The sequence below is a fragment of the Malania oleifera genome, chromosome 9 (genome assembly GCF_029873635.1).
Source record: "Malania oleifera isolate guangnan ecotype guangnan chromosome 9, ASM2987363v1, whole genome shotgun sequence".
Classification (NCBI taxonomy): domain Eukaryota; kingdom Viridiplantae; phylum Streptophyta; class Magnoliopsida; order Santalales; family Ximeniaceae; genus Malania; species Malania oleifera.
In genome coordinates, this window is record NC_080425.1 from 80,809,623 (window position 1) to 80,953,801 (window position 144,179).

A 144,179-nucleotide genomic window follows, 5' to 3' on the forward strand; every position below is an offset into this window, starting at 1 on the left:
AACACATCAATGATTTCCAATAAATAACACCAATTGTTGATTTTGATTTAGCTTTTACCTTGGTTCTTTGATAATCAACAATTCAGTAACTATCTTAATTACTTTACCAGAATTGATAGGAATTTTTAGATGGCTAAGATGGCTCCTAAGAGATTTCTATAACGTGTAAAATATCATAATTGATAATACACATGTAATTATAGAGTGCATGATCTTGGCTCCTAAAAGGAAAAAATATATACTTTGGGTTTATTCTTTAAATTTTATTAAGTTATAGCATTTTAAGCGATTATTTCATTATTTGCCTTTACTAATTATTCTTCAATCTATCTTAAGGCCTATTAAGTTGTTTCTAAACTACCCTTCATCACTAATATTCTTATCTTTGTTTTAGTCAACTAGACCTAAAAGTTTAAGCCTATTGGGTTTTAGGTCCAACCATGTATATAAGCACCCATCATCCACTCAAATTTTCTAATATGGGACAACCTCACAAGTGGAATTCTCAACAATCTTTCCCTCACTTGTGAGTTTCAACTGCTCCCAGTTGAACGAAAAATTGTCTCCTTTATGGGAGTAACCCCAATTTCCCAATAGTTGCTCAAGTGGGTCTTACCACTAAAACCTTACGTGTCTCGGATTACATTCCACATGACTTTGAACCAATCCTACCTCCCACATCTTGACCCTGTTCGGATCAATCTCATGCCTAAATGATCATTATTGGCCTCAGTCATATACTTGGTCCTCCAACTATTAGCACGTTAGGAGAATTAACTTCACGTCTCAACTTTTATGACGTCGCTCACCCAAAGTTACTAACTGTCAGCTCTAATACCACTTGTTAGCACCAGAGGAGTCCATGGGTATACTTGATATACATGGGTGAATACCAACTTGACCCAAAAGCTTTAACCTATTGGGTCTTGGGTCCAACCATGTATATAAGCTGTAATGCTTCAGAAAATGATATGTTTGGAAATCTAAATAAAATAAAATAAATAAATAAATAAATATAAATAAATAAATTATTTAAGGTTTAAAATTAAATTGAATAATAAATAAATTAATTAAATAATAAGAATTATGAATTAAGTAATAATATATATATATATAGTTATTATTATTATTATTATATTATTAAGTATATATGTTACCTGAAGCTTCCAGGGTTTCAAATTTTGAAGGTTGGCAAAGAGCAGGTAGCGCCCCCCCTGAGTGTTCATCTCGTCTCCTTCGTCTCCTTCGTCTCTCTCTCTCTCCTACTCTCTTCAATTTTTTGACTGATTTTCGCCCGATCGGAAATTAGAAAATACCGTTGGACTTCATTTTCCACCACCGTCATTTTTACTAGAGCGGATTTGTCATAGGAGCGGCATAGACATATCTCTTGGTGTAAGCTCTATTCTCACTTTTACCTTAATTTCTCATAAATCTTAAGCCCAATTGATGATCAGACACCACTATGAGAATTTAGGGATGATTCTCTACAAGTCTAGTAGAGCGGATTTCTCGTAGGGTCGTCGTAGGCATAACCCCAAAATTAGGCTAAGGGGGGTTATTAAGGGGCTCTTTGTTATTTAATTATTATAGATTTGGAAATGTTAAATATTGGGCATTCTGAGGTTGAATTAGGGTCATTGAATTTAGGACTCGGGTAAGTGCCGCGGGTGTAATTTCGGAACCTTGCGGCCATAGTTCTAGAAAACCAAGGTAATTTGATTATTTTGGAGTTTAATAATTTATTTAGGTTATTGGGAGCCTAAGATATGTTTTATGGAAATTATGTTGGAATTCTGTTGAATGTTTTGAGGAAATGTAAATTGTAGGTTTTGAACTGGAAATGTCACGGGCTCAAGGTCGAATTGTGTGGACATCTTAATAAGTCAGGTAAGAGGATAAACTAAGTCAGAATTTTTCGTGAGATTATTCATTATTTTGCAGCCTTTAATTTTGGGAAAATATGTATATTGTATAATAATGTTTGGGTATTACTGCTACGGACAGGGATATAATTTAAATATGTTTATCTGGAAATATAATTTTTAGAACAGATTTTACGTACAGAGCATTACCCATTTCTGTGTGGTATGAGTTTTATTTATCATGAAAATTATGTTAATGGAATATTACGTTTTCCCAAAATTATCATGTATTTCCAGTTTTTAGGAAAATTATTAAACAGTACAGGAACCATGAATTTACGAATATTACGTAAAATAGTGCAAGAAAATCATATTTAGTATATTATGATATGCTGGCGCAGATGTCGATATTATATGTTATATTGTGTCGGCGCAGATGTCGTGATTCATGTTGGCATAGATGTCATATTCATGTATGATATTAAAAAATTCATGAAATATTGTCATGTCAAATATTATTATGAAACACGAAATAGTTATGTTCAGTATATGAAACATATTATATGTTATCAGAACTCGGATGGTATGGTATAGTTTAGTTTTCAAGAGCACGGTATCGTAACTATATGTTCAACATTATGATAGTGCAACCACACGACCAAAGTGTGGGAAGTGGCAGTCAATGTGGCTTCAGTGTAGAGTTGTAATGTCCTCCTGACATCGTACTTATAGACTCATATTTTGATCTGGCGTGGTTGGCCAACCATTGCTAGGTCCCGCTTTCGGGCCATAAAACCCAGTCATGTAGGGGTAAGACATGACATCAACTACCTATCCATCCTAGGTGTTATTTCAGTATAGAATAGTTCTATAAGATGTTTTTCATGTACAGTATGCAGTATGTTATATTATAAATTGACAAATCATGTTTTACTCAGTTTAGTACAGTCAGATTATTCCAGTTATGTTTATTGTATCATTTATATGTACAACATGAAAATACTCATGTTGACACACACTGATACTAGTTTATTTCCCTTACTGAAAGGTGTCTCACTCTAACATTAAAACATTTCAAGAAATTCAGGTAGAGGAGCAAATAAAGCTCCACGATAGTAGAGTTGGTGTGATGCCCTGATTTTCGTACAATTTTTTTTTTTATATAAACAATAATAAATATTCACTCGTCATCAACAATATTCATTAATCAGCCACGTCAACAACCCTATTAACACACATATGACTCGACTCGCATTGGGTACTGGGTAAAAAGTCATTTCATTTATACAACCTAACAACGGAAGATAGTATATATTTACTAACCAAAATACAATACCTAGAGTATTAGCATACATATATGTATACATCACCATCACATACCCAAAAACAACTCAACTCTAGGGGAATTACACCCCTCCCTAGTCCAAGAACTCACCCTGCGTGTCAGGGTTTCAGCTCCCTATGGTCTTGGAGCTTTACCACCTGGTCTATCTCTATTTCCTGAAAAATTTAGATAATTTGGATAAGACACATTTTAGTAAGAAGGAATAAATTATTTACAGTGTGTGGCCATATCAGTTCAATTATAACACACTTTACTTTTCAAATCAATATTTCATCTGAGAAAAATACACTGATAAACATATTCTCATAATCATATAGATATACAGCACAAGCTTTTATATGCTTTAAAACCATTTCTCAAGTTCATTCATTTCCAACAGATATTTATCCACGAAATTCCTAAGAATAGGGAAGATCACCCACCCATACGAGTAACTTCCCTCTACCCTAACACGTTATGCAGCCAGATATGACCACATCTACTACCTATCAGGGCACTCACCTTACTCAGTAAGCCCTTAGGTGGAGAGTTTCACCTCACTTCAATTATTTATATTATTAACTCACTCAGATCTCTTTCTTAATTTTATCATTCTCTATTTCTCATTTTCCATTTTTCATTTCTTATTTTAGCCCATTTCTATCATTCTTTCACTTTCTGTTTCCATTTCACTATCCAGCTCATGAGTATCCTTGGTATCTAGTTCCAACATCACGTCTGTAACCTATAGCTACCCTAAGGATCTTTCTTTCCATACCATGCTTCCCCCCATGGTCAAGATTATGCAGCCCGAAGGCTGGATCTAACTGAGGTTAGCCGACCCAATTAGATCAAAATATCATATCACATATCTCGCGTCTGTAGTATGACTGGCCGGCCTATAGCCCTGATCTGGACTCAGGGGGCACGACAACTCTACTAAACAGTTCAGTCGACTGTCACGCCACACGCTTTAAGAGTTTGTGTGGTTGTACTACACCATTAGCAACGGTACCGTGCTCAATATCACAACCCATCATCAGGGTTTCCATAACCATCTATTAGGGTTATCACTACCACATACCCGCAATCATTATGCGATATTGGAATTTCATCAATCGTATTTCAATAATCCCTTTGCAGCAGTTGCACTTTGCAATGTTCACATTTTCCTAATATTCATAGTCAGTACACCCAATTCAATTATCACATTTCCATTCCATATTACAATATTCATATTTTCCATTTTCACATTTCAGTATATACATTTCAGAATTCATGTTCTTATTTTTACATTTCAATATTTTCATATCAAAATACACCATTAATCTCATATCAGTTTATCTCAGTTCGTCTTATAATCGTATGTATCGTGTTTCACATATTTCAATATTTTCTCAAACTTATATCAGTAATTTACACAATCTCATTTTCATAAAAATCCTTTTTATTCACATATAAATACCATATTTTATTATTTCCCACTAACATATCAATAGTTCTCATTTCATTATTTTCTCAGAAATTACTCATCATTATATTTCACATTTTTCATTATGCGTCATATGCCACATAGTTTTCATCTAATATTCATAATGTATTAATTTCACAAGGGAAAATATCATAACTTTATTTTCCAAATATTCACTCAATCAATAATATAAAAGTACTGCTATAATTTATTCCTCTTACTTGACTTATTGAGACTCTCGTTAAAACCTAGATCTTATGCCCTTGGTGCCCGAAACTCAAATATTGCAATTCGTGTTTTTCTCGGATTAATTAACTCATTTCCCAAAAAAATACCCATATAACCTTCCCTAGGCTCCATATACCTCAAATTAATATTTAAACTAATATTTAACACCCTCACTTAGTTTTCTGAACTATGCCTGCGGGGTCCCGAAATTACACCCACGGTGCTCACTCGGACCCCGAATTCCAAAAACCCTACTTCAACCTTAGAATGCCCACTATTCTAGCATTTCTAAATTAACACTAATTAAATAACAATTAGCCCCTTAATAATCCCCTTATCCCAATTTTAAGGTTATACCTACTTCGATCCCACGAGAAATCTGCTCCACTAGACTTGTAGAGAATTATCCCTAAATTCTCGTGGTGGCGTCCGATCGTCAATTGGGCTTAAAATTTAAAAGAAATTGAGATAAAATTGAAAATTTAACTTATCCCAAAAGATACGCCTACGCCGCTCTCATAACCAATCCGTTCCGATAGAAATGACGGCGACAGAAAATGGAGTCCAGTGATATTTCCTGATTTTCAATCGGGCAAGTATCCGTCAAGGAAATGAGAAGAGAGGGAGAGAGAATGAGGAGAGACACGAGAGACTGGGGGAGGGGCTCTGCGCTGCTCCTCTCTGCAAATTGATCCTGAAGCTTCAGGTAAGATATATATAATAATAATAATAATAATAATAATAATAATAATAATAATAATAATAATAATAATAATAATAATATATTTTATTAATAAAAATAAAAATAAATTATTATTATTATTTATAAGTTTAATTTAATTATTTATTTATTTATTTATTTATTTTTTGAAATCACCCCACTAATCTTGTATAACCATTTTCGGGGTTATTACATTCTCTCCTCCTTATAAAAATTTCATTCTTGAAATTTGCTATTCATCACATTTTCATCCTTAAAGGAAAACACCCCAATTTTATTAATTACCCTCACTTATGGCAAAGGAACACCGTGGTTACAACGAGGGTTCTGGGAGATTACAACTATTCAAAATTCTCCCAAAGTCATTCACGTTCCAAAACTAAAAACTATATTTATCCTATGTTACACTATACAAATCAAAATACATAGAATTATTCACTTTATTCTGACTGGCTCAACACTAAACTCCATTGAATAAGTGTGGGTATCTCTGGTGCATCTGATCCTCCAATTCCCAGGAAGCCTCCTCAATGGCATGGTTGCGCCATAAAACTTTCACTAGCGGAATCTTCTTCATGCGTAGCTCCTGTTCTTTCCAATCAAGAATCTACATTGGCATTTTCTTAAAAGTCAAGGTATCACCCAACTCTAGTGTTTCATAACTAATCACATGAGAAGGGTCTGAAACGTATTTTCTCAGCATAGAAACATGAAATACGTAATCGATCCTAGACAAGACCGGTGGTAACACCAACCGATAGGCAACTAGACCCACTCTTTTAAGAATTTTGAATGACCCAATATACTTAGGGTTCAGCTTACCCTTTCTCCTGAGCCTCATAACCCCTTTTAGCGATGCCACCTTCAGGAACACGTGATTTCCTGCGTTACACTCCAATTCTCGCTGGCGAGTATCTGCATAACTCTTCCGCCGGTTATGTGTTGTTATGATCCTGTCTCTGATGAGTATGACTTTATCCTAAGTCTGTTGTATTAGCTCTAGCCCCAATATCTATCTCTCCCAAATCTCATCCTAATATAATGGGGATCGGCACCTCCTGCCATACAATGCCTCATATGGTGCCATCCCAATGCTGGCCTGGTAGCTGTTGTTATACGTAAACTTGACCAGTGGCAAATACTGTGTGCATCGACCTCCAAAGTCCAGAACACATGCTCATAGCATATCCTCCAAATCTATATTGTCCTCTCTGTTTGCCCATTTATCTGAGGATGAAAAGTTGTGCTGAATGACAACTGAGAACCCATGGTCCCTTGCAGACTCTTCCAAAAATAAGATATGAACCGTGGGTCTCTGTCTAAAACTATGGACACTGGGACGCCATGGAACCTAACTATCTCCTAGATATATAACTCAGTCAATCTGTCCATGGAGTAGTTAACTCTGATCGAAAAAAAGTGGTTAGTCTTTGTCAGTCGATCCACAACCACCCAAATAGCGTCCTGTCCACGCAACGTCGGCGGCAATGCTGTGACGAAATCCATTGCTATATGCTCCCACTCCCACTCAAGAATGTGAAGTGGCTACAATGATCCCGCCGATCTCTGATGCTCAACTTTCACTTGCTGGCACATCAAACATTGATCCACATACTGGGCTATCTCTCTTTTCATGTTGCTCCACCAGAAGGATTTTTGAAGATTCCTGTACATTTTAGTGTTATCTAGATGTACAATATACAAGGACCAATGTGCCTCCTCTAGAATAACCTTCTTGATCTCAGGGTCGGCAGGAACGTATAACCTAGTACGGAACCTCAAGGCTCCATCATCTGAGATGCTGAACTTTGTTTCCTGACCATCCTATACCTTCCCCATAAGCTCTACTAGTTATGCATCATTCCTCCGAGCTACTTTAATTCTCTCATATAGAGTTGGCTGCAAAACTAGGTCAACAATAAACGCCTGGTGATCGCCCTCTACCAGCTCCACACCAAGCCTCTCTAGATCCATATGGATCGGATGCTAAATCTCCACTGCAGATACAGATGAATCCATAGATTTTCGGCTCAAAGCATCAGCAACCACATTAGCCTTTCCTGGGTGGTAGCTGATAGTGTAGTCATAATCCTTTATTAGCACCAACCATCTCCTCTGTCTCATATTTAATTCCTTCTACGTGAAAAAAATATTTTAAGCTCTTATGGTCAGTAAATATCTCACACCTACGCTCATATAGATAGTGCCTCCAAATCCTCAGCGCGTAAACCACTACTGCCAATTCTAGATCATGGGTAGAGTAGTTCTTTTCATATTCTTTCAACTGTCATGAGGTATAGGCTATCACTCTCCCTCATTGCATCAACACACATCTGAGCCCTTTATGAGATGCATTATTGTAAATTACGAACCCCTCTTCTCCTGAAGGAATCGTTAACACAGGCACAGTGATGAGTTCCTGCTTCAATTCCTAGAAGCTCTGTTCACATTCATCAGACCACTTAAACTTCACTCCTTTCCTGGTCAATGGGCCTGATAGTCTAGAGAAGCCCTCAACAAACCTATGGTAGTACCCATCTAATCCCAAGAAACTTCTGATCTCGTGCATATTCTTTGGTCATACCTAGTTTACTACCGCCTCAATCTTACTCGGATCAACAGAAATACCACCCCTAGATATAACGTGTCCAAGGAAGGTAACCTATTCCAACCACAACTCACACTTCTTAAGCTTCGTATATAGCTTCTTCTCTCGCAACACGTGAAGTACTATACTCAAATGCTCTTCATGCTCCTCTGGGCTCTTCGAATACACCAGTATATCATCAATAAATACTACCACAAAGTGATCCAAATACTGGTGAAAGACCTTGTTCATCAAATCCATAAACACTGCAAGAGCATTCGTCAACCTAAACGACATAACTAGAAATTCATAGTGTCCATACCATGTTCTAAATGGCATCTTCGGAACATCTTCCGCCTTGACTTTTACCTGATGGTACCTGGAGCGTAAGTCTATTTTCGAAAAGATCTATGTCCCCTATAACTAGTTAAACAAATCATTGATATGAGGGAGCGGGTATTTATTTTTGATAGTTACTTTATTTATTTTCCTGTAGTTAATGCACAACCTCATCGACCCATCTTTCTTCCTTACAAACAAAACTGATGCTCCTCAGGGTGACACACTAGGCCGAATAAACCTCGTATCTAACAGTTCCTACAATTGTTCTTTCAATTCTTTCAGCTCTGCTGGTGTCATTCTATACGGTGCCTTCAAAATCGGCATTGTCCAGATCAATAACAAAATCTACCTCACAATCAGGAGGTAGTCCCGAAAAATCCTCAGGAAATACATCAGGAAAATCCCTCACCACTGCGATATCTTCCACCCTCACCTCCTCTTCTAATATTGCCTTCACACAGGCTAAATATCCCTGACAACCTTCTAATAGCAATCTACATGCCTGAATAGTAGATAGTAACTAAGGTGGGGTGTGCACACATGATCCCACAAATCTGTACTCCTGTCCCTCTGGAAGTCTGAATACTATTTCTCTCTTATGGCAATCAATGCTGGCATAGTGGGCAGTTAGTCAGTCCATTCCCAAGATTACCTCAAACCCATGCATATCTAAAACCACAAGATTAGCTGACAAGGACCTCCCTTGAATACCCACTGGACAGTCCCTGAGTACCTTTCTACATATCCCTACAACCCCAGTTGACGTAACAACAAACATACTAATATCTAACTACTGAGGTTCAAACCCACACAACTTCACATATTCCCAGACGATAAAAGAATGAGTCGCCCCTGAATCAAACAAGACAGTAGCTTTAAATGACAATATTAAAATAGTACCTGTCACCATGTCTCCTGCCGCCTCAGCATCTCTCGGCATCAGTGCATAAACTCGCGCCAGAGTAGTATTCCTCTGTTGTCCACCTTGAGGTGCCTGATAGCCCCCTCTATATGGTCGAGGACCAGTCGCTACCACTGGCAGGGCCTGATAGTTTCTCGCGATATGTCTAGGCTAGTGGCATTGATAATAGACAACCTCCCTCACTCGGCACTCTCCTGGGTGCCTCATAAAACATCAGGGAGAAGGAGGGGGCATATGTCTTCCCTATACTAATCGATCTCCTCCTCCCTGTTGTCATCCCCCTCTACTATCATATCTCCTCCACGGCCCTCGATTGGACCCTTCCTGAAAATCAGAAGGCATAGGCCTCTTCCTCTGGCTCTGTACTGCTACGCCTCTATGTAGGCCGCTCTCAATCACTACAGCCCTGTCTACTATCTCTGAAAAAGTCTGAGCTCGGAAACCTACCACCTGCTTATACAAGTTTTGCCTCAGAACCTCCTTAAACTTCCTTGCCTTCCTCTCCTCATCTGGCACCAGATACAGGGCGAACCGAGACAACTCAATGAATCTAACTGCCTACTGCTGCACCGTCAAAGACCCTTGTGTTAGATACAGAAACTCTTATGCCTTTGCACTCCTAACCGTAGTGGGAAAGTATCACTCGAAGAAAATCTTCCTGAAGCGACTCCATGTCATCGCTATAGGGTTAGGCCTCTGCTCCTCCAATAACCTCACCGACCTCCACGAGCGCTTTGCTTCCCCAGTCAACTTAAATATGACAAATAACACCCTTTGCTTGTCTGTACATGAGAGAACTGCCAATATGTCCTCTATGTCCTGAACCCAGTTCTCTGCTACTAGTGAGTCCGCTCCTCCAGCAAAAAACGGGGGTCACACACGCATGAACTGCTCAATTGTGCAACTCCACTCCCCCGAGCTCCTGGCCATCTTAGCCATCACCTGTTGGGTGACGCTACTCAACACTGCGTCAGGGTCTCCACCACCCACACTGGAAGGTCCTACTCCATCACCTCCCACACTCGTGTTACTGTTCCCTGGATCCATCCTGCAAAGGAAGCAACCAATTTTAGCATACAATTACTATTACACAACCAATACACTGCTATGATTCATAAATTACTCTTCTACAACCATTTATCTCCACATCCTTAATCCCCATTTAGGATTCAGTCCTACCACTCAGAAAACAAGACCCAACGATAGTATCCATGGTTTTCCTGAAATCATCACCCCAGGAAAAACACAGAAACAACTCTGGTACTCCTATCTCGCCGCAAGATAGAACCTTAAATTTTCACCACATCCTTTAACAATCACTAACTCACATTCCAATATACCCGTTTCCTATTTCCTTAGAGATCCACCCCTTATACTCCGGTATTGTATTCCGTTGTCTTTTAAAGTCTACAAAACCTAGCAACCTAGGCTCTGATACCAAACTGTGATGCCTCGATTTTTGTACAAATTTTTTTATAAACAATAATAAATATTCACTCGTCATCAACAATATTCGCCAATCAGCCACGTCAACAACCTTGGTACCACTCATATGACCTGACCCGCATTGGGTACCGGGTAAAAAGTCATTTCATTTATACAACTTAACAGCGGAAGATAGTATATTCTTAATAACTAGAATACAATAACCAGAGTATCAACATACATATATATATACACACACACACACACACACATTACCATCACATACCCAAAAACAACTCAACTCTAGGGGAATTACATCCCTCCTTAGTCCAAGAACTCACCCTACGTGTCAGGGTCTCAGCTCCTTATGGTCTCGAAGCTCTATCACCTGACCTATCTCTGTTTTTTGAAAAATTTATATAATTTGGATGAGACACATTTCAGTAAGAAGGAATAAATTATTTATAGTGTGTGGCCATATGAGTTCAATTATGACACACTTTACTTTTCAAATCAACATTTCATTTGAGAAAAATACATTGATAAACATATTCTCATAATCATATAGATATACAACACAAGCTTTTATAAATTTTAAAACCATTTCTCAAGTTCATTCATTTCCAACACATATTTATCCACGAAGTTCCTGAGAATAGGGAAGATCACCCGCCTATACGAGTAGCTTCCCTCTGCCTTAACACGTTATGCAGCCAGATATGGCCACATTTACTACCTATCAGGGCACTCACCTTACCTAGTAAGCCCTCAGGTGGAGAGTGTCACCTCACTTCAATTATTTATATTATTAACTCACTCAGATCCATTTCTCAATTTTATCATTCTCTATTTCTCATTTTCCATTATTTCTTTCATTTCTTATTTTAGCTTATTTCTATCATTCTTTCACTTTCCGTTTCCATTTCACTATCCGGCTCATGAGTATCCTTGGTATCTAATACCAATATCACGTCTGTAACCCATAGCTACCCTGAGAATCTTTCTTTCCACGCCATGCTTCCCCCCATGGTCAAGGTTGTGCAATCCAAAGGTCGGATCTAATCGAGGTTGGCCGACCTAGTTAGATCAAAATATCATATTACATATCTCGCATCTGTAGTATGACTGGCCGACCTATAGCCCTGATCCGGATTCAGGGGGCACAACTACTCTACTAAACAACTTAGTCGACTGTCACGCCACACGCTCCAAGAGCCCATGTGGTTGCACTACACCACTAGCAACGGTACCATGCTCAATATCACAACCCATCATCACGGTTTGCATAACCATCCATCAGAGTTATCACTATCACATACCCGCAATCATTATGCGGTATTGGCTTTTCATCAATCATATTTCAATGATCCCTTTGCAGCAGTTGCACTTTACAACGTTCACATTTTCCTAATATTCATAGTCAGTACACCCAATTCAATAATCACATTTGAATTCCATATTGTAGTATTCATATTTCCCATTTTCACGTTTCAGTATATACATTTCAAAATTCACGTTCTCATTTTCATGTTTCAATATTTTCATATCAATATACATCATTAATCTCATATCAGTATATCTCAATTCATCTTATAATACTATGTATCGTGTTTCACATATTTTAACATTTTCTCAAACCCATATCAGTTAGTTGCACAATCTCATTTTCATAAAAATATTTTCTATTCACATATCAATACCATATTTCATTATTTCCCACTAACATATCAATAATTCTCAATTCATTATTTTCTCAGAAATTACTCATCACTATATTTCATATTTTTCATTATGCGTCATATGCCACACAGTTTTCATCTAATGTTGATAATGTATTAATTTCACAATGGAAAATACCATAACTTTATTTTCAAAATATTCACTCAATCAAAAATATAAAAATACTGTTATAATTTATTTCCCTTACCTGACTTACTGAGAGTCTTGTTAAAACCTAGATCCTACGCCCTTGGCGCCCGAAACTCAAATCCTACAATTCACTTTTTTCTTAAATTGATTAACTAATTTCCCAAAATAATACTCATATAACCTTCCCTAGGCTCCATATACCTCAAATTAACATTTAAACTAATATTTAATACCCTCACTTGGTTTTCTAAACTATGCCTGCGGGGCCCCAAAATTACACTCGCGGCGCTCACCCAGGCCTCGAATTCTAAAAACCCTACTTCAACCTCAGAATGCCCACTATTCTAGCATTTCTAAATCAACACTAATTAAATAATAATTAGCCCCTTAAAAACCCCCTTATCCCAATTTTGGGGTTATGCCTACGATGTCCCGCATGAGAAATCCACTCCGCTAGACTTGTAGAGAATTATCCGTAGAATCCCGTGGTAGTGTCCAATCGTCAGTTGGGCTTAATATTTAAAAGAAATTGAGGTAAAAGTGAAAATTTAGCTTACCCCATGAGAAACACCTACGCAGCTCCCACAACCAAACCGTTCCGATAGAAATGACGGCGGTAGAAAATGAAGTCTAGCGGTATTTCCTAATTTTCGATCGGCAAGTATCCGTCAAGGAAATGAGGAGAGAGGGAGAGAGAACGAGGAGAGAAACGAGAGACTGGGCGAGGGGCTCTGCGCAGCTCCTCTCTGCAAATTGATCCTGAAGCTTCAAGTAAGATATATATATATATATATATATATATATATATATATAATATAAAATAATAATAATAATAATATATTTTCTTAATAAAAATAGATTTTAATTATTATTATGTTTATAAATTTAATTTAATTAATTAATTAAATTTTTTTTTTGAAATCACCCCACTAATCTTGTATAACGATTTTCAGGGTTATTACAATTGGTTTGTGCTACGCTGTCAAAGGGTGAGTTGATGTGCTAGGGTCAAATTTATTTTTGGAAGTGGCCCTAGGATACTTTTCAGTCTTTTGGTGGATGATTGTGTATATATAATTAGCGGATTTAAAAGAACTCTGGTATTGTGATTGATTGGATGGTTGTAAGTAAATTACGTTTCTTGCTGCTTAAGTGTCAAAGATGATTGATAGGTGTGTCCCCAGTACCCACGGGTCTGGGTGGACCATGTTTATATCAATATAACAGGGAAATAAAGTAATTATGAATGATGATATATTTTTATGTGAAATAAAAAAAATGGTAAAATAGGCAGGTCGTTACATAAGCACCCATCATCAACTCAAATTTTCTAATGTGGGACAAACTTACAAGTGAAAATTTTAACATATTCTTCTAATTTTAACAAATTATACGGTAATATATTTCTTGTTAATTTGTCTATTCCATTCCTAATCAAATTAATCATTAATTAGCAATAAATACCAATGGTGATGTATTTCTTTTAAAAAAAAATATTTATCGTTACAAAATAAATTAAAAACCAAGAAAATGTTAGAAGAATGAAGGGAAAGTACATTAATACCTATGTACAAAAATAAAGGTAATATTCAAAATTGTAATAACTGAGTCATACGATGAAATTATAGGAAAGTGCAATTGAACATAAAATAAGATTAGAAATGAAGATTTCATAAATCAATTTAGTTTTATGTTGGGAGATCAACAACAAAAGCTATTTATTTTTTGAAAATTTTAATGAAAAAGTTTAGGAAAAAGAAGAAGGACTTGCATATTAACCTAGATTAAGCTTATGATATATTATTTAGGAAAGTTTTTTTGTTGGTCTTAGAAAAGAAGGGAGTTTTTTTGTTACTAATGTTTGGACTATAGGAGGTGAATCTAGAGATTTTCCAATCACAATAGGTATACATCAAGGTTCTACTTTGAATCATTATCTTTTTACTTTAATAATTGATGAACTAACTAAGAATATTCAAAATGAGATCCCTTGGCATACATTGTTTATAGATGATATCATGTTTTTTTTTTGGAAAGAGCCGGAAGCCACCCACATAGCAGCCTCATCCCAAGTTTTTTAATAACTCTCACTTATGGCGGAGGAATACCGTAGAAACAAAAGGACACTTGGAGCTTGCATAATAACCAATAAAACATCCCATGAATCAAACCAAACAAAAGAAGAAAACAAACATATACCAAAACCAAAAGGAAACCAACTAAACATACCTCATATAAGTCGTACCTATCTTATCCAATCTATACAAACCTTTGATAACTCTAGGAAGTTGACTACTATTTGTAAACAAACTATTCCTCCCATGTTGATATCATGTTGATTGTTGACAGTACGAGTGAAATGGAATCTAAATTATAACTTTGAAAAGCTACATTAAAGTCTTAAGGGTTTAGGATAAGTAAAAATAAAATAGAATATATAAAATGTAATTTCAGTAATGTAAGGAGTAGTAATAGAAAGAAGATTAAACTTGGTAATCAAGATATTAATAATATTAATAAATTTAGATATCTTGGATTTATTATGCAGTTGAAGGGAAAATTGAAGATGTAGTACATAGAATTAAAATAGGTTGAGTAAATTAGAGGAGCGCGTCAGGTATGTTGTGTGATCATATAATATTACCTTTAAAATTAAAAGAAAAGTTTTACAAGATGTTTATAAGACCAACTATGTAATGCCCCGGACCAGCCACGTGAGGCCCGTAGTGTTATGAGATCGTCCACGCGTCTCTGATACCATACACGCAGCAGAGCTAAATAAACAACCTCAAATAAAATACTAGAGTGCTATATATACATATTCAAACCCATAAAAAGTGCAACAAGAATCTCCATATTACATGTCTAGAATAATTAAACATAAAACTATACATATATCCGTTCTTTTATCTACTCACAAAACTACCCCGCCTTGGAACTTTCTAAAAGCTCAATCACCTTGAGGACCTGAAAGGATTAAATATTCACTGGGGTGAGACACCTCTTAGTAAGGAAGAAATAAGTTACAACAGTGTGTGGCTGAAGTGTTTAATATAAAATTACAAAATATACATACAATTGTATTTTACTATCAATAACAGTTAAGAAAATGTATCCTTAATCACATCATTGTCGTCTTCTCCGTCACCCAATCACATACACACATACTTAATAATTTTTACTGATAATTCCCGAGAATAGGGAAGTCTACCTGCCCATACAAGTAAATTCCATCTGCTCTAGTGTTAATACCAAGGCACTCACCTTTCTCAGTAATTCCTTGGGTTATATATCCAAGTAAAGTCTCCAAGAATAGGGAAGGTCACCCACCCATACAAGTGGCTTCCCTCTGCTCTAGTATCTACAGATAATTACTAGAGCACTTGCCTACCTTAGAAAGCCTTCGAGCAGAGTATTCTACTTTACCATATAAATACTTAAGTAATTAAAGTTACACACAACCAATGCCAATCATTTTACAAAGTTCCACATCTACACGCAAATCACAATCAATCCACACATGTTTTACACATTCCACATTCTCACAACGTCCACACAGGACTGGTCCACATAGGGCTGTCAACACAGGTTACACACATTCTTCAATCGCACCCACACAGGGTCCATATCCACTCAGAATACAACGTCCACAGAGGATTGGGCCACACATGACTATCAACCACACAGGTTACACACATACTTCAATCACATCCACACATACCACCTTGTTCATGGTAAATAGGTAAAACAAACTCCTCATACCACTACCAATGTTTTACCCCTCCAATATAAATGTCCATATAATACCACTACCAACGTTATATGACAGTTATATCAGGTACGATATAACAACCTCCTCATACCACTGCCAACACTATATCGCAATTTACATGAATCACATCACATATCAATAACAAAACCAACCACTCAAGCACATCATGCATCTACCACAGTATACACAATCAAACAGTATCCACAACCAACCTGTATTTCAATCAAGCAGAATTCGCAGCCCAAACAGTATTCACAATCACACAATAAATCATAATTCCGCAGTACTCGCAACCATTTAATTATCAAAGTTGTTTTCATGCCACAAAAATTTTTCCAATATATTATATAATCAAAACAAAATTTTTATTGCTAACACTATTAAGAAAAATATACATAAACATATAGAATTTTATACCCAAAATTTAGCCGGTTTAAAATTAATAAAAAGATGTTATAAAGTATTTCCCCTTACTTGCTCCTTAGCATTCTGCCTAAATTCGAAAAAAAATGAGACCCTGTATACCAAAAATCCCAACTTACTCAAATATCAGAAAAACACTCATTTTGTAATGACCCCGACCCGCCACGTGGGTCCTGAGTGCTACTTTAGTGACGTAAGTGTACCCGATACCTTATTCATCAAATATAAAACACACATACGCAACAAAAATAAAATATAAAATCCTCAAATTACATTACCAGAGTTCTAACTATCTTTATATACAAATATATCCATTTTCACATAATTACATCAAATAAAACTAAACAAAAATAAAATCTCTATCTACACACTACCTACATAAAATTTACACCACTAGCCCGGCTCCTCTAGCCCGCTAGACTTGATCTCTAAGATTCTTTGAAAAGACAGTTTGTAAAGTAGGGGTGAGACACGACTATGTAAGGGAAAGACAAAGTTAATGTCAGTGTATGGCCTGCATGCATTTAGTATACTGAAAATAACTGGTTCACTAAATAGATAAACACATTTATGAAAACATTCTTAATTTACACTCACACACACAATTAGCTGAGGATAGTGAAGATTACCCACCTATACAAGTAGCTTCCCTCTGCTCTAATACCATTACTGCTACTAGGGCACTCGCTTTTCTCAGTAAGCCCTCGAATTTATCTTATTAATTATTCGTATTCGCATAAATTAAAAAATATGCATATAAGAAACTCCCTGTGACAAACACACCATTTACTTTCCCCATGACATAGGTCAGACGCCCTTACTTCAACTTCATGCAGGCGGTTGGCTGGACCCCCCTACACTTCTATCCAGAACAGTATGGGTGCACATGGTCTAACTAGCAATGGTACTGTGCTCGCATTACACTGGTCCCCAGGGTTCTTAAAGCACATCATGCAATTTAGATAATAGAAATCACTATTAAAAACATTAATTCACATATATTTCCTTTTATTCCAAAAACCTAGCCCTCGGCCACAAAATACAATCCAACATATAGCCATCAATTAAAACTCGGCCCTTGGCCGTCAAATAATAATCCTGACCCTCGACTAATAAAATAATACTCGGCCACTGGCCGTTGGTTCAAACACCTGCATTTCATAAACAGTTTCAGTATTTTCACAAGCATTTATAGTATTTTTCAAACGATTCAGTATTTCAAAATCCCAAATCCAAATATACAATAATCCATACTAATTAAATCATATGCCACACGATTTTCCACATTTTAACATATCCATATAAACAAACAAGCTTTCCATCGTTCATTTTATTCAAAAATACCATACCATCTATCCTAGGTTTGTAGAATCCATTTCGAAAGATTGGTTTTCAAAATAGCTTTTAAATTCCTAAATAAATAATTAAATAAATAAATTTATATAAACATAACAATTAAATTGATTCAAGTTTCATAAGATTATTGACTTAACTTAATCCCCTTACCTGATTCCTAAAAAAGCCGGCTAACACCTCGACCTACGTCCCACGGCGTTCAGAATCCCTGAAATCCTGAAATTCAAACTTTACCAAATTACTCATCACAATCACTAGAGTAACTTTCCCTAGAATTACCCTAGGCTCTAAATACCTTAAATAGCCTAATAAAGTCTAAATTATTAAAATTACCCCCGATTTAGGATTGGTACCTCGGAGCTCCAATTCGAAAACCCGCTTTGGCTAGATTGTGGTAATTTCCGTTCGTTAATTGAGCTTATGGTTTAAGAGAAATTGAGGTAATTTTAAGAATTGGCCTTACCCTAGGAGATATGCCTATGCCGCTCCCATGACAAATCCACTCCAATAGAAATGTCAGTGGCGATGAGCAGAGCCAAATGATATTTCTAAATTTTCGATCGGTCAAATATCGGAGACGAGATGGAGGAGAGTGGGGGAGAGGAGACGGAGGAACTAGGGGGCTCTGTCTGCTGTGGATGAATCTTGAAGGATCTTTTGATCCTTTAGGAATTTACTATATATATATTATAATATTATATTATTTAATTAATAATTAAATAAATTAATTTTATTTTTTTTAAAAAAAATTAATTTTAATTTTAATTTTTTAATAATAATAATAATTTTTTTTAGGATCACTACATTCTCCCTCCCTTACAAAAATTTCGTCCTCAAAATTTGTTAACTATTACCAACTACCTCCTTAATTCACGATCCTTGTCTACAGAAGAGTCGGTAGTCACCCACATAGCGGCCCCGTCTCACGTTTATTAATTACCCTCATTTATGGTGGAGGAATACCGTGGTTACAATACCGCATTTGGGAAATTACAATAATCATAACAAAGTTTCCCAAATACTATACATAATTAAAACTATACACAACTAACCACACAACCTACTCTAATCCTTCGATATACAATCATACTCTTACCCGTTTGGCACTAGTCCTCGTTGAACAATTGCGGGTACTTTTGGCTTAGTTCCATTTCTAACTCCTAAGAAGCCTCCTCAACTGCATGATTTTGCCATGACACCTTCACTAACGGTATATTCTTAGTATGCAGTTCCCGTTTTCGATCCAAAATTTGAACTGGTACCTCCCCGTATACTAGAGTATCCCTGATCTCCAACAATTTATAATTGATCACATGTGAGGGGTCTGGAATATACCTACTCAACATGGACACGTGAAACACGTCGTGTATCCTAGACAGCGCTGGGGGTAGTGCTATCATGTACATCGCCGAACCAATCCTTTCCAAAATCTTGAATGGCCCAATGTATCTAGGGCTCAGCTTGCCCATCTTTCCATACTTCACCACCCCCTTCATCGGAGCAATCCTTAAGAATATCATATCACCTACTTCGAATTTTAGCTCCCGTTGGCGAGTATCCGCATAACCCTTTTGCCGACTTTGGGCTGCTTTGATCCTTTCCCTGATAAGCTCGACCTTTGTAGAGGCCTACTGAATAAGTTATGGCCCCAAAATTTGCTGCTCGCCTACTTCATCCCAGTACAATGGAGACCGGCACCAACGACCATACAAAGCCTCATATGGTGTCATTCCAATGCTGGCCTGGTGACTGTTATTGTATGCAAACTCAACCAACGGCAGATATCAGATCCAACCACCCCCAAAATCTAACGCACATGCCCATAGCATACCCTCAGGTACTTCTGGATTATTTCCATTTCTAACTCCCAAGAAGCCTCCTCAACTGCATGATTTTGCCACAGCACCTTCATTAATGGTATATTCTTAGTATGCAGTTCCTATTTCCGATCCAGAATCTGAATTGGTACCTCCTTGTAGACTAGAGTATCCCCGATCTCCAAAAATTCATAACTGGTCACATGTGAGGGGTTTGGAACATACTTCCTCAACATGGACACGTGAAACACGTCGCGTATCCTAGACAGTGCTGGGGGTAGTGCTATCCTGTACACCGCCGAACCAATCCTTTCCAAAATATCGAATGGCCTAATGTATTTAGGGCTCAGCTTTCCCTTATTTCCATACCTCACCACCCCCTTCATCAGAGCAATCCTTAAGAATATCATATCACCTACATCGAATTCTAGCTCCCATCGGTGAGTATCCATATAACCCTTCTGCCGACTTTGGGCTGCTTTGATCCTTTCCCTGATAAGCTCGATCTTTGTAGAGGCCTACTGAATAAGTTCTGGCCCCAAAATCTGCTGCTCACCTACTTTATCCTAGTACAACGGAGATCGGCACCGATGACCATACAAAGCCTTATATGGTGCCATTCCAATGTTGGCCTGGTGACTGTTATTGTATGCAAACTCAACTAACTGCAGATATCGGATCCAACCACCCCCAAAATAACACACATGCCCATAGCATACCCTCGAGAATCTGAATGGTTCGTTTGGACTGTCTATCCGTCTAAGGGTGAAATGTAGTACTGAAAATGAGTTGAGAACCTAACGCTCCCTGCAAACTCTTCCAAAAATGGGAAGTAAACCGCGGATCTCAATCTGAAATGATGGACATGGCCATGCCATGTATTATGACTATCTCCTGAACATAGAGTTCTGCCAGCTTATCCATGGAGTCATTGGTTTTAACCGGAGTGAAATGGGTAGTCTTCGTCAATATGTCAACCACTACCCATATGGCATTCTGCCCATGCAACGCTAAAGGCAACCCTAATACAAAGTCCATCAAGATATGCTCCCACTTCCACGTAGGGATGTCCAGTGGTTGAAGTGGTCTCACTGGCCTCTGGTGTTCTGCCTTCACCTACAGACATGTCAAGCATTGACCCACAAATTTAGAAATTTCCCTCTTCATGTTACTCTACCAGAATGTTTCACGCAAGTCTTTATACATCTTTGTGCTACCTGGGTGAATAGTATAGAGAGAGCGGTAAGCTTCCCCCAGAATCGTCCCCTTTATCTCTGCGTCATCTAGCACACACAATCGAGTGTGAAATCTAAGAACTCCATCCGTAGCAACATTAAAGCCTATGTGTTGCTCATCCTATATCTTCTCTACTATCTCCATCAACTCTGTATCTTTCAATTGAGTTGTTCTGATTCTCTCCCGTAATGTCGGTTGAACCATCAGACTAGAAATCAATGCCTGATGATTCCCTTCTACCAATTCTACACCCAACCTCTCTAGGTCCATCACGATCTGGTGCGAAGCCATAACTATTGAGGCTGACGTACGCCTAAATTTCTATCTCAATGCATCAGCTACCACGTTCATCTTTCTTGGGTGATAGATAATGGTGTAGTCATAATCTTTTATCAACTTGAGCCATTTGCGCTGCCTTATATTCAACTCCTTTTGGATGATGAAGTACTTGAGACTCTTATGGTTAGTAAAGATCTCGCACCTTACACCATAAAGGTAGTGTCGCCAGATCTTCAACGTAATTACAACTGCTGCCAGCTCCAAGTCGTGCGTAGGATAGTGCTTTTTGTGCTCTTTCAACTGGCGAGACACATATGCAATAACTTTCCCCTACTGCATTAGAACACAACCAAGTCCCTTCTGTGATGCATCACTGTAAATTAGAAATCTACCCTCACCTGATGGAAGGGTCAACACTGTGGCAGTGACTAGACACTGCTTCAATTCTTGGAAGCTCTACTCACATTCGTTAGTCTAGTCAAAGTTCACATTCTTCCTCGTGAGTTGTGTGAAAGACCCTAATAATCTGGAGAACCCCTCGACAAATAGGCGGTAGTTTCCGGCAAGACCTAGGAAATTTCTGACTCCTTGCACGTTCTTCGGCCTTGCCCAAACAACTATAGCCTCTATTTTGCTCGGGTCCACTGAAATCCCCTCCTTGGATACCACATGACCCAGAAATGCAACTTGCTCTAGCTAGAATTCACATTTCTTAAGTTTAGCAAATAACTTCCTTTCTTTGAGCACCTGAAGTGTAGTGACCCAAAGAATAATAGTATTTAAATAATAAGAGGGAGAGAGATGGAAATAGAAATAGAATGAGGAAAATTTCAAGAATTTCCAGGCTTCGTCGATGAATGCAGGATTTTGTCGACGAAGGTCTTCAGGATCTCGCCGACGAGGTTCCATTTCGTTGACGAGAAAATACCGAGTGAAGGATTGGGCTACTCTGAATTACGTTGACGAAGGGTAAGGTTCGTCGACGAATTTAATGAAGGACTCGTCGACGAGGTGACGTGTCTCGTCGACGAATCTGGCCCTATAAGTAGTGAAAAATCATATTTTTACCACATTTGCAGTGTTCTCTCTCTTTCTCCTACGGTCCCTCTCCCTTCTCTCTTTGATTTCGGCCCTGTTAGTCGCCAGATCGACAATCTGAGGCCACCGCAACGTTCCTGGCGGAGTTCTCTTCAAGTTTGCCGGAACGGATCGTTGGTGAAACGAAGTTGGAATTCATCCCAAATCCAAGGTAAGATCTTTTATTCAGTTTTTAGCCTCCTGGAAATTGTAGGAAATGATGTAGGCCAAGAAATATTGATGTTTTTTTTTGGGATTTATGGTTTTTAGGGTGTTAAGTGGAGAGCCCTACGAGTGTTAGACCCGTTATAGTAAGGGATTTTTAACAGGAAACAGGTAAGGGAAATATGCTATGCTACGTTATTTGAGAATGTTTTCAGTATAAAATTATAAATGTTCACCAGAGTATTGTTTACAATAGAGATTTATACAGTTTATCAAATATAATTAATATGTTTTAAATTTATTGTGTGGCTTGAGAATATGTATATAGTATAGAAACATGCTTTACAGTATTTTTCACAGATGTGTTTTACAGAATATACAGATAGTGAATGTATTTTACAGCAATTACAGAAATACCATGATTATACAGTTTTATAATACCATGACATACAGATTTACAGTTAATTACAGAAACACAGTTGATATAGAGATATAGTTTTCCACAGCATCATGGTTTATACAGTTATTATAGAATTATGGTAAAACAGATAGTTGTATATAGAGGTGTATTATATAGTATCAGACCCTGTTGGACCATACAGTTACTGTAGTAACCAGGAAAAATAAAATTTAAAAATAAATAATAAAAAAAAAAATAAAATAATTAAATTAACAAGTAAAATGAATAGTATGATAAGGAATATATATATATATATGTGTGTGTGTGTGTGTGTGTGTGTGTATGTATATATATATATAAGTAAGTTATTATGATATATATGTAATATATATAAGTTAAAGGTATATATATATATATAAAGTGTACCAGCTTCTTCAAGAAGCTTTGCTTTAACTAGCAAGTTAATATGATATTAATATATATATATATATATATATATATATATAATTGTACAAGCTTCTCCAAGAAGCCTGCTTTGATTTTGGTGTGTTCTCTCTCTTTCTCTCCTACGAATCTCTCTCTCTTCAATTCCGGGCCAGTTTTACGCCAGATCGACAAACCGAAGCCACCACGACCCTCCTAGTGAAGTTCTCTACAAATCTGCCGGAGCGAATCGTTGGAGAAAGCAATTTGGAAATCATCCCTAAGTTGAGATAAGGCTTTTTAAGCCAAATTTGAAGTTGTGACAGTTGAAAAAAGTGTTATACACGTTGAAATATTAAAGTTTAATACTGGGAGTTTTCGTTTCCAGGGGTATTGATTGGGAACGTTGAAAAATAATCCTTAAGTTGAGGTGAGGCTTTTTAAGCCAAATTTGACTTTGTGGCTATTATAGAAAATGTTGTACGTACGAAAATACTGAAGTTTAATCCTGGGAATTTTCGGTTTCAGGGTATTGGTCAGGAAATCTTATGGGGGTTAGACTAGATTGTTTTGGGAGCTTTCTCAGTAATCAGGTAAGGGGATAAACTAAACTAGTTTTGTTTTAAGAAAATGCATGTATATATATGTAGCATCTGATTTCAGGAAAAATAAATATATTTATATACATGATTTATATTTGGAAAATATTGTTTAAATGATGATATGTTGAATAGGTGGAAAATTTGTTCAGTGTGGCATGAGTATAAAAATGTTGTGAAATGCTGTTTTCTGGGAATGGGGATGATATGGATTTCTATGATGGAAAACCGGCGTACGGGCCGAGATATATATATATATATATGTGTGATTTTCTGGCGTACGGGCAGTGCTATATGGATATGTCTGCCGGCGTACGGGCTGAGCTATATGATTTGCCAGCGTACGGGCTGTGCTATGTGATTTGCCGGCATACGAGCCGAGCTATGATAAAATGTGAAATACCGGCGTACAGGCTGATGATTTTCATGATATATGTATGTGTGAAAAATTATATGAATGATTTGATAATTAATGATATGAGTTATCCATGTATCACGATTTTAGTATATGTATATGATATCAGAACCTAGTTGGCTTGGTCTAGGCTAGTACTTGCACGGTACCGTTGCTATGTGTCTATGGTCTTCGTGATCATGATATTTGTGTTAATGCCGCTGTACGGAGTGGTGTGAGATTGGATGGTCGATGTGGTTATTTTCAAGAAGTGTGTTGTTATCGCCCCTGGTGTACAGACTAGTCTGGGTAGACCCATCGGACCTATAGACACTATTTGAATTGGCAGTGGTCGGCCAACCATTGTCAGGTCTTGCCTTCGGGCCACACAACCCAGTCATGTGGGGGTAATACATGACAACAGTCAGCTAACCTACCAGGATTGTTTTATGTTATTATTATGATATAAGATGAGATATGCTTATCAAATGCAGCATGTTCTGCCATGTTTTGATATACATATGTTTTCCCAGATTTGATAATAGTACTGAATATGTTATGCACGGTATATGTAGAACACGGTATACTCATGTTGCCACACACTAGTATTAGTTTATTTTCCCTTACTGAGAGGTGTCTCACCCCTAAATCTTATAAAATTTTCAGGAGCCCTTGATAGGAGAGCGAAAAAAGCCCCGCTGATCTAGAGTGGTTTATCTACCCTTTTTGAAGGGTAAGTTTTTGGTAGGGATAGTATGGTTTTGTGAGAATTGTCCCTAGATTTCATTTTTTGGGATGTATATATGGAAGTACAATGATTGTAGTAACTCTGGTACATTGTGATGTATGATATGATGGTATGAATATGATTGTACATTTTCTACTGCGTAGGCTTATGCTATATGTTCTAATGTATCTGTTGGCCTTACGAGACTTAAAATCTTGTTATCTTGTTTTGATGCTAACAAATAAGTGAAATTTAATGTATTTGTGTGAGTAATGATATTTCAGGGTTCATATATGTGAAAGTAAGGTCAAAGTGCCCACAAGGATCAAATATGATGGAAGCAAGGTCAAAGTGCTCACAAGGATCAAATGAAGCTTAAATGAGCTAAGACATTAATTACTTGTTGAAGAACATGAGGACATGAATAAGTTGTTGAAAGTCAAGGCATATTAAAGTCAAAAGATACAAAGAAAGGCAAAGTAAGAAAGCTTAAAGAATATGGAAACTTGAAGAAAAGATGGATTTAATCTAAGGACAAAGCATGAAGACTCAAGAACTTAGAATGTTAATATTTTAGAAGTCTCATGTAAGTGCTTTAATGTTTAAAATATCGTTTGAAATATTTTGAAACTCTTAGGTTAACTTCTTAGACCTAGATACTTTTTAAAATACCTGAATAATATTTTTATAAGGTCAAAAATTATTTTAAAAAGGTTAGAATCATTTTTGAAATAAAGAGCACCAAAAAGAATTTTTCCCAAATGCTGTCAGTTTTTATACAATCGCATTGAGGTGAATTTTTCTCTATCAAAAACTCATTATTTTAAAGAGTGGTAAACATGAAAGTTGTATTATTTTCTCTTAACTTTCTTTTGACACCAAGAACACCTAATTTGGAGTTATACAGAAAAAATTATGGCCAAAACACTGAAATGGGGTCACTGCTGTTAGACATTTAAAAACTGTTCAATGGGCAAATTTTTAAAATTCTAATGTTTTAAATTATGGCCGTTTGAACCTTAAATATTCTAATAAATAGGAAAATTCTTTAAGGAAACTTTTTCAAGTTTGAAAGCCTATAAATACATGGTTTTGCAAAACAATAAAATGCTAAGAATTGAAAAATCTGTTTTGAGGAGTTGAAAGTACTCTTGTTCTTCCTAAGTTCTCTTGCTCACTCATTGAAAAATTCTTTTGCTAAGAACTCTAAAGTGTTGATCCTTCTTCCTTTAAATTCCTACTGCTAATCCTCTTCTAAGAAGGATATTGGTGAATTCTACACTTGAGCTTTATTCTATTTCCTATTGATATTTTACATTGAAGTATATAGTGCTGAAATTGTACTAACTTGCTCTTTGAGAGAGTATACTTGTACGCAGATTTTATCTTATGTTTCTTGTAGTTCATTGACGTTCCAAGGTGTTTGGATCATTGGCTAAGCAAGGGGATATTGCTTAGAGAGGCGGACTCTAGCCTATGTAAGGAGTGACCGAACGAGGGAATATCGTTTGGAGAAGGCAAGCTCTAGCCTTAACCAAGGAATGTTGTAATCGGTTTTGTTCCACCTGTCAACAGAACAGGTTTAGTGAATCCTTTGGTGGTTTGCCAAAGGCGAGGACGTAGGCTGAGTATAAGCCGAACCTCATAAAAATCTCTGTCTCACTCTCTCTTTCCCTATTCTTTATTTTCAGTACATATTTAAATTGCGTGGATGATTTAAATTAAAAATCAAATATACGACGTATATTTGGAAATCAAGTAAACTTAAAGATTAATTTTGATTTGGGTTGCGGAAACCGAAAGGGAGTACGTTGGTGAAACCATATCTTGCGGAAATCATACGGGAGTACATTTCTTGGTTAAACACTTAAAGATAAATTAACTGAAAGTTTATTTGAGTTTTGAATATTTGGAAAGAGTGATTGAATGTTGTATTGAACATCATATTAAGCAAATCCATATATACAGGGCTTGATTAAAATTTATATCTAGGGCTGACTACAAAAGCTTTATTGTGTTTGTGAAAGGATTGTTGAATATTAAATTACATTCTTCACAAGGTTTTCAAATTCATAATCACGGGGCTTATATAAACAAAAAAACAATCTCAAGATCTCATATTACCAAAGTACTGAATATCTTATATCTTGGTTTGGTTGTTTGATGTTTAACTTGTACTTGGGAAATAAATTGAGTGTTTGGTTTGAAGGTTGTGTTTAATTGATTGGTTGTTTAATTGTGTTATTGATTGGATAAAAGAACTAAGTTCTTATGTGATTGGTGAAATTAAACAAACAAGTTAAAGAATTGGTTAAGTGTTTAAAGAAGTTAAAGATTCTTAAAAGAAGTCAAAAGAAATTTTTAAAAGCCAATTCACCCCCCCTCTTGGGAAGCTATTCCTAATTTCAGTATCCCTGGTACCTACGGGTCTAGGAGGATAGTGACCTGCTGAGTTGGAATGTGAGATGTGTGGTATTGATTTTATGATGATATTTTTATAAAAAAAATGTGAAAATTAAGCAGGTCGTGACAACTTGGTATCAAAGCCTAGGTTGCCAGGTTCTGTAGACTTTAGAGTGCAATAGGAAAAATACCAGAGTTTAGGAAAGGATTTGAGGTTTTGTTCTACAGTCTAGAGGCAGGACTGCCGTGGTAGTTTCTGTGTTTTTTCTGGGGTGACAATTTCAGGAAAATCATAGTAAGCTATTGTCAGGTTGTGTTCCTAGAATGTAGGACTGGGGATTAGAAATGAGTTAGAAATGTTGAGATAAGTGGTGAGGATAGGTGGGTAAATTATGAGGATAGGATTACTGAATTGCAACTGCTATTTTCTAGGATGGATCCAGAAGGAAATAGTGCCCATGCGAGTGGCAGTGATGGAGCAGGACCATTAGGTGTAGCTAGTACCGACTCTGATGCAGTATTACGTAGCGTGGCTCAGAAGGTTATGGCTGAGATCGCGTGGAGTTCGAGGGAGCAGAGTGGTCCATCTATAGGCCGGGGGTGCACTATAGAGAAGTTCATGAAGATGAATCATCTAGCTTTCTCCAGCGAAGTTGATCCTGTAGCTGCTGAGAACTGGATGCAGGAGACCGAGAAAATCTTGACTGTACTGCAGTGTACTGAGGAACAGAGGGTCCTCTTTGCCACCTACAGATTGACTGGAGAGGCTGAGAGGTGGTGGACTGCGATGAGACTATTGGAGCAGCAGAGGGTGACTCCGATAGTTATGTCATGGGACCGGTTTAAAGATATGTTCTTTGATAGGTATTTTCCAGCTACTGTGAGGGAGGCTAAGGTAGAAAAGTTTTTGAGTCTGAAGCAAGGACAGCTATCTGTCCAGCAGTATGCAGCACGTTTTATCGAGCTCTCTTGTTTCGCCCCATACATTGTTCCTGATGAAGTGAAGAAGGCGAGGCAGTTTGAGAGAGGCTTGAGGCGGAATATATTCAAGCAGGTAGTGGTGCTGCGGATCCAAGACTTTGCTGACTTGGTTGACAAGGCGGCCTTGGCAGATATTGGTGAGCATCTTGATGCAGATGAGCAGGGACAGAGGAAGAGATCTACATCTACGAGCTACCAATAGGGTTATAGGCCAGGTCAGTGGAGGAGAGGTAATCATGGTAAAGGGCGGAGACAGGAGACGGGAGGACGCGAGGTGCAGACAAGGCAGAGCCCTCCAGTCTGTCAGACATGCGGTAGGAGGCACTAGGGAGAGTGTCGAGCTAGTGGTGTAGTGTGCTATCGCTGCAGTAGATCGGGGCATATAGTGCAGGACTATCCTACCCCACTAGATGCAGCTTCGGTGTGCTATCACTGCGGTAGATCGGGGCATATGGTATGAGACTGCCCTACTCCACCAGATGCAGTTCCAACTCCTAGACCATATCGGGGAGGTTATCAGGCGCCACGTAGGGGCTAGCAGAGGAATACGGCTCTAGTCAGAGTGTTTACTCTGACGTTGGGTGAGGCTGAGATGGCGGGTGATGTGGTGATAGGTATGGTTGTTATGTTTTCTTTTAAAGTTATTGCATTATTTGATTTAGGAGCTACACACTCGTTTGTATCCTCGGGGTGTATTAAATTATGTGGGGCTGAAACATAACTGTTAGATGTTGAATTGTTGGTATCTACACCGATTAGGTCAGTAGTAAGGTGTAATAGGGTGCTCTGAGGTTGTCCAGTTGATATTTAAGGGAAGACTTTGTCTTCTGATTTGATAGTGCTGGACATGCACGGGTTTGATGTTATATTTGGCACGGATTGGCTAGCAGCTAATTTTGCCAGCATAGATTGCCATGCACGAGAAGTGATATTCAGATCTCTGGGGGAAGCAGAATTTAAGTTTGTAGGATCGCGAGTGCAATCCTCGCCTGAGCTCGTTTAAGCTATTCAGGCCAGGAGACTACTATTGAGTGGTTGTTAGGGGTTTGTGGCTATTGTGAAGGAGATGTCAGAGAATGAATTGAAACTTGCTAGCACGTTTGTAGTAAAATAGTTTACAGATGTTTTTGGGAGACGAGTTACTAGGCTTGCCACCCGACCGTGAGGTAGATTTTCCTATCGATCTACTTTCCGATACAACGCCAATTTCTGAAGTATCGTACTGAATGGCGCCAATAGAGTTGGCAGAATTGAAAAATCAGTTGCAAGATCTGCTTGATAAGGGCTTCATACGACCTAGTGTATCTCCGTGGGGAGCTCCTGTTCTATTTGTGAAGAAGAAGGACAGGACTATAAGGATGTGTATAAACTACAGGGAGATCAATAAAGTAACAATCAAGAACAAGTATCCTCTACCCCGTATCGATGATTTGTTTGACTAGATCCAGGGTACACGGGTGTATTCGAAGATTGACCTCAGATCCGGCTACCATCAGGTAAAGGTGAAAATAGAAGATGTCTCAAAGACGGCTTTCAGGACCCGGTACGGGCATTATGAGTTTCTCGTTATGCCGTTTGGATTGACGAATGCTCCTGCGGTATTTATGGACTTGATGAATAGAGTCTTCCACCGATACCTAGACCAGTTTGTTGTTGTTTTTATTGATGATATACTAGTCTATTCGATGAGCTATGAGGAGCATGAGATGCACTTGAGGCAAGTTTTGCAGACACTTCGGGAAAAGAAGTTGTATGCCAAGTTCAGTAAATGTGAATTTTGGCTGAAGAAGGTTATGTTCTTGAGGCATGTTATCTCAGGAGATGGAATTTTTGTAGATCCCAATAAAATTGAGGCGGTAGTGAATTGGGCTAGACCGAGAAATGTCTAGGAGATTAGGAGTTTCTTGGGGCTAGTTGGCTATTATCGCCGTTTCGTTGAGGGATTCTCAGTGTTGTCAGGACCTTTGACACGACTGACGAGGAAGAATGTCATATTTGAGTGGGACGATAGCTGTGAGCAGAGTTTTCAAGAGCTGAAGCAGAGATTAGTCACAGCACCAGTATTGGTTATCCCGTCTGGGGGTGAGGGGTATGTCATTTACAGTGATGCGTCCTTGAAGGGACTTGGTTGTGTATTGATGCAGCATGGCAGGGTAGTGGCAAATGCGTCCATACAGTTGAAAGAATATGAGAAGAACTACCCAACACATGATCTTGGATTGGCTGCAGTAGTACACGCGTTGAAAATTTGGAGGCATTACCTGTATGGCGAGCAGTATGAGATTTTCTCCGACCACAAGAGTTTAAAGTATTTCTTCACGCAAAAGGAACTAAATATGAGGCAGAGAAGGTGGTTGAAGCTAATTAAGGATTTTGATTGTACCATCAGTTTTCACCCAGGGAAAGCGAACGTGGTAGTTGATGCGTTGAGCAGGAAATCCTGAAGCCAGTGTTGGTAGCTATGGGGATCCAGCATCCGATCGTGATGGATCTGGAGAGACTCGGCATAGAGTTGGTAGAGAGTGATCTCCCAGTATGTATTGCCAGCCTAGTGGTACAACCTACTCTGCAAGAAAGAGTTAAAGCCGCTTAAAAGGAAGATCCAGTATTAGCAGAGGTGATATGTAGAGTGCAGATAGGTCAGGGGGAGGATTTCAGTATTGTAGATGATGGAGCTTTGCAGTTCCATTCTAGATTATGCGTTCCTGCCGATAATGAGATTAGGAAGACTATTTTAGAAGAAGCTCATAGAGCTTTGTATACCGTTCATCCTGATAGTACGAAGATGTATAGAGACAAGAGAGAAATCGCCGAGTATGTAGCCTAGTGTTTGACGTGCCAGCAGGTAAAGACTGAGCACCAGAGGCCGGCAAGGTAGTTGCAGCCGTTATTCATCCCAGAGTGGAAGTGGGATCATATATTGTTGGACTTTGTGTCAGGACTGACGACGACATTACATGGCCAGAATGTCATCTGGGTGATTGTTGACCGTGTGACCAAGACTGCTCACTTTATACCTATCAATATCAGCTACTCCCTCAGCTGTTTAGTGAAGATTTACATTCAAGAGATAGTACGTTCTCATGGGGTGCCAATATCGATTGTGTCAGATAGAGACCTGCGATTTACATCACGATTTTGGAGGAATTTGCAGGAGGCTCTGAGGTCTCAGTTATTGTTTAGTAGAACATTCCATCCTCAGTTAGACGAACAGACTGAGAGGATGATATAGATATTAGAGGACATGCTCAGAATGTGTGTACTAGACTTTGGGGGTAGTTGGACTCAGTTTATGCCATTGATAGAGTTCACATATAATAACAGTTATCAGTCTAGCATTGGCATGACACCATTTGAAGCTCTGTACGGTAGGAGATGCCGTTCTCCTTTGTTTTGGGATGAAGTGGGCAAGCGGTGAGTTGTGGGGCCAGAGCTTGTGTAGCAAGCGCGTGATAAGATTCGGCTTATCAGAGACAGGATTAGTGCAACTCAGAGCCGACAGAAAAGTTACGCTGACCATCGCCGTAGGAATTTAGAGTTTGATGTGGGTGATCACGTATTTTTGAAGATAGCTCCGATGAAAGGGGTTATACGCTTTGGGAAGAAGGGTAAACTTAGTCCTAGGTTTATCGGTCCATTTGAGATTCTAGATAAAGTGAGACCGGTAGCTTATAGGCTAGCTTTACCTCTGGTGTTGTCGAGGATCCACAACGTATTCCATGTGGCTATGTTGAGGAAATACGTTCCAGATCCTTCTCATATCATCAGTTATGATGAGTTGGAGCTTAGTGATTCACTGGGATATGAGGAGGTACCAGTACAGATTCTGGATAGGAAAGTACAGGAGCTACGTAATAAGAAAATTCCTTAGGTAAAGGTTTTGTGGAGGAATCATACGGTAGAAGAGGCTTCTTGGGAATCTGAGGAGCAGATGAGACAGAGATATCTGCATCTATTCCAAGAAAGTTGATGGGATAAAATGCAAGTAGTTAGGTAGTTTCTTTTGCAGGTACATGTAATGGTTTAATTAGTGTAGTATTTTAGTTTTGGGAGAATGGTTTTCTTTTGTATATGTAATCTTCCAAAACTCGAAATGTAACCACGGTATTCCTCCGCCATAAGTGAGGGTAGGTAATAAAATGAGTAGACCCTTTTTCCTGGTTAAAGGATGGTGAGTTACGGGAACAGTAAATTTCGAGTACGAAATTCTTTTAAGGGGGGAGGAATGTAGTAAGTGGGAAAAATAAAATTTTTTTTAAAAAATAAAATAAAATAAAATAAAATAATTAAATTAACAAGTAAAATGAATAGTATGATAAGGAAAATATATATATATATATATATATATTGAAACATATATATATATATATATATGTGTGTGTGTGTGTGTGTGTGTGTGTGTATAAAGTGTACAAGTTTCTTCAAGAAGCTTTGCTTTAATTAGCAAGTTATTATGATATTAATATATATATAATTGTGCAAGCTTCTCCAGGAAGCTTGCTTTGATTTTGGTGTGTTCTCTCTCTCTCTCTCTCCTCTCTCTCTCTGAAGTTTAATACTGAAAATTTTTGATTTCAGGGTATTGGTCAGGAAATCTTACGAGGGTTAGACTAGATTGTTTTGGGGGCTTTCTTAGTAGTCAGGTAAAGAGATAAACTAAGTTAGTTTTGTTTTGAGAAAATGCATGTATATATATGTAGCATCTGGTTTCAGGAAAAATAAATATATTTATATATATATGATTTATATTTGGAAAATACTGTTTAAATGATGATATGTTGAATAGGTGGAAAATTTGTTCAGTGTGGCGTGAGTATAAAAATGTTGTGAAATACTGTTTTCTGGGAACGGGGATGATATGGATTTCTATGATGGAAAATCGGCGTACGGGCCGAGATATTTATATATATATATATATATATGATTTGTCGGTGTACGGGTCGTGCTATGTGGATATGTCTGCCGGCGTACGGGCTGTGCTATGTGATTTGCAAGAGTACGGGCCGAGCTGTGTGATTTGCCAGTGTACGGGCTGTGCTATGTGATTTGCCGGCGTACAAGCCGAGCTATGATAAAATGTGAAATACCGGCGTACGGGCCGATGATTTTCATGATATATGTTGACTCATTCTGAGTTATGCTTCCAAGTGCAGAAGTGTCAAGTTGTATCAAGGATGAGTCCAGGATCGTATTCCACAGGAACCACTGAGTATCAAAGTATTTACGCAAGTTTAGTGAAATCCTGTTGCTGTAAAATAGGGTTTGAAAATCTTTTTGGTCTTTTACGATTTTGAAAACAGTAAACAAAGTGAGAAAAGGTTGAGTAAACTATCAAAATGAAACTAAAATTTTATCAATTTTCCAAAAATGTAAATCTAATAACGCAACCAAATTAAACAGATTAACTGAAATAATTTACCAAATACTCGGGTTACGGGTTCAACATCTATTTGTTTCCATCGTTTACTAATTTCCTAGGTCTTACTCCTCTTCTTGTTAATCCAATCAAGGCATTAATAAGACGAAATTTTATCAATAAAGATCGAGTAAATTGGCCTCATCCAAACGGAAGAAAATATAAACTCTCATTAAGCATCAACCGAATATCGTGTAAATAAGTTGATTAAAATCCTAGATTAAATCAAGGTTTTGATGTGCTTAACGTCAACAACAAAACAAGAAGCAAGAGCTAGCGATTTATCAACGATGTCTTTAATTTTCGGTTTTAACCAAATAAAAGTTTAACAATGATATCTTAGGATAACTAATAAACCATGGAACGCAAACGACATCGACCCACAACCCGAGTTACCGAACTTAGCCACTCATGCTAACAATACACACTTTTTGGGTTAAATTAATTCTATGGTGACTCATTCCATCAATAAAACGAAAGTCATCAAAATAAAACAAACCTAACACTTAAAGATACCGAAACATGAGAAAAATACGAACTTTAATCGAACCAATCCTAATATAAATTGAATTTCAAAAGAAAGAAAGAAAAAATTAAAACTTGAAAAACTTCAAAATTAAACAATATTTTTATTCTGTCTTTTTTTTTCGAACCGAACTTAATTTAAAGAACTAATTAAAACCACCAAGAACTAGTTTAATGAAAAAAATTCAACAAGAGTTAAATACTTAACAATATTCAATCTTAAAAGAAATTTCAAATAAACTAAAAAAAATCTGAACTTTATGCAATATTTAAAGTCTTAACAAAAATAAATAAATAATTAAAAGCAAGAAGGGAAAAGAGAGAGTAGGGAGGGACGGCCATGGCAGGCCGTGAGAAACAGAGGAGAGGGCTGCTGTTACTGCTGCTTGGGAGCTGCTCTGGCTGGTCGTGGAGGCTACTGGAGGGCTGAAAATCTGGAGCAAACAGCAGAGGAGCTGCTGCTAGAGAAGGTTTTCTACACTGGCCTGCTATGGTGGAGATGGAGGCCGGAGCTGGTGGTGGTCCGTGGAGTTGCAGAGCTGCTGTGCTCTGCTGTGTATCTGCTGGAAAGGAGGCCAAAGGGGCTGCTTTTGCTGGATGGAGCAGGTCTCTAGGCTGGATTCTACTGGTGTTCGGTTGGCTAGCAGGGGCTGCGGGTAGAAGTTGCAGCGGGGGAAACCAAGGGAGGCTGTGGAAGATAAGAGAGGGTGAGGGAAGGAGAGGGAGTGCAGAGGGTGCGCGGAGGCACACCGAACAGGGGAAGGAAAGCAAGTATAAATAGGATAGGGAAAAGAGAAAAAAAAACCCTATGACCCGCTGATAGCTAACCCGACCCGGCCATGCATGGCCGGGTCACATCAACCCATTCATATATATATATATATTTTCTCATTTTATTTATTCTCTGTTCGTCTCAAATTCTGCTCTTCTGGAGCCTGTATCTCATAAAACTCAAAACACAAAAGTTGTAGATGATCCTTTCCTATTTCTCTAAAAATTTGAATCGTCTCGATCGGAGGTCAGACGGAAAAGTTATGCACAAAATACGAACAGGTATCGGTTTTGATTCCCAGGAATTTTCCTGCGACAAAAAATTACCAAAATCTCATAAATAGTGCAATAAAGTTCAAGAATGATGATTTTGGCATTTTATTAAAATATTAAACAAATTTGGACATTTAATTAAAAATATAAACGGTAAAGCCCGGGTTAAACGTCCAATTTCGCAGTTTCAGCGCGTAATCATATGTATATGTGAAAAATGATATGAATGATTTGATAATTAATGATATGAGTTATCCATGTATCAAAATTTTAGTATATGTATATGATATCAGAACTTGGTTGGCTAACACTTGCACGGTACCATTGCTATGTGTCCATGGTCTTCGTGATCATGATATTTGTGTTAATGCCGTTGTACGGAGTGGTGTGAGATTGGATGGTCGATGTGGTTATTTTCAAGAAGTGTGTTGTTATCGCCCCTGGTGTACAGACCAGTCAGGGTAGACCCATCGGACCTATAGACTACTGTTTCACTTGACAGAGTCAGCCAACCATTGTCAGGTCGCGCTTTCGGGCCACACAACCCAGTCATGTGGGGTTAATACATGACAACAGCCAGTTAACCTACCAGGATTGTTTTATGTTATTATTATGATATGAGATGAGATATGCTTATGAAATGTAGTATGTTCTGCCATGTTTTGATATACATATGTTTTCCCATATTTGATAACAGTACTGAATATGATATGTACGGTATATGTAGAACACGGTATACTCATGTTGCCACACACTAGTATTAGTTTATTTTCCCTTACTGAGAGGTGTCTCACCCCTAAATCTTATAAAATTTTCAGAAGCCCCTGATAGGAGAGCGGGAAAAGCCCCGCTGATTTAGAGTGGTTTATTTGCCCTTTTTGAAGGGTAAGTTTTTGGTAGGGATAGTATGGTTTTGTGGGAATTGTCCCTAGATTTCATTTTTTGGGATGTATATATGGAAGTATAATGATTGTAGTAACTCTGGTACATTGTGATGTATGATATGATGGTATGAATATGATTGTACATTTTCTGCTGCGTAGGCTTCTGCTGTATGTTCTAATGTATCCTTGGTACCCATAGGTCCAGGAGGATTGTGACCTGCTGAGTTGGAATGTGAGATGTGTGGTATTGATTTTATGATGATATTATTATAAAAAAAATATGGAAATTAAGCAGGTCATGACAGTTACAGAGCACGGTACCGTAGCTACATATAGTTTATAGAGTGTAGCCACCTATTCAGATAATACGTGGTATGAAGGTCGATCGCATAGAGCCCACGAGTGGACAGGCTCCCCATCAGATATGGGTTGAGGAGGGATGATCAGACTATGGAGTATAATGATTTATTCCTGGTTGGCCAGATAGGGTAAATCCCGCCTACGGGCCGCATAACCTTGTCATGAGGGGTTAAATCATGACACACAGTTATCCACAGGGAAGTTTACAGTTATTATTATGTTTATACAGCTTTACAAAAACAGAAACTGTATACATATATTAGCAGTATTTTGAATAGAAACCTTAAGTACAAAAATGTTAAGCAACAGATAAAGGATGAAGACTATATTTCTAGTATTGTGTTTTACAGATTCAGCGATACATGACTATATAGTGATAGATTTTCTCAGTATTGTAGCTCAATTGCCACACACTAGTAATAACATTTCTTCTTATTGAGCTTTGGCTCATCCCAGTGTTGAATTATTTTTTCAGGTGAGCTAGTTGGGCGAGCGGACCAGGCTCGTAGATAGAGGGGTCACAGTACTGTCCTTTCAAAGAGTGAGTATATTTTTGGGAGTATTTTTGTATAGACCTCACCGGTTGAGGATATTGGGGGAACAGTCAAATATGTGTATTTTGGGAAACGTATTAGCACTCTGGTGTTGTACACAATTATATCTGGATATGTTTATTTGATTTCTGCTTCTTGCTGCTTAGGTTAATGATTGGTTTCAATACAGTATGGTATCAAAGCATGTTAAATATCATAGTATAAAAAAAAAAATAAACCCAGTTATATAGTAGGTCGTTACAGTTTGGTATTAGAGCCTAGGTTGCTAGGTTTTTTAGACTATAGAGTGCAGCAAAAGCAATACCAGAATATAGGAAAAGGATTTGAGGTTTGTTTGGTTGTATGGATACAAGATTTCCGTGGTGGTTTCTGTGTTTTTCCTAGGGTGACGATTTTAGGAAAACCATAGTAAACTATTGTCGGGTCATGTATCTAGGTGACAGAACTGGATATCAAGTTAAGGTCAAGGAGGGTAATTAATTTTGAGTTGGTATAGGATAGGTCCGTATAGGAAATAAAGTAATTAAGTGTGTTTCTTGTTTTCAGGATGGACACAGGAAGTAGCGGCACGAATGCTGGGGAGGATAATCCAAGACCTTCCAGCATAAGTGGAGGAGATACTGATGTTGTGTTGCGCGGCGCCACTCAGTAGGTGATGGCTGAGATAGCCAGGAGTTATGGGGAGCGTGGTTGTTCGATTGAGTAGTTTACGCGTATGAAGCCCCCATCCTTTGTTGGAGGAGATGACCCGATTGTAGTTGAGAATTGGGTCCGGGACATTGAAGAGACATTGGCGGTGCTTCCATGTATGGATGAACAAAAAGTAGCATTTGCAGCATTTAAGTTGACAGGGGAGGTGAAGCGCTGGTGGAGAGCAGCGCGTCTGATAGAGAAGCAGAGGCCGATTCCAGTTCCAGTGACGTAGAACTGATTCAAGGATCTATTCTTTGAGTGCTATTTCCCTGCTATCGTTTGGAGTGCGAAAGTAGCAGAGTTTCTACATTTGGTATAGGGGCAGATGACTGTATCCCAGTACGCGGCTCAGTTTGTCGAGTTGTCACGTTTTGCACCCCATATAGCACCTAATGAAGAGAAGAAGGTGAGGAATTTTGAAGAGGGACTGAGGCAGAATTTGTTTGAGCAGGTAATTGGTTTTAGGGATCAAACATTCACAAAGGTTGTAGACAGAGCTGTGATTATTGAGAGTGGCATTCAGAGGGCTATAGCAGCTCAGAGTCAGCGGAAGAGGCCTGCGCCTCAAGGTTTTCAGGCTGGCTCCAGTAGGGGCCCATGGAGAGGAGGTTGCGATAGGGGAGACCAGAGGCAGATGGCGGGACTTCAAGGAAATTAGGGTGTGCCGATCATCCCGGTATGTCAGATGTGCGGGAGATGTCATTCGGGGGAGTGCTGGGTAGGGATTGATGTATGCTATTGATGTGGGAGGCCTGACCACATGACACTTGCATGTCTAGGTTCGCCAGATCAGGTCCCAGCTCCCAGGCCCTATCGGGGAGGATATGAGGCACCTCGTGGTGGCCAATAGAGAAATGTGGCCCCAGCGCGAGTATACGCTTTGCCGCCAGGAGATGCAGAGGCTGCTACGGATGTGGTGACAGGTACATTTATGGTTTTATCATATCCGATTATTATTCTTTTTGACTCGGGTGCTACTCATTCTTTCATTTCTGCATCTTATGTTAAATTATCTGAGAGTGAGACCCAGTTATTAGATATAGTGTTGTTGGTAGCTACACCATCAGGATCAATGATCAGATGTTAGAGGGTACTTAGAGGATATCCGATAGAAATTCAGGGGAAAGTACTACCAGAAGATCTGATTATGTTTGATATGTGTGGGTTCGATATAATACTGGGTATGGACTGGTTGGCTGCTAATCATGCTAACATTGATTGTTTTAAGAAAGAAGTAATTTTCAAACCTCCTGGAGAGCAGGAATTTGGATTTGTTGGTTCATAGGTACGTGCTCCAACACAGTCTGTGTCCGCTGTGCAGGTAGGCTAATTACTCCTGGACGGAGGTCAGGGGTTTATAACATTTGTGAAAGAAGTATCTGAAAATGAATTAAAGATTGACAGCACTCCAGCAGTACAAGAATTTCTAGATGTTTTTCTAGAGGAATTACTTGGGTTGCCTCTTGTGTGCGAGGTAGATTTTCCTATAGATTTACCTCCAGGGACCATGCCGATTTCTAAGGTTTCTTACCGTATGACTCCAGCTGAATTGGGAGAATTAAAGGAACAGTTGCAAGACTTGCCGAGCAAGGGGTTTATACGACCCAGTGTATCGCCGTGTTGAGCTCAAGTGCTGTTCGTAAAGAAGAAAAATGGGTCCATGAAGATGTGTATTGATTATTGAAAAATCAACAAGGTTACTATTAAGAATAAATATCCTCTACCCTGTATAGACGATTTGTTTGATCAGCTCCAGGGTACACGGGTATATTCCAAGATTGACCTCAGATCCGGGTATCATCAAGTGAGAGTAAAAGTGGAGGACGTCGCGAAGACAGCCTTCAGGACCACGTATAGCCACTATGAATTTCTCGTTATGCCGTTTGGTCTGACGAATGCCCCGACTGTGTTCATAGACTTGATGAACATAGTTTTTCACCAGTATTTAGACCGGTTTGTAGTAGTTTTTATTGATGATATACTGGTATACTCGAAGAGTTTTGGGGAGCATGGCATGCATTTGAGGCAGGTGTTGCAGACTCTTAGAGAGGAGAAGTTTTATGCTAAGTTTAGCAAGTGTGAGTTCTGGCTTGAGAAGGTAGCATTTTTAGGCTATGTGATCTCAGGGGATGGTATTTCAGTGGATCTCAGTAAGATTGATGTGGTGGTAAATTAGGCTAGGCTAAGAAATGTGCACGAAGTTTGGAGCTTCTTAGGACTAGTAGGTTATTACCGCCATTTCGTTGAGGGATTTTCAGCTTTGTCAGGACCTCTCACGCGATTGACTAGGAAAAATGCCAGGTTTGTGTGGGATGAAGAATGTGAGTAGAGCTTCTAGGAATTAAAACAGCGGCTCATCACTGCACCAGTTTTGATGATTCCATTAGGAGGTGATGGTTATGTTATCTACAGTGATGCGTCTTTGAAAGGGTTCAGTTGTGTGCTAATGCAGCATGGTAGGGTGGTGGAGTATGCGTCAAGACAGTTGAAAGAATATGAAAAAAAACTACCCTACTCATGATCTGGAATTGGCTACGGTTGTACATGCACTGAAAATCTGGAGACATTATCTATATGGTGAGAGGTGTGAAATATTTTCTAATCATAAGAGCCTAAAGTACTTCTTTACACAGAAAGAGTTGAATATGTGACAAAGAAGGTGGTTGGAACTTATTAAGGATTATGACTGTACCATCAGTTACCACCCAGGTAAAGCAAATGTGGTAGCTGATGCACTGAGCCGTAAATTAGGAGACACAACACAACTAATAGCGGTAGTTCAGCATTCGATTATGATGGACTTAGAGAGACTCGGTGTGGAATTAGTGGAAGATGATTCTCAGGCACTTATTTCCAGTTTGATTGTACAGCCCACATTATATGAAAGGATTAAAACTTCTCAGAGAGATAATCCATAGTTAGTGGAGGTGCTTGCCAGGATACAGGATGGTCATGGAGAGGAATTCAGTATTTCTGACGATGGGGCTCTGAGATTTCGCACCAGATTGTGTGTGCCTGCAGATGATAGCATCAGGAGGATGATTTTAGAGGAGGCACACAGATCTCTATACACTGTTCATCTTAGTAGTACGAAAATGTATAAGGATCTGCGAGAGTATTTCTGGTGGAGTGGCATGAAGAGGGAGATAGCAGAGTTTGTGCAGCAGTGTTTGATATGCCAGCAGGTTAAGGCTGAGCACTAGAGGCCGGCTAGTCAATTGTAGCCACTTTTCATTCCCGAGTAGAAGTGGGATCACGTATCCATGGATTTTGTTACTGGGCTGCCACCGGTACTGCATGGTCAAAATGCCATCTGGGTAATTGTTGATAGGCTGACGAAGACAGCGCACTTTCTGCCCATTAAGATTAGCTACCCTATGAACTGGTTAGCAAAGATATATATACAAGAGATTGTTCGACCCCATGGAGTGTCGGTATCCATAGTCTCGGACCGTGATCCACATTTTACGTCATGGTTCTGGAGGAGTTTACAGGAGGCACTAGGGACTCAGCTAACATTCAGCACAACTTTCTATCCTCAGACCGATGGTCAAACTAAGAGAAATATCCAGGTATTAGAAGATATGCTTCGTTCTTGTGTGCTAGACTCTGGAGGTAGTTGGATTCAGTTTTTGCCGCTAGTTGAATTTGCTTATAATAATAGTTATCAGACTAACATCGACATGACACCCTACGAAGCATTATATGGTAGGAGATGCCAATCTCCTCTTTTCTGGGATGAAGTAGGTGAAAGGCGAGTTTTGGGTCCAGAGATAATTCAGCAAGCGTGTGATAAAGTACGACTTATTCGAGATAGGATCAGTGCAGCGCAGAGTCGGCAAAAAAGCTACGCGGATACTCTCCATCGAGAACTGGAATTTAAAGTGGGTGATCATGTATTTCTGAGAATAACTCTACTGAAGGGGATCTTGAAATTTGGGAAGAAGGGTAAGTTGAGCCCTAGGTTTATTGGCCCATTTGAGATACTTGAGAAGATTGGGCCAGTAGCCTATCGACTAGCTTTACCGCCATCTTTATTTCGAGTTCATGACGTATTTCATGTTCTTATGCTAAGGAAATACGTCCCAGATCCTTCCCATATCATTAGCCATACAAAATTGGAAGTCAGTGAGGCTTTAGCGTATGAAGAAGCTCCAGTTCAGATCCTAGACAAAAAAGATCAGGAATTACGTAATAAGAAGATACAGTTGGTAAAAGTTCTGTGGAGAAATCACGCAATAGAAGAGGCTTCGTGGGAACTTGAAAGCGAGATTAGATAGAAATATCCCCACTTGTTTAGTGGGTCATAACAATTATGTATAATTAAAGTAATAGTAATTTTATTTTGTTGAGTCCAGTGTAATTGTAAGCTAGTGTATAGGATAGGTAGTATTTTGGTTTTGGGGGAAATTTTCTTTTATGGTTGTAATCTCCCATAACTACCCATGTAACCACGGTATTCCTCCGCCATAAGTGAGGGCAGGTAATAAAATAAGTAGACCTTTTTCTTTTACTAGATGATGGAGAGTATAGATTGAGATACAGATAGTAAATTTTGAGGATGAAATTTTATAAGGAGGGGAGAATGTAGTGACCCGAAGAATAATAGTATTTAAATAATAAGAGGGAGAGAAATGGAAATAGAAACAGAAGGATGAAAATTTCAAGAATTGCCAGGCTTCATCGACGAATGCAGGATTTCTTCAATGAAGGTCTTCAGGATCTTGTCGACGAGGTTCCGTTTCGTCGACGAGAAAATACCGAGTGAAGGATTGCGCTACTCTGAATTTCGTTGATGAATGGTAAGGTTTGTCAACAAATTTAATGAAGGACTCGTCGACGAGGTGACGTGTCTCATCGACGAATCTGGCATAATAAGTAGTGAAAATCGGATTTTTATCACATTTGCAGTGCTCTCTCTCTCTCTCTCTCTCTCTCTCTCTCTCTCTCTCTCTCCCTCTCTCCCTCTCCTCTCTCTCTTCTACGGTCCCTCTCCCTTCTCTCTTCGATTTTGGCCCCGTCAGTCGCCGGATCGACGATCTGAGGCCACCGCGATGTTCCTGGCAGAGTTCTCTTCAAGTCTGTCGGAATGGATCGTTGGTGAAACGAAGTTGGAATTCATCCCAAATCCAGGGTAAGGTCTTTTATTCAGTTTTTGGCCTCCTGGCAGTTGTAGGAAATGATGTAGGCTAAGAAATATTGATGTTTTGTTTTGAGATTTATGGTTTTCAGGGTGTTGAATGGAGAACCCTGCGGGTGTTGGACCCGTTATAGTAGGGGATTTTTAGCAAGAAACAGGTAAGGGAAATATACTATGCTAGGTTATTTGAGAATGTTTTCAGTATAAAATAATAAATGTTTCACCAGAGTATTGTTTACAGTAGAGATTTATACAGTTTATCAAATATGATTAATATGTTTTAAAATTACTGTGTGGCTTGAGAATATGTATATAGTATAGAAACATGCTTTACAGTATTTTTCACAGATGTGTTTTACAAAATATACAGATAGTGAATGTATTTTACAGCAATTACAGAAATACCATGATTATATAGTTTTATAGTACCATGACATATAGATTTACAGTTAATTACAGAAACACAGTTGGTATAGAGATACAGTTTTCCACAGCGTTATGGTTTATACAATTATTATAGAATCATGGTAAAACAGATAATTGTATATAGAGGTGTATTATATAGTATCAGACCCTATTGGACTATACAGTTACAGAGCACGGTACCATAGCTACATACAGTTTATAGAGTGCAACCACCTATTCAGATAATACGTGGTATAAAGATCGACCACATAGAGCCCACGAGTGGACAGGCTCCCCATCAGATATGGGTTGAGGATGGCTAATCAGACTATAAAGTATAGTGATTTATTCGTAGTTGGCCAGCCAGCGTAAATCCTGCCTATGGGCCGCACAATCCTGTCATGAGGGGTTAAATCATGACACAAAGTTATCCACAGGGAAGTTTACAATTGTTATTATGTTTATACAGCTTTACAGAAACAGAAAATGTATACATATATTAGCAGTATTTTGAATAGAAACCTAAAGTACATAAATGTTAAGCAACAGGTAAAAGATGAAGACTATATTTCTAGTATTGTGCTTTACAGATTTAGTGATACATGACTATATAGTGATAGATTTTCTCAGTATTGTAGCTCAATTGCCACACACTAGTAATAGCAAATTTCTTCTTACTGAGCTTTAGCTCATCCCAATGTTGAATTATTTTTTCAGGTGAGCCAGTTGGGCGAGCGGACCAGGCTCACAGATAGAGGAGTCACAGTACTGCCCTGTCAGAGAGAGTGAGTATATTTTTTGTAGTATTTTTGTATAGCCCTCACCGGTTGAGGATATTGGGAGAACAGTCAAATATGTGTATTTTGGGAAACCTATTAGCATTCTCGTATTGTACATAATTATATCTGGATATGTTTATTAGATTTCCGTTTCTTGCTGCTTAGGTTAAAGATTGGTTTCAATCCAGTATGGTATCAGAGCATGTTAAATATCATAGTATAAAAAATAAAAATAAAACTCAGTTATATAGTAGGTCGTTACATGAAGTACTAGTCTCAGATGAGCTTCATACTCCTCAGGTCTCCTCGAATAGACCAAAATATCATCTCTGAACACAATAACAAACTGGTCTAAGTACTCATGGAATACCCTGTTCATCATATCCATAAATACCGCTGCAGCATTCGTCAACCCGAATGACATAATCAGGAACTTGTAATGGTTGTACCGTGTTCAAAAAGCAGTCTTTGATACATCATTTGATCTAACCTTCACCTGATGATATCCAGATTGCAGATCGAATTTAGATAAAATCTGCATACCCTGAAGCTTATCAAACAGGTCATTAATTCGGGGTAATGGATACTTGTTTTTCGCCGTTACCTTATTAATCTCTCGGTAGTTGATGCACATCCTCATCGACCCGTCCTTCTTCTTTACAAACAACACCGATGCACCCCAAGGCGATACACTCAGTCTGATAAACCCCCTATCTAAAAGCTCTTGTAATTGCTCCTTTAACTCCTTTAATTTAGTTAGAGCCTTTCTATATAGGGCTTTGGAGATTGGTTGTAACAACCGTCAATAAAATACGACATAATAAATGAAATGGTCAACCCGAACCCGTGGGTAATGGGGACATCTATCAAACACAGCGGAAGACCTAGCAGCAGGAAACATAAATCTCAACATCCAATCATAAAACATAATACCAGAGCTTTCTATTAACATCAATATACTGTTTATGTGTACAATCTCCAAAATTCAAAAACATCACTAGGACCATACAACAAAAATCTCCTAGTCCTAGTTCGACGCTTACCCTTTTAGTAGGGAAGCACTAATCACTCAACGGCGGCCCTGACCCGCCGGTCTCTCTAGGTTTCCTGAAAAGTTAATTAATGTTAGGGGGGAGACACTTCTCAGTAAGGGAAAATAAACTAAATACAGCTGTGTGACAACATGAACATTTAAAGTGCTTATACATATACAGTATATTTCATAACTCTAGAAATAATCATAATATCATACTCGATAATCATGTACTTTCATATTTGTTAATAAATCATAACATACAAAAGCATCTATTATCACTGTAATAACATACATAAAAACATCTGTTGTAACTGTAGTACTGAAAATATACCCAGGATGAATAGCTAGCTAATGTCATGTATTACCCCCCATGACGGGTTATGCAGCCCGAAGGCGGGACCCGACAATGGCTGGCCGACCACTACCGGATCAAATATGTCTGTAAGTACGATGGGCCCGCCACACCCTGGTCTAGACTGCCAGGTGGACGTCCACACTCTACTGAAAGCCACATCGACTATCCATCTCCCATCCCCTCGTGGGACGGTTAGCACTAATCTGAAGTAGATATCTTGTAATATCCCCCTTTCGGGCGTTGTCACTTTCTTTTAGGGGCCTTGCACCCGTGGCAACAATGGGTACCTATTAGAGCACTCACTGACATTGAGGCGTTACGTATCGCCGTCCCTCAATTCAGTAAGCCCTCGGGTGGAGAGTCTTACTTCGCCACAATCATTCATAAGCGAGTTCCCGAGGATCGGGGGTAACTAGCCCTTTGCTCTGATACCAAATGTAGCGATCCTCCATAAAATACAGCATAATAAATAAATGGTCAACCCGAACTCGTGGGTAACAGGGACACCTGTCATACATAGCCGAAAACCTAGCACCAGTAAATATAAAAATCCATACATCCATCCATAAAACATAATACAAGAACTTTCTATTAACATCAATATACTGTTCATATGTACAATCTCCAAAAAGTCAAAATAACACTAGCACTATGCAACAAAAATCTCCTAGTCCTAGCTCAGGGCTTACCCTTCTAGTAGGGAAGCACCAATCACTCAACGGTGGCCCTGACTCGCCGGTCTTTCTGGGTTTCCTGAAAAATATATTAATGTTGGGGGTGAGACACTTCTCAGTAGGGAAAAGTAAACTAAATATAGCTTTGTGGCAACATGAATATTTAAAGTGCTTATACATATACAGTACATTTCATACTCTGGAAATAATCATAATATCATGCTGGATAATCATGTATTTTCATATTCGTTAATAAATCATAACATACATAAACATCTGTTATAACTCGTAATATTGAAAATCAACCAAGGATGAATAGTTAGCTAATGTCATGTATTACCCCCCCCCATGACGGGTTGTGCAGCTCGAAGGCGAGACCCGACAATGGCTGGCCGACCACTGTCGAATCAAATATGTTTGTAAGTACGATGGGCCCGCCACACCCTGGTCTGGACTGCCAGGTGGACGTCCAGACTCTACTGAAAGCCACATCGACTATCCATCTCCCATCCCCTCGTGGGACGGTTAGCACTAATATGGCCTCGTGCCAAATCTCATCTACCCATAGCTACGGTACCGAGCTCCTGATCTGAACTAAACTAACATCCTGGTTGCAATAACATATAATACATGAACATACGTAACATCCACACGGCCTTATGACGAAAACATAGATACGGCCTCGCGCCGAAATTATACGTATGGCCTCGTGCCAAAATCATAGTAAACATATATATATATATATATATATATATATATGGCCTCGCGCCAATAACATCAATATGGCCTCGTGCCGATAGCATAATAAATACGGCCTCGTGCTAATAGCATAATAAATACAGCCTCGCGCTGATAACATAAATATGGCCTCGTGCCAAATACATTTCAGGTATTTACATTTGAAAATAACTCATTTATTATATATTCGTCAACTCAATATAACATAACCAATCTTTCCAAAATAGCTGAAAATGTGTTTTACTCGTAAAAGCATTCATATCTTATCTCATTTCACGTAAAATAATATTCATGCCACACATGCTCTATTAAAAGTCATACTTCATATTTTAAAATCATGATTTTCTGACATCTCATACATACATATACTTTTTAAGCATCATAGCAGTATTTTCCCAATCGTACATTTCATTCATAATAAACGAATATATCATATGTTCTTCTGAAAATAAAACTACTCAAAATCAATAATAGTTTGCATGGAAAAGAACTGCTTTAGTTTACTCCCTTACCTGGCTATTGAGAAAGCCCCCGAAAATCCTAGCCTGACCCCCATAGGATTTCTTACTCAATATCCTGAAACTCAAAACTCCAAGTATTAAACATCTATATTTTCATGCGTACATCAATTTTTATAACTACCTCAAAGTCTAATTTGGCTTAAGAAGCCTTACCTCAACTTTGGGATGATTCCCAACTTCGTTTCCCTAACGATCTGTTTCGGCAAACTTGTAGGGAACTTCGCTAGGAGCGTCGTGGTAGCCTCAGATCTTCGATCCGATGTAAAACCAGCCCAAAATCGAAGAGAGAGAGTGAGAGAGCCGAAGGGGAGAGAGAGGAGAGAGAAAGGCTTCTTAAAAATGATATTTTTCCTGGATTTTTCATACTTATAAAACAAAGGATTTCGTCGACGAGCCCGACCTTTGTCGACGAGTCCTTCACAAATTTCATCGACGAGACCCTGTATTCATCAACAAAATTCAGGCTACCTCCGAACCCCTCTCGACATTTTCTCGTCGACGAAGCCCTGTGTTCGTCGACGAATTCTCTTAAGCCTTCGTCGACGAATTCTGTTTCTATTTCCCTCTCTCTTTATTATTTAAATTCCATTTAAAAATTTGGGTCGTTACATATTTGATCTACATATATAGCTACGGTACCGAGCCCTGAACTAAACTAAACTAAACTAACATCCTGGCTGTAATAACATATAATACATGAACATACATAATATCATCACGGCCTCGTGCCGAAAACATAGATACGGCCTCGTGCCGAAATCATACATATGGCCTCGTGCCAAAATCATAATAAATACGGCCTCGCGCCAAAGTCATAAATACGGCCTCGTGCCGATAATATAAATATGGCCTCGCGCCAGATACGTTTAAGGTATTTACATTCTGAAAATAACTCATTTATCATATATTCGTCAAACTCAGTATAGCATAACTTGTCTTTCAAAATACCTAAAAATATGCTTTGATCGTAAAATCCTTCATATCATGATTCACTTCACATAAAAACAATGTTCATGCCACACATATGCCGTTTAAAGTCATGCTTCATATTCTAAAATCATCCTTTCTGGCATCTCATACATACATATACATTTTTCATCATAATAACAGTATTTTCCAAACATACATTTCATATGTATTATACAAAGATAGTATAGGCTTTTCTGAAAATAAATGTGCTCACAATTAATAATAATATGCATGAAAAATTTCTGCTTTAGTTTATTCCCTTACCTGACTACTGAGAAACCCCCCAAAATATCCTAGGCTAACCCCCGTATGACTTCCTGATCAACACCCTAAAACTCAAAACTCCCAGTATTAAACATTAGTATTTTCATGCGTACATCAATTTCTATAACTACCATAAAGTCTAATTTGGCTTAAAAAGCCTTACCTCAACTTTGGGATGATTTCTAACTTTGTTTCCCCAACGATCCGCTCCGGCAAACTTGTAGGGAACTTCACCAGGAGCGTCGTGGTAGCCTCAGATCTTCAATCCGACGTAAAACTAGCCCAAAATTGAAGAGAGAGAGTGAGAGGGCCGAAGAGTAGAGAGAGGAGAGAGAGAGGAGCATGAAAAATGAATAAAAAATCGGATTTTTCATATTTATAGGCGGCGGAATTCGTTGACGAGTTCTTCATAAATTTCGTTGACGAGACCCTGTATTCGCCAACAAAATTCAGGCTGCCTCAGAACCCTTCTCGGTATTTTCTCATTGACGAAGCCCTGTGTTCGTTGACGAAATCTTTAAAGCTTTCGTCGACGAAACCCTGTGTTCGTCAACAAAGCTTGGCAGCTTCCCTTCTTTTCCCTTTTCCAAATTTTCCTTTCTTTATTATTTAAATTTCATTTAAAAATTCGGGTCGTTACATTGGTGCTGTCCTTGGGATCAGATCAATTGCAAATTCCACCTTACAATCAGGAGGCAACCTCGGTAAATCCTTTGGAAAAACATCAGGGAATTCCTTTATCACTGGGATATTTTCCACCTTGAGTTCCTCATTTGGCGTTTCCTTCACCACTGCAAGGTAACCTTGGCATCCCCCCAAAAGTAACCTCTTCACCTGAATAGCCAAAAGGATCTATGGTTTTGAACACACACACAATCCAACAAATACAAACTCCTACTCCCCAGGAGGTCTGAATACCACCTCCTTCCAACTACAGTCAATGCTCACATAACTGGATGCTAGTCAGTTCATGCCTATAATAATGTCAAAACCATGCATATCAAGAACTATCAAACTAGCAGGAAACACTCTCTCCTGAATCTCTACTAGATAATCCCTGATCACCTTACTACATACTAACACTGACCCTATCGGTGTGCCTACTACTAACTCTATTTCTAACAGTTGAGCCCCTAACCCACATAGTTTGACAAATCCCCGAGACACAAATGAGTCGGTTGCACCTGAATCAAATAATACAATGACAATATCTGATAGTATGTAAATAGGATATAACCCGACTTAGAAATTTCACCTTTAACATAATTAATGCAACAATGGAATAATGGAATTGATATAATATACGAGTTCTAATTTAATAATTCATATTCCAATTCTATCACAAAACCATTGAGGTAAAAATCTACATCCTAACATTAACTTCACACACATACCCACTCATCCTAACATTCCCACCTAAATTTTCTGAATTCCAGTCCCTCAACCTAGAAACGAAACCATTGATGGATTTGCCATGGTTTTCTGAAACTCGCGACTGATTCAAAAAATCATAGAAGCTCGTCAATAGATTTCTGCCTCCAAGCTTCCAGACCAAAACCCATCTTAACCTACCCAATCTTATCCCTATCCTATCTCAACCTATACTTTGGTAATTATCAATCCTCAAAGTCTATAGAACCTAACAAACCTAGGCTCTGATACCACATGTAACAACCCCGACCCGCCATGTGGACTCGGAGTGCTACTTTAGTGACGTCAGTGTACTCGATACCTTATTCATCAAATATAAAACACATATACAGTGGAAATAAAATATAAAATCCTCAAATTACATTACCAAAGTTCTAACTATCTTTGTATACAAATATATCCATTTTCATATAATTATATCTCATAAAACTAAAAAAAAAAATAAAATCTCTATCTACACATTACCTACTTAAAATTTACACCACTAGCCCAACTCCTCTAGCCTGCTAGACCCAATCTCTAGGATTCCCTGAAAAGACAGTTTGTAAAGGAGGGGTGAGGCATAACTCAGTAAGGGAAAGACTAAGTTAATGTCAGTGAGTGGCCTGCACGCATTTAGTGTACAAAAAATAACCAGTTCATTAAAAAGATAAACACATTTATGAAAATATTCTTAATTTACACTCACTCACAGACACACACACTTAGTCGAGGATAGGGAAGATTACCCGCCTATACAAGTAGCTTCCCTCTGCTCTAATACCATTACTGCTCTAGGGCACTCGCCTTTCTCAGCATGCTTTCAAAATTATTTGATTAATTATTCGTATTCACATAAATTAACATATATGCATATAAGACACTCCTTGTGACAAACACGCCACTTACTTCCCCCATGAAACGGGTTGTGCGGCCCGAAAGCTGGATTAAGCTTGGGTGATCAGCCCAAACAAAGTAAAAAAAAAAAAAAAAAAAAAAAAACAACATCCTCTACAAACATATCTGCAGGCATCCACAACAAAGTTGCAAGTCCAACGCCCTTACTTTAACCTCATACAGGAAGTCATCTGGACCCCCTACACTTCTATCCAGAACAGTATGGGTGCACATGGTCTAACTAGCAATGGTACCGTGCTCACATTACACTGGTTCCCAGGGTTCCTAAAGCATATCATGCAATTTAGATAATAGAAATCACCATTTAAAACATGAATTCACATATATTTCCCGTTATTCTAAAAACCTGACCCCCGACCACAAAATACAATATGGCATATAACCATCAATTAAAACTCGGCCCTCGGCCCTCAAATAATAATTCTGGCCCTTGGCTAATCAAACAATACCCGACCACTGGCCGTTAGTTCAAACACATGCATTACATAAACAGTTCTAGTATTTTCACAAGCATTTAAAGTATTTCTCAAACAATTTAGTATTTCAAAATTCCAAATCCAAATATACAATAATCCATACCAATTAAATCATCTACCACATGATTTTACATGTTTTAACATATTCATATAAACAAACAAACTTTCCACTGTTCATTTTATTCGAAAATACCATACCATATATTCTAGGTTTATAAAATCCATTTCGAACGGTTAGTTTTCAAAATAGCCCTTAAATTACCAAATGAATAAATAAATAAATAAATATATTTATATAAACATAACAATTAAATTGATTCAAGTTTTATAAGATTACTGACTTAACTTAATCCCCTTATCTGATTCCTGAAAAAGCCCGCTAACACTCCGGCCTATGCCCCACGACATTCAAAATTCCCGAAATCCTGAAATTCAAATTTCACTACATTACTCATCACAATTCCTAGAGTAACTTTTCCTAAAATTTCCCTAAACTCTGAATACCTTAAATAGCCTAATAAAACATAAATTATTAAACTTACCCCCAATTTAGGATTGGTACCTCGAAACTCCAATTCAAAAACCCGCTCCGACTAGATTGTATAGAATCTCCCCACAAATCTCCTGGTAATTTTCATTCGTTAATTGGGTTTATGGTTTAAGAGAAATTGAGGTAAGTTTGAGAATTGACCTTACCCCATGAGATATGCCTATACCGCTTCCATGACAGATCCGCTCCAGTAGAAGTGTCGGTAGCGACGAGCATAGCCCAATGGTATTTCTGGATTTTCGATTGACCGAATATCGAAGACGAGATGGAGGAGAGTGGGAGAGAGGAGACGAAAGAATTGGGGGGCTCTGTCTGTTGTGCGTGAATTTTAATTTTAATTTTAATTTTAATTTTTAAAGAATAATAATAATTTTTTTTTAGGATCACTACACATTTAATACCTTTTAAGCTCCAAATAATTATATTTGTCAAGAAAACTCCAAAATAACTCACTTACAATGATTTTGGGATGGTGTCCCAAAACCCCAAATCAACGATTAGCTCCTACAACTTTGCAGAGAACGATCCTACGAACCTCGTGGTGGTTCTGGATCATCAAACCAGGTCAAATCCAACCCGAAATCGAAGAGAGAAGGTAGAGAGACCGTTTTTCTAGAGAGAGAAATGATTCATGTAAGATTTTCTCGCTGAAAATGAAAGAAATCGCTATTTATAGGCAAAGCCTTGTCGATGAGACACGTGGACCCGTCGACGATCCCATGAAGAACACTCGTCGACAAAACCGTGAGCTCATCAACGAGTTTCAGAATATCTCAAACCCTCTCTAGTTAATACTCGTTGACAAGACATGCATACTCGGCGACGAGGCTCGGAAGATCGCTCATTGACGAGAAAATCAAGTTCGCCAACGAGTGCCAGCTTATTACTTTTTTAAAAATTTTGTTTCCCCTTATTCTATTTTCCCTTTTCCTTTTAGTATCTTCCTTATTATTTCAAATAGTTAAAATTTTCTAGGTCGTTACAAACTATGCTTTATGCTTTGGCACATTGGGCAATTAAGAAACAACATGTATAGAAAATAAAAATTATTGAAATGCGAATGTTAAGGTCGAAGAGTAGTTTAACATTAAAAGATAAAGTAAAAAATGAAATATATAATAATAATAATAATAATAATAATAATAATAATAATAATAATAATAATAATATAGACATAGCACCGGTTGAAAATAAGATAAGGAATGGGCGACTTAGATTCTTTAGGCATTTGAAATGTAGGGCTAGTAGAACACCACAGTATTCTCCCATTGCTTGTTTTGTAACCACGGTATTCATCCGTCACGGTATTTATTTATTAATAAATAAATGAAGGTGTCGCCTTTCTTTGGAAAAAAAAAAAAAAGGGGCTAGTAGAACACCAGCCAATAAGGCAAAGTAAGTTAGTTATTAAATCTAACATGTAAAATGGTAGGCATAGGTTTAAAATAACTTGAGATGAGATTATGAGGAAGGATTTGATAACTCTTAATCTAATAGAAGAAAGCACTTATCTTGGTCGGATAAATTGACGAAAGAAGATCCATGTAGTCAATCGTACCTAATGAGACTAAGGTTTGTTTTTGTAGAAATAAATAAATAAAACTACACCTATTATTTACACATATTTTTACAAAATATCTTATTTCATATTTATTGTTACATAAGATAAAAAAAATTAAAATTGTGATAATGCATATAGAGAATCATCTTTGCTGACATTGTTTTGGTTATTCAATTATAAATTTTTATACAAAATTATAAGAAAAATAATGTTATATTTTGGAAGTATAATTTTTGCGTTTGGAATTGAATCTCAATCCATTTCAATAGATTTTAATATAATTTATATTTTATTTTATTTAAGAGGAAGTGGATGTTGTTCAGAACTTTCGTTAGTCCAAACGACACCGTTTGCTTCCTTATTTCAAGAATGACGCGTCTGAATCTCGCAGCGGCTCTGCTTCTTCCCAACACGATTTTTCCGTACGGTACCGTGTACCGTACAGTAAAGGTGTCCCTGCCGCCAATGACAGTTATAACAACCTCTCTCTCTCTCTCTCTCTCTCCCTCCGAGCTGCTGATATAAGAGTACGGAATCTTAAACCCTCATTCGCATCAGCATCATCTTTCTCTTAAACCCTCATTTGCATCATCATTATCATCATCATCGTCATCCCTCTCCCTCTCCCTCTCTCTCTCTCTCTCTCTCTCTCTAAGTTTGTGAATTTGAAGGAAAAATGCCGGCACTAGTGGCGCAGCCACCGCCCCCGCCACCTGCAGCGACGCTGCAGCCGTCTCATCCTCCGCAGAATTGCTCGCTGTACGTGGGAGATCTGGACCCAGAAGTGACGGAGGTGGACCTTGAGAAAGCATTTAGCGAAGTGGGTTTGGCACCATCTGTTAGCCTCTGCAAGGACCTCGTGTCGAGGAAATCTCTGTGTTACGCTTACCTCAACTTCGGCTCTCACTCCGATGGTATGCGTTATCCTCCCTCTGATTCTCATTTTTCTTGGTTGTCTGCTTGATAACGCAATCTTGGATGCTGCTTATCTTTCTTGGTTTCTTTGTTCTTAATGATGACTTGGGTACTAGTTCACTTCATTGCTTGTGAACGTATGGGTTGTGATTAAAGGCTCAGTTCTTGTTCTTCTTTGCTGGCTTCTTGTGCTTTGGGCCCATAGGAAGGAAAATTTCTGCACTGCTCTGCAATGCTTTGTTCTCATTTTTTCGTTCTTCACTTTTCTCATGTTAACTACGATTTTGGTGGTTAGTGTCTTCTTGCTGTGAAAAAATTCCGTGTTTGCCTTCTCTTTCTTTAAGTTTGTGTGCCTTAAAGCATATATTTGTTAAATTTTCCTGCTTTGTTTTTCCTTCTGAGTGCGCGTTTCCTGAAATCTTCGTTTTCTGTTGTTAATGGTGCATTGTAAACTTGCTATTTTCCAATTTTTTGTTTGTTTTCTTTTGAGAAATGGGTGTCGTTTGTTATGCTTTCTTTCACTTTATAGCCTCAAATCCTCGATAAAAAAACGTTTTCCCCTCTCTTCTGTTCTACTCTAATTGTGTAAACACCCCTAAATTTAATGTATAAACGTGTTTCTTGTTTATGAGACTTTGGTACTCCTTATTTGTCTTGTTTTTGTTCTTCTTCCCCAAGCCAGTCTACTGTTTAGGAAAATATTTTTCCTGTGTTTCTCTTGCTTTCTTTCACTTCCTAGTTCCTGCACTTCGAATAAATTGTGAATTTTTTTGAAACCAAATTGTTTTATTCCTTAATTAGATTTCAATTAGGGTTTTATCTCTTTCTATTTCGTGCAAATTCTGATTTGTTCAGCTTCATCTGTTTTAATTATTTATTAAAAAATGTTTAACTTAGAATGTGCCCCTCTGTTTTAATCAGCTGCCAAAGCTCTAGCTTGTCTAAACCACACTAAACTGAAAGGGAAACCTATGAGGATGATGTGGTCTCAGAGAGATCCTCTTTCAAGGAAAACTGGTATTGGAAATCTCTTCATCAAGAACCTAGATCCATCGGTCACAAGTGCCTGCTTACAGGGCATTTTCTGCAACTTTGGCACTATACTTTCTTGCAAAGTAGCTGAGGAAAATGGGAAGAGTAAGGGTTTTGGCTTTGTTCAGTTTGATTCGGAGCAGTCTGCCACGGCTGCTCTCAATGCTCTCCATGATTCAATGCTTGAAGGGAAGAAGTTGTAAGTCCTCTATTTTCTTTGTTTTTTGTTCGTTCGCTGTTTATTTGCTCTGCTCTCAGTTCTATCCAAGATAGAATGCTCTGATCAATGTACGTATCAGCCAGGGCTTCTTGATTGGTAAATCTTTGTTGAAGAGAACAAACTGTTTTCTTGATAACTGTTTCTTGTCATTAAGAGGATCATCTTTGCTGAAGATAACAATTACCCAAGCTTTGTATCGATCATTGTCTAGATTCTAGATGCTTTTGTGAGTGATTGCTTATCTTTTTCAATTTGATAAGCATGTGTTAATCCTTCGTAGAAAGTGCCTTGAAGTTGATTAATGTTTTCCCCGCACCAAGTTGGCAAGGAAACAAAGGATTAAGGGAAAACAGAACCCTAATTCTTTACGCTTCTTACTTTCTTGTTTCTAATAAATGTAAAATTCAATCAGTTATTTGTATTTCTCAGAACCCTAAGGTTTTATATTTCTTAGGTTCTCAGTGATATAAACTTTTCAAACATAATTTTATAGCTTTTTTCCCCATGTTTTTTTTTTCAACAAAGAAGTGGACTGACTTGTATTTGTAGTTTCTTGTTGGTGTGCGATCGGTACCATACCACATCGCCTCTGTGCGCAATCCCAAGCCAGTATAAGATCCTCTTAACTCTTTTTCCTTAATGCCTGACATTTATTATTCTGAGTTCTTGTTTCAGGAGACTCCTATTGCTTCTAAGCTTCGCTACATCTGAAACAAGTTTCTTACCCCTCGTTTCCTGTTGTTTATTTTCTCGCTGGATTGATTTCCAGTATGATTATTGCTAATTTTCTGTATTTTTCAAGTTCTTTCTTGGATGTGCCTTATTGCTAATCATGGTTTTGTGATATTATTATTGCAAACTTGGTTCTTCGGATTTATCTAGACATGTGTCTAAATTTGTCAAGAAGAGTGAGAGGAAAGCAGCCATTGAAGAGAAAACATTTACAAATCTGTATGTGAAGCATCTGTGTGAAGATTGGACTGAAGATATTCTTCGAGACAAGTTTTCAGAATTTGGGAAGGTTTGCAGTGTTGCCATCATGAAGGATGGCGCTGGGAAATCGAGAGGTTTTGGGTTCATCAACTTTGAGTTGCCAGAAGAAGCAAAGAAGGCTGTGGAGGCCTTGAATGGTGTACCTTTAGGTAAAACAAATCCAATTTGTTCTTTAATACTTCATATAAATCTACTTTAAGAATTACTGGATCTGGCTATGACAATTATTGTTGTTTTGTGGACCAGGATCAAAGAATTTGTTTGTAGGAAGAGCTCAGAAGAAAGCTGAGAGGGAAGAGCTCTTGAAACGTGAGCGCGAGCTGATGCTCAAGTGTCACACTGAGAAATCAAAAGCTTCAAATCTTTATGTGAAGAATATCGACGTTTCTGTCGATGACAACAAATTACGGGAACACTTCAGTGGCTGTGGACAAGTACTTTCGGCAAAAGTGATGTGCAGTGATAATGGAATGAGTAAAGGATTTGGTTTTGTGAGCTTCTCCTCTCCAGAAGAAGCAAAGAGGGCTTTGGATACACTCCATGGTAAACATCGCTGATCTCTCTTGCATGTATACAAGAATGTAACCAATGTGCTTGTGTAATGGGTTCCTTTTATTTATTTATTTATTATTATTATTATTTATTTTTACAGGAACTAGTTTCCAGGGAAGATCTCTGTATGTGGCTATAGCGCAGCGTAGGGAAGATCGTCGTAGGATGCTGCAGAGTCACTATGCTCAAAACAACTCTGTACCATCTCTCTTTCCTTCCAGCCAGGATTACCTTTCCCTTCGATCTCGTTCACCTGGTTGTATTTTACCTCCTTGCCCTCCAAGCCTTCTCTCACACATGAATTCATACCAGCCAATCATGTACCAGCCCTTTTGCAGGAATATGGGGGGACTATACCCTTCCGCAACACAGAGTTGCCAGCCACATTATCCTACATATGTATGGAAAGCCTCCGGTTTACCATGTGACTAGTTTTCTGTTACCATTGTTCTTCTAATTATGATATTCATTCAACATTACTTATGATGATACAATTGCAGATTCCAATGAGACAAACTCAGCAAGGGAATCCCAGGGAATGGGTTTATCATCCTCATGTATGTTTTTTTTTTTCATTTTCAATTTTTTTCTTAATAAACTTGTGTCCAGTTATTTTTATATCAACTCCCCTTGATTTCCTAGAAAAGGGTATCTCCTGGCTCTAGCAAACACCATGTTTGTGTGTCTGTCTCTCTCGTGTAGGTGATCGTATGATTTTAACTAGTGCTTCTGTTTAATTATTTCCCTTATTCTTTATCCAGTCCATGGCATACACCAACTCTAGTGCTCCTATCCAAGATTTCAACCGTGGGAATCCTGGGGGGCAGAAGTTTGGCTCCAGGAAGCAAGGGAAAATCAGAGGTGGCCCTGCAGAAGCCTCATCTAAAGGACCTGCAGCAACTGCAAGAAGTACCACTGCAGCATCTTCCCCTGGTAGCTGCAAGAACATTGGGGAACTTCTCCACCCTCTCGTTGAGAACCTTCAGGTTTGTGAACACAAAATGTTGTTTTTCTTTAAATTCTAAATTTTTTTAATGGAAGGGCGTATAACTATGTCATGCAAGTTCTCATGTAACTATCTCTTTAGCTTTGTGTGTTGCTAACAATTGAACTAACACCTGCTCTCCCCCACCCACAATAAAGCCCAACTGTGCAGCTAAGATAACAGGAATGCTGTTGGAAATGAACAACTCCGATGTAATCAAGCTGCTTAAGTCACCAAAAACGTTGGCTGCACATGTTGAAAAGGCTGTTCAGGTGCTGAAGGAGACAAATTCATCAACCGGTGCCGATGCTGCTACTGGTCTGCCAGTCAAGTCTGCCCGCTGCTTGAACTACTGAGCACTTCTTGACAATGTTCGAATATTGCTTTAAGCCTCTTGATGTTTTTGAAACTACTGATATGTGAAATAGACCATACACTGTAAATACCTTCTAACTAGGTGATTGCACTATTTCTTTTGCATGACTGCGTCTTGCTTTACATGGAACAATTTAATACGACTTCTACTAATGATGTTGCTCTCCTTTGCTGTCCCTGTTGATTACTTTAAGCTCTTTTAAAATTTTTTAATTTTCTTATTGCTGAGATTTGCTGATGGAAGGTAAAACAAACTTAGAATCTTACATGTTTGTTTTGATTTGTCGAGATGTTGGAACAAAACATAAAATCATTCTGAAAAATAAACACACCCAACTCTATTGTTAAACAACAAGTCCTTTTGATTCGTTTTTTTCCCCTCCATTATCTTGGATATAGGTTTTCCCGCAGATTTCTGATCCATTTTAGTCTTGACCATTTGTGCCGTTTTTCAAAATGGTAGGACGAAAGCAGTAACTGTAGTGACCCAAATATTTAAATATTTTAAAATGGAAGGAGGAAAAAGAGAATTAAAAAAAATAATTAATGAGGGGGAATTCATCGACGAGAGAACAAGAGCGTCTTGTCGATGAGGGGGCATTTCGTTGACGAAAAAGTACCGAGAGTATGTTTTGGCAAATTCTGAATTTCATTGACGAGGTGACGTGACTCGTCAACGAAGACCAGTGTATAAATAGGTTAAACTTCATTTTTAGGCTGAAATCTGACGCCCAAACCCTCTCTCTCACCTCCCTTCGTCCCTCCACCCTTCTCCCTTAATTTCTAGGTCCATTTGCCGCCAGATCGACGATCCGAAGCCACCACGATACTTTTGGGGAAGTTCTCTGCATATTTGCTGGAGTGGAATCGTCGGTGGAATGAGCTTGGAATTCATCACAAATTCAAGGTAAGGTTTTTACTCAGTATTTGGCCTTCCCTGTAGTTGTAGAAAGTGGAGTATGTGTAGAAATATTGAAGTTTAGTTATGGGGAATATCATTTTCAGGGTGTTGAACGAGAAATCTTGCAGGTGCAGGACTGTTTATCTTGGGGACTTTTCAAAAATCAGGTAAGGGAATAAACTAAGGTAAATGCTTTATGAAAAATAAGTATAATGTTATAGTATTTGATTTCAGGAAAATATATGTATTTATATATTTAATTATGTAATATGTTGGAAAATACTGCTGAAAATGACGATATATTCGAAATGTACGTAATACCCATTTTGTGTGACATGAATAAATTTATGATGAATTACTGTTTTTTGGGAATGTGATAATGATATGGATATGATTTGTCAGCGTACGGACCGAGCTATGGATATGATTTGTCGGCGTACGGGCCGAACTATGGTAAAATATGAAATGCCAGCGTACGGGCCGATGATTTTCATGATATATATATATATATATATATATATATATATATATGTGCAAAATGATGTGATGATGTTGATTTAGCAATTAATAGTATGAAATATCCATGCATCATAATTTGATTATATGCTATATGTTATCATAACTTGGTTGGCTTGGTTTAGGCTAGCACTTGCACGGTACCGCTGCTATGTATTCATGATCATCATGATATTTTTGGGACATGTTATTTTTGGAGATAGTATTTCTATGAATCCTAGTAAGATTGAGGTGGTAGTGAATTGGGCTAGACCGAGGAATGTCCAAGAGATTAGGAGTTTCTAGGAGCTAGCTGGGTATTACCGTCGTTTCGTTGAGGGATTCTCGACATTATCAAGGCTTTTGACACGACTAACTGGGAAGAATGTCAGATTTGAGTGGGACGACAACTGTGAGCATAGTTTTTAAGAATTGAAACAGAGGCTAGTCACAACACTAGTATTGATCATCTCGTCGGGGGTGAGGGTTATGTCATTTATAGTGATGCGTCCTTAAAAGGACTTGGCTGTGTGTTGATGTAGCATGACAGGGTGGTGGCGTATGCTTCTAGATAGTTGAAAGAATATGAGAAGAACTACCCTACCCATGATCTTGAATTGGCTGTAGTAGTACACGCATTAAAAATTTGGAGGCATTACCTATATGGCGAGTGGTGTGAGATTTTTTCCGACCACAAGAGTTTAAAGTACTTTTTCACTTAGAAGGAACTGAATATGAGACAGAGAAGGTGATTGGATCTAATTAAGCATTTCGATTGTACCATCAGTTATCACATGGGGAAAGAAAACATGGTAGCTGATGCGTTAAGTAGGAAATCGAGGGAATCAGTGTTAAGGGCTATGGAGATCCACTATCCGATCATGATGGATCTGGAGAGACTCGACATCGAATTAGTTGAGAGTGGTTCTCAGGTTCACATTGCCAGTTTAAGCAGTGCAACCTACTCTGTAGGAAAGAATTAAAGTTGCTCAGAAAGAAGACCCAGAATTAGTTGAGGTGATGGATAGAGTGCAGAGTGGTTAGGGGGAGGAATTCAGTGTTGCAGACGATTGAGCTTTGCGGTTCCGTTCCAAATTATGCATTCTTGCCAATACTGAGATCAAAAAAACTATTTTAGAGGAGACTCATAGATCTTTGTACACAGTTCATCCTAGTAGTACGAAGATGTATAGGGATCTAGAAGATTCGTACTGGTGGAGTGGTATGAAGAAAGAAATTGTCGAGTATGTAGCCCAATGTTTGACGTGTCAGCAGGTGAAAGCTAAGCAATAGAGGCCGGCAGGGCAATTTCAGCCAGTATTTATCCTAGAGTGGAAGTGAGATCATATATCTATGTATTTTGTGTTAGGACTGCCTTCGGCATCGCATGACCATAATGCCATTTGGGTGATTGTTAACCGTTTAACTAAGACCGCCCATTTTTTACTTATCAAGATCAGCTACTCCCTCGACCATTTGGAAGAGATTTACATTCAGGAGATAGTTCGTTCTCACGGAGTTCCAGTATCTATTGTGTTAGATCGAGACCCGCGTTTCACGTCTTGTTTTTGGAAGAGTTTACAGGAAGCCTTGGGGTCTCAGTTATTGTTTAGCACGACATTCCATCCTTAGTCAGACGAGCAAACTGAGAGGATGATACAGATACTAGAAGATATGCTCCGAGCATGCGTATTAGATTTTGGGGTTAGTTGGACTCAATTCATGCCGCTGGTGGAATTTGCATATAATAACAATTATCATACCAACATTGACATGACATTGTTTGAGACTCTATATGGTAGAAGATGTCGTTCTCCTTTATTTTGGGATGAAGTGGGTGAGCGGCGAGTAATGGGACCAGAGCTTATTCAACAAGCGCGTGATAAGGTTTAACTCAATAGAGAGAGAATCATTGCAGCTCAGAGCCGACAGAAGAGTTATGCTGATAATCGCCATAAGAATTTAGAATTTGATGTTGGTGATCATGTATTTTTGAAAATAATTCCGTTGAAAGGGGTTATGAGGTTCTGGAGGTAGGGTAAACTTAGCCCTAGGTTTACTAGTCCATTTGAAATCCTAGAGAAAGTGGGACCGATGGCCTACAGACTAACTTTGCCACCTGCGTTATCCAGAATTCACGACGTATTCTACATATCTATGTTGAGAAAATACGTCCTAGACCCTTATCATATTATCAACTATGTTGAATTAGAACTCAGTGATTCACTAGTATATGAGGAGGTGCTAATACAGATTCTGGATAGGAAAGTACAAGTGTTACATAATAAGAAGATTCCTCTGGTAAAAGTTTTGTAGAGAAATCATGCGGTAGAAGAGACTTCTTGGGAGTCCGAGGAACAAATAAGATAGAAGTATCCGCATTTATTTCAAGAAGTTTAACCAGGATAAAATGTAAATAATTAGGTAATATTTCTTTTGCAGGTACATGTAATAGTTTAAATTAGTAAGTGGTATTTTAGTTTTGGGAGGATTTTATTTTGTTTATGTAATTTCTCAGGACTCGGAATGTAACCATGGTATTTCTCTGCCATAAGTGAGGGTAAGTTATAAAATAAGTAGACCATTTTTCTTTTAAGGGATGATGAATGGCAAATTTTGAGGACGAAATTTTTATAAGGAGGGGAGAATATAGTGACCCAAATATTTAAATATTTTAAAATGGAAGAATGAGGAAAAAGGGAATTAAAAGAAATAATTAACCAGGTCCTCGTCGACGAACACATGGAATTCGTTGACGAGAGAACAAGAAGGTCTCGTCAACGAGTAAGCATTTCATCGACGAGAAAGTACCAAGAGGATGTTTTAATAAATTCTGAATTTCGTAGACGAGGGGAGAGTTCATCGACGAATTGTCTTCATGACCTAGTCGACGAGGTGTCGTGGCTTGTCGACGAAGGCCAGTGTATAAATAGGTTAAACTTCACTTTTAAGTTGAAATATGACGCCTAAACCCTCTCTCTCACCTCCCTTCGTCCCTCCACACTTCTCTCTTAATTTCTTGGTCTGTTTGCCGCCGGATCGACGATCCGAAGCCACCACGACACTCTTAGGGAAGTTCTTTATATATCTGCTGAAGTGAATCGTTGGTGGAATAAGCTTGGAATTCATCCCAAATTCAGGGTAAGATTTTTACTCAGTATTTGGCCTTCCCTGTAGTTGTAAAAAGTGTAGTACGCGTAAAAATACTAAAATTTAGTTATGAGAAATATCATTTTTATGATGTTGAATGAGGAATCCTGCGGGTGCGGGACTGTTTATCTTAGGGGCTTTTAAATAATCAGGTAGGGGAATAAACTAAGTTAGATACTTTATGAAAAATAAGTATAATGTTATAGTATTTTTTTTAGGGAAATACATGTATTTATATATTTAATTATGTAATATGTTGGAAAATTCTACTAAAAATGGCGATATATTCGGAATGTACGTAATACCCATTTTGTGTGGTATAAGTAAAATTTATGATGAATGACTGTTTTCTAGGAATGTGATAATGATATGGATATGATTTGCCGGCGTACGGACCGAACTATGGATATGATTTGCCGGCGTACGGACCGAACTATGGATATGATTTGGTGACGTACGGGCCGAGTTATGGTAAAATATGAAATGCCGGCGTACGAGCCGATGATTTTCATGATATATATATATATATATGTGCAAAATGATGTGATGATGTTGATTTGACAATTAATAGTATGAAATATTCATGTATCACAATTTGATTATATATTATATGTTATTAGAACCTTGTTGGTTTGGTTTAGGCTAGCACTTGCACGATATCGCTGTTATGTGTTCATGATTATTATGATATTATGTTAACGCTACTGTACGGAGTAGCGTGAGGACGGATAGTCGATATGATTTTAAGAAGTGTGGACGCCCATGGTGTACAGACTAGGTCTGACAGACCCATCGTACTTAAAGATTGTACTTTTGACTTTGTAGTGGTCGGTCAAACATTGTTAGGTCTCGCATTCGGATCACACAACCCAGTCATATGGAGGTAATACATGACAACAAACAGCTAATCTACCAGGGTGATTTTTGTATTATTATTATTATTATGAGATAAATTATGCTTGCGAAAATCCAGTATGTTTTACTATGTTATGATTATACATGTTTTTCCCAAAAATGATACATACAATTTTATTGAATATGTTTATATATATATATATATATATATATATATATATATATATAAAATTTTATGTATAACACAAAATTACTCATGTTGTAACATACTAGTATTAGTTTATTTCCCTTACTAAGAGGTGTCTCATCCCAAATTTTATGAACTTTTCAGGAGCCTCTGATAGGAGAGCGGATAAAGTTTCGTTGAGATAGATACAGTTGACCTGCCTTTTATAAAGAGTAAGTGTTTTGATAGGATCGGATGTATTTTATGGGAACTGACCCTAGAATTTCCTTTGGGTTGTAGGTAATTATGTGGTGGATCTAAAAAACTCTGGTATTGTACCGTTGGTGTTTTGATATGTATATAATTTTGTGTTTACTACTGCTTACGCTTTCGTATTGTGTTTCTGACATATCCATGATACCCACGAGTTCAGGTGAGTTATAATCGGCTGAATTTGTTGATGTGATTTTGATTATGTAAAAATACATATATATATATATATATATATATATGAAAATTAAGTAGATCGTTATAGTAACAGTCTCGGAACATTATACAGAGAGAGAGAGAGATACATCCTTTACCCAATTAGGGAGATGCCTTGGGTAATCAATGCATCAGCTAGAACCTGATTAGCGGCCTCGGATGGGTGGACACTGTCCCAAAACACATACTGAGTGGCATTCCTGCAAGTTCCTACGGACTTGGGGTTGCACAACAATGTGGTTGTCTCCAGAGTCCCAGTTCCACAGCAGCCCCTCCCAGCTTCTGCGAAACCATAGTTTGAGGGAGACTTGACAAGGTCATAGAGAGGCTTGAAAATGTCAAAAACAGCAATCTTAAGGCCAGGAAGTTGCTTCTGAAGTTTTGATGCAGCCGAGTTGACCTTCTTGTTGAATCCTTGGGCATCGCCATTGATCCTTGAAATGCACCCTTTCTCGTGAAATCCAAACAGAGTGATGGCTAAAGGAAGGCAACCCAATGGCGGGAGTGAAGTCACCCCAATTTTCCTAGCTCCCAGCCCATACAAATCCTGTTTATATGAGCAATATATTCAGCTCTCTAATTAGACCAAATAGTCATTTTCTGTACATTCTTTATCAAACTAGGGGTATGAAAAAAAAAGAAGGAAGAATGGCAAGATATGTACCTTAACAAAGCTCGAGAAAGTGTTGACAAGGATTGATGAGTACTGATCCGGAGTGTAGACTTTGTAGAGGAAAGGATTAATATAGTAGTTCTGAAGGAAATCACTACTTCCAGCACTTACTATATACAGAGCATCCTTGATGATGGATGCTGCTTTGCTACTGCCTGTTACCTTTGCAAGCTTTCCTTGGTACTCCTTGAAATACTGCAATTGCTGCGACAATGGAATCGCATGCTGCCATGTATAGAATCTCAGCAACGAAAGTTAAAAAAAGAAAAAAAAAATTCAAAAGTTGAATTTGTGGTTACAGACCAAACTTCATTAAGAGAGCCTCTGTTCGTATGCCAAGAAAATGGAGACAAACCACCCCCAATTTGTTATCCTAATTGACACTACAAGTTTTCTTTCTTTTTTATTTTTTCTCTTTCACAAAAATGAGCATTACGTGCATATGTTCTTACATTTAGGACGGCTGTTTTGTCATCGTAACCAGCTGCAGCTGAAGCAAAGTTGGCTCCAATGAGGAGGTTCTTCCCTGATGCCTGTGGGCTAAGATATGCTGGTGGGTAAGTGGTAAAACCCAGAGTATCAGCTGCAATCACAAATTCAAAACAAAAGATCACTACTTCAAGATCTGTCACAAGAAAATGCAAAAAGACTATAGCTGCTTGTAGTTGAACAATAATTACCAGTGATATCAGTGGCCAGTTTTCCATTGCAAAACCTCCCAGTGGGCTTGTGATTTACAAAATCTCTGCCATAAGGAGGGTAGTTAGCCTTGTAGATAGTAGCAATATAGTCATTATTCCCTACGTCCACCGCTGAATCGCCGAACGTGATGATGGCCGGAACAAGCGTTGTGGACTCTTGCCCATCTCCACCTACTATGATCAAAGCCAGTGCTACAACCAAAAGCAATCCTCCTCTTAACCAAACACTACTCATCTTCTTCCCCTGTAACAATGGTGCTGGCGATTAATGAGAAGGCTTGAGCCGAGAATTAGACCTTATAAGGGAAAGCTGCACTTGACCCACTCGAAGCCTTGAGTAAAGGAGGAGGATGGAAGCTGAGAAGCCATTTAATGAGAGTCACTGAAGTAGTTAAGGCGGCATTTAAGGCATGCATTATGCATGGTATCAATGCAAATTTGAATGCGTCGTAGCTCGAAAAGTTTAGAATATTAAGGATATTTTTCTTCCTGCTCTTTCGCATTATGAAGACACGGAGCTGATTCATAATGAGTTTCTGCACTCTCAACTATTAGGTTAGGCATGGTGGTTGAGAGGATAATGAATGAGGTAGACACTGGGTGTTGAAAACTTGAAGCCATGGGAAAGCTGCATGTGATGGAGTTTAATTTGAGGCCCCTGCTGCCAAATTCACTGCCTAGTTCCTTCTAATCTGATAATGACCCTTACAGGGTTTACCAAATAAAATGTATCTATCAACATGAATTATTTTTTGACTAGATTTTTGATAAATTTAAAATTTTGAAATTACTGATCCATTTGGAGGAAGGATTTTGTTTGAGAAGAAGGTAGAAAAACAAAATCAGAAGAAAGTCAAATTTTTATTGAATTAAACGCGCACACATTAAAAAAAATTTCTAATGTAATTAAAAAGAAAGAAATTTAAATGTTAATGGTGTGCAAAATTAAGAATTTACTTGACTTCCAATGTTTTTTTTTTTTTTTTTAATATTTTTCTCAATAACCAAACACAAAAAATGGATTCCTTATTAATTTCAATGAAACCTCTTGGTCAAAATGTTAGGACTGGAGGAGTCCATGAATTGTGATATTCCGTGAAAGAAAGATTTATAAAGATTAGATGCTACTACACATATTAATAAGGTGCACATTTAAAAAAAAAAGTGAAGGTATATCAATAAATAAATGGAGGTGTCACCCTCCTTTTTTTAAAAAAAAAGGTACACATTTCTTTTCAGGAGTCTTCCCATAAGAATTCCACGGTTAAGCGTACTTGACTTGGAGTAATTTTGGAATGGGTGACCTTCGGGAAAGTTTTCTCGGAAAGTATGTGAGTGAGGACAAAACACATTAAAAAGGACACGTGTTGGTCTGTGAGGCTAGTCATTAGTCCAATAAGGCCTACCCCCTTGTTGCTGATCCAAGAGAAGGAGGAAAGACGCAGCGCTCCCTGCTGGACCTAGGTTGAGGCATTACAAAATGGTATCAGAGCAATTACCCAGCTGGAAGTGTGATGAGATTCACATCACTTGAGTTTGGAAATGTGGATTTGCAACAAGGACATTGCATTCTATAAGTGAGAGAGAATGTGATACCCCGTGGAAGAAAAACTTAAAAAGATTAGATGTTACTACTCATACCAATAAGGTGCATCTTTCTTTTCGGTAACCTTCTCATAAGAACTCCACGATTAAATGTGCTTGATTTGGAGTAATTTTGGGATTGGTGACCTTCTGGGAAGTTTTTTCGGAAAGTGTATGAGTAAAGACAAAATACACTGAAAATGACACGTGTTGGTCTGTAGGGCTAGTCATTAATCCAATAAGACCCGTTCCTTATTGTCTAGTTAAGTTTATCAAGTTTTAGGCTCAATCATGTATATTAACACCCATCATCTACTCAAATTTTATATTGTGACTCACAAGTGGAATTCTCAACACAAAAAATTGAGAAAATATGTGTGTAATAATAATAATAATAATAATAATAATAATAATAATAATAATAATAATAATAATAATATGTATGTTGTACATTACATTTTAATTAATTCTGCACTAAACAAGAGGGAGTTCCAATGATTTATTTGATGTCTTTAGGGATTTTCTCTAGTAAATGCCCTAAGATGGCCATTGGTTAGGGTATTGTTTCCCCTATTGTCTGATTAAGCCTATCGGGTTTTAGGCTCAATCATGTATATCAACACCCATCATCCACTCAAATTTTTTAATGTGAGACAAACTGACAAGTGGAATTCTTAACACAAAAAATTGAGAAAAATATGTGTGTTATAATAATAATAATATGTGTGTTGTACATTACATTTTAATTAATTCTGCACTAAACAAGAGGGAGTTCCAATGATTTATTTCATGTCCTTAGGGATTTTCTCTAGTAAATGTCCTAAGATGGCCATTGGATAGGGTATTGTTTTAGGAGATACATGTGAATTCAATTCATCAATTGGTTGATTTCTAATGTGTAAATAAAAAATAATGTCATATTACAAAAACCTCATAGTTTCCCCAGTCAAAATTTGAAGGAACTTTGTCTCTTTATTTTGTATCCTACCTTATTTTATACAATATATTCATTTATTCAATTCTATAACAGAAAAGAATTGAAATTCGTGAAGTCAATTCAATTTTTCATAATAATAATAATAATAAAATTCAGGGTTTAAGTTTAGGGTGTGTTGGTATTAATGGGGAAGGATCATATTGAAGGGTGCCTACCAAAATGGGGTGACCACCCATATGCCATATTCCCTTCTGAATATTAACTGGTGGGGTTGAGGGACCCAAGGTGGCTGGGTTACCATCCTCATCAACCCCTGCGCTTGCAACTCAGCCAACATGTTTCCCTTAAATAAAAAGATTAAAAAGAGTTGACAGATTGACAGAACCTAAATGAGGAATCAGAAAAAAAAAAAAAAGGAACTTAGAAAATGGTGCCATTTCGTTGAATAGGAACCCTAAATGATGTTGGGTTGGGTTCCCTCCTAAGTGAGGATGGTCCAAACTTGCCCAATATGAGCTCATGTGTGGAGACCCATTTGAAACCCTAAATGAGGAATCATAAAAAAGAAAAAAAAAAAAAGAACTTAGAAAATGGTGCCATTTCGTTGAATAGGAACCCTAAATGATGTTGGGTTGGGTTTCCCACCTAAGTGAGGATGGTCCAAACTTGCCCAATATGAGCTTATGTGTGAAGACCCCTTTGGAACCCTAAATGAGGAATCAGAAAAAAAAAAAAGAACTTAGAAAATGGTGCCATTTCATTGAATAGGAACCCTAAATGATGTTGGGTTGGGTTTCCCTCCTAAGTGAGGATGGTCCAAACTTACCCAATATGAGCTCATGTGTGGAGACCCATTTGGAAGAATAGGATTAAACCCTATCCTTTGCTGTTGCAAAGTATGGTGAACAATCAGAAAATGAGCAAGAAAAAGAAAAGAGAACCGCGGCCGCCACAGAGAGAGAGAGTTGTCCAGTCTTGATCAATTGCTCTGATCAACAAGCATTCGTGGTTCGACTGAATTGAAAATTTACAAAAATGTTCATGACACGTGAAGCTTCATTGTGAACGGAGCATTCGGTTTTGGTTTTCAGACCGTGAATGGTAGCCTTGGTTTTTCTGCCATCACATAGAGAGAAAGCTGTCCAGTCTTGATTAATAGCTCTGATCAACAAGTATTTGTTCTCCGATTGAGCTGAAATTTTATAAAGATGTTCATGACACGTGAATCTTCATTGTAAATGGTGGAGATTGGATTCTGAGCATTTGTTGTTGTTTTTTCAGCTCGTAAACAATAGCATCTGTTTTGGTAAAATCTTTCTTTAATTTTTGTAGAAGTTGATTTATGCCGAGAAATTCTATTTCTTGAAGATAATCGCTGATTGTATGCCTCTATTTGAGACTAGAGAAGACTCATGTATTCCCATGAGAGGATTAAAGCAGCTCAGGGTGATGATGTGGAGTTGGCAGAGGTAATGGTTAGAGTACGGGATGGTCAGGAGGAGGAATTCAGCATATTAAATGATGAAGCCCTGCGATTCCATACTAGGCTATGTGTTCCTACAGATACTAAGATCAGGAGAACCATATTGGAGGAGGTTCATAGCCGAGTTTGTACAGTAGTGCTTGACGTGCCAGCCGTTGTTCATTCCAGAATGGAAATGGGAGCATGTTTCTATGGATTTTGTTACGGGGTTACCATCAGTGTGACAGGGGTTGAATGCGATTTGGGTGGTTGTTGATCGTTTGACGAAGATCGCCTATTTCATCCCTATTAAAGTTGGCTACTCCATGGACAGACTGATAAAAATATACGTTCAGGAGATAGTTCGCGTCCATGGTGTGTTGGTATCCATAGTCTCCGACCTAGATCCTCGGTTTACTTCACGATTCTGGAAAAGTTTTCAGGAGGCTATGGGTACCAGTTAGATTTTAGCACTGCTTTCCACCCTCAAACATATGGTCAGACTAAGAGGACGATTCAGATCTTAGAAGATATGCTTCGTGCTTGCGTGCTGGATTTTGGGGGCAGCTGGATTCAATTTCTACCGCTAGTTGAATTTGCGTATAATAACAGCTACCAGGCTAGCATCGGCATGACACCCTACGAGGCATTGTATGGCAGGAGATGTTGTTCTCCTCTTTTTTAGGATAAAGTAGGTGAAAGGCGAGTTTTGGATCCAGAGAGGTCTAATTGATTAGAGAAAGAATCAGTACAGCATAGAATCGGCAAAAAAGTTACGCAAATACTCGCCGCCGAGAGTTAGAATTTGATGTGGGAGATCGAGTATTTTTGAAGATAGCTCCTCTAAAAGGAGTTATGAGGTTTGGAAAGAATGGCAAGTTGAGTCCTATGTATATTGGCCCTTTTGAGATACTGGAGAGAATAGGGCTAGTTGCCTATAGGCCAGCTTTGCCGCCAGCTTTGACTCGAATTCATGACGTGTTTCATGTTACTATGTTAAGGAAATACGTCCCAGACCCATCCCACATAATCAGCTATGCAGAGATAGAGCTTAAGAATTCACTAACTTATGAAGAAATACCAGTATAGATTTTAGACAGAAAGACACAAGTACTGTGCACCAAAGAAATTCAATTAGTAAAAGTTGTGTGGAAGAATCATGCTATAGAGGAAGTTTCTTGGGAGCCTGAGGAGCAGATCAGACAGAAATACCCGAGTTGTTCCAGGAGGTATAAAGGTAATCAGGTAAAGTGTAACAACCTGCTTAATAAACTAGGTTATATATATATATATATATATACACTATGATAATCTACATGCTCTGATACCATATTAAGGGTAAACCCAATCATTAGCCTAAGCAGAAAGAAGTAGAAATCAAATAAACATGTCCATACATAATTATATATAATACCAATACTGGAGTACTAACATGTTTTCCCAAAATATACACATATATCTGTTTCCCAAAATACCCTAAACTATACTGGAATATACAAAAATCCTCCACAATACTCACTTCACTGACAAGGCACTACTGAAGCCCCTCTATCTGCGAGCCTGGTCTGCTCACCTACCTGGATCACCTGAAAAATGATTCAACACTGGGATGAGCCAACGCTTAGTAAGACGAAATATGCTATTACTAGTATGTGGCAAATGAGCTACAGTATTATGAAAATTTGTTTTCATATAACCATGTATAACTGAATATGTAAATACAGTACAAGTAATAAAATTCACTCCCTTTCCATGTTGCTTAATATAACAGTATTATAGGTTACTATTCAAAATACTTCTATTATACATAAGTATGTTCTCAGTTTCTGTAAATCTATACATATGTAATAGTAACTGAAAAATTTCCCTATGGATAACTGTGTGTCATGATTTAACCTCTCATGACAGGGTTGTACGGCCCGTAGGCGGAATTTACCTTGCCTGGCCAACTAGGAATAAATCACTATACTCCATCGGTCTGATCTGCCCACCTCAACCCATATCTGATGGAGAGTTTGTCCACGTCTACGGCCTAGGTGATCGACCTACTACCACGTATTATCTAAATAGGTGGTTGCATTCATAACATAACATTATATCTATAGCAACGGTACCGTGCTCTGTAGTTGCATAATCCAATAGGGTCTGATACTATATAATATGTTTCTATATATAACTATTTGAATTATCATGATTCTGAAATGATCGTAATAACCATGATACTGCATAAACTGCACTGTAATTCATACGTCATAATACTGAGAACTATATATTCATAACATTGAAACTGCATAATTATAATACTGAAATTCGCATAATCATGGTACTAAAATTTGTATAATCATGGTACTGAAATTCATAAAATCATGGTACTGAAACTCATAAAATCATGGTACTGAAATTCATAAAATCATGGTACTGAAATTCATAAAATATATCTCCATACTATATTCATATTCTCAAGCCACACCATACTTTAATACATAATTTTCATAATTTAATAAATTGTATACTATTTTAAAAAATACCTAGCATAACATATTTCTCTTACCTAACTATTGAAAAGCCCCTATGGTATACTGGTCTAACACCTACAGGGCCTCCTACACAACACCCTGAAAACAACATTTGTCAGAACAGAATATCTTTATTTCTTTACCTACATCATTTCCTATAACTGTCAGAAGGCCAAAAATGGGCTAAAAGACCTTATCTTGAATTTGGGATGAATTCCAACTCGATCCCACTGACGATTTGTCCTAGCAAACTTAAAGAAAATTCTGCCAAGAATGTCGTGGTGGCTTCAGATCTTCGATCTGGCGAGGAATAGGCATGGAAACGAAGAGAGAAGTGAGAGAGGGGCGTAGAGAGAGAGAGAGAGAGAGAGAGAGAGAGAGAGAGAGAGAGCGACGTTGAAAATGGATAAAAATCCGATTTTTAGCTATTTATAAAGCTAGATTCATCGACGAGACACGTAACTTCGTCGACGAATCCTTCAGTAAATTCGTCGACGAATCCCTGTATTCATCGATGAATCCCTGTATTTGTCGACGAAATTTAGAGTAGCCTAAATCCGTCTCTCGGTATTTTCTCGTCGATGAGACGTAGCTTTGTCGACGAATTTCCTTATGTGCTCGTCGACGAAACCCTGTATTCGTCGAAGAATTTCCTTATGCGCTCGTTAACGAATTCTACTGCCTCCTTATGTTCCTGTTTCTATTTTTCTCCCTCTTTATTATTAAAATAATATTATTCTTCGAGTCACTACATAAAGTATAATAGTTAGATAAGTTTCTTTTGCAGGTACATATATGGATTTAGTTAGTAGATAGTTTTTAGTTTTATATATGCAATCTCCTAAAACATATAATGTAACCACGATATTCCTACACTATAAGTGAAGGTAAGTAATAAAATAAGTAGACCATTTGCTTTTATTGGATGACAGAAGATATTACAGATAGTAAATTTCAAGGACGAAATTTTATAAGGAGGGGAGAATGTAATAACCCAAAGAATTTTTTTTAACATCTCGTCGACAAACACAGGGGATTCGTCGATGAGGATATAAGAGGAGCTCATCGACGAGGACAAGTTTCGTCGACGAGAAGATACCGAGAAGGGTTTTTGGATAGTCTAAAATTCGTCAACAAGGAAGTAATTTCGTCAACGAAATTATTAAAGGACTCGTCGACGAGGTGACGTGTCTTGTCGACGAATCCTGCTCTATAAATAGTGAAAACCCGGATTTTTACGCCAAACTTGCACTGAAACCCTCTCCCCTCTCTCTTTACATCCCTCTTTCTTTCTCTCTTCGATTTCGGGTCCGTTTATGTCGAATCGATGATCTGAAGCCACCACGACGCTCCTAGCGAAGTTCTTTGCAAGTCTGCTAAAACTGATCGTTGGTGGAGTTGGTTTGGATTTCGTCCCACTCTCAGGGTAAGACATTTTATTCAGTATTTGTCTTTTCCTCAGTTATAAGAAATACAATACACGAAGAAATACTGATGTTTTGTTCTGGGAGATTTGATTTTTAGGGTGTTAAGTGGAGAACCTTGCGAGTATAGGGTTAGAGTACAGTAGGGACTTTTCAGAGATAAGGTAAGGAAAATATGCTATGCTTGGAATTTTTATAATGTTATCAGAGATTTTACACATATGTATATACCAGCTATTACCCCGTTTTACAGAATATGAGTTTTAAATGCTTGTGTGGCATGAGTAGATATTTATATGATGAAGAACTAATATAGTTTTTATAGTATATCATACTATACTGAATACACAAATATAGATAGTATATTACAGTTTTTCTAGTATATGAAGTTATACGGAGCATACAGATATAGCCATATATTCACAGAGATTATACAGAAAGTTATTCGTACATATACATCTTTTATTCAAATAGTTTCACAAAACAGATATATATATATATATATATATATATGTATACAGATGTTTACTCAGATCAGTATGTTATAGTTTTATACAGATCGGTATATCACAGATATTTATCCTGAATAGTATATTACAGTTTTACTCAGATCAATATATATTACAGCTTTATATAGAACAGTATATACAGTATTTATAGTTTACCACGTTTCCTATTACCATAACATACAGAGTATATAGACAGAGTATACAGCCAGATATACAGAGATAGCATCAAGAAGCTATAGATACAGTATATAGAGATTACAGTATTTACAGTATAGAAAGATAGCGTTATGGTAATTTTGAAAACATGATGAAAATAGTAAAAGAGTATATATGTATATATATAGTATCAGATTCCTAAGGAAAATAACAGAGAAATACAGATAAAGAATACAGAGCACGGTACCGTTGCTAGATACAGATAAAGTGCAACCACATATCTCAGATAGTGTGTGGGTACCTTCGACCGTACTCGGAGAGTATACAGCTCCCCAGTTCGTTGGGTGGAGGGGGCTGGTTTGACGAGGTAGCAGCTAGTCCCGCGCCTCAGAGAGTATGCAGTTTGGCTGGGCTGAGGTAGTGTAGAGTATATTGACTTATATGGAGGTCCGACCAGATTAAGTCCGGCCTACTGGCCGCACAACCCTGTCATGAGCGGTCAAATCATGACATACAGAGTTCTAGGGATAAAGCACAATTATGTATATATATACAGTTTTACAGTATATGTTGAGTATAGTATGATATTAGCAGTATAAAAAGTAGAAAATACAAATGATACAGTTATATTTTAAACTACGAAAAGAAAGATATGCTTTACAAATTTACTATTATATTATAGTTCAGTTTCTATTTAAACATTATTCCTAACTTAGTTGCCATATACTAGTAAGAGCATATTTCCACTTACTGAGCGTCGACTCACCCCATGACTTTAACATTTTTCAAGTGAGCCAGCTGGACGAGTAGATCAGACTTGCGGATAGAGAGTACATTGATTACCCTGGTTTAGAGGGTAAGTTTGTGTAGGGTTTTGTATTCTGGGGCAGATATTTTGGAGAGAGATGTATTATATAGTATGGTTTGGAAATATAGATTTCTGGTATTATATTGTGTGTATGGATGTATGGATTACGTTTTCGTTGCATAGATATGATTTTATATTCAGATTTATCCCGGTGCCTTCAAGGCTCAAGTTTCATAGCAAGGGGTATGAGAGTAGTTCATATAAATAAAATAAAAAAAATGATGTAAATTTTGAGGTCGTTACAAAGTTTGATGATGAGGTTTAGGATTTTTGTTTACTTGGTCCATTGTCGGACTCTTGGGAGACATTTAGAATGTCATTATTTAACTCGGCTCCAAATGATGTAATCAATATGCATATGGCTAAAATTAGTGTATTGGATGAAGAGATGAGAAGAAAATCACAAGGAACCTCTTCACAGTCAAAAGTTTTGGTTACAGAAAGAAGGGGGAGGAGTAAGTGCAGAGGTCCAAAGAATAGAGATAAAAATGGAAACAAGTCCAACATTTTTTTCTAATGTTGAGTGTCATCATTAGGGCTTGAAAGGGCACATAAGAAAATATTGCAAACAGTTGAAGAAAGATAACAAAGAGAAAGGGAAGGATACGAAGAATGACGATGACAAGAATGATGATCGAGTTGCCATCACTACTTTAGGAGACTTCTTCACTATTTATGATGATGATGTCATTAATTTTGCATGCCATAAGACCAGTTGGGTGATTGATAGTGGTGCCTCAACTCATGTTACATCTTGACATGATTTATTCATGTCCTATATAGCCGATGACTTAGGACAGTGAAGATGGGCAATGGTGGCTTGGCCAAAATAGTTGGTATTGGATATGTGTGCTTGGAGATGAGTAATGACATGAAGTTAGTTCTTAGAGATGTGAAGCATATTCTTGACATCCATTTGAACTTGATTTCTGTAGGTAAACTTGATGATGATGCGTATTGCAACACCTTTTGCAATGGTCAGTGGAAGTTCACTAGAGGTGCTATGGTTGTTGCTCGAGCACATAAGTTTTCTACCTTGTACATCTTGCAGGAAAAACTCTCCAATAACATTATTAATGCAATGGTTGATGAGGTTTCAGTAGAGTTGTGGCATGAGATATTTGCCCACATGAGTGAGAAAGGCTTGGCAATTTTGGCCAAGAAGAGTCTTCTATCTGGGATGAAGAGTGCACCTTTGAAAAATTGCACACATTGTTTGGCAGGGAAGCAAAACATAGTCTCCTTCAAGAGTTCCCCTTCCACAAGAAAGTCAGGTATACTTGATCTTGTATATTCATATGTTTGTGGCCCTATGAAGACTAGAACACTTGGTGGTTGCCTTTACTTTGTGACCTTCATAGATGATCATTCAAGGAAGTTATGGGTATATACCTTGAAAATAAAAGATCAGATATTGGATGTGTTTAAGTAGCTTTAGGTTTCAATTGAGAGACAAACTCAGAAGAAGTTGATGTGCATCATAACGAATAATGGGGGAGAGTATTTGGGTCCTTTTGATGAATATTGCAAGCAATAGGGTATTTGGCATCAAAGGATACTTCTGAAGACTCCCCAGTTGAATGGTTTAACTAAAAGAATGAACAAAACACTGGTTGAAAGAGTAAGGTGCTTGCTTTCATAATCATAATTGCCAAACTCCTTTTAGGGGGAGGCTTTGAGTACATTAGTACATGTTCTTAATCTCACACCATGTGTTCCTCTTCACTTTGATGTACTAGACAGGGTTTGGATTGACAAAGATGTTTCTTATGATCATTTGCGTGTCTTTGGATGTAAGGCATTTATGCATATTCCCAAAGATAAGAGGTCTAAGCTGGATGTGAAGACTCAACAGTGTATCTTCCTAGGCTATAGCCTCGATGAGTTTGGCTACAGGTAGTATGATCTAGTTGATAAGAAACTTGTGAGAAGCTGAGATCTTGTGTTTATGGAAGATCAAATCATACATGATATTGTGATGGTTTGATTGACTTGGATCCTGCTCCTTTGATAAAGTTGCTAGCACAGGTTGAACATTATGTTCACAGTGACTAGCAGGGTCCAAGTGATACCAAAGTTCCCTTACAGGATGAGACTTATGATCAGTTGACAGTACCAGAGATACCACCAGATGTTCCACTCAGGAGGTCTACCAAAGACCGACATCTTTCCACTCGATATTTTGTTACTTACTAATGGGGGAGACCCTGAGTTGAGAAGTAAGGTGTACTCCCAAGTAGGGGGTGTGAATTGGGATTTTAAAATTTCTTTACTATTTTTGTTTTACAATTTCCTTTTTGTTAAATATTAAGACCAGCAAATTTATTTTCAGCAATCAATCAACCTTCAACAATCACTTAAATAAAATAATATTGATTAACAACCAAGTAAAGTCGATATTTATCCAAAGTTCAATTCCTTGATGATGCTCAAGATCAGCTTGTAAAGTTAGAGTAAGATTGATTAAAAAATTTCATACCCTTTTATATTCAAAAACAGATTTTATTCCTTGAGATATAATTTCAGAGATTTGATTTTATAAAACTTACCACTTTAGCAAAATACCTTTCAACTGTGATATTCAAAATCATATTTCAATTTTACTTTTGAATTTGTCAAACCAACCAACAACCAATGATATAGTATGTTGATTTCAAATATGGATCAAAATAAAAAATTTCAGTTACTTCCAAAATTCAGCAATTATTCAATGGTCATACACGCGGGTTAAAGAAGAGGAATAGGTTGCAAAAGTAATACTGCAGCAAAGCAAGTTGCTGAAAGAGTGGTCGGAAAAAATAGAGAGTGAATGATTGTACTAAATTACACCAGGTAATTTCCTAGGGAAGTGGGGGGTCACAATGGAGTGCTTAAGTCCCATTTTGTTAGACATAATTTTCTTTAGACATGTAATAAGCACAATACATTACTACAACTATACCTGACAATAGAAATAGGCATGCTTTATATGGCAAGGAAAGGGTCGGAAAGTTGTTGGAGACGCCAGAAAGTTGCCGACGAAGTAACCAGAAATTTCTAGAAAGTCGCCGAAAAAGCTGATGGAGACACCAGAAAGTTGTTGGAGAAGTCACTGAAAGTTGTCTGAAAAGGCGCTAGAGATGGCAAAAAAGTTACCGAAAATGCTGGAAATTCACTAGGAAGTTGCCAGAAATTCACCGGAAAGCTATCGAAAAAGTCATTAGAGTCGCCGAAAAAGTTGTTAGAGCTGCCAAAAAGTTGCCCAAAAAGGCATTAGAATCGCTAGAGCCACCAAAAATTCACTGGGAAAGCTGCCGAAAATGTCATCGAAGTCTCCGGGAAAGTCGCCGAAGGGTACCGAGAAAATGGCAAACTGAGTTTTCTGATGTACAAGATCCACTAAAGGTGGCAAGTACAGAGCATACGACTCAACTTACTACCAATGAAGTTTTCTGATGCACAAGCTCCACATATGTGGCGAGTGCAGAGCATACGACTCAATGGAGAACCCGGACCTTAAACAAGGAACCCAATCTTGCTATGATACCAAGAAGAAAGTAAAAGAGAGAGAACTTTATAAGAGGAAGTGAATCTCACTTGGTGTATATTGCTTACAACTTGGAGATGTATATATATAACTATACAAGAGAGTGAGGTTATCCTAACATTCCAATGTGGGACTAAAGCTATACACTATGAAATAAATGGAGAAGCCAGGATATTAGCAAAGCACAGATTGGTTAGGTTTTTTGAATTTGTGAGGCTAAAGCCCAAATGGTATATGTTAATTAAGCAACTAGGGTGAGACAAAGTGGGAAATGCTTATAAGCTACTAAATATTGAGTAGGGGATGGATTAGCCTATGGAACAGTATGCCTCCCTTAGAACCAGAAAAAAGAATGTTGTAGTTTAGAATGTGCATCGTACATATGCAGCAATAGTCTGTTTGGTAGGAGAGAAGCGAAAAGAAAAAAAGTTTACATTGTCTAGTTTAATGAGAGAAAGTGGAGAGAAACACCGGAGAAATACAAAAGTTTATTACCATTTGCAAAAATAGCCACATAGGATTACATTTTTGAAGTTGTTTTAGTATTTTTGTACAATTTCTCTTGAATTCAGGGGAGGAAAAAATGCCCAGCTTTTTTCTCTCTATTTCTTTTCTCTTATCCCTTTCTTATGCTAACTATATAACAAAAGAGGTGAGAAACTATATTGTTTTCTCTTCATCTTTTCTTTAGGTATCTTTTGGAGCTCAAAAAATATTAAAAAAAGAAAAAAAAAATATTAAAAAATCTTGAGAAAGAAAATAAAAAATATATCAAATCTAAGAACAAAAAATTAATTTTACCCATCATTGATATTTAGTTTTTCTTAATTTTTAGTTACAATAAAACAAAATTTTATATTTTATAATTTTTATATAGAATAAAAATACATGGAAAAATAATTTTTCTCCTCATTTTCATTTTCTTTCCTTTCTCTAAATAAAATCCTTAGTCCAAACAGACCCTTAGGGTTTATTTTTCATCAATAACTTTGCTTAAGAAAAGGAAAGGAAAGTAAGAAAAAAACTCATTTTCTCTTGTATTTTCCTTTTCTATCAAATACAAAAAATGAAAGCTTATTTTAATATGATTAAAATTTAGGAAGAACTAAATATTAATAATGTGTAAAATCGAAACTTTGTTCAGTATATGATTTATTTTCTTTTTTACTTTCGTTAATAGTCAAATATGAAAATGTGAATTCTTTAATATTTTTATTTTCATAATATTTTTTAAATTTCAAACATGCCTTATTGATTCACTGCAATCAGTAGACCCCAAATCTTTTAACAATGACTTAACCAATTGATGCTTGGGATATAATCCTAAATCAGTGGTGAAACCAATGCTTTGGGGAAAATCAAGTTTACAAATTTGTTTAATGTTTCTTTTTTTCTTTTTTTTTGAAAGAGTCAGAAGCCACCCATATAACGGTTTCATCCCAAGTTTATTAACAATCATCACTTATAACGGAGGAATACCGTGGAAACAAAAGGACACTTGGGGCTTACATAATAACCAATAAAACACCACATGCATCAAACCAAACAAAAGAAGAAAACAAACTTATACCAAAACCAAAAGAAAACCAGCTAAACATACCTCACATAAGTCGTACCCATTTTATTTAATCTATACAAACATTTGATAACTCTACGAAATTGACTACTATTTGTAAACAAATTATTCCTCCCCATGACATACCTCACATAAGTCGTACCCATTTTATTCAATCTATACAAACATTTGATAACTCTACGAAATTGACTACTATTTGTAAACAAATTATTCCTCCCCATGATACCTTGTCGAGTCAAAACATCTATCACTTTATTCCCTTATCTATACGAATGATTTATAGAAAAATCTACTCCCTCCAATACAAAATTTGTTTAATGTTATGCTAGTCTTATGTTTGGAGAATGTTCATTCTTAAGAATAAATTAATTATAATTAGTCACAATTAATTATAGAAAAAATTATGTTGATATCATAAACCAAACAACAATGTGAATTTTTATAAATCCATAACAAGAAATAGACAAGAAATAATTATTGCAAAATTTCATCATGAAAATGTCTAATCCTTTCTTGTTATCACATTTGGTTTGCGGAATACCTATGCCCAAGAGTGGATTAGCTTTACCAGATTAATTACAATTAGTTATACAAGAAATTATGTTATTACTATAAAGCAAATAACAATATAAAATATTTCATAAATCTATAATTAGTAAAAGATAGTGAATAACTATACTCAAACCAAATGAACCGTAGGGAACATATAAAAATTATCTATATCTCAAAATGTGCACTATATTCCATCATATTTTAATGAATAGCGATTCCGCAAACCAAGTGAGCCATAATTATCTTATCAAATATGAGGGTCTCAGCTATAAATTTGCTTACTCATTTATTTGGGAGCTTTTAATTTAAACTCGCGCCACGCCTATTTATTCATTTTAATAAACAAATTAGAAATTCTAATTATGCATGAGGGACAATTAAAATAATGATTGAATAAATTGATAAGAAGAAAGAATAAATTGATAAGAAGAAATAACATTAGTGTCAAAAATACTTTGAAACACAAAATATCAATACATGCGTGAGATAGATGCCATCTCTCTGTGTAGCAGGGGCATAAGATCTGTTCCTAAAAACAAATTTTCTAATTCGCCATATAGACTTTAAGGGAAGAGTACATGTGCATTGTTGAGCTTTCTCTAGAGAGAATATGGGCAAGGAGAACAATCTTTTGGCTAGGCATGTAGCTTATGCTCTTCTTAGAACCAAAATAAGAAATGGAAGACCATCTTTTGTTCTTCGATAATTGGCATCCTCATAGTCCACTGATCAAATCTTTCGGATATTATTTACTTATAGAGCTTGATCAATGGTCGCCCTTAAAATGTGAAGGCTGCAGCAATGTTGAATGGAAATGAATGGATAAGGCCTCAAAGAGCAATGACGAATGCCTTACAAATTCAAGCCAATTTAAACATATATCCTGATATAGCCTCTGAGGAAGCTAGTACAAGCCCAAAGAGGAATTGTGGAACTTTGTTCGAATTAGATTTCCATATAAAACTGCATACCAGCAAAGGACATCACTGGATCTGAACAGTAGATGCTATACCTAATTCCATGGAGCTACACTCACAAGTTCGTCTCATAACATCAGAGGCATGCAATAAAAATTCACATCCAATAATCACGCAAACTCTAAGATAGTTACAAACTTCATATAGAGATATCTACCTTGCTTGAGGACTGCTTTCATTTTCAAGTTCTACAACGTTCATTCTAAGTGAGTTTGTTGATCTTATCATTTGCTCATTCCTCAGATTTTGAACTGGAGCCATCTCTACTTCCAGACTCTCCTTTAACTCGGTTACCACATGACTTATGTTTGGTCGGTGGATGGATAGAGGTGACACGCATGACATGGCAATCTCCACAGCTTTCCAGGCTGAATTCGCATTGAACTTCCCTTGCACACTTGGATCCACAATGATGCCTATATCCCCTTCTCCAATAACAGAATTAGCCCATTGAACAATGTCAGTGTTCCTATGCCCTTTTATCAGTGCAGGATGGCCTGTAATTAGCTCTAGAAGAACAATTCCAAAACTGTATACATCACTTTTCATGGTCAACCTCTTGGAGGAGAAGTACCTGCACAGAAATAGCAATTAAATCTGCCAACCAAGATTCTATATTTCTCAATTATGAAAGCGATAAAAGGTTCAGCATCACATAGTCACTGTGTAGGCAACATAACCAAGGGCTAACCCTGCGTAATAATAGGGGTAAAACAGTCGACCTGTGTCACAATAGGGGAAAAATGATCCACAGGCCCCAGGTAGTTTCAAAAGGCTTAAGAAAAACTTCAATTCATTTTCCTTGTATTTGGGAGATTGAAATTCGAACCTTGAATTTTTGGATTTATATAGGATTAGATAAAACACAATACTAAATTGTACCAAGTTTCCTCCAAATCCATACAAATCCAAATCCAAGTCCCAAAATTCATGCGGGCTAAACACCACCTTAGAATGGTCAAATGGCCCTGAGATAGTTTTACAAGTCCGAGTACCTTCAGCTTCCTTCAGCCACTAGAGAAGACTTGGGATAATCCCCACAAATTAATATGTGAGAATTTTCTGATATGGAAGAAAGAAAAATTGCATGCTCAGGATTTCAGTGTAGCCAAATTTCAAGTTTGGAAAAACCCTTTTACTGCACACTGGTGAAGACATCACTAAGGGCTGAAGGTCCAGCGCAAAAATTCTTGTCGCTAAACAGAGAAAGAAGCTTCATGTGAGACCAGGAGGTACTATCTATTGAGTCAACTAATGATTAGGTTTGGGATATGTGTGTCACAAGAAGTTCATGGAACTATATTGAAAATTATAAGAACTTACTCAGGGTCGATGTATCCTAAGGTTCCAAAAATTTCTGAGGGCACAAGATAGCCACCTTCAACTGGAAAATCTCTTGAAAGCCCAAAATCTGCTAGTTTAGCCTGAAAATTTCCATTCAGTAAGATGTTTGTAGACTTAACATCTCTGTGGATCATTGGTGGTTTACAGCCATTGTGCAAATACTCCAATCCTACAATTCAAAAAATAAATAAAGTAGTTAACTTGCAGTAGCATATAATAATCTACTGATGAAAAGAGTGAGAAATTTGAAGAAGAAACTCTAATTGCAAATTTATCTGCTTGCTGACCTTGTGCTGCATCAATTGCTATTCGTAATCTCTCTTCCCAACCAAGGACATAATTTCTTTTTCCTGCAGCCATAAATGAATGTCTAAATTTTTCTATAAATTTTGTCTTTATTGAGTGAACCTCGATTATGTTGCAGCACAAGAAAGTGGCCAAGTGAACATAAAGCATGTAAAAAAACTAAATGTTCAAGCCTTCAAGCTAAAATGAAACTTTAAAAAGCCAAAATCTTAAGTTGATTCATGGAAACATGGACACACACCATAAGAAATTTTAAGATCAATCAAGTTATATTTGGTTCACATAATGTTTATTCCTAGGAATACAATGGTCATAATATAAATATTTGATAGTTTATAAAAGAAGATAAATGGTCATGTCATAACAAAACAAATAACAATGCAAAGTGTTTTATGAATCCATGACATAGTAGCAAAGAATGACTATTCTCAAATATCACCATGTCTATTCTTATCTTATTCGATGTTAGATGGAATATACAAATTCTTTTCATGAGCGACTTTTTCTTCAAACTAGTAATCCCCATACAATTCTTATCATATTAATCTTAATCTATTACATTACAATGAATAGACATTTACAAACCAAATGTAAAAATAATACCTGACAAAAGTCCCCTTAAGTCTTTATTAGCCATGTATTCGTAGATGAGTGCCATATTGGTGCCTTCGTCACAATACCCAACAAGAGATGTCAAGTTTCTGTGATGAACTCTCATTAAAAGTTTGACCTGAAATTTAAACCCATATATATTGTGGTTGAGCACATATGTAGAAACATTTGCATACACAAGATATTCATGAAAGATATTTCAAAAAAAGTTTATTACAGAGTTAGACCTTTTAATTGATGTATATATGCAAGTTAGGTTTAATTGATATATGCATTTTTCTCAAAGCTATGGTGTAGAAAATTGATGCAAAGTAATTACCTCTGATTGAAACTGCTTACACCCTTGAACAGATGACGGAGAGAGAATCTTCACAGCAACCTCAGTGTTATTTATGTAGCCAAGGTAAACTGTCCCAAAACCTCCTTTTCCAAGAATCATTGTGAGGTTGTTGGTAATACTCAGAACCTCAGAGTATCTAAACTGTTGTTTCTTTGATTCCAACGTTAAATTTACCTTCTTCTTGTCTAATTAGATCATCACAATTTTTATGAACATCGTAAGTTGGATGGAGAAAATTTTGCAATTACATGGAAACTAAATTTGTATCTTGTGTAATATTTCTTAGTTAACTCGCCTTAAAATGCGAGCATAACAGTTATCTTACCTTGTCTTCTCCATCTGAGGCACCACAAGGCAACCAATGCAGCCATGAGGATGAGCAGTGCAGCAACTGAAGCAACTATGGGAACAACCACATTCTTCTTCTTCTTCATCTTTTTGAAGGGAACTTGTGAAACAGGATTGAAGTTCTCATCCACACTAGCATCAATTAAGTTAATCATAACAAATTATCAAAACAATGGAATCATATACGTCAATAGTATGAACAACTAATAGCTGTGGAATCCCCTCTTATTCAACCAATGTGGAGGATAATTTTTCATTTTAAATAAAAAGGTTCGGAATGTATGTATGTTTTCGTGTGTCAAATAATTGGGGTATTATTAATTGGTTTTTGACAAGTAGCAGACCTCAATGATAGTGATCCCCTCTTTGATCGTTGGATGAGTTCCACTGGAACTGAACCCGTGAGCTTGTTTCCTGCTAAATTTCTGGAGTATGGACAATTACCACTATGTTCTTGACAAGAAGCAGACAAACAATAGTATTTCCAAACCCAATAATTAACTTACATGACTGAGAGTGGCAGTAGAGACAGAAAATCAGGCACCGGCCCTGTTAAATTGTTGTTTGATAGATCCCTGAAAGAAGTAATGCCCTTCTTTACTCCTTGATAAAAATTAATTGCAACAGAGGATAGAAGCAAGACACCAGTTGAAGTTGGCACAGTAAACAGGACTTACAAGGACTGTATCCTCGTGAGATTTAATATGTATGAAGTTATATTCCCAGTCAATCCACTGGAGGATAAGTTCCTGATTGCAAGTAAAAAAATTTTATAATTAAGATGCCATTCAAAAAACAAAAAAGAAAAAGAAAACAAAACGTGGAAGAAAAAAGATGCAATTGAATTAAGAGGAAATGTGAGAATCAAATGATGACTTGAGGAGATGATGACTTACAACGATATAATACTGGGGGGACCAAAACTATGGTAGCTGCAGTTTAGACCATTCCAAGAATAAGCTTTTGGGGCACATGGATCTCCTTGCCAATTTTCCTTTATCCCATATATTGACTTAATCTTCGTGATGGCGTCAACTGTTAATTAATTATGTCCAAAGATATGCATGAGAGAGAGAGAGACATTAGGCTTTTTTTTGTTCATATAAATGTTAGGAAACCTGAAAACAGTGTACTCTGTAGTTCCTTGAAAAATTAAAAGTGAAAAAAATAAAAATTGTTTTACATAATTAAAAATGCCTTTAGGTTTTGTTTTTGTTTCAATATTTTAGTTGTGTAATGCGTAGTTTCTATTCCCATTTGAAACATTTATGTTTTCACATTGCAGATCAGAGCATATATGTGTTGCCAAATTTAATTAAAAAACACCTCTTGGCAAATGTAAGTCATGATCATTTTTTTATTTTCAAAAAAAGAAAGGTAGAATCAAAGAGAAACAATCCAAAAAGGCTCCAAATGGAATCCATACAACAGAGAAATTGAAAGACATGTCAAGAAAACCAGGCTTTAAAGAATTAAAAAGTTATGAAACAAAATAGCTAGAAATTAATCAATATAAGAACATATATACCATCATTTTTGTCTGTCTGTGATTGTAAGAGCTCTTTCTCCACGTAAATTTCCCAAGCATTCATGATGGGTGGAAGGGTTGAGTTCGTGGTTTTGGTGATTGAAAAGTTGAACTGTGCTGCGGTTTCGGGTGCTCTGCTGAATATGGTAATCCCACGTAAGTATTTAGGAACCAAAGACTCAAACCACATTTCCCCGTTGATTTTGATGTCGAATTCTCTGTGTTGGCCTTTCTGGAGCTGTTGAAGCTCCGCGAAGTACATGTAGAAGAAAATTTTGGAAGAAGGATCCGGCGGAGTCCACTCAAAAATTAAGGAGTCGTTAGCTGCCGCCGGCGTGAGGGCCGTCGTCATGACGGTGGACGGCGGATGGTACCGGCCGTAATGAATGGAGTTGAAGGGAAGATTGGTTTCTAGGGTCTTCCATTTGGGCGATTGTGAAGCAGGGTAGGGGAACCATATGCGATCGTAGAGATCGTCGTTGTACCTATTGAAAATTTGGAACAGATCCTATTCTGTCATTGGAAACTCAAACAGAATTAAATATTTAAAACAGAAATTAGAAATTAAAAACTAAAAATCATTAATATATTAGGTTAATACTTTTAAAATTAAAATAAAATTAAAATTTTATTGAACATATACTAAATTTTATTCTTGAATACAAATAATTAAAAATATGATTCAAGTAATAAAAATACAAAAGAAAACACCATAAAAATATCATAATACAAATAAAAATTACAATATATTATTTTATTCAACTATTATATTTCAATTATTTACAAGAATATTCCTATGGTACATGATAACTGAAAAATAGTATTAAAAAAATTAAATATTTTTTTATACTTTTTTAATTTTTTTTTTAAGATTTACAGATGTTATTTTATTACATTTTAAATGTATCTAATTATTTATTTGAATTTTAACTAAAAATTGTATATAATTAATATACAAAATTAAATTAAGTTAATTTTAGATATTAAATTATTTTGACAAGTAGTTGTCAAAATAACTAAAAATAGTAAAATAAATTTAAATTTATTTTCAAAAGCAATTCAAACCAATATTAAAAATAAAAAACTATCAATATAAATTAAATATTTTTTATATAAAAATATAAATAAAAATAAAGAACAAACTATATACTAATCAATCTTTTCTACAAGTACTCATTTTTAAATCCAAATAAAAATAATTTTGCGTGCATGACTAGTAAATCAAAATATCAATTGTCACGTTAATTTAAAACATGTAAAATAGTGGATAAAAAAATATTTAAAATTTACTTTTCTAATTATAAAAGAAAGTAAAAAAAATACATCAAATTAATAAATAAAATTTTAATTTTAAATATTATTAAATTTTATACTATCAATATTAATAAATATAAAATCATTTTATCACATTTTTAACAGATAAAATACGGAAACACCAACACATGCATGAACGGTGTCCAATATAATTCCTCTACTCTTCTGCGTTGTTATTCTAACTTCATGTCTTTGCTGGTTCTCATAATTTTGATTCTTCGGCGAACCCATGGAAAAAAAAATGGATGAAAAAGATATCTGTGAGTATAAAATTAAGTATGCACCTGACTAAATCATCAGTCGTTGACCCACAATCCAGCCGGTGAAGTCTCAGGAGCGACCGGCCGGGTTCCTGAGTAGTGTACATGGAACTGTTCAGGAGCCTCATCTCCAGCGCCGACACGAACGGCGTTCCCCCTCCGGTGTTCACAACACACACCTGCACATAGTCTTCCGGCATCACGTGCACCATTTCCCAGTACCTCTTATCCGAAGAGGAGGAATTGTTGAACGTCACAGAGTCCCACTTGTTGGGTCCGAGGTGGAGGTCGAATGCAGGCGGTTGGTTCCGGCCGTCGTAGTTTCCGTACATGAAGGACGCTCTGATGAGGTACTTGTAGCCTTTGCCGCCGGCGGGCCTCAGAGTGTAACAGTTTCTGGTGCCCTGAGGGAAGCTTCGGAGGGTCCAGAACTGCCGGGCTACTTCGTCGGAGATGAGGTCCGGGGAGATGGTGGAGCTGACGCCGGCGTCGATGTGGGGTGAGTCCCAGGTGTAGTATAAACCTGTTTGGTTGTCGAAGTAGCTCGGAGTTTCTGACAAACCACAGTCTATGCTTAGGAAACCTGAAATTGAAAAGAATCAAGGAGAAAAATAAAATTAAAGCTTCAGCCATGGCTATATATCAATGTGCATGGTTGATCGAGGAACAGCGAACAGCTACTGCTGTTGTGAAATAATGAAAATGAGTATGCATATATAATTGAATGAGAGATCGAGACCTGATTGATCCTGCGCATGAGAAAGAAGCGCAAGAGTACTGCTTAGAATACAAAGCCATGATAATATTTTTGTTGCAGAGAAGAAACCATGATGAGTTGATGACATCTGATCCATTACTAAATCGATCTCCGTTCAATGGAATTCGCAGAGTACTGCCGGTGGTATCATATATATAGATATATATAATCACGGGCCGTGATCATCCCGGGTCATGTCGCGGGTAGAGAGAGGAGGAGCTACTATGCCTTTTGGGATGTTCACGGACAAGACTTGGTTTGGGTCCCAGCCTTCATGGCCACAGCTATGTACGTGGAGAAATCTGCAAGCAAGTCGGTCCACTAGGGCTTGAGAGAGTCAAAACTGGGTGAGGACTTTGACGAAGGGTTGTGACCCTTGTCATGGGTTCCCCTCCCTTAACGTCTTCTCTTTGACGGCTTCAAAGCTAGCTTGGATTTGGTCATTAATTGATTAAACTACTTCTATAAGAATAGAGGAAAAATTTTGGTAATTTTCAAAATGACAAAATATGCAATATTAATTTTATTAGTCAAATATAAATTTCATATGTTACAAAATTTAAAGTTCAATCCTATTAAGATCCTTCCAATTCTATGTGTTTTGAATTCCAAACTCTTCAAATTTTAACTCAATCGTCATCCATGGAAGTCATAACATTTTAAGTGATGGATTAACCTTCAATTTCATTTCACCTATAAATAGGAGCGTTGATAATCTGATAATATATACTCAAATTGAAAAAAAATAATCAACATTCTTTTATTTACAACAAAGAGGGATTTCATGTAAGTTTTTGATTTGTATATATATATAATTTTTTATTTTGATTCTAACTTAAATTTCTTGTGTGTATTTCCAGTGATTGTGTTTTTATTTTTTATTTTTTTAACATGTGTACTTAACTTATACTATTATGTTTGTGAAATAATAGTGACTTAGTTTTATACCATGTTTATAGAAAGAATTGCTTAGAAAAAAGTAAAAGGAAAATTTTGATAGTCTTCAAAGTAACAAAATATGTAATGACATCTTCCCATTATGCTAAAGAGAAATGAAACATATGTTTCAAAATCTAAATTTGAATGCCCATTGAAACTCATTCTCTCCCCCTGCCTCTAATTCTTCAAATTTCAATCCCATTATCTTCCAAAAAAATGCAAGTATTCACAAGATGGATTAACACTCGATTTCATTTTGCTTATAACATGATCTATACGCTTGCATATATGGCCGCTTAATTATTCATTTTTAATAGTAATTTTGTTGAAAATTACAATAATATTTCTTATATTTGATTTTTTTAGCAAGGAAATTTAAAAAATATTTATTAAATTAAATGATATATATTACTATTATCTATTAAATTACTCTTAAAAAACCAAAGAAAAATCTTGGTAGTTTAAAGGTAAAATTGAATGCACACTCTTCCCATCTCCATCAAGTGTCATGCAAATTCTAATGGTTTAACTTTTACTCTCTTTTGCTACATTTGACTATTCAACTTTCTTTTCCTTTTTTTCCTATTCCATTCACCTATAAATAGGACTCCTTATAAATGTGACAGCTTACCTTGATTTCTTCGTACAATTGTGATAGCTAACAACATGTTTATAAACTTACATCTTTTAGTTGTCATTACATGTACTCAACTTGAAATATTGGTCTATGTTCATCATTTTGTGCATCAAGGAGCAATCAACTAATCGCAAAGAGTTAAGATAAAGACTTTTGATCTATATAATTATTGGCAAATTCATTTGAATTCTAATAAAGAATTTTTAATGATTTTACTTAATTTCAATTTTTACATAACCTTAAAAATAAATCATAATGAACTTTAAAAAATTATGGCCTGAATTCTAAAAGTGATAAAAAAAATAAAATTTCAATTGTTGCTTTCATAACGTATTTATGAAATTTTTTATTCTATATATATATATATATATATATATATCCCAAAATTCAAAATTTAATGCGTATCCCTATAAATCTCTAACTCTATACAAATTCTGATTGTTTAGTTTTTCCCTCCCTTTTGTTATATCTCGATTAGTCAACTTTCCCTTCCTTTTTTTATTTATTTATTCCATTTACGTATAAATGGGAATAATGTGTTAATCCACTTGAATTCTCACATTCAATTAAGAAAATTGAACTATAGACAACCATTTTTTATCTTCTCCCTTGATTTTGATTTATCGTCTTTATGCCACATATCAATAAGTTGACATCTTTAAGCTAACATTGTGCATACTCAACTAAAGTTATCTACTCATATTCATTGTTTTGTATCTTCAGGACAGATCAACCAATCACAAATATTTGAGATAAATATATTTTCTTTAAATAATCATAAGCAAATTCAGTTGAATTCTAATATAAAATTTTTAAGGATTTTGCTTAATTTCGATTCTAATGTCATTTTAAGAAATCAATAAGCCAAAAAAATGGCCTAAATTTTATAATTTTTCTTAATGTTAGTTCTTATATTACTAGCCTTAAGTCCCCCAAATGCTGGACAAGTGGGGAAGAAGTAGAAAGTGTTTTAGGGTGGGATTTCCAGAAGAAATTATGGAAGAGGAAAGTTTAAATTTGATTTGGTGTTGTTTTGTCTTGAAAAAATGAAAACTTTTTGTAAGATGTTGGTCCTAATTACAAATTAGATTGTGACTTTGATTGTATGTTTGATTATTTGGGAAGATGAGTTTTATTAATAAAAAAACTATGTATTTTGTTAGAAATTAACAAAGGGGGTCTTCAGATTGTATGTAAGTTTTTTGTTAACTTCAATTCAATTTTTAAAGATTATTGATTTTTTGCGCAGTTGTCTTTCATCATGAAAATAAGTGTGGTTACACATGAATGGATTGATTGACTTTTGCATGTTTTTCAATCTTGAATTTTCATTATTCTTTTGAAAATTGTGTTTCTCTAAATTTGGGATTTTCCAGTGACAATCGTTTAATATTCTTCTCATTTTTTTAACAATGTATTAATGAGTATGCGATTTTGAGGATTTTAGCCTAGGTTTTCTCTCTCCTATTTGGGTGTATATAAATGTATCTGTTAAAATAGTCTGAGTAACACAATGGAAATATTTTTAGTTTTAACATCTCTAATAATTTCTTATTGAATTTAGATTGTTTAAAAATTTGCAGCCGGTGTGAATTAGATCCTTCCACTTACATCACACGTGTTTTTATTAGTAACATAAAAAATCTATTTTACGTGCAATGCCCGTGATCATAACTAGTGTATATTAAGCAAAAAACAAACGATTTAATTTGTTTGCTATGCTATGTGCATTAATTTTTTTTGTGTATTATTATATTATGTTATAAGTATATTAAGGCCCGTTTATTTGTAAAATAATTTTTTATTTTTTATTTTTTTTACTTAAACAATACAACAACAATAAACTGTTTGGCACCTTTTTCTTATGACAATAATATTATTTTGCAATTTTTAATTTTTTAAATAATTAAAAAAATATCCTTTTATTTTTTTTAATGTATATAAAAAGTTAGGAAATAATTTGTAATTATTTTTTAGAATTGTATACCTTTACATTACAGAGAATGAAATTTTAATCTTAAAATTTAATTTGTACGAGTTATTTAAAAAATCTTTTAAATTCATACAAATTCAAAACCCAAGTTACAAAATTTATAATCCCAAGTATTATCTTATATACCTTTTGAAAATTTTGTAAAATAATTCATCTTTTTGAAATTATTTTGAAAACTAAGAATACAAAATAAAAAAAATGTTTTGCATGTTTAAAAGAACTCTTCTTTCTATTTTTTTCAATACCAATCTTGAGAAACTAAAAGATAAGCTAAATTTTTTATAATTCTTTATTAAGAAATGGAAAATAAAAAACATTTTCCACAATTAGATAGGACATATACTTCATCAAATAAATATTTTTTGGAATAGGATGAAATACACTGAGAAAATTTTTACTAGAGATTCTTTATCTAATTCTTGTTACAAATTTATGAATGTTTTTACATTATTATTTAATTTATGATGGTAACACATTTTTTAAATAAACTTAACTATTAAAATATTTTATCATAACTATTCTAAATCTAGAAGTTAACATTTGTTAGATTCGACTAGCTTACGTAACCTAACAGATCATTCAGTATCATTGTTAAAAATTATAAAAACAAAAATTATAAATCAAAAATAAAAATGAAACACCCAAACCAATAAAATTTTGGTAAATATTAACAAAATTAATGTAAGTTAAAAACCTGATTACAGAAATATTCATAACCAATAAAATTTTGGTAAATATTAACAAAATTAATTTAAGTTAAAAACCTGATTACATAAATATTCATATGAATATTTAGGTTTTTAACTTGAATATTCATCTTTGTCACTAAATCAAATAATAAGAGTCGCTAACACGCTGCCGCTGCAGCGCCCTCCTCCGCCCTCCCCTGTCAACCCACTGCTGCAACCGCCTCACCTGCCCTTCCAGCTCGCCCACACCCACCCTCCCTTCCCAACGTCGCCCAGCACCATCCCACCCGCTGCCTCCCCTCTCCGCTGCAGCGCCCTCCTCCACCCTCCCCTGTCCACCCACCACCGCAGCCGCCTCACCTGTCCCTCCAGCCGCCTTCTCTTCCCAAAGCCGTCCAGCAAGCCGTCACGCGCTCATCTTCCCGCGCCGGACAGTCTTCCCTCCTACAGAGACGATATCCGACCGCCTCATTCAACGCCACTGGAGTCACCATCGCCCCAACGCCCACTGCTCCAGTCATCTCCAATCTCCTGGCCATCTCCCGACTACACAGCAGTCAGACGCACAGAGAAACCAGCAATGTTTTCGCCACAAACCTCCCTGCAGAGTCAGGCTCCACCTCTGGCTGCGAGAGCATATCGCCGTCACCTGCCTGTCGTCAAAGTTCCAAGCTATTGGGTTCATACGGTTAGCTCTTCGGTTGAAGCGGACACTGTTTGAAAACGTCAAAGGTCAGATACGAAGACTCTCCCGGCATCCATTTTTGCCAAAGATTTGAGGTTTTGGGGGATGCCGCACGCCAGAAGAAGTTTGCCATAGCCATCGCACCTTAGGTTTTATCTACTTTTTCCTTTAGTTTTTTATTTTTAGGCTTTCAATATGGAAAGCAGGTAGTCTAGAGTTACTGGGAAGGTGTCGTCCCCACTCCAATGGCCTCACCGTCGGCGGGGAATGCCGCCCAAGCTGGTTCTAGGTTACAGTCATATGCGCAAGACGTAAATAAAAAAGTGGAGACACCTGTGTTTAAAATTCCTATGAGATTGCTAGTTAATATAAATGGTGAATTGAGATTTATTTTTTTAGAAGCGGAGATAGTTAAGGCTAAGGAAGAGTTTCGTTTTATATTAGTGATGAAATTTTTGAGAAATCGGCCATCTATTGATAAAATTCAGTTATCGATTGTGAAAATGTGGGGCTTGATGGAAATTCCAACGATCAATGTTATGGATGATTACCATGTGCTTATACACATGAAAAATGAACGTGATTTTGTGCATGGATGGGCAAGGGAAGGTAGAACTATGGAAGGAAATTCATTTCAGCTATTTAAGTGGACGAAAAACTTTGATGTCAAAAAATAACCTCTATTAGCTCCTTAATGGATTTTCTTATCGGGGTTACCAATGCATCTTTACTGGGCGGATTTTCTTCAAATTATAGCGACTCGTTTTGGTCGTTATCTCAAGACCGATAATGCAACAATTAATCGTACGAAAGCCTGGGGGGCACGTATTTGCTTGGAAGTCGACCTAACGATGGAGTTGGTTAAGGATTTCCTCTTATTTTATCTTCAAAACAATTTCTTTGGCAAGAGGCCAAATATAAAAAGATGATTTTTTTTTTTTTTTGGTTCTAAAAGTTGCTGAAAAGGACATACCTCGATTGTTTGTAGAGTAAGAGAGAAGCGAAGAGATGAGGGAAAATATAAAGAAAACAAGACATGGAAACCAAAGACGAATGATGGTGTAGTAGAAACCAATACCGATGTGGATAAAGGGGCAGAGAGGGTGGAGTAGGAAGTAGAACCCAGTAATGTGTTGATGACGAAAACATCCAAGGATAGGTGCCCTGTATTACTGAAAATTCCTGCGACTAAAAAAAAGGGGATTATGCAAGTCAAAAATCTGATGTACCATAGAAAGGCTTGGAAAATAATATGAATGAAGGTTCAACAGAAAGTGATGAAGCGGAGTGTGAGGACATTGGGTGTGATGATGATGCTCGAGCTTCATACGGTAAACCTATGTCTTACGAGAAAGTGGATCATGCGGACAATATTAAGCAGATTGAAGGTGGGAACCATGGTTTGCATAAGAGGGATTTGGCTTTGGGTTATTCGTCCGAGAGGGAGGAAGGTGAAATTTTAGTGTTGATGGGTAAAGAAAAAATGTATGACTCTGATACAGGGCAGGAAAGAACTTTCGAAAACACCAAAATCGAAATGGAAAAATTTGTGAGGAAATCTCATAGGGTTCACATCCGACTGCATAAATTAAATTTATGATCGATACAATTTGTTTTTGGAATATTAGAGGGTTGGGCAGGTCTAGAGATAGGTTAAAGAAGCTGATCAATAAGTTTAATGTTGGTTTGTTTGCTATTTCAGAACCTATCGCGGCTGAGGAACGGATGGCAATGTTGGGTAATTTTTTGAATTATCACCATTTTATATCCAATGAAAATCAGGACGGTAAATTATGGCTTTTTTGGAAGGATATAAATGCCTTTGAGGTGATTTTAACCACGACTCAGATGATCTCTGGGTGGTTCTTTAGGAATGGCCAAAGGATTTTAATGAGTTTTGTCTATGCCAAATGTTCTTATGTTAAAAGAAAGGAACTATGGGGGCAAATGGAGGAATGCCAATCAGATTTCCCTTGGTTGGTCCTGAGTGATTTTAATGTTATTTGAATGGATCCGGAAAGAATTAGTGGAAATCCAAGACCACTATTACCTATGATGGAGTTTAATGACTATTTACATCATTGTGGTCTCTTTGATTTATTAAACACAAGCTCTCGCATGTCATTATGCAATGTCCATGAAGGGGTGGCTCGAAGTTGGGCTAAGCTTGAATGAGTTCTTATTAATAAATCTTTTTCCAATCTATATGGTTCGGCTAAATTCAAATATCTGAGTCGGAAGTCCTTAGATCATAGTCCTATAGTGGTGTATACAAATACGTCATTCTCTTTGTATGACCCTACCCTATTTCGGTTCCTTAATATCTGGAGTTCGCATGATTTTTTTTTTGCCGTGCGTTAAAGATGCTTGGATTAGGAATGACTTGGCCTCAGGTTTTTTGAAACTTACTATTCGCCTTAAGAGAACTAAAGTTGCTTTACGAGCATGGAATAAAAATGTCTTTGGGAGAGTGGGAGAAAACCTACAAGCTCTCAAGAAAAGGATGGAATCTCTAGAAAATCAGTTGCAATTAGGTTTTTCTAAGGAGGTTGAAGCCGACTGCTTGACTACTAAGTTAGAGATTCAGGTTTGGGAGAATAGGGAAGCATATCAATTAGGATAAATTGCGAAAAAAAAAAAAAATGGTTGATTGAGGGGGATCAAAACTCTAAATTTTTCCATTCGGTTATTAATAAGAGGCAGAATAAGGGTCGTATAGACTGTATGGTTTTGAATGACGGAAGGATATTGGATGGTGCTAAAGGAATACATAATGAAGTTGCTGCTTTTTTTCAAAATTTTCTCTTAGAGGCTTTAGTGGTTGAACCTTGTGATCTCTCCAAGTTAATTCAAAGGCAGATTTCAAATGCTAATAATAATTTTCTCTGCGCCAATTTGACAGAAGAAGAAGTTAAAAGAGCGATGTTCTCTATTCCCAAAGAAAACGGTCCAGGACTAGATGGGTTTGGCTCTGAATTTTATATTTCTTGGTAGGACATTGTTAAAAAAGGTGTCTTGGATGCGGCAAAATTTTTTTTTCAGGGCACTCCTCTTTCTAGGTTCTTTTCCTCCTCGTTTATTATTTTAATTCCGAAGGTGGACAATCCTTCTAACTTTGATAAATTCTGACCTATTAGTTTGTGTTCTGTGGCTTATAAAATTTTTTTCAAGATTATTGTTTTTAGGCTAATTGAGTTTGTTGATAAGTTGGTCTCACATAAGCAAGGTGTTTTTATTCCCAGACATAGTATTTTTAAGAATATTATGCTTGCATAGGAAATGGTTCATTCTTTGCAAAAAAAAAAAAAAAATGGCTGGTGGCAATGTGATGGTAAAACTGGATATGGTTAAGGCTTATGACAGAGTGAATTGAAATTTCCTTCTGGAGGTTCTTAAGGCTTTTGGCTTCTCTGAGAGGTTTTGTAAGCTCATAAAAAATTGTGTGAAGTTCCTATGATTTTTCGTTATGATGAACATAACTTTTGAAGGGTTTTCTTCAATCAACTAAAGGCTTGAGGGAAGGGGATCCATTTTCTCCTTATTTATTCATCATAATGGAGGAGGTTTTGACAAAGTTGCTTAGGAAAAACTATGAGATAGGTCGTATTGGACAATTTAATCATCCGATTGGGGCTCTTTTGGTTTACATTTGCTTTATATGGATGATATTCTTATTTTTGCAAATGGTGGGAAAAGGTCTATTAGAAATTTGGTTCATACTCTACAGATGTATGAGAAGTGACGGGGTCAAAAAATCAGCAAGACAAAGTCTGCGTTATTTCTTTCGAAATACACTACTCCTATTTGGAAACGTGTGTTATTAAGAATCACGGGTTTCATAGAAGGTAAATTCCTAGTTACGTATTTGGGTGCGCCTTTAGTTTTTGGAAAATTGTCTTCCAGGATCTTGGAGCCTCTTATGGAGAAGATTAGGAAGAAAATTGCAGTGTGAAAATTTAAGTTGCTTTCGCAAGGTGGAAGGTTGATTTTATTAGGATATGTGTTGTCTAGCATGCCAATAAATTTGATGTCATTTATTAATGTTTCACAGGTCACATTCTCTCGCATCAACTCTCTTTTTGCCAATTTCTTATGGGGATAGATGAATGGTAAAAGGAAGACTAATTGGCGCTCTTGGGCGAAAATTTGTAAACCCATCTCGGAATGGGATATGGGTTTGAGAGATCTTAAAGAAATCCAAAAATGGCTTTTCATGAAATTTTCTTTCAGACTGCTCACTTCTAACAATCTATGGTTAGGTTTTTTCAAAGCTAAATATTGTAGAAATGATCATTTATTAATAAAGAATGAGAGACCAAATGACTCTCGGTTCTGGAAATCAGTTATGACCACTATTATGAAAGTTATAGATAATGTTAAAATTTTAGTGAGAGGTGGGAACTCTTTTTTTTTAGTTCAATAGGTGGCTTACATTAGGACCATTAGCCGTGTGTATTGAGGATATTTTGAACAAGAAACTGTGTATTAAGGATTGCTGACTGAATAACAACTGGAACTCTGATTTTTTAATGGAATTGGTTGGAGCCGACAAAACAATGGAAATCTTGCATAATGTGCCAGCTGGTAAAAGTGGTCAGGATATATTCATATGGAAGCGTACCCCTGACAGCAATTTCTCTACAAAAATGGCATGGAAGGCAGTGAGGAGGAGAAGTAATAACTTGGAGTGGAATGACTGGTTTTGACATTCTTTATTGCCCAGAAGAATCTTAATGTGTTTATGGAAAGCTTGGTTTAGATGTTTGACAGTAGATGATAGAATTCAGGCCAAAAGAATATCGATATCTTCAACTTGTGACTACTGCGTGCAGAGAAGTCAGGAAAAAGCTGATCACATTCTTTTTTTAGGTAAGGTGGCTTCAAAAGTTTGGCTTCGAGCTAGTGTGGTGTTGGGGATTCCTTTCCAACGGTTAATTCCCTAAAAAAATAGAATTACAAACTGGTTCCACTATGCTCGAAAATCATTTATTAAAGGTATTTTAATCGGTCTGATTTCGTGTTTGATTACGTGGTGCCTTTGGAATCGAAGATGTAAAGCGAGAATGGAAGGATTTTATCAAAATGCGGATTAGACGTGGAGAAGTGTTTGATACTGGGTTAGTTCCTTAGCTGAGAGCTCTAATTCTTTTCAAAAATTAAAGATATCAGACATTACGATTTTGAAAGAGTTTCAAATTTAGTATCAGAGAGTTTGCGCTAGGCCTGGAAAAATTATTTCATGGGTTAAACCCTCAGCAGGGTGGATAAAACTTAATTGTGATGGGAGCATGTAAAGGCAATCCGGGTACTTCAGGAAGTGGAGGAATTATTCAGGATTGCCATGACATGGTAAAAGCGGCTTTTTCGAGCTATTTTGGCAATGGTACGAACAATAGTGCAGAATTAAAAGCAATTCTGGAAAAGAATTCGTTTATGCAAACGACTTCATTATTTTAATGTGATTATTGAAAGTGACTCGCGAATTATTGTTGATTGGTTTCGGAAAGGTAGATGTATCTTGTGGTATCTTTGGTATTTTTGGGAAAACCTCGTGGCGGAGTTAGAAGTAGTAAATTTCATGGTGATCCATCAACATAGGGAAGACAATAGTGCGGTTGATTTTTTTGTTAAAGAATAGGAATCAGAAACAATGTCATCTACGAAAAGCAACATCTTTTATCACGTTCTCTGAAAGGTATCCTTTGGATGGATAGGCTGGGTCTCACTTCCTTTCGTCATTAGTTCATCCTCTCGATTTTTGTTTGGCTGGTTTAGATTTTAGTTTATTTTTTTAATTTTTCTTTGATTGGCATTCTTAGATTTGTTTCTTATTTAGCTTTGTTTGGATTTGTAGTCCTGTTTTGATTGGTTGTTGGTGTTATTTTTGGGAGGCTTTTAATGTTTTTTATCTGTAATCTCTTAATACTTGTCTTGTAACTATGGTATTCCTCTGCCAAAAGTGAGGGTATATCAATAAATAATTGGAGGTGTCGTCCTCCTTTAGTTAAAATAAAAAAGAAAAAAAAATCATAATAAAAATAAAATTTATTACAATTATGTGACTTAATTATTATATTTCAAAATGGACTTTTCAGCGTTACAAGAATAATTTATTATATAAAAAATTTTAAAAAATCATAACAATATTATTTAAAAAAATTAGGTATTGTATGAAATATTTTTATTTTAAACATATTTTAAGGCATAATTCTTAAATTTTAATCAAAAATTATATCTGACGTGTGTTGACACCCTAATTTTTAACAGGCTTTCCTGGAGACCCGATATAATAAAAGTTGACTTCGAATCCCGAAAATTGGAGGACCCATTTTTGAAAAGCCCGATACTTTTTAAATTGAGTCCCGGTATTTTGAAATTGAGTCTCAACTGCTTTGAATCGAGTCCGGAAATTGTAAATTGAGTCCCGATGTTCTCAATTGAGTCCCAATGTATTAAATTAGAGCCCTGTTTTAAAATTAAATCCTGTCCCAATTATTTTCAAAAAAACGCGTCCAGGTTGTTTTCCAAATAATAATAATAATAATTCAGAAAAAAGGGTTATAATACTTTAAGTGAGTCTCGGTATTTTGATCATGTCGGGCTCGGGTTCCTTGGTGTTCGGAAACCAAGTTCCTGTCAAATAATTGCAAAAAGGGAAATAGGAAAAATATAAAAAAGAGAAAAATGCCACGCAAATAAAATAATAATAATAATTGCATAGCAACAGAAATGGTCACGTGCACAGGTGGAAGTCGACTCCGAGGGAGATAAATTTTAGGAATGTAGGGACGAAAACGAATCCTCCAGCCATCCCTCCTCCCACACGCAACCCATCTCCATATCTCCCTCACCGTCACAAAGTATCTCTCCAGCGAAGCCACCCCCCCATCACCACCGGCCACGACCCCACTTCCGGCTTCTCCCATAATAGCTACTGGTGCCACCACCATCGTAGCAACACCTCCCCCCCCCCCCCCCGGCCCCCGCGACAGAACCCGGAGCCAAACTCCACCGCCATGGACGCCCAGGCTTCATCCAAAGGTCGCCAAGGCTGAACCAGACCCTCCGAGCTCGCTGCCTCACCATCTCTCTCTGGTTTTCCCCTCTCATCTCCCACAGCAGACCTGACTTCACTCACAGCAGCCTCGGCCATCCGTCACCCCCTTGCTCTCCCCCCGGCTCTCTCGCACCTTCCTACGTTCACCCATCTCTCCCGATCATCATTCTCCTGGCTTCCATTATCCTCCTCACTCACACGACCTCTCTCTCTCTCTCTCTCTCTCTCTCTCTCTCTCTCTCTCTCTCTCTCTCTCTCTCTCTCTCTCTCTCTCTCTTCATTCCCTCATCTCTCTGTTTCTGGCTAACCAATCACTCCACGAGCACTGCATCATATCCCGGCCTCCTCTATCCTCCTGAGTCGCTCGCTCATCTCTCTCTCTGTCTCACCATTTCTAGACCACGCAGTTCCTGGGTATGAGAAACCAGTGCGGTCTCTAGACGGAATCTAACTACGGCTCTAACATCATCATCGACATCTTCAATACCGGAATTTGGCCGGAGCGACAGAGCTTCTTAGATCGGTATCTCGGCAAGGTTTGCAGTTGGTGGAAAGGCATCTGTCAGACCAGAGATCGGTCCTCTGCGTTGAACTGTAATAGGAAGGATATCAGCAATAGTTTCTTCTTTACGTGAAAGGTCACGAAGCGATAGCACAAGCAGTGGGGCTCTCCGAGACGAACCAGGCCGTTTAGTTTCGGTCTCTGAGAGATGCCGATGGTCACAGAACTCACACGGTGATGCCGGCCTAGGTCTTCGTTCAGCTCTGTGCAACCACTTTGGCCTTGCCGGCGGCAGCTTTGTTAGTATATCCCCGTTGCGATCTGGTTGGTTCTGACACGCTTTCATCGCCGCAGGTAAGGCAGCTTGCAATAATCAACATTGAGCCTCTTCAGGTACTTCCATGTTCTATTTTTTTTTTTTAATTTTTTGCCTGTTTTTTTTTTCTGGCTTTGGGTTCGTCGATTGCCATTTGGGTCGAGATAGAATGGAGTTTTATGATGAGTATTTCATTTGTTTCATACCATCTCAATCCAACCCCCTATTTTGCTGCAGATGCCTGAACCCTTTGAAATAAGGCGGTGGTAACCAATTGCTGATAAAATAATGTGCAGTTAAGTTTAGCTCAAAACTTGGTTTATATTCTGTAAACCAGTTGGGTTTAATACAATATTGTCATTGAAAAATCAAATTCAGTTAAAGAATGTTGGGCTATTGAAACCAATCTGCATTCAGGATAAGGTTGATTAAGAACCAAGTTATTTGAAAATCAGTTTTTTGTGGGAACCTTTGTTAAAAGAAATTTGGTGGGAATATGGTTGAAAATCAGTTTGGTTCAAATATCAAACGAGATTGGTCAAGTAGTGGTGATTCAGAATTAGGCCGTGTTTGAAAATTTATTAGGTGTGTTGAGAGAAGGTACAGATTCTAAAATCCATCTAGGCTGCCTTTGAAACTTAGATCAAGCGTTAGTTTGAGAGTTAAGTTTGGAAATCAATTTGTGCGCAGGTTTAGAACACAGTTGCAAGCTTTTCGGATGGTAAATCATTTTGAAAACTAGTGTATGATGGCAGCATAGAAATCAGTTTGACAGTCAGGTTAGAAACAAATTTGTAGGTCAAAAACCTTCAGTTGGTAGCATCAGTTGGGGTTTGGTTTGGGGATGAGAATTACAAATTGATTTGAGGAGTAAATAGGGTGCAGGGCTCTTTACACACTTTTACACCTGCTGTTACACACACTCACACACACTAGGATACACTCAGAAGCTCACACCGACTGGAACACACCCAGAAGCTCACACTCAATGCTGCACACACTAAGACACACTGTTCACGCACACACACTGCTGCACACACTGTTTCCTTCTACACACACTATTTACACACACTAAGGCACCCACTCACGTGCACACACACACCACCCATGCACTAACCCACGCACCCATGCACACACCCACCTGCATGCACCCACTCACGTGCACTCGCTCACATATCCATGCATTCATGCATGCAATTTCACAGTCACATTCATTCACATGCACTTACATGCACATACATACACATACATGCACATAACTCTACACATTCACCCGGTCACATGCACTTATGCATTCATATACACTCACACACACATGCATGCACGCATTCATATACACTCACATGTACATGCATACACATGCAAACACGCATTCACATACACATGCATTCGCACACCCATGCATGCATGCATGCGATCACACATAAACACACATTCATGTGCTCACACGTGTACAATGCATGCAATGCACATAGTCACATTCTCATTCCTATCCATGATCACATACACTTGGGTATTCTGACATCACCCATGACGTTTTCATCTAGGTTATTGTCCATCCATGCCAGGATGCAGGTGCATGCTCACTTATACCACGCATGCATGCTCGTTCTCATTAATGCTCACACGTACTTCATGCACCACTTGCACGTTCCAACATACGCCTGAATATACACAAACCTGCGCGAAAGGCAATGCGTGTTGATTGGTCTCGACCAAGACATTAAACTCATTTTCCCCCCAAACTAGTCAACATTTGACCAGTTCACCATTCTCGGAACCGATTCACGCCAGTTTCCTTCATATCACTTGTATATTATTATTTATCCGAAAAATTCATAAAAGTCACAAAATTCTCAAAAAATTCAAAAAAATATTTTCATATTTTAATTTCCATGGTTTTCCTTTGTGCTATTTCAAAGTTTGGAAAAAATATTGAAAAATCACAAAAAATGTTTTCATACTCAGACAAATCACAAAAATGTTTTTAGGCAAAGAAAATCATTTTCATTCTCAACAAATTTCAAAAACCTCCCGGAATAGTATTTTCTTACTTAGAAAAAACCTACAGACTTCAAAAACCCCGGGAGGGTATTTTGTACCTTATTTTCTTGATTTTCCGTCTCGATGATTACAATAAAGGGTATGGACTCTTCGGAGTATTGAATTGCCCCTGTTCGAAGAGAATACTTTTATAGTATTTTATTTTGTACTTTTTCTTTGATTTTTGAAAGGGGGTAATTTTCAAAGGCTTATTGGATTTATTTTTGGGATATTTTTCGATTAATCTAGTACCGTTCGTAAGAACGAGCACGTAGGGGGTGCTAATACCTTCCCCTCGAGTAACTGTACTCCCAAACCCGACCCTGGTAACGTAAGCCGATTCTACCCCTAACAGGGTAGCAATTAAGTGTTCTAACCGCACTCCAAAAGGTTTGTGGTGACTCCATCACACCATGTTTTTTCCACGAAAATCTTTTTCAAAATCACACATCCATTTTTCGGGGCCACACCCATTCTTTGCCAGAGAGTGGTTCTCTGGCAGGGTCTGAGATGTCGCGACAATGTGGACACCCCATTTTGTCCAAGGGCCAAATATAACAAAAAAAATATTTTTAATACACATTTTGTACAAATACAATAGAGAAAAATACAAAAGGGGGGGGGGATACATCCTAGAAAAGTACAAAAAATAAAAAGAAGTACTATAATAGAAATCAATGCAAAAAACAAAAAACAAAAAGAAAAGAAGAGGAGATAGGAGTCTTAGAATAGTGCTGACACCTGCACACCTGCACGAGGGAAATTGAGCAGTAATTAATAAAAGGGTTAGTTGTTGAGAATTAAATGCATCCTTGGGCCTATAAATTAAGATTCATAGGGAGAAATTGAAGGATATAGACATAGATAGAGATAGAGAGGGTAACAACCATAGATATAGAGAGGATAACAACAATAGCAAAATTGAGCAATTCATAGAAGCAGAGCAATTCACAAGCAGAAGCATACGGTTGAAGGGGACATCAATATTCTATTTTAGATTGAAGGAGTGGAAGATAGCAAGTAGGTATTTTGAGCTTTTTCTAATTTTTTTTTTTTTTTGTTATTTATTCAATATTCGTTCAAAAATAAGAATAAAAGCATTTTGAGATCAATCGGATCCAATTGGTGGGTCCGGATCTGACTCGTTGACCTGACCCATTGACCCAAACTCCCTAGGATCCAGGTCCACCTGAACATTGGTTTGTTGACCTATTAACCTGCTGACCAAGCCCATTGCTCATTTTGAAAAAAAAAGGCCTTGGGCCTATTTTTTTTTAATTTTTTTAAAAAATCTAGCCCACTACTTATTTTCAAAATAAAAGGGCCTAGGGCCCATTTTTTTTTTTAAACCCATGTTTTTTCAAATGCCAAGCCTTAGGCCCATTTTTAAAGCAAAACCCACAAATTAAAAATAAATAGCCGAGAGCCCATTTTTAAAACAAACCCACCTTTTTAAATAAACAGGCTCACGACCTATTTTTTTAAAACCTCGCATTTAAAAAAAAAAAAATAGAGGCCCATAGCCCAAATATTTTTTTTTTTTAAACCTATGCTTTTTTCTTAAGTGTTGGGCCTTTAGCCCATTTTGCAAAAAACAAAGTCCATTTAAAAAAAAAAGGGCCTGGGGCCCAAATTTTTTTTTTTTTTTTAAACCCAAACCAAGCCCTATAGTGGGCTGAGGCCCGCACACCCAAACAAAACCTAAGGCCCACACATCCCAATAGAACACAATTCCATACATCCAAACAGAAACCAAACCCAGCTGAAATAGTGGATCGAGTCAACTCAGTGGGTTAACCTTGTTTGGTGAGTTGACTCACCTAGAACCAAAATCCTATACAACTCAAACCCTAACACAGAACATAATCGAATCTTACAAAACAAAACAAAATAAAAGAAGTTTTAGGGGAAAGGGGGGAACTTATTTGTGGGGATTTAAGGATCTATGATCCCTAAAGAGTTAACCTGCAAAACAAGAACAACAACCAAACAAAATCAGAGAAATAGAGAGAGGAGAGAGGAAGAGCTTCCAAAATAAAAAAATAGAGAGAATAAAGGAAAGAAAAGAGAAATGAAAGAAGAAAATGGATCAGAAGAAATAAGAGAGAGAGAGTAGAACAAAGAAGAAAGAACAGAGGAGCAAGAGAGAGAGAAGAAAGAATAGAGAAGAGAGAGAGTTGAAAAAGGAGAGAGAGCATAAGAGAGTACGCAGAACAGAGAGAGAGGGAGAGAGAGAGAGAGAGAGAGAGAGAGAGAGAGAGAGAGAGAGAGAGAGAGAGTAGGCAAAGAGGGAGAGAGGAGAGAGAAATTATTCGAGAGAAATGAAGAGGAGAGAGAAAAAAATCATTTTTATATGAGAGATTAGTGGGCCATGTGTCACCACCGCCAGGTGATGCGTGATACATTCTCTTCCAAGTTTTTCAGGGGTGACGTGGCTTCATTTGGATTGTCTAATCTGTGTTTCTTTGGATGGTTGGATTACTGCCACGTCAGCAATCTCTGTCATTTGCTTAGGGTTACTTAGAGGCTGCCACATGGCTGGATGACATCACCCCTCTAGCAGAAAATAAAAAAAATATATAAAGATAAAAAAAAATTTAAATTAAAAATAATAAAGTGAGACACATATCACCATCCCGTACAATAACCCGTGTCACAATCTTAGCCGTCAGATTTATGTTTTCTTTGGACGGTTGGATTGCTCCCAAGTCAGTAATCCCTGTCATTTGTTCAAAGCCACTTAGGGAATGTCACGTGGGAGGATGACGTCATGCTGATGTCACCTTGCTACAGTAATTCAAAGAAAAAAAACAAAATAAAAAAAAATTTGTCACGTGTCACCATTCTATGTTAACACGTGGCCCCCTACTTCTTGAACTAGTTAACCTGATTCGAACCAGGCGAACCAATCTGTTTTCCTAAGCCATTTATTTATTTATTTTATTAATATAATTTTTTATTTGTTTTCTAATTAAAAAATAATAAAAAATCTTATAAATTCAAAAAAAGTTCTGAAAAAAATTAAGAAATTTGGGAAAAAATCAAGACAAATATTTTGAGGGTAAAAACAAAAATATAAAAAATTATTTTTGGGCTGTTTCAAGCTGGAAAATAAGGAAAGATCTTTAAAAATTTTAGAAAATTTCTACAGAAACTTTGAAAACTTTGGGGATGTTTTTAAAGATTCTTTGACATTTTTCTCCAGTTTTTTCTTGCACGTGTATCCATATAATTTTAAAAATGGCAATGAGGTATTTTAGATATCGCTTGCATTAGCTCCAAGGGGGATTTGTCTAACAAGATCTCCTCGTTTGGAGGTCTTATTAGACATTCCTAAATCACACCGAGGTTTTTAATTTCTTATCAATTTTATTTATTTATTTATTTATTTTAAAAAAGGAGTTACTTAAAGGTTGTTAAATTCAACATGGGGGATAATTCATAATTAATCAGGCACTGTTCGTCGAACGGGTGTGTACAAGGCGCGAATATCTTTCTCTCGCATAACTGAACTCCTAATCCCAACTTTGATAAAAACAGACCAAGATTATTGATTCCTTCACCTAAGTTTAGTCTGATGACCAATCAAATGAGTACTAATTAGGTATTCTAACCGCACCTAGGTAAATATTAGGTTAGTGGTAACTCCATCAAATTTCAATATAATTATTTCTTCACCGTTCAGAGTCCTTCTACGAGACGTTGTGACATTTGAAATAATAATTTAATTTGCAAAAGTTATTTCTAAGTATTAAAGCGCTCTAACATGATACAAAAATAGTTAAAACTCATAAAATATGATTCATTTTTTTAAACAACTAAAAATCGATAATGTAAACAAACTTATTGTCATAATATTTTTATTATTATATAGAAATATATGTTTTCTCTTAAATTTTAAGTTTAATTAATAAACAAAAATTAAACTTGTCAAGCATTAATTAAAATTGTCAATTGTTACTGAAAATGTCAAAACAGACTAGACTTGGATCCCAGTCTACACTTTACATGACCACAACTAACTCAGGACCAATTTGCAAACAGTGTGGACCCATTATGACTCCACATATTCAATGTGTTAGGTGAACTATGTCAAGTCTACATGAATGTTTAGAAGTGATTTACCATAAACGAAAACAAAACTTAGAAAGATAAAAACTTAAACATTAGAAAATAATATAAATACTATAATAAAAATAAAATTTATTATAGTTATTTTACTTAATTGTTATACTTTTAAATTTTACATTATAATAAAACTTTTATTGCACATGACAATTAAAAGATAGTAAAAATATATCATAATTGACTTTAATATTATATTTTGAAATTGATGTGCATTCTTATTTTAATTATATTTAAATTTATATGACCATTTTTTTTTTAATTTAAGTTTAAAAGTGTATAAAATGAATATGTAATCTAAAAGAATTATTTTCGAACATTAAAATCTCATATAGTATGTTACCAAAACAATTGAAAATCATAATATCTGGTTTTCATTTTTTCACAAACAGCTGAAAACGGACAAGAAGAAGAGAAAATTGGTCATATAAACAAACACGTTTTTATAGTTTTTTTCTTTACTACTGTGAAACATATACAACAAATAAAAAGCAATCATGATGCCAAACGGATACTTAATTTTTAGCAAAGTGCAGAGTTTTGTTATTCGTTAAGAAAATTATCTTTAAAAGAATTATAAGCAATATGTCATTGCATGAATTGTTAAAAAAATATTATAAAAAATACAAGCAATGCAATAATCTAGTATTTGTTAAAATTAATTAACTTCTAATATAAAATTTAACAACTCAAGTCATATCAGTTGTGATTTTTCTTATGATATTTTTCTTGTGATAGATATAGTTTATGACTAGGGATTGGGTCATTTCAATTTTTAGTTGATGGGTTGAGACGAATTCCAATACATTTGGAAATGGTTCATTTTATAAATGAAAGTTTAAATTAAATTTAAACTTGACCTGTTAATTAAAATAAATATGTATAGTTATTTTTCTCTAAATACATTATCAACAAAATCAAAAACAATATAATTACTAGAAACCTACAAAGCTTTTTATTTTGAAATATAATAAAAATTATCCTTTGAAAGAAATATTCCATGAATAATGTGACGCCTGCAATGACATGTAACAATTATTCCCTCCCCCTTTACGCCTAGTTTGGAACACATAAAATATTAGAAAAATGAAAGAAAAAATATTAAGGAATCTACATTTTAATATTTGGATATCAAGGAAACTGAGAAAGAAATGAAATATATATCAAATCCAAGAACAAAATTTTGATTTTACAAATCATTAATGTTTGACCTTTTTTTATTTTTAATTGTATTAGAACAAACTATCATTTTTAATAATATTTCATATAGAAGGAAAATATAAAGAAAAATAAATTTCCCCATTATTTTCCTTTCCTTTTCTTTTTTCAAATAAAATTTTTGATCCAAACGGACCATTAAAAGACTTGTAAAAGTAAGAATCAATATTTGGTGCATTTTTGGTTTTCACTAAGGTTCCGTTGGATCAATGATTTTACACTGGAAATGGAAAAAGAAAAGGAAAGAAAAGGAAAATATGAAAAAAAAAAACTCATTTTCTTTTATATTTTGATTCTCTAAATATTATCAAAAATTAAAAATTATCTTAATATGACAAAAAATTAGGAAAAATTTAATATTAAGGATGTGTAAAATCAATTTTTTATTTATAAATTTGGTATTTTTTTCTTTCCCATTTTCTTTCATAGCCTAGCAAAAAAATGAGGATTTCTTTATATTTTTTTTTTCCTTTCCCTAATATTTTTTGTGTTCCAAATAGAGCGCAAGTAATCCCAAAATATAATGTAATAAATATTTGTACTGATAATAATGAATTAGTTTATTAGCAATTTATCCTTTTTTTGGCACTTTATAAATAAATATTCTTTTGTTTGTGAAAATAGAAATTGATAAATTTAAATCAAGAAAATTTAAACGAAGAACTACAAACTTATTTGTTTTAAAAATCACATGGGAGTTTAGTGAATGCAGGATGATTTTTTTTAATTAATTATACCATGTGAAAGTGTTTTTTTTTTTTTTTTTTGTAGTTTTTCCTTATATTAATGCATAAGTTGAAAACTTAAATCATCCGTATATAAACATCTCGCTCTGCTTATGCATATATATATATATATATATATATATATATATATATATATATATATCCAAATAAAACCACATAACATAAAAAAAAAAAAAAAGCATTGTTAGAATCTGAATGGTAAATACTACCTAATTTAATGGAGCAACAAAAAAAATCTCATCCCACAACTATGCCCGACTCAAAATAGTTACAAACTTCATATGAATGTTTCTTTTGAAAAATTATTACTCATGACCTTGTGACACCACAGACTCGCGTACAAATAAATGACCCACATTTGAAACCCACATTATTTTACCCAGTCACCTTTCATCACATGGGCTCATGACGATCACAACCTGCTCGTAACTCTTAGTATTACTTCATTTTTCTACCCCATTTTTTTTTAATAAATTTGAAAATATTTATTGATATGCCCTCACTTTTGGCTGAAGAATATGGTGATTACAAGATAAGTAATTGGGAGATTACAGATAAAGAAAATAAAACCCTCCCAAAAACAACACCAACCAACCAAACCAAAACAACAAAACCAAACAATGCTAACCAAGAAACAAGTCTAAATAGGACTAGATAAATAAATAAAAAAAAGCTTGAAATAAATCTAAATTTGTAGTGACCCAGAAAATTAAATTTATGAAAATAGTAAAGGAAAAGTCGAACCTCGTAAAAACTGTGTTTGTCTTTTCTCTCCTTTTACTCCTTTTAATTTTCGCAACGCATTTCATTACTTATATTGCATGTGTGTATGTTGAATAACCTCACATGCACTTAATAATTAATTTTTTAAATATTGAAATAGGGATTAAGTGGTAAATAATTTGAAAAAATTTTAAATTACCCAATTCACCCCCCTCTTGGGATTACACTTGAATTAACATTTGGTATCAGAGCGGGTTTACATAGACTTAATTGTTTATTTGTAAAAAGATCACATGACACACATCGATGTAACTCCATTCAGTGAGGGACATTCGTCCACTAGACCACTTATTTTCTGCGGTGTAAATTATACCTACTGGAAAAGAAGGATAAGTATATACCTTTTAAATGTGAATTGAAAAGTGTGAAAAATATTTTCCAAGGGAAACCATGTCCCTATGAAATTCGTCAATAAGGTTAATGTACGCAAAACTGAAGATGAGTATACTGAAGAGGACTAAAAATTTGTGCAAATAAATGCTACTGCAATGAATATGTTATTCTATGCACTAGATGTAAATGAGTTTAATAGGGTAATGACTTGTAACACTGCTAAAGTGATTTGGGAGAAATTAGAGGTTACATATGAAGGTACATAGGAAGTGAAAGATAGTAGGATAGACATGCTTATAGACATGCTTACTAGTGAGTATGAAACATTTAAAATGATTGGTGATGAATATATTCAATCCGTGTACACTAGATTCACACACATCACAAATTTTTTAAATGCTCTTGGTAAATTTCACCCTACTTATGAGTTGATCAGGATAATACTCAGGAGACTACCACCAGTTTGGGAAGCGAAAACTACGACAATAGCAAAAGGGAGAAATCTCAAGGAGATGTCTGTTGATGAACTAATTAGATCTCCCATCACCTATGAGCTTGTAATAAATGAGAGGAAAAATGAGCAAATTAAAGCAAAGAAAGCCACAACACTTAAGGCATTATCTCACTGCTCCAGTGAGGAAAGTGATTCAGAATCGAATGATAACTTTGCACACATCACTAAGAAATTTGGAGAGTTCATGAGAAAGAACAAGAAACACTCCAGAAAATTCAAGGGATCAAAACACAGAAAAGGGAGAGTCAAGTAGAAGGAAGCAAAAAGATGATCCTCCCATGTGTTATAACTATAGAGAATTTGGACACATCAAGCCAGATTGTTCGCAACGGAAGAAAGTGTCTAATAAGAAGAAGAAGAAGACTCTAAAGGTGGGCTGGGACACACACAGTACCAGTTGTGATTTACTGAATTATGAGAAAATATTAAGTAAATTTGGTGTATTAATGATTGTATTGATATATTAGTAGGTTGTTCATATGCTAAATAGGAGATAATTTATTTTAATGATATTTTAAAGCCTTTTTAGTTACGAAATCTTTTTTTTTTTTTTTCATTTTTAATTTTTTTAAAATTACAAAAGCCAACTTATTTTTAGTTATATATATATAAAGAACACGAAAAAATCTTTTTACACTATTCACACATGGAAAAATAATTTTATTTTTTATTTTATTAAAAAAATATCCTTGAACTATTTATCGTCCTTTTGAGCATTAACATCAAATCAGAGTTCATGAAACTCAGTTCTCCTTTCTTCTGGACGATCCTTTATACACTAGTCTCTGTTTTTTTGACTTGCTAGCTTAGACATGGCATCTAGTGGGGAGATAGAAACCTAGATCTTGTAGCCTACTCAAGATGTGAACGCTGAGCCATCCCTAGAAATAGACTTAGTTCATGGACTACTGTTCGAGTTTAATTCCCATTGGTGGTATGAAAACAACAAAAGAAGTATAATGATTGTCCTAATTGACAATGGAAAGACAGAAATTGAAGAATGAGCAGAAGAAAGAATAAGAAAAATAGAAATGCACATGAAATGAAATGTTAATACCTACTCCATAAAAATAAAAGTCAGGGATACGACATATGTTCTCCATATATGAAGACTCTTCAACTACTTAATGCTTCAGGTGTATTCACATCTGGTTTGTGAATAAGTTGATTTAGGGTGGTCTTGGTTGGATATGGTGAGTAGGTGAGAAGATGCTAGTAGGGTGAAGGACCCGACACCTCACAAATAGGTCGGACCCTTTTCAGACTAGTTTACTTCATACGTTTAGCGTTTGTTCCTTACAATACGTGCGATGTTTGGTTGCGATACTCCTCCTCACATATGACAGGCAAACCCATTCTTTTTGAGTATTTTTGAGGGTATACCAGTTAGGCTAAGTCAAAATGACCGTTCTGTAGGTGTCTACTGGTATCTTGGGTGTAATGAGTCATACACATTACACATAACTAGAGATTTAGCATCTTTATACTCGAATTTATATGACTACATTAACTTTGAATTGTATTGCTGGTCAACTTCATATGAGTATACTATTCTTAATGGCTATATAATGATAAAACTTGCATGAGCGACGTGCTTCGGAATTGTATGCATTGTATATGAACGAATTGGTGTGTAATCTGGTTATACTCCTGTGTGTGAAATGGTATGGTCGTGCTACATGTGCATTCATTTCATGTTGTTGGAATTAATATTTGTGGGTACCGCCCTAGAATTTATTCACGTTATTTGCTAGAAACTAGCCAAACATTAGTTGGGGGGGTGTGATTACGTACTTAAATTACGTAATTAAGTATTTTAATTCATGTATTGAGGCTTATATTTTTAATTAAATACCTAATTATTCTCAATATTTTAACATCGTGCTTCATTTATAATATTTGAATTTTATTGAATAATTTACGAATTTTTGGTATTTTATTACAAAGGGATTATAGGAAGCTAAAATCGGTACCACTTCGTAATATGTGCATAACTTTCTCGTTTGAATTTCGATCTAGACGATTCAAAATGCTGTGGAAAGTTGAGGAGATTATCTACGACTTTTATGTTTTAAGTTTTGAGAAATACAAGCTTTAGGATGGTCAAAATTGGGTTTGTCCACTGGAAACATAAAAAAGAAGAAAAGAAGCAATAGGAAAAAGAAATATATATATATATCATACCTTGATTTTACCCGACCATGCAGCCGGGTCCTCTCCACCTTGTGCGCTGGGTAGGGCTCTTGCCTCCCCCTCCCTTATATATTTTTGTTTTCTTCTCTTTTCTCTCGGAATAGAAAGGCGCCCCAGCCCTAACACTCCTCACTCTCTCTTCTTCCTTTTCTCTGTTTTTTTACTCTCCAGATTTCTCTCTTCTCTCGGTCGCTCTCTCCCTCAATTCTCTCCCTCTCTTTTTTTCCTTCTCTTTGCTTATTTTAGCAATCCTTTCTCTCTTCTTTTCTTCTCCCTTGTTCCTGCTGCTGCTTTGTTCCATTGTTGTTGTTGAAGGTCCCAAGCCGTGAACCCCCTGCACTGCTCTCTTTCTCTTCCTCTCCTTTGCCACTCTAAAGTGCTCCAACCTGAGGCCATTGCTACTGTACATTGTTGTTGCTGCTGTTGGAGGAGACCCGAAACCCTGCTCCTTGCTACTGTTCTTCTACGGCTGCTGCTGCTGGAGAAGGCCACCCCTGCTGCTGTTCCTCATCCACGGCCAGCCATATTCCCTTTTCCCTCTTTTTTTTTCTATGTCTTTTTATTCTTGCAATTAAAGGGTATATTGAATATTGTTAATTTAGTTGAATTTGAGTTAAAGTTCTAAGCTTTTTGGATCTTGTTGGGATAATATTATTCAAGTTAATTTATTTACCTTCTCCTCTTAATTAATATTAGTGTTAGAATTAATTTCTGCTCGGTTTAATTTTTTTTGGTTAAAATTTGGTTTAATCTCTAAAAACAAAAAAGAAAAAAAAATATTTGCTTTAGGACTTAAATTAGTTGTTTTTTATTTTAAATTAATTTTTATCGGGTTCTATTTAGAATCAAGTTCGTTTAATTAAAGTCTGAATTTTGTTATCGTATTTAAGTTTATCGTTTTGTTGTTAAAGTTCTAATTTTAGTTAAGTTCTTAAATGCATTAGAAATTTTGCTATTGTTGAATTTATGTTTGAATGAGTTTATTTTTGGTTGTGAGCTTAAATTAAATAGGAAAGTTAGCGTCTTTAGTTTTTATTCCGAAATTCAAATGCGTGTTTCAATTCTTGCTTAACTATTAAACGTAGGATTTTTGTTTCTCGTTGTAATTTAATTTAGTGTGTCTTAGGATTTAGATTTTAAATTGCACCTTCTTTTAATTAGTTAAAGAAATCTCAACAAATTAGAAAACCCGAATCTAAATTGTGTTAAATGCTCTTTGTTTCTTATTTTGTGAGTGGAATTACGTAAAATTTGAAATTAATCTGCATTCCCCAAGGAGAAGATTTGGCCTTTGGGCTAAGTATTACACGACTGAATTCCTATACTTGGGATAACTTCCAAACTTCTCATTTTTCTAGTGAGTCAAAGCTCTAGAAGCTTTTTTTAATCCATACAGGGCTTGGGACAATCTATACACATGATTAGGATATTTATAATTTTTAAGTCATGGTGATTGTTCTACATAGACTTCCTAATTTATATAACCATTCAAAAAGGCGTTTTTAACATCCATTTGATACAATTTAAAGTTCTTAAAAGCAGCATATGCAAGTAGCATGCAAATGGCTTGCATCCTAGCCACGGGAGCATAAGTTTCCTCAAAGTTTATTCTTTCTTCCTGATTATACCCTTGGGCCACTAACCTAGCTTTGTTTCTAGTCACTACACCATTTTCATTCTTTTGGTTTCTATAAACCCATTTGGTTCCGATAATAGTGTGACCGTCGAGCCTAGGAACTAGGGTCCAAACTTTGCTTCTTTCTAATTGATTTATCTCTTCTTGTATAGACATTACCCATGATTCATCCTCAATGGCTTTCTTAATATTTTTGAGCTCTTCCTGAGATAAGAATGCAAAATGACTAACTAAGACTCTTAAGGAAGATCGTATGGCAACACCATGAGAGGGTTCACCTATGATTTGATCTAAGGGATGGTTCCTAATAAATTCCAATCTCTAGAAAGTTCCTGAACCTCATATTCAACTTTATTATCTTCAATGGATTTATCATTAATCTTTGAATTTTTATCTACATTATTTTCAATGGAGAGCTTATCTAATCATTTTCTAATTTCAATATCATATATATCATCTCTTTTTGAAAAGGGATTAGATTCATCAAAGACAACATTAATGGATTCAATAACAGTTAATGTTCTTTTATTAAAAACCCTGTATGTTCTGATATTAAGAGAATAACCTAGAAAAATTCCTTCATCAGATTTAGAGTCAAACTTTCCTAGGTGCTCATTATCCCTAAGTACAAAGTATTTACAACCAAAGATATGAAAATAAGATATGTTTGGTCTATGACCATTCCATAATTCATAGGGAGTCTTATTAAGAGAGGGCCTAATTAGTACTCAGTTCATTACATAACAAATAGTGTTCACTGTTTTGGCCTAGAAATATTTGGATAATTTATGTTTATTAAGCATTGTCCTACCTATTTCTTACAAGGACCTATTCTTTCTTTCTACAACATTGTTTTTTTGTGGGGTCCTGGGTGTAGAGAAATTATGAGATATACCTTCTAGATCACAGTAGTTTTCATTGTCATCAATTTTGAATTCAGCTCCCCTATCACTTATGATATGTGTAATTTTATATCCCTTTTCATTTTGAATTCTTCTACAAAGTCTAGTGAACTGTTCACATGATTCATCTTTATGTGAAAGAAATAGTACTCATGTGAACCTAAAAAATCATCCACAATTACAAATGCATACAATTTTCCTCCTAAACTCTGAACTTGGTTAGGACCAAACAAGTCTAAGTGTAGCATTTCAAGTGGTCTAGTTGTGGATATGATTTTCTTTTTTAAAAAACTTGATTTTGTTTGCTTACCCATTTGACATGCATTATAAATTTTATTTTTCACAAAAGGTGTTTTTGGTAAGCTTTTAACTAAGTCTTTTTTCACAAGTTTTGACAAAAGATCCATGCTACCATGCCCTAGATGTCTATGAAGCTAAGTTTACTGTAACTAGGCTCTAATACCAATTGTGGACTTTACTGTAAACCCAAAAGGGAGGGGGGTGAATTGGATTTTTAAAGTTTTTCTCTCCTGGGTCAAATAGCTGGGTCAAATAGCTAGCAGTAGTATTTCACAAACCTAGGGTCAATCTAGAGCATATATAAAATAAACTGATAAATACAACTAAATTAAATTTACACAAGTAAATTAACCAAGCATGCACAAAATATTAAAGCGAGTAAAGTAAAGATAACACCACATATGTTATCAAGGTTTGGAAAATGCGCCTACGTCCCCACCTAGGCTCACAACTTGAGGAAAAATTCCCTCTATTCCACAGATCATAATTATGCAAATAGGGAAAACTTTTCTCAAAAAACAGGACCTAGTTGTTAAGTTTCAAAAGACTTTAGATGACTGAACCTTGTGTGTTGAAAACGCCTTAGTCGACTGAATAGTTAAAGGGTCAAAAGCTTGACTAGCCTCGGGCCACCGGCCCAAAATGAATGCACTATTCACAGTCGACCGAACCATGGATACTAATTTTTTCACTTTCCCTGAGCACCTGAACCTTACGTTCAAATATACCTCGAGCGAACGAAATGAGAAGTTTGGCTGACCAAACTATGAACTGGGCGACCAAACCTCGAGCGTTTGGAAAATCGCCTTGGTTCAGTCACCCGAACCTGTTCTTTGGCACCCGAAGTTGAAAATTCAACTTTTCCGGTAGTAGTGTTCGGGCAACCGGCCCTGTGGTCCAGGCGACCGAAACTCTCAGGTTACCATATTTTTAATTGCGGTAACTCAGGTTAATTAAGGGTAAATTCGATTAAAAGCTTATTAAACAAATTTAATAATTCCCTCTATGTCCCAACGGTCATTTTTTTTCTATAGAGGCTATATATATATACCCTCATTTGCAAAGATCAAAAGTTGATAAGCAATTTGATTAAGAAATATTCTCTCTAAATTTTCAAGTGCTCTTCTTTCACATACAAGCCAAAATACTCCTCCTTTGCTTATTCCTTTGAAAAATAATGTTTAGTGAGAGTATTGTGAGATATCCTACAAGCTTAAACTCTCTTTGTTGTAATTGCTTGTTGATTTTATTGAGAGTTAAGCAGAAAGGTTTTTATCCATAGATTTAATTCATAAATCCTTTTGTGGGGAAACTTTTATTAGCTTGTGAGTCTTTGAATTTTTATTGCAAGACTCTTGGGCTTGTCTTGAGTTTTCTTTTAAGAAAATAATTTTTAACAAGCTTATGTTCTAAATATCTCTTGTGCTTGATTTTCTACAAATTTTTTTGAGAAATTTGATTATACTGTTGAAATCTTTGAAACCCTATTTATGGTTGATATACTTATATATATTGTTTCAAAGATATTATCATATCACACTCTCACACTTTGATTGCCACACTGACTGTAGTGACCCGAAGAATAATAACATTTTAATAATAAAGAGGGAAGAAAATGGAAACAGGAACAAAAGAAGTCAGTAAACTTCGTCGATGAACGCGAAGCGTTCGTCAATGACATCGCACTTTGGAGATAATATAATTTCAAGAAATTTTTAGGCCTCGTCGACGAATACAAGGGTTCGTCGATGAGGGTTCTTCAGGACCTTGTTGATGAGGTTCCATCTCGTCGACGAGAAAATACCGAGAGAAGAATTTGAGCTACTCTGAATTTCATCGACGAAGGGTAAGGTTCGTCGATGAAATTACTTAAGGACTCGTCGACGAGATGACGTGGCTCGTCTATGAATCCCGCAGTATAAATAGACCTAAAATGATTTAATCGCAGAAATTTTAGCCAAAACCCTCTCTCTCTCTCTACCCCTAGAACTCCTCCCTCTTCTCTCTCTTCGATTTCGGCCCTGTTAGTTGCTGGATCGACGATCTGAGGCCACCACGACGTTCTTGGTAGAGTTCTCTTCAAGTCTGCCGGAGCGGATCGTTGGTGAAACGAAGTTGGAATTCATCCCAAATTCAGGGTAAGGTCTTTTATTCAATTTTTGGCCTTCTGGCAGTTGTAGGATATGATGTAGGCCAAGAAATATTGATGTTTTTTTTCTGGGATTTGTGATTTTTAGGGTGTTGAGTGAAGAACCTTGCGGGTGTAGAACCCGTTTTAGTATGGGGATTTTAACAGGAATCAAGTAAGGGAAATATGCTATGCTAGACAATTTTTCTATGTTTCAGTATAAACTATACATTTTTATTAGACGATTATTCACAATAGAAATTTATACAGGTTATCATTTATGTATAATATGTTTAAAATTACTGTGTGGCTTGAGAATATGGGGATAATAACGAAACATGTTTTACAGTATTTTCAGGATATGATTTACAGAATATACAACCAGTGAATATGTTTTATAGTAATTACAGTATACCATGATTATACAGTTTTCAGTACCATGACTTACAGATTACAGTTCAGTTCAGTAATACAGTTGACACAGTTACAATTTATTTCATTGTCATGGTTTATACAGTTATTTCAGAATCATGGTAAATTAGATAGTTGTATATAGAGAAAAAAAACATGTTTTACAGTATTTTCAGGATATGATTTACAGAATATACAGCCAGTGAATATGTTTTATAGTAATTACAGTATACCATGATTATAAAGTTTTCAGTACCATGACTTATAGATTACAGTTCAGTTTAGTAACACAGTTGACACAGTTATAGTTTATTTCATTATCATGGTTTATACAGTTATTTCATAATCATGGTAAATCAAATAGTTGTATATAGAGATGTATTAGATAGTATCAAACCTTATTGGACCATACAGTTACAGAGCACGATACCATAGCTACATACAGTTTACAGAGTGCAACCACCTATTTAGATAATACGCGGTAGTAGGTCGATCGTATAGTGCCCTAAACGTGGACAGACTCCCCATCAGATATGGGTTGAGGAGGGCAGATAATACCGAGGGAGTATAGTGGTTTACCCTGGTCGGCCAGTCAAGGTAGATCCTGCCTACGGGCTGCACAACCCTGTCATGAGGGGTTAATTCATGACACACAGTTATCCACATGGAAGTTTTCAGTTATTATTATATATATACAAATTTATAGAGACAGAGAATATACTTATGTACATTAGAAGTGTTTTAAATAGTAACCTGAAATACTGATATGTTAAGCGACATGGAAATGGTGGTGGTTTCTATTACTTGTACTGTATTTACAGGTTCAGTTATACATGATTTTTATAGCAGCAGATTTTCATAGTATTGTAACTCATTTGCCACACACTAGCAATAGCATATTTTTTCTTACTGAGCGTTGGCTCATCCCAATTACTTTAACATTTTTCAGGTGATCCAGGTAGGCGAGTAGACCAGACTCATAGATAGAGAGGCCACAGTACTGCCCTGTCAGAGAGAGTGAGTATATTTTTGGGAGTATTTTTGTATAGCCCTCACCAGTTGAGGATATTTGGGGAACAGTCATATATGTATATTTTGGGAAACCTGTTAGCACTCTGGTATTGTATATAATTATATATGGATATGTTTATTTGATTTCCGCTTCTTGCTACTTAGGTTGATGATTAGATTTAATTCAGTTTGGTATTAGAGTATTATAAATGTTATAGTATCAAAAATAAAAAAACCCAATTAAATAGCAGGTCGTTACACTGACATTATCTTGAGAGTTGTAATTCTATCTTCATCGAGCTTATAGAACTTATCATTATGAAGTGCATTAGTTATATTTATACAAATTTGCTTATTGGAGAAGCACATATTATTGTACACAAAATTTGTATTGATTATTTGCTCGATACCAGGCGTAGCCTGAAGGGGTGATAATCTTGCCCAGAAGGATTGTATGTAAAGGTTGAGACGTTTTCAACGCACAAGGTTCAGTCACCCGAAGTCTATTGAAACTTAACAACTAGGTCCGGGTTTTTTTTAGAAAAGTTTCCCCTGTTTGCATAATTATAATATGTGTAATAGAGGGAATTTTTCCAAGTGATTATGTAGGGACCTAGAGTCGATCTAAGGTCTTTGAGCTTATAGTTCCTACCATGCATGTCATGCATTAATTATTACAGACCTTTGATTATTATTACAGACCCAAATGATAAAAAATATACGATACAAATGTAAATAATTTGTCTTAATTTTCCTTAAGTCTCTCCATACATCACCAAAAGATATGATCCTTTTCCATTTCATGCATAGAGAGATCCTGCATACAAACTCAGGGCAAATATAAGATACACAGATATTTGTCATTATCACAACGGGATATAACCTATAATGTCAACACTGGCCTACCAGGTAAGTCAAACATTACATAACTACGCACAATTGCCCACCCAACCTGGTCCGCCCATCCTGCTCTCTGCAACACTTCTCAGGTCGGCACACAGTTGGTATCCTACTCTCTACAAAACTTCGGGGCTAATCGGCCTTCGAGCCAACACTTTCTAAAAGTGTTGTTGCACTGTTGGCTATTACAAACCTGGTCTGCCCATCCTACTCTCTGCAACACTTCTCAGCTTGACACACAGGGGTTAGACTGTCTGATCTGGCTAGCTAGCTACGGTACCGTGGTCCTGAAATACTCAGCCCATCAGGGTCTGATACTATATAACACTATGTTTGTATAATACTGTTTCATCATGATTATGTATAAGCTGAAATATCATTCTTCTATAATATTTGTAATAATACTATTTCATGACTCTATGTAAAATCTATCATAATAATAATATCTTTGAATATCTATTATAAATATATGTGATCATGGCATCTACACTGGCCGAATATCACGGAATCTGCACCGACTATATATCATGGCATTTGTGCCAGCTATATATCATAATATACTGAAATTATAATTTCTATATTGTTTGTAGTTTTTCTAAAAACTGTTGTCAAATCATGCTTATTCTGTGAAAATATAAAATATTCTAACATATCATTATTTACAGTAAAATTTATACTCATGCCACACACAAGTGAGTACTAATTTATAATATATTATCTAGCCTAAGAAAACATATTTTGCTGACAACATAATATTAAATCAGTTTTCAAAGTTTTTTTTAGTTCAACATCAGTATTCCCAAAAATTATACTAAATCATATATATACTTTTCTAAATCAAATACTGTATATTCAATGATAAATTTACTGAAAATACCTAACTTAATCTATCCCCTTACCTGTTTCCTACGAAGTCTGTTGAAAAACCCTAAGTCACGCCCGCGATGTTTAGAACTCCAAACCCTGAAATCGCATTATCCCCAGTTCAATCAACACAACTCTAATTTATTTATCATCTAACACATTTCATGGATCCACATACCCCAAATAATCATTTAGACCCTAAAATAACACACTTACCTTGATTTTGGAGTGGTGCCGAAGGACTCCAAATCAACAATCCGCTCCGGTCAGCTTGTAGGGAATCACCCCTAGATCGTCATGGTTGTTCCTGATCGTTAAAACAGGCTAAAATGTAGCTGAAATCAAATAGAGAAGGGGGAGGAGCTGAACCTAGAAAGAAAGAGAGAGAGAGAGAGAGAGAGAGAGAGAGAGAGAGGTGAGGAGTTTCTCACTGAAAAATCTAATTTTTAACATATATATAGACTTATGGCCACGTGTCTTCGTCGATGAGACACGTGCATTCATCGACGAGTCACAAAGGGGTGTTCGTCAATGAATAGGTTCATCGATGATCTACAGAAAGACATTCGTAGACAAAGATAATGGGTTCGTTGACGAACCCTTAATGGCCTGAAAAAAAATCTCTGCTCTCGGTATCTTCTCATCGATGAGACACAAGTATTCATCGACGAGACCAAGAAGGACGTTCGTCAATGAAGACCATGAGTTCGTTGGCGAATCCCTGCTAATGCCTCTTTTATAATTCATTTTTCCTTCATCCCTTTCTCTTTCTTTTCCTTTATTATTTTCATAAATTAAATTTTTTCGGGTCTCTATAAGTCAAAACCAGTAAGCACTCCTCTTGTTCCTCATTTCAAACTTAGTTCAGCTTTATCTTCTAAATCAAATGAGGAACGTAAGTATATGTCATATGTTCTTTATACAAGTGTTGTTGGTAGTCTAATGTATGCAATGGTTTGTACTAGACTTGATATTTCACAAGCTGTTAGTATGGTGAGCAGGTATATACATGATGCGGGTAAAGGCCATTGACAAGCTGTGAAATGGATTTTAAGATATATTATAGATACGATTGATGTTGGTATAGTATTTTAGAAAAATAATACTATTGATCAACGGGTTGTTGAATATGTGAATTCTGATTTTGCAGGTGATCTGGATAAATGTTGATCAACTACTGGATATGTTTTTACATTTGCTAATGATTTAGGGAGTTGGAGGTCTTCCTTACAGTTTACCATTGCCTTGTCTACAACAGAAGCAGAGTACATGGGAGCTTCAGAGGCTGTTAAGGAAGCTATTGGGTTGGAGGGTTTACTTGAAAATTTGGGAGTTGTTCAAAAGCACATTGTTGTGTTCTGTGATAGCCAAAGTGCTATTCATGTGTCAAAGAACCAAGTCTACCATGCACGAACGAAGCACATTGACATTTGGTTTCATTTTATGTGGGATATTATTGATGGAGGTAAGATACTTCTTAAGAAGATTACTACAACTGAAAATCCCGCAGATATGTTGACCAAGATTGTGACAACAATCAAGTTCAAATATTGTTTGGACTTAATCAATATTTTGCAAGTCTGAATATTTATTGGAATGTGCCGATGATCTGATGATGTGGAACTCCAGAGAATATTGGTGACTGAAAAATTTGTTAAATTTATCGTCAAGGTGGAGATTTGTTGTTTTTTGTCCCACATTAGTAGAAAAGTTTCACATTGGTACAAAAGTTGTTTTGAATTATTTATTTATTTGTCCCACATTGGCGAGAAGTGTTTTTGGGACTTGAGGTTGAAGTTATATAAAGAGTTCAACTCTTTATTTTCAAAACACACCTCAAAGTTATACTTTGTTAAGAAGTAGTGGATTAATCGTCGGTGCCCAAGGATGTAGGTAATTCTATACCGAACCTTATAAAATTTTTGTCTTATTCTTTTCACTATCTTTTATTATTAGTTTCTGCATTGTTTTAGTTTTTATATATTCAATAGCATTAGTTGTAGTATTGGTGTTTGACACAAGTGGGGTGCTCGGCACAACAGTCCCAACATCTATTTACCAAATGAATTAAACAAGTCTATTAGTACATTTTGTATGCGATATTGAACTCAATTTCTTTTCTCCATGGATTTGTTATCTGCTTCATCCTTCAAGTTTAAATTTATTTTTTTATAAAATATATAAGCCATTTTTTCAGCTATTGATAGCACTTGATAACAATGACCCGAAATTGTATTACCCACTTAAGAAGATAAAGACAAAAAGAGTAACAGATGGAAAGAGTGAAACAAAACGTAAAACCAAGGTAGTTTCCATGACATAGCCTTTGATTGATTGCTATCACTTGTATTCTTATTAATCACTTAAGCAATTAGGGTATGCTATCTCATGCTAATACTTAACTAGAATACGCATGATTCTATAATCATAAATATTTTTTTTTTCACTTTATAATTTTGAGTTAGAATATAATTTTCGCTGGATATTTTTTTAACTATTATTACAGTATACTAATTTTATAATTATTTTTATTAAGTTTTAGATTGAAATATGTATAAATATTTATGATTCTCTTTCCTTTTAGTTACCGATACATTTGCACATGCTTTTAACTATCATGATTTTAGCATTGGATGAATACAAAATTTGTATATTTGCACATTAATAGATGGTGTGAGATAAAGAAAAACCAATACGATAAAGAACCATATTTTTTATTTTTTATTTTTAACCTTTTGTCTTGGAACATATATTTAGACCCTTTTGGATATGTCATTTTAAAATTCTAAAAATTTTAAAATATTGCATAATAATGATTTTTCTGAAATTCAATCTAAAACTTCAAACAAAAATTTATATTTGTTGTAAAACATGTATATTTATGTGGATGGCTATCTAGATAATAGATTGCAACCTTTGATATGCCCACATAATGGGTTCATTATATGGTTAACCTTTGGGTTGCTAATGTATTGGCCTATATAAGGATATGTCTTACAATAAAATGAGATAATATGATGACTAGCAACATCTAGTTCTTGAAGAACTAGATTGCTAATTTCTATAGCTATAATTTTTTTTTTTTTTTGTATTTTTTCTTTTTATTTACAACACATTATTAGCACGATCAAGTCTCTAATAGTATAACAAGTTTTTTTGGTATTATTTTAAGGTAAGAATCTTGTTTCCTTTAACATTTGTTATCTATATAACTTTAGTTTTTCGTCAAATTATATTTATATGTTAACTATATCTCTTATCTTGAGTACGTATTCTTAAATAATTTTATGTTAGGATATGTAGAGATCTAATGAATTATAGTAATTAAATAATAAGAGAAAGGATAAAAAGGAATTTTTTTTAGGCACAACAGGTTTTCGTCGACGAATGCGGAGTGTTCGTCGACGAACAGGCTCTTGGGATCGTTGACGTGGACGCATGTCTTGTCGATGAGAAGTTACCGAGAGGGCTGTCCTAGGGCCTGAATTTCGTTGACAAGGGGTAAGTGTCTGTCGATGAAACTCCTTCTAGGACTCGTCGACGAGGAGATGTGGCTCGTTAGGGAGGAGATATGGCTCGTCGACGAGGCCACATGGACAAGCATTTCTATAAAAGGCCCAGAACTCGTTTTCTGCAAGGGAAACATGCAAATCACTCTCCTCTCTCTCTCTCTCTCTAAAACCCATCCCCCTCTGCTTTCTTTCTAGATTTTTGGCGCAGTTCTTCATCAGTTTGACGATCCAAAGCCGCCATGCTACTCTTAGGAAGATTCTCTTCATATCTGCTGGAGTAGATCATTGGTTGGGTCAAGTTGGGCACCGTCCCAAAATTTGAGTAAGTTGATTATTTTAAGTTTTATAAGATATTTGGTGTTTCTGGACTGCAGGATATGTATTAGGTGAAATAATACTAGGATTTGTTGGGAAAATGTTGATTTCAGGGTGTTGAGCTGAGAATGCCACATGAGTAAATTTAGTTAAATTTGTGGGTTTTTCAGTAGTTAGGTAAGGGAATAAATTAAGTCGGTTTATTTTTATGAAAATTTATTGTTTTAAAACAGCATGTATCTAGAGTAATTATATATGTTATATCAGAATATTTGGGAATACTGCTACTGAATAGGAAAACGGTTTTAAAATATTTAATCAGAAATATATTCAACTTAGGTATTTAGTTTTAATACTATTTAAAACTGTGTGGCCTGAGTATCATTTTATGAATATTATGTTATGTTAGATTTTCAGTAAAAGCATGTTTACAGTAGTTTTCAAGAAAACCATAAATAATACAAGAAATTATGGTTTCAGAATTTTATGATAAACAGTACAAATTTCAATTCAGTATGTTATAATATGCTTGGCACAAGGTTGTGATTGATAGTTGACGCAAGGCTGTAATTATGTATGTTATTCAGCCCAAGGCCGTGATTATGTATCATATGTCAGAATTCAGAAAAAAATTATATCAATCTACTTTCATGTTAAATCAGTATATGTAAACATACTATATGTTATCAGAACCTAGATAGTTTAGTTTAGATTAATATTCAGGGCTCGGTACCGTAACTATTTAGTTCAATTCAGATTAGTGCTACCACACTTGCTAGTAGAGAGTGTGAGAGATGGATAGTCGATGTGGCTTCAGTGTAGTGTTGTAGACGTCCCCCTAGCAGTCCGGATCAGGGTGGGGCGAGCCCATCGTACTTACAGACACATTTGACTTGGTAGTGGTCGACCAACCATTGTCAGGTCTCATCTTTAGGTTGCACAACCTAGTCATAGGGGGTAATACATGACATCAGCTATCCATCAATCCTAGGTAATATTTCAGTACTATTAGTTATAGCAGATAATTTTATTATAACTAAAATTCAGTATGATTTAACATGATCATGATTATGTATGTCTTACCTAGTATCATATCACCAGTTTTTATCCAGTGTTATATATTGTTTATCTATTATAATACGAATATACTCATACCGCCACACAACTCATATTAGTTTATTTCCCTTAGTAAGAGGTGTCTTACCTCAAGTTACAAAACATTTCAGGGAATCTAGTTAGACAGGCGAACCGAGCTATGCGTCAGTAGAGGTTGTTCTTACTACCCTGGTAGGAGGGTGAGTTACTGAGCTAGGGTCAGATGTATTTTGGATTATGATCCTAGTTTTTTCCTTTTGGTCTTTTGGAGGTTGTATATTTATATTTACAAAAATGTTTTGGATTATAGTAAAACTCTAGTACTGTTTTTTGTGAATGTAATATATGTTTTCCGTTCTTTAGGTGTCCGCTGTGTATATCAGGTGCATCCTCAGTACCCATGGGTTCGAGTTGATTTTGCTATACTGGTATCAAGGTTATTATTAAGAATGATATTTATGTATTTGACAAAAATAGGTAGGTCGTTATAGGATATATGTGAGAATAACATTTCCATTTAATATTTACCTAACTTTGAATTTTTATTTGTTTTCAAAGTGACTTTATGATGTCAAATCTCACAAAGTTTGAATTCGTTGCCCTTGATATTTCTAGAAGAAATTATTTGCCATGAGTACTTGATGTTGAGATTCACCTTAATGCTATGAATCTTGGAAGTACAATTGAAGAAAGAAATCAAGCATCCCTGCAGGATCGCGCAAAGGCAATGATTTTCCTTCGACACCATTTACGAGCACAAACATGTGACCATCGAGTGGAAGCATCAATTAAAACCATAAAATATCAAAATGATCAGCAAGATGGATGGATTGAGTCACAAATATCTCCTTATATTCTTTGCAGAAAAGATGGAGACTCTAAAGATAATTTAGATGGAGAAGGTTTAACAAGTAGTTTTCCTTGAGCACAAGAAGTACAAAAATAATCACTAGGTAAAAGAACTTTCTGATCTTTTAATGGATGTCCATGTGTATTTTCAATGATTCATTGCATCATAGTTGAACCAGGATGACCAAGACGATCATGCCAAAGTATAAAACTTCTAGGTTTGGAGCACTTTAGTGCATAAAATTTGATTCAACCATCCTTATTTTTGTGAAATATAGGCCAGATGAAAAACTTGAAATTTTTTTTAATATGTTCTTCTAGTTTGAAACTGTATATGTGATAAAAAGATATTCCATATCTCTTTCATTTTTTGTTTCAATATGATATCCATTATGACGTATATCTTTCATTTTTTGTTTCAATATGATATCCATTATGACGTATATCTTTAAAACTTAGTAGATTTCTTCAAAATCTACTAGAATACAACGTATTATTAATATACAATTTTGTCCCATTTGGAAACATAATATAAACTCTTTCAGAGCTTTCTATTATATTTGTAGAGCCAACATTAACCTTGAGACTTCAATTGATGAAAAGACTGATTACTTTGCTTTTCAGGTGTTACTGTTTAAAAGCCAAATTGAAAAAAATGTTTTTATTTTAAATTTTTTTTTGTTGTGCTTTGGTAGATATATGTTTTTGTTGAGCTGTAGGAACATGAAGGCTTTGGTTGTTAAAAAAATAATGAATATTTAATATATAAGTGCAGATATAACTTAATGCATGCTCATATTAGTTTTCAATCAAAAAGTAATTTAGTGCTATATTCTTTTTTATCTTTTTTTTTTTTGGTGTATTGAATTGAGTTAGGCTACATGATGGGAGATGGTTCACCTATTAAATTTTTAATCATTGAATAATTACCATCTTTTTTGTTGTTGTTATAAATCTTTATTCTTTCATCATTAAGTATGAAGAATTTTAATGGTATAGATATTAAATTTTAATAAACCAAAGAGTAGAAATAAATAGTTTGAATTATTAAAATATTATTAGAAAATAACAAATATAAAAAAAACTTATAATATAAAAGATACTAAAAAATATCTAATACCATGCATAAATAAAAATAAATAAATTACATTATCTCTATATTTATTATTACTATAGAGAAAAATTTATTTATTCACAAAAAATTGACAATCCTAAAATTAAAAATGAAAATTTGAGGCTCTTCTTATAATAAATGCTTGATTTTATTTATTAGATTATTTTGTGCTAACTTTTGTATTTTAAAAAAAGATTACCATAAAGTGGATCTTAAAAGTCCAAAGAGGAATACACTTTTGCCCCTTAGGGTTGCTCAGTTTGTAAGGCATGGGCCTAGTCTGCCGCATAGTCAAGGATTCAAGCCCACTGCCTTTGAGATAAAAAATATTGTTTGGGTGATTTTTTAAAATATTTCGAATTATTTATGGTAAAGTACAATGGCGAAAATAATGTGAAATCTCTTGGAACATAAACTTAGAGTCTTAGATTTTGTTTTGTATGAATTTGAATAAAAATCAATATAATTTATATTATTTTTTGTTCAAATTCATACAAATTCAAATCCAAATCTTGAAATCTAGACTCTCAAGTAAAGATTAAAATCCATTAAAATTCAAATTACAAATGACTTAATTTTTATTAAAAAAAAAAAGACAACATAAATTTATTAAATTTATATCATTTGTATTAAAATATCACTTCACTTGCAAAGCACGTGATTCACGCTAGTTTTCTTAAAAATAGGGTGAAATATACTACCCCTATGTTTGAAAAGTTCTTAAATTTAAATTTGTATATAATAATAATAAAAAATGCAATGTGAAATTATATTGAAATTTTTCCAAATCCAAATCTAAAATCGTCCATTCTTGATGAAAACGCCTATCCAAAAAATTTCATATAATCTCACTCGGCAATAAAGAGGGTTCATCATTTCAGTGTTTAGATGATGAGTTGAAACAAATTCTGACACGTGTAGAAATGGTTCATTTAATAAATAAAAGTTTAAATTGAAGTTAAGCTTAACTTGTTAAGTAAAAGCAAAGTGTATAATTATTTTATTCTAAAAAAAATACATCGAGAACAAATCAAAAATAACATCATCGAAAGAGATTATAAAGTTTTTTTTTTAGAAATATAATAAAAAAATTATCCTTTTAACAAAATTTTGTATGTCATCGCATTAGTATTATCTGCCAATCACAAATACAATGTAATAAATTTTACAATAAAAAATAAGAGGACAAACTCGCATAAAATCTTAGATATTGTGTTTGGGAGCATGAATTTTGAATTTTAAATTTAAATTTAGACAGATTTGGATAAATTTTAATCTAATTTTATATTATATCTTATCAAAATCTAGTACAAATCCAAATTCAAGGCATTTTCAAACATTGTAATAATATTAGAAGCAAGCCGTAACAATTCACATTCAACAACTATGCCCAACTCAAGATAGCTACAGACTTCATACAGAGGTTTCCATCTAAAAATGATGAGTTTGGATATGGTGATATCACAGGCTCACATTGGAAGAGGTGAATAAATGAAGCAGGTGAGACTCATGTTGCTTTATCCACTCACCTACTATTACGTGAGCTCGTGATAGTCACAACTCCAAACTCTTAGCATCACTAGATTTCTACCTTACTTCAGGATTGACTTCGTTTCCGAGTTCCACAATCATTTCAAGTAAGTTTCCTGAATCCGTAAGTTGGTCATCCCTCATCCCACTTTGAACAGAAGCCATCTCTACTTCCATGCACTCCTTTAACTCTGTCACTACATGGCTCATGTTTGATCTTTGGATGGACAACGCTGGCACACATGACATGGCAATCTCTAAGGCTTTCCATGCTGAATTAACACTGAACTTCCCTTGCACCCTTGGATCAACAATGCTGCCTATATCCCCTCTTCCGATAACAGAATTGACCCATTGAACTATGTGCATGTTCTCATGCCCTTTTAGTAATGCAGGATGGCCTGTAATTAGCTCTAAAAGAACAACTCCGAAACTGTATACGTCACTTTTCTCAGTCAACCTGCAGGAGGCGCAGTACCTGCACAGAATTGAAACAACAGCAATACAATCTGGCGACAAAGGATTCATGCTGTTAAACACAACCTTAGAATGGTCAAATGGCCCTGAGATAGTTTTACAAGTCCGAGTATCTTTAGCTTCCTTCACCCACTGGAGAAGGGTTGGGATAATCCCACAAATTAATACGTGAGAACTTTCTAATTAGGAAGAAAGAAAAATTGCTTGCGCAGAATTTCAGTGTAGCTGAATTTCAAGTTTGGCAAAACCCTTTTACTGCACACTGGTGAAGACATGACTAAGGGCTGAAGGTCCAGCGCTAAAATTCTTGTCGCCAAACAGAGAAAGAAGCTTCATGTGAGACCAGGAGGTACTAACTATTGAGTCAACCAATGATTAGGTTTGTGATATGTGTCACAAGAAGTTCATGGAACTAAATTGAAAAGTTGTTGTAATTATGATCCGGTATAGGATGCACAGCAAAATAAAACACAACAAGCTAATCAAACGCAACCAGTAAATGAGAAGCAAACAAGAATCAATACAAGGTTTAAATGGTTCGGCAATGCCTACATCCACGGAAGCAATTGGCACAAAAATTTCACTAAAAAATTATAGAGTACACAATACACTTCTCAAAATGATCTTTCTTGTCTCACAATACACTCAGACAATAATATATAAACTTTCCTTTGGAGGATCCTCCCCAAAAATCAACCAACTTAACGTTCAAATTCAAATTTTAAATTTCTGTCTCACAACCTAGAAACAAAACTGTCGACAGTTTTATGAGATTTCCTTAAACCGTCGACAGTTTGAGATATCGAGAGCATGTGTTGAAGATGTTTTTTGAGATTTCAGTGAAATCGTTGATAGTTTTAGAAAAGCCACAAAAAATTGTCGATGGTTTTCTCCCAAAATGTTGCACTATGTTCTTCTCTTTGTGTAAGTTAGTCATTTTAAGAAATGAGCCACCAATCACAACAATCTTCACCTTGGCGAATTTCTAACCCTTAGGAGAAACACGAAAAATATAGCCCGGCACTCCACCTTGACCTTAGAACATTAAATTGGGTCTGTCTCCCTTTTAGCACATGGAGACATGAAGTAAATCCAAGCAATGCTTGAACTTTTCAAAAGTAACCGATTTTATCAAAATATCCGCTGCGTTTTCAGATGTGTGAACCTTTTCCAACATAAGTTCACATGAAGTAATCAATTTCCGAAACCTATAAAACCTTACATCAATTTTTTTAGTTCTAGCATGGTACACTTGATCTTTGCCAAGTAAATGACACTTTAACGGTCACAATGCAACACTACTCCATCTTGTTGTAATCATAGCTCTTTCACCAAACCGGTAAGCCATAAGGCTTCCTTTGTAGTTTCGGCAACTATCATATACTCAGCTTCAGTTGTGGACAATGCTACCAGAGATTGAACCATGGATCTCCAACATATAGGTCCTCCTACAAGGGTAAAAACATAACCGATTATAGAACTTCTGTCATCCATATCCCCTACATAGTCAAAATCTACAAATTCCATAATTGAAGGACAACTCTGTTGCTTGCCGAACATGATGTCATATCTCGATGTACCTCGTAAGTATCTGAATATCCATTTGACGGCCTCCTAATGTTGTCTGCCTGGATTAGATAAAAACTTACTTACCACACTCACAGCATGTGCCAAATCTGACCTCATACACACCATAACATACATTAAACTCCCCACAGCACTAGCATAGGGGACCTTTGACATGTCTCGAATATCATCATACGTACTTGGATAATCTACAGTAGACAAATTAAAATAACTCTCTAGAAGTGTACACACCAGTTTTGCATCAGCCATACTAAATCCCTCCAACACCTTATGCACATAACTACCCTGAGATAGTCATAACCTCCCTGTAATTTTGTCTCGACGAATCTCCATCCCAAGTATTTTCTTAGCTGAACTAAGATCTTTCATGTCAAACTCCTTATGCAATAGTTCCTTTAACTGATTTTCCTCACTTAAATCTTTTGTGACTATCAAAATGTTATCGACATACAATAACAAGAAAAAGGAGAACCATCATCAAGTTTGTTCACATATATGCAGCAATCATACTCACACCTTTTGTAGCCAATCTTGATCATGTAGGAATCAAATCTTTTATACCATTTCCTCGGAGACTGTTTCAGACTGTAAAGAGATTTCTTCAACTTGCAAACTAAGTTTTCTTTTCCTGATTCATTGAATCCCTTCGGTTGTACCATATAAATCTATTCCTCCAAGTCATCATGAAGAAATGCCATCTTCATATCCATTTGTTCCAAATGAAGATCATAATGGCCTACCAACCCTAATACAATCCTAATAGAAGTATGTTGGACCGCTGGTGAAAAGATCTCATCATAGTCTATCCCCTTCTTTTGTGAGTATCCTTTTGCCACCAACCTTGCTTTGAATTTCCCTCCTTCATTTTTCTACAGTTGCCTCCTTCTTCCTATATACCCATTGGTAACCTATCGGTCTCTTCCCATCTGGAAGCTCTTCCAAATCCCAAGTTTGGTTCTTATGTAGTGATTCCATCTCCTTAATCATTGCACCCATCCACCTACCTTTCTTATAGCCGTGCACTGTCTCTTAAAATGTAGTTGGATTGTTGCAATTGGTAAGAAAAGCGTAAGACACTAACTCTTCAAACTCATACCTTGGTGGTGGTCTAATAGTGCGTCTAGATCTCTATATGGGAAGATCATTGTTGACCACATTTGTCACGCCCGATTTTGATTATGACAAATACTCATTGTATCTAATGAGTGTTTAAGTTTTTGTGCAGGAATCAAGAATGTTAAAATAAAGATGTGCACAAAGTCAAGTAAAGCCTGAAGACCAAAGTTTTATTCCATATTGTAAAATATTTAATTGGTCTGTAATAGTAAGTAGGTAATTGGTTTGTAATAAGCTCACGCACATCACATGTATGATTTACTACGTAAGTTCAAACCGAACCATGAATGAGAAAGAACCATAGAAAGACCTTAGGGTGCACCTTCGGTCGACCGACACCGGACTTTTTCGGTGTTTCCAAATTGGACCCCAAGTGACCGTAGGACACACACATATTCACATACATTTGTTAGGCACTTGAATAGGGCTTTATTGTATCAATACGGGACCGAAATGCACACTTGGTGCACTTTCGATCGATCGGCCAATTCAGTTCAATTTGACTTGGTCGACCGAACTAGCCCTGGGTCAACAGTTTGACCAAGGCTCGGTCGACCGAGCCCTTATAGTTCATTTGACCCCGATCGACCGAACCACTTGGGAGTCAACATTTTGACCTCCCAGTCGACCGACCAAATTTGTACTCCAACTACCTGGTCGACTGAAGGGTCTCGGGAGAATTCCCAGCGGTCTGGTCGACCGAACCACACAGTTCAAAAGGGCCCGGTCGACCGAACCTCAAAATTTTGGAAAATCGCCCTTCCTCGGTCGGCCGACCATTCAGTTCAAAATAGCCCTGGTCGACCGAGCCATTTGAGTCCTGGTCGACCGAACCATTTCTGGTTGACCGGACCTCTCAGGTTGCTCCCATTTTTATCATGGTTAATATTTTTCTAAACAGGGTTAAAATGCCTTAAACGTCATTAAACTTTTCTAATAATACCCTATAGGTCCCCAACAGTCATATTTCCTTCCATGGCTATATATATGTGTTCATTTGCAAAGATTAAGGAAGATTAACCACCTTGATTAGGGAAGAATTCTCTGAAAAATAAAAACCCTATACTACTCATTTTATTACTCAAACCACTCATACTTGCCTTCTATCATTGCCTACATATTTTGTAAGTTGATTGAGTGTTTTGTTTAATAGGTTTGCTCTCCTTATGCTACTTATTTGACACGATTTTCTTGAGAGCCAAACCTAAGGATTCTTAGGAGGCTTTTGCTAATAAGCATTTCCTAAGAAAACCTTGTTAGATCTTCTAAGCTTGCACCTTCATTGCAAGATCTTGAGAAGAGTGTATCTGTTTTTGTTTGCAAAAACTTTTCAAACACTTCCAAATATCTATTGTACTTTTATATTGCAAAATACTTTGAAGAGATATTTGCTTGTGTGATTGTGATCTTTGTTGTAATATTCTTTCACTCATATATTATTTGCTGAATACAAAGATTACACGTCTTTTGCAAACCAAGCATATACATCATTTAATACTTACATGCTTGAGATATCTTAATGATTGAAATACATAAGACTTGACATCTTTGTGTGAACATATTTGTTGAATATCTTGTGATACAAAGATTGTTGGTTTGACACTCTCACGTACTCTTTACACCGATAGAAAATACCTTTGAGAGTTGAATCATCTAGACCACATTGAGCTTACAAATTATTTCATATTTGTGGTGTATATTATTGCGCGAATTTGGGTACATATCTGCTTTACTTGAAAGCACAATCACTGTACCATTTCATTGTAATACACTTTGGTTGTATTTCCAAGCACGGGCCTGAAGCGGGAGACTAGCCCTGGAATAGTCCCGGATTGGCTTAGACCCGGTTAGGAAAGTAAGGTACGTCGTCCTGTTAAGGCGTGTAGGTTGAGGTCAGCCCCGCTAATTGACCTGGTTAAGGTTGAGGTCAGCCCTGTGTTAATTTGAACTGGTTGTAAACTGTGTCGCTCCACCCTTAAGTGAGCTATTAGTGGAATCCTCCTGCTTGCGAGCTAGAGGCGGGGACGTAGGCACAGTTGGCCGAACCCCGATAACATATCGTGTGTTCATTTACATTTCCGCACTTTATATTTACTACACATGTATGTTATGGGTGAATGATGCGTATGACTTAAATTTCATATTATATTTATCTACACATTTGGAAATTGAATAGACTGACCCTAGGTTGTGTATATACTATTGTAGGATAGATTAACCTAGGAGAAAAAGTTTTAAATTCCAATTCACCCCCCCTCTTGGGAATACACCAATTCTAACAATCATTAACTTGTTGGTTTCCTGAGCTAAAACTCCCTCCAACCATATGACCATGATCATTTTCATTGCCCTGAGCTTCCAACTCCACATGCACAACATGTTCATTACTAACCCAGCTTTATGGCTCCTATTTCTATTCATCACAATCTTGAGTACGCTTCATCATAGCCTTCTCATCAAATACTACATCCCTGCTAATCACCACCTTATTTGCCACTAGACCCCATAGCTTGTACCCCTTTACACCCTCTAGATATCCCAAAAAGATGCAACGACGATACTTCGGGTCAAGTTTAGACCTCTCCTCACTAGACACGTGAACATAGGTTGGGCACCCGAATACTTTCGATCTGGAGTAGTCTACTGCATTTCCTGTCCATACATCTTCTGCCACTTTAACCTTTAGTGACGCCCTTGGTGATCAGTTTATTAGAAAACAAGTCATACTAACTGCCTCGGCCTAGAAGATTTTTCGGTAGCCCTTCATTAAGTCTGAGACACCGATCTCTTTTAGCTAGAGACCGGTTCATCCTTTCAGTCACACCGTTTTGTTGAGGTGTCCGACGAATGGTAAAGTGTCACTTAATGCCCTGCTGCGCACAAAACTCCATAAACTGAGAGTTAGCGTACTCGGTCCCATTGTCTGATCTCAAGTATTTGATTCTCCTCTCCATCTGGCTTTCCACTTCAGCCTTCCAAATCTTGAACCTGGAAAACGTATCAGACTTGTGCCACATGAAGTATACCCAGACTTTCCGTGAGTAATCGTCTATAAAACTCACATAATACACATGTCCTCCCTTTGATGCAACTCTAACTAAACCCCAAACATCGGAATGCACATAATCAAGAATACATTTCGTCTTGTAAACAGCTGACTTGAATTTTTCCTTGTTTTGTTTTCCAAGTACACAAATTTTGCAAAAATCCAGCTGACATGATTTCAAACCTTTCAAGAGTTTCCTCTTGTGTAATTCCATCATATCATGTTCCTCAATATGCCCAAGATGCATATGCCACAAGACGGTCTCATCAGATTCAACATCTACAACTGCAGCTCCACCTACAACTGTAGTTCTCTACAATGTATAGATATTCTCATCTAGCTTTGGCCCTTTCATCACCGTTAGATATCCTTTCCAAACTTTCATAACTCCACCTTTGTACTTGTAATTGAAACCATTACAATACAGAGTGCTAAGTGATATCAAATTCTTCCTCAACTCCAGTATATGTCTTACATTGCTTAAGGTTCTCACAGCACCATCAAACATTTTTATCTTAACATTTCCTATACCAATGATCTTACAAGAAACATCATTACCCATAAGAACTGAACCTGAGTTCACTAACTTGTAAGTGCTGAATCACTCCTTGTTTGGAGTTATATGGTAAGAACATGCCGAGTCAAGTATCCAAAAGTTTGTAAGGTAATTCGACCCTGATGAAACTGAAAGAACATCACCATCGTTGCAAAGTGAACTCCCTTCTAGAACAACATTCACTAATTTCGAAATTTCCTCATGCTTTTCAGCATTTCCCTTTTTCGAATATGGACATTATGGCTTCACATGGCCCTTTTTACAACATTTATTACACCGCATTTCCTTTTTCTTCATGGTCTAATTGCGGGATTTCTAACTTGACCCACTTTTGAACTTTCCTTTGCTATGCTCATTATTACTTTTCACCACAAGTCCTTCTCCGTCATCACATATTTTCAACCTTTGATGAAAATTTAGTAAGGCACTTGTTACCTCTTCTAGATCAAGAGTCTATTTTCCCCACGTAAAAGTGGTAACTGGATTTTCATAGGTTTGAGTTGATGGCAAAAAGCTTAGTAACATCAAAGCCTTATCATGTTCATCAAACTTGATATCAACTCTCATCAAATCACTTATGATTTGATTAAAAGCATTGACATGTTGATCTAAGTTTGATCCTTCAACCATCTTAAACCAATAAAATAATGCTTAAGAAAAAGTTTATTATTGAGTGATTTGCACATGTACCAGCTTTCTAACTTTCGCCATATAGCCGCTAGACAATCCTCCTTCATCACACGATAGAGCACTTCGTCAGCCAAACACAAGCGTATTGTAGAAGCGACCTTTGCTTGCAATACTCCCCATGTTGCCTTATCCATTCCATCCGGTTGAACTCCAAGTAAAACCTTTCACATTCTTTGTTGTACAAGTATGTCCTTAACTCTGCTCTGCCATAAACCAAAATTTTCAGTTCCATCGAATTTGACAATGTCAAATCTTGTAGAAGATGATCCCGATGCCATAACAAAAATCGCTCAAATACCAATTTGTTGTATTTATGATCAGATATAGGATGCATACAGAATAAAACACAACAAGCAAATCAAACACAACTAGTAAATGAAAAGAGAACAAGAATCAACACAAGGTTCAACAATGCCTACATCCATGGAAGGGATCAACACAAAAATTTCACTAAGAAATTATAAAGTACACAATACACTTCTCAAAATGATCTCTCTTGTCTCATAATACACTCAGACAAGAATATATAAACTTTTCTTTGGAGGTTCCCCCCCCCCCAAAAAAATCAACCAACTTAACGTTTAAATTCAAATTTCAAATTTCTGTCTTGCAGCCCAGAAACAAAACCGTCGATGGTTTTATTAGATTTTTTGAACCTGTCGATGGTTTAAGATACCAAGAGCATGTTTCTAAAAATGTGTGAGATTTTAGTGAAACCGTCGACTGTTTTAGGAAAATCACAGAAAATTGTCGATGGTTTTAGGAAAACCATAGAAAACCGTCAACAGTTTTCTCCTAGAATGCTGCACTATGTTCTTCTTCCTGTGTAAGTTAGTCATTTCAATAAATGAGCCACCAATCACAACAAAAGTATAAGAACTTACTCAGGGTCAATGTATCCTAAGGTTCCAATAGTTTCTGAGGGCACAAGATAGCCACCTTCAACTGGAAAATCTCTTGAAAGCCCAAAATCTGCTAGTTTAGCGTGAAAATTTTCATTCAGTAAGATGTTTGCAGACTTAACATCTCTATGGATCATTGGTGGTTTACAGCCATTGTGCAGATACTCCAATCCTACAATTCAAAAAATAAATAAAGTAGTTAACTTGCAATAGCAAACAATAATCTACTGATGAAAAGAGTGAGAACTTTGAAGAAGAAATTCTAAGTGCAAATTTATCTGCTTGCTGACCTTGTGCTGCATCAATTGCTATTCGTAATCTCTCTTCCCAACCAAGGACATAATTTCTTTTTCCTGCAGCCATAAATGAATGTCTAAATTTTTCTATAAATTTTGTCTTTATTGAGTGAACCTCGATTATGTTGTAGCACACAAAATTAGCCATGTGAACATAAAGCATGTAAAAAAACTAAATGTTCAAGCCTTCAAGCTAAAATGAAACTTTAAGAAGCCAAAATCTTAAGTTGATTCATGCAAGTATGGACACGCCATAAGAAATTTTAAGATTAATCAAGTTATATTTTGTTCACATAATGTTTATTCCTAAGAATACAATGGTCATAATATAAATATTTGATAGTTTATAAAAGAAGATAAACGGTCATGTCATAACAAAACAAATAACAACGCAAAGTGTTTTATGAATCCATGACAAAGAATAGCAAAGAATGACTATTCTCAAATTTCACATAGTCTATTCTTATCTTATTCGATGTTAGATGGAATATAAAAATTCTTTTCATGAGTGAATTTTTCTTCAAACTAGTAATCCCCATACAATTCTTAGCACATTTTCATCTTATTCTATTACATTACAATGAACAGACATTTACAAACCAAATGTAAAAATAATACCTGACAAAAGTCCCCTTAAGTCTTTATTAGCCATGTATTCGTAGATGAGTGCCATATTGGTGCCTTCATCACAATACCCAACAAGAGATGTCAAGTTTTTGTGATAAACCCTCATTAAAAGTTTGACCTGAAATTTAAACCCATGTTATGGTTGAGCGCATATGTAGAAACATTTGCATACACAAGATATTCATTTAAGACATTTCAAAAAACGTTTATTACAAAGTTAGACCTTTTAATTGATGTATATATGCAAGTTAGCTTTAATAGATATATGCAATTTTCTCGAAGCTATGGTGTAGAAAATTGATGCAAAGTAATTACCTCTGCTTGAAACTGCTTACGCCCTTGAACAGATGATGGAGAGAGAATCTTCACAGCAACCTCGGTGTTATTTATGTAGCCAAGGTAAACCGTCGCAAAACCTCCTTTTCCAAGAATCATTGTGAGGTTGTTGGTAATACTCAGAATCTCAGAGTATCTAAATTGTTGTTTCTTTGATTCCAATGTTAACTTTTCCTTCTTCACCTTCTTCTTGTCTAATTAGATCATCACAATTTTTAGGGACATCTTAAGTTGGATGAAGAAAAATTTGCAATTACATGGAAACTAAATTTGTATCTTGTGTAATCTTTCATAGTTAACTTGCCTTAAAATGAGAGCATAACAGTTATCTTACCTTGTCTTCTCCTTTTGAGGCACCATAGGCTAGCCAGCACAGCTATGAGGATGAGCAGTGCAGCAACTGAAGCTACTATAGGAACAACCACATTCTTCTTCTTCTTCTTCATCTTTTTTAAGGGAACTTGTGAAACAAGATTGAGGTTCTCATCCACACTAGCATTAATTAAGTTAATAATAACAAATTATAAAAAAATGTAATCATATACATCATGTAGAAATTCGAACCATGAAAATAATGAAATAAATAAGAAAAGAAGGAAAAAGGAAAATAAAAAAGGGGATACCAGTAGGTTTCATCGACGAATCCCCTATTTTCGTCGACGAAGGCTCTTCTGTTGTTCATCAATGAAGTTCAGAGCATTGTCGCCGATGAAGATATCCTGAACGACTAAAAGTTCAGGTTTATGGTTCGTCGACAAAGCTCCTTCTTCTGTCGACGAACGACATTCTGTAGTTCGTCGACAAAGGCACCATTTCGTCGATGAATTTGACCAGGTCAAAAGGGCTATAAATCGAAATTTTATTTGCTTCTTCATTAAAAACATAATCTCTCTCTCTCTCTCTCTCTCTCTCTCTCTCTCTCTCTCTCTCTCTCTCTCTCTCTACGATTTTTCACCTCTCGTTGACAGATTCAACGATCAGAAGTTACTACGAGGATCTAGGGGAGATTCTCTTCAAGTCTAGCGGAGCAGATCTTTAATATGATCTTTTCGGGTGTTACTCCAAAATCAGGGTAAGTATGTTATTTTAAGGTTTTATGGTTGTTGTGGACTATAGGGAGGCCTAAGAAATGATTAATGGTTGCTTATCTAGAATTTGTGTTGATTTATTTGGGAAAAAAATGTGGTTTTAGGATTTCAAACTGCAAACGTCGTAGGGCGTGGAGTTTGGGGTTTCCAGTGGACTTTCTTGTAATCTAGGTAAGGGGATTTGTTTTACACCATTTACTTTTGAAATTTGAATTGGTTAAACTGTATTTTATGATTTCAAAAAAATTAGGGTTTTAGGGTATGGTCTCCATTTTTATCTAAACTTATATATTCTTATTATATTAAAGGTTGGAGATGCTTGAAACCTTGTTTTATATAAATTATAATTTTCCAAACCATTTATTACATTATAGCATATTTAATCAAATGAGTGTGACATGAGATGATAAATATGAATGAACTGAACTTGTGAAATATCTGTATGAGATATGGGAACTGGAGTTCCAAATTGTTTTAAGGGGATGTGGAAAATGAGATGACGGTTTAATACCGAGGGTTGTGTATGTTGGGTAATGTCGATGAATGAATGAATGTGTTCTGAAAAATACTAGAATTGCTTAAATGCTCTGTGAAATGAAAACAGGTTAGTGTGCTTTCATTACAAATTGTATGTATAATTTATGAACCACGTGAGGAACGGGCTATTATGAGGGCACGGTACCGTTTCTAGTGATTGATACAGTGCAACCACACATTATTGCTAAGTGTGGGTATCTAGACAGTCGATTGGTACGAAGGGTCGTTGGTGTATGGACCAGGGTTGGGTAGGCCAAGTCGGACTTGTAAATGAGTAATGTGACTATTATGGTGCGCTGCCAAATCTAGATCGGGGTCTACAGACCACACAACCTATACCATGGGGGAAGTAAATGGTGTTGTGATGTTCCAAAAGAGGGATGAGTTTGATATGCGTATACATGATTTAAAAATAAAATGGGCAAAGTTACAACTTTGAGTACTGAGCCGAGGGATCGTACAGTGTATGGGCCTGTACCTTACCCCATCCTCGGGAACTCTCACTTGTAATGAGCCAAATTATCTTTTATATTATAGGGTTGAGAATGTTTTAACTATGTAATTCATTTCATTTAAACTTACTGTGTTCTTTGTTAGAATAAACTCATGTGATCACATACTGATGTAACCTGATCATCCACCTTATTGAGGAGTGTCTCACCCCAATATACAAATCTTGTTTTAGGTATTGCAGGGAATCAACCCTAGCGTTCTAGAGAGCGTAGTGTTTTTTTTGAGTTTTTGTAAGTATTGTGTAAGTATTGGATGATAACCAAGTTGTATTTTTGGGATTGTAATAGAAACAAATGGAATTGTTTATCTAATAATATTGGCTTATAACTCTGGAATGGTATTTAGAGAATGAATGTTTTTCGCTGCTTTATTGTATTTCGATTATGGGTAGGGCAACCTTGAACCCTTTGAGTAAGGACCCTCTTATTATGGTATCAGAGATTATTATGCTTTATTTTATGTTTTACTAGCACTTTGGACCCACGTGGCGGGTCGGGGCATTACACGTTAATAGTATGAATGTTGTTTATGGTATGACTCTTATACTTCGAGTTTATAAAAAAAGGGGAAGGAAAAACATATGGATGCTTCTTGGTGTGGTGTAGAAATAGGGACTCGTCGATGAGTGTCGTGTGCTCATTGACGAGTATTTACCAAGAGCCATAAATTTTTAGAGTTGAAGACTTGTCGATGAAAGGATATACTAGTCGATGAGTAGGCTTCTTTAACTCATCCACGAATCCCCTATACTCGTCGACGAGTGTACCTGGGCTGCGAGCAGATTTTTGAATTTTAAATTTGAACGTTGGGGTGGTTGGGCAATTGGAGGGAAACCTCTGAAAGATTGTTATATATGTCATTATGGGTATGTATTGATAGAGTGTGATCATTTGTGAAGTGTATTGTGTACTTTGATATTTACTTGGTGAAATTCTTGTGTCATTGCTTCCGTGGATGTAGGCTTTGCCAAATCACATAAATCTTGTTATTGTGCTTGTTATTTCTTGTTTACTGGTTGTGATTGATTTGATTGTTGCATTTTTATTCAGTTATGCATCATATTTATCCTATCCATATCACAACAAATTGGTATCAGAGCGTTTGTTTTTATGGCACCAGGATCGTCTTTTGCAAGATTTGACATCGTCAAGTTTGATGGAACCAAGAACTTTGGTTTATGGCAGAGGAGAGTGAAGGACATTCTTGTCCTAAAAGGAATGGGAAAGGTATTACTTGGTGTTCAACTGGATGGAATGGATGAGGCAACATGGGTATAATTGCAAGTAAAGGCCGCTTCTACAATACACTTCTGTTTGGTTGATGGAGTACTCTATCGGGTGATGGAGGAGGATTCTCCAGCAGCTATAAGGCGAAAGTTAGAGAGCCGGTACATGTGCAAATCTCTCAATAATAAACTTTTTTTCTTAAGCAATGCTTGTATTAGCTTAAGATGGTTGAAGTATCAAACTTAGATCAATATATTAATGCCTTCAATCAAATTATTAGTGATTTGATTAGAGTTGATGTTAATATTGATGAATATGACAAAGCTTTGATGTTTTTAAACTTTTTTCCCTCGACTCATACCTATGAAA

The 144,179-nt window shown here is 36.3% G+C and overlaps 4 protein-coding genes and 1 long non-coding RNA gene across 6 annotated transcripts; 1 reads left to right on the plus strand and 4 right to left on the minus strand.

Moving 5' to 3' along the window:
- Window positions 1-54,629: 54,629 nt before the first annotated feature.
- Window positions 54,630-59,317, plus strand: LOC131164260 (polyadenylate-binding protein 6-like). Of its 2 annotated transcripts, none has more exons than XM_058121310.1 (8): window positions 54,630-54,992; window positions 55,915-56,224; window positions 57,128-57,387; window positions 57,485-57,781; window positions 57,891-58,189; window positions 58,291-58,347; window positions 58,552-58,776; window positions 58,934-59,317. In XM_058121310.1, the coding sequence occupies exons 1-8, from the start codon at window positions 54,755-54,757 to the stop codon at window positions 59,129-59,131; spliced, it is 1,884 nt and encodes a 627-aa protein (XP_057977293.1). In that variant the 5' UTR covers window positions 54,630-54,754; the 3' UTR covers window positions 59,132-59,317. The 2 variants fall into 2 exon arrangements, with proteins under 2 accessions (XP_057977293.1, XP_057977294.1); XM_058121311.1 differs by lacking the exon at window positions 54,630-54,992 and adding an exon at window positions 55,022-55,283.
- A 5,909-nt stretch (window positions 59,318-65,226) lies between these two features.
- Window positions 65,227-66,929, minus strand: LOC131164753 (GDSL esterase/lipase APG). The gene is made up of 4 exons (XM_058122183.1): window positions 66,557-66,929; window positions 66,329-66,459; window positions 65,868-66,101; window positions 65,227-65,750 (listed from the first exon to the last, which is right to left on the minus strand). The coding sequence occupies exons 1-4, from the start codon at window positions 66,810-66,812 to the stop codon at window positions 65,298-65,300; spliced, it is 1,074 nt and encodes a 357-aa protein (XP_057978166.1). The 5' UTR covers window positions 66,813-66,929; the 3' UTR covers window positions 65,227-65,297.
- Window positions 66,930-72,048: 5,119 nt separating this feature from the next.
- LOC131164754 (uncharacterized) lies at window positions 72,049-79,591 on the minus strand. Its single transcript, XR_009139336.1, has 3 exons — window positions 78,975-79,591; window positions 75,467-75,651; window positions 72,049-72,146 (listed from the first exon to the last, which is right to left on the minus strand). It is a non-coding gene; the product is annotated as an uncharacterized LOC131164754 (long non-coding RNA).
- A 2,494-nt stretch (window positions 79,592-82,085) lies between these two features.
- On the minus strand, window positions 82,086-89,600 carry LOC131164807 (putative leucine-rich repeat receptor-like protein kinase At2g19210). The gene is made up of 14 exons (XM_058122280.1): window positions 89,456-89,600; window positions 88,741-89,299; window positions 87,143-87,627; window positions 86,511-86,649; window positions 86,292-86,363; window positions 86,121-86,189; window positions 85,959-86,039; window positions 85,592-85,746; window positions 85,246-85,451; window positions 84,918-85,044; window positions 84,296-84,358; window positions 83,988-84,177; window positions 82,822-83,238; window positions 82,086-82,650 (listed from the first exon to the last, which is right to left on the minus strand). The coding sequence occupies exons 1-14, from the start codon at window positions 89,568-89,570 to the stop codon at window positions 82,548-82,550; spliced, it is 2,781 nt and encodes a 926-aa protein (XP_057978263.1). The 5' UTR covers window positions 89,571-89,600; the 3' UTR covers window positions 82,086-82,547.
- A 41,270-nt stretch (window positions 89,601-130,870) lies between these two features.
- Window positions 130,871-140,892, minus strand: LOC131163528 (probable LRR receptor-like serine/threonine-protein kinase At1g51880). Its single transcript, XM_058120123.1, has 7 exons — window positions 140,781-140,892; window positions 140,426-140,640; window positions 140,102-140,228; window positions 139,478-139,540; window positions 139,170-139,359; window positions 133,614-133,622; window positions 130,871-131,273 (listed from the first exon to the last, which is right to left on the minus strand). The coding sequence occupies exons 1-7, from the start codon at window positions 140,890-140,892 to the stop codon at window positions 130,871-130,873; spliced, it is 1,119 nt and encodes a 372-aa protein (XP_057976106.1).
- Between the last annotated feature and the right edge of the window lie 3,287 nt (window positions 140,893-144,179).

Bases quoted from the DNA above. Each gene is read 5' to 3' on its own strand.
- LOC131164260 (XM_058121310.1), top strand. From the start codon at position 54,755: ATGCCGGCACTAGTGGCGCAGCCACCGCCCCCGCCACCTGCAGCGACG. The intron at 54,993-55,914 runs GTATGCGTTATC...TGTTTTAATCAG, and splicing joins CTTCGGCTCTCACTCCGATG to CTGCCAAAGCTCTAGCTTGT. The intron at 58,348-58,551 runs GTATGTTTTTTT...TTCTTTATCCAG, and splicing joins AATGGGTTTATCATCCTCAT to TCCATGGCATACACCAACTC.
- LOC131164753 (XM_058122183.1), bottom strand. From the start codon at position 66,812: ATGAGTAGTGTTTGGTTAAGAGGAGGATTGCTTTTGGTTGTAGCACTG. The intron at 66,102-66,328 runs GTAAGAACATAT...TATACATGGCAG, and splicing joins ACAAAACAGCCGTCCTAAAT to CATGCGATTCCATTGTCGCA. The intron at 65,751-65,867 runs GTACATATCTTG...TCATATAAACAG, and splicing joins CTTTCTCGAGCTTTGTTAAG to GATTTGTATGGGCTGGGAGC.
- LOC131164807 (XM_058122280.1), bottom strand. From the start codon at position 89,570: ATGGATCAGATGTCATCAACTCATCATGGTTTCTTCTCTGCAACAAAA. The intron at 86,190-86,291 runs GTAAGTCCTGTT...TACTTCTTTCAG, and splicing joins CTCACGAGGATACAGTCCTT to GGATCTATCAAACAACAATT. The intron at 82,651-82,821 runs GTAGATATCTCT...GCTGGTATGCAG, and splicing joins GAAAGCAGTCCTCAAGCAAG to TTTTATATGGAAATCTAATT.
- LOC131163528 (XM_058120123.1), bottom strand. From the start codon at position 140,892: ATGAAGAAGAAGAAGAAGAATGTGGTTGTTCCTATAGTAGCTTCAGTT. The intron at 140,641-140,780 runs GTAAGATAACTG...TGATCTAATTAG, and splicing joins CCTCAAAAGGAGAAGACAAG to ACAAGAAGAAGGTGAAGAAG. The intron at 140,229-140,425 runs GTAATTACTTTG...TTTAAATTTCAG, and splicing joins GTAAGCAGTTTCAAGCAGAG to GTCAAACTTTTAATGAGGGT.